The sequence below is a fragment of the Dermacentor variabilis genome, chromosome 2, assembly GCF_050947875.1.
Source record: "Dermacentor variabilis isolate Ectoservices chromosome 2, ASM5094787v1, whole genome shotgun sequence".
NCBI classification, from domain to species: Eukaryota; Metazoa; Arthropoda; class Arachnida; order Ixodida; family Ixodidae; genus Dermacentor; species Dermacentor variabilis.
In genome coordinates, this window is record NC_134569.1 from 100,552,931 (window position 1) to 100,676,677 (window position 123,747).

A 123,747-nucleotide genomic window follows, 5' to 3' on the forward strand; every position below is an offset into this window, starting at 1 on the left:
TAACTAAAGAAGACGTACCCTTCATGTGGCATGCTGAACAAGAGGTTGCTTTCAATGAACTAAAGGAACGATTGCAAGCCCCACCGATCCTCGCCCACTTCGACGAGACAGCGGACACAGAAGTCCACACAGATGCAAGCAATCTCGGTCTCGGCGCGGTTTTAGTTCAGTGGCAAAATGGGGAAGAGAAAGTCATAGCGTATGCTAGCCGCACTCTCTCGAAAGCTGAAACAAATTACTCTGCGACGGAAAAGGAGTGTTTGGCTGTCATATGGGCCATCAGCAAGTTCCGACCATACCTGTACGGCAGGCCGTTCCGTGCAGTCAGCGATCACCATTCTCTTTGCTGGCTGGCAAACCTAAAAGACCCATCTGGACGACTTGCGAGGTGGAGCCTCAGGCTCCAAGAATACGACATTACTGTCGTGTACAGGTCTGGAAGAAAACATAACAATGCTGACTGCTTGTCCCGCTCACCAGTGGAGTCGACTCCTTCAGTAGAAGAGGATTTCCCGTTTCTTACAGCGATGACAGCTTCGGAAATCGCCGAGCGTCAACGGGCCGACACAGAATTGCTGCCACTCATCAAACACCTCGAAGGATACGACGTCCAAGTCCCTCGCATGTTTATGAGAGGTTTATCGTCATTTTGTCTCCGAGATAATGCGCTCTACAAGAGAAACTTTGAACGCAACCAGGAAAAATTCTTACTCGTCGTACCGTCAGCCATGCGACCAGAAATTTTGGAAGCTTGCCATGATGAACCATCCTCGGGTCACTTAGGTGTCAGCCGGACGTTCGCCAGAATTCGTCTCAGATACTTCTGGCCTAACTTGTTAGCGTCGGTGCAGCATTACGTGAAGACATGTCGCGAATGTCAAAGGCGCAAAACACCACCCGTGAAACCGGCCGGACTTCTTAAGCCCATAGACCCACCAAAGACTCCATTTCAACAAGTTGGGATGGATCTTCTTGGCCCGTTCCCAACATCATCGTCAGGGAAGAGATGGATCGTAGTAGCGACGGACTATTTAACACGATATGCTGAAACTGGCTGCCTTGAGCGAGGAACGGCAGTTGAAGTTGCAAATTTCTTCGTTTGTAACATAGTACTGCGACATGGTGCACCAATGGTCGTGATTACCGATCGAGGAGCGGCCTTCACTGCTGATTTGATGCAATGTTTGATGAAGATGACTCACACCAGTCACAGAAAAAGCACTGCATACCATCCCCAAACAAACGGCCTGACGGAACGTCTAAACCGAAGCCTGGCCGATATGTTGTCCATGTATGTCGACCTCGAACATAAGACATGGGACGCAATCTTGCCTTACGCCACTTTCGCCTATAATACGGCAGTACAGGAGACAACCCAGGTCACTCCATTTCAACTGGTCTATGGCCGCACAGTAACAACCACACTGGATGCTATGTTGCCGGTAGATGATGAAAACAACAGCCCGTACGACGTCGACGACTTCCTACAACGAGCTGAAGAAGCCCGGCAGTTGGCACGGTTCCGTATCCGCCAGCAACAACGTAGGGACGCAAGCTATTACAACCTGCGCCGCAGAGAAGTTGAGTACCACCCGGGCGACAAAGTGTGGGTATGGACACCAGTGCGTCGTCGCGGACTAAGTGAAAAACTCCTTCGCCGATACTTTGGACCTTACGAAGTTATTCGCCGAGTAGGTGACCTGAATTACGAAGTCATCCCTCATGAGCAAGAGCGATCAAAGCGGCACATCCATGCGGAGGTCGTACACGTAGTCCGCATGAAGCCTTACTACGACAGGCAATGAAAACACTTCTATAGATAAATTTGTTTCATACGCATCGGGACGATGCGATTTCGGAGGGGGACTAATGCCGCAGAGAGCTCTCCACATGCCAGGTACGAGCACTCTCGTGAGGCACCTTTGCAAGCGTCTCATCGCTAAAGCCCATTACTCGTCGCATCGCCATTAGAAAAGCGCCAGCAACGCCTCGCGCGTGGCGATACAGCGCGTGTCTCCCGTGCACGCGCTCACGGCAGCGCCCGAGTCTGCCGTCCAATGAGAAGCCACGGCGTGGCTCTTGGCCTTCGGGGCGCGTGAGAAGGGCGTTCGGCGGAGAGACGCGGTTGACTGTGGAACAGGCTGCTCTTAACTCCTCTTTTAAAAAGTGTGTGAATGCTTAATATTGAGTTTCCGGGCACAAGTTCGCCCACAATAAACCAGTGTGTTTAGTGTGCTTCATTGAAGAGTGCTACAATATTATACACTATTAATGTGAGGAGAATAGCTGCGTCCTAAAGCAGGATTGTTGAGGCCAACGAATCGAGAAGATTGGACAGCGTCTTTTTCCCTTTTGGGAACACGAGGTTGATGCGTCGGCTTAATTATTCTACCGCTATTTTTTGTTGCATCGTCATCGTGTCTCCGGTGTTACCGCATTACAGTCATATGTTCCACCGATAAGGTCTGTTAAGTAGATGGGGATTGGCCGGTCGTGTGCCAGCTCGTAGATTTGATGATCTGTAATTTTTTTACGTACGTGGACATGTCTCTCACTTCTCCAGCCATCGACCTTTGTGAGAGTCCCTTTCGCAATTTTGCATGCCTATTAACATTCTAGTGGCATAACCCTAGTAATCGTTTCGTACATGAACAGCGTAGCTATTTTCCCCACGTCACAAAAGAAAGTATCCAATGTAAAGCAGCCAGCCACGTGCCATACATATAGAGCTGCACTTGTTGCACTGTTGTAGCTGCAGACTTCAAACGAGGCAATATAGGTGTTTCCAGAACGGTGAGTTGCACGACGGAGCTCTTCTTACCTTGTACAAAATATCTGAAAAAGGTGCCACCTTTGTTAAGAGTTACGTATAGTAACGATTATTATTTAGGCCAGTTTAAGAAACCGGGCCGTATCTCTCATGAGAGTGCGAAAGGGGAAATATTATTCCCTTCTTATTGAACAAGTTCAACGTAATTGTAAATGATCTTGGGAGACCATAAAGAAAGCTGTTGGCAATCTACCTTCACAAAGCATGTTACCTGACACTATAGATGCATACACCATGGATAACTATAAGCAGCGTGATTCTTTTCTAACAAAAAACCAGTACTCGCCACACTCTTTATGGAGTACGTTTGCTGTTCACAACATCACATTAGTGGAAATCCGATATACTCTTGCTAATATGAGCACCAGTAAACATAGCGGGTTAGATGGGGTTGAAGCGTGGTTAGTGAAAGGTAATACTGATATCTTAAGTCCCACCTTATGTCATGCATTTAACGATTCGTACCGTAGATCAAAGTATCCATCTTTTTTTAAAAAGAAGGCAAGGTCATACCAATATATAAAGCCGGCGATCGCTCTGATCTTTCAAGTTACAGGTCTTTATCCGTTCTGAGTATTATGAATAATAACTTTGAAAAATTTTTGCGAAACATGTGCGCATATTTCTAAAAAAAGATACCATGCAGTTTAGCTTGGTAAACATGGATTTACGGGTCACATCACTCCACTTCAACAGTAGTGATAACTTTAGCACAAAAAATTAACACGGCATTGCATAATACCTCCTTGAAGCTGTAGTTTTTCTTGACCTAAAGAGAGCTTTTGATACAGAAGACTTACGGGATTTTGCAAATCAAGTTCAAGCACTACGGTTACGTGCCAAAATGTTGGACTTAATTTGTAGTTACATAAGCGAATGCTAACAAATGGCAATATTGCCCAACATTTCATCTTTCCTACTAAATATAAAAACAGCGCTACCACAGTGATCCTTTCTCAGACACTTATTGTTTTCGCTGTACGTAAAAGGGCTGCCAAACATAACAAATTCCGCGGAAATGGTAATGTATACTGATGATACAGCGATCACTAAAAATAAATTAAGGGTTTATGCGCCAAAATCCCGATGTGATTATGAGGAACGCCGTTGTGGGGGACTCCGAAAAATTTCAACCACCTGGGGTTCGTTAATGAGACAGGTAAATTAAGTCAATGGCTGTTTTCGGCCCCATAAATATGCGGCCGCCATGGCCCGAGTTCAATCACGCGACCTCGTGCTTAGCAGCCCGGCACCATAGGCACTAAGCAACCCCAGCGGGTGCAGCGATCAGAGTTACTGCTAACAACTTATGCGAACTGGAACATAACATTAATGCAGAACTACAAAAGTATTTGTAAGTGGCTTTCAGTGAACAAATTAACAATTAACGTAACGAAACCTAAATACACAGCTTTCACCTCCTTTACAAACCTTGAAATATTGAATCTTTTTTTTCGCTCGACAATAAACTGCCTGCTTGAGCATACGTCAGATTTCAATATTTGGGGGCGTAATTTCCGGCAGCCACCTTAACTGGCAAAGTCATAACTCAGCATGCGTAAAATTAGGACCTCAGTTCAATATGTTGCCAATGGCTAGAAATTATTTTAAAAGTAACATTCCCCAATTTCCTTACTTCGCTTTTTTTTTTCACCGTCATCTGTCCTATTGCGTCGATTCATGGGGATGGGCATCTAAAACAAACCTTTAACTCTGAAGGTCCCTCGCTTTCGCTCAGGGGGTCCGCGAGCCGCGACCAGCACGACAAAGGACCAGTGGCGCAAAGAACAAAAACCGCTTTAATTTACGATATAATGAAACACTCAAACAATTACCGCAGCCTCGCGGCCAATAGCAAAAAAAAAAGAGAAAAAAAGACCCGCCGTGGTTGCTCAGTGGCTATGGTGTTGGGCTGCTGAGCACGAGGTCGCGGGATCGAATCCCGGCCACGGCGGCCGCATTTAGATGGGGGCGAAATGCGAAAACACCCGTGTGCTTAGATTTAGGTGCACGTTAAAGAACCCCAGGTGGGCGAAATTTCCGGAGTCCTCCACTACGGCGTGCCTCATAATCAGAAAGTGGTTTTGGCACGTAAAACCCCAAATATTATTATTAATAGCAAAAAAGAAGAAGGCAAAGAAGCAAGCAGCAGAACAGAGAGGCAACAAAATATACAAGCCAAAGGGAGCGACGAAAGAACGGCCGTTACAAACCATCAACCAACACAATCTTTCTGTCGATAACAGAATGCATAAAGCACAGAAAGCAAGCAAGCACCGAACCAGGCACACGGACACAGTCCCAAAAGCGAACAACAACAGCACTCTTTCACGCGGACGTAATGCAAAAACGCTTCCCCCCCCACCTCTGCTTTGCAGCCCGCTCGGAAAGAAACCTAGACGAGCCTCGCCCCACCAGCGCCTCCCCAGGCCCGCGCCCCGAAAAAAATCCCCGAGTGCCGTCTCCGCTGCCTTCTTATCGGGCAGCCGCCTTCCCGGCAGTCCCCGCGCGAGTTCTTACGATAACGCGATCGGTGCGCATGCTCCATGCGACGAGTGCCGTTGTGGCGCGCGTTTCAAAGGCTTCCCCCGTGCGCGCTGCAGAAAGGGTCCAAGGGCCCGACAACTCGAACGAAAACTACAGAAGCGAGGGCTTAGAAGAATAACCAATACGAGATATGGTCAACACAGCGCATTGTTGTTCCATGAAATGGAAACTTTATTTTTGACATATTACGGCAACCTAAAACTGCTGTTACAATCCATAATGTAATCGAAAGCAACCCCTTAATATATCACTCTTTTCATCCCACCTAACTGAACGCGTAAAATTACATAATTTCAATATTCCGTGAAATAACCCGTTTTATGAAGAGCGACTGCTACAATTTAATTGAGCGGAAATCTGGAACGAGATATCATGCTTCGTAACATAAACAAAACTATTTTTAAGTGAATTAAAGAAATACCTGCTGCAGAAAACCGGCTAAACCTAAACACTTGCACACCATATTTGTTTTAGTAACTTTTCATTTACTCTATTGACACGTGTACTTATCTTTATCAGGCGACCACGTTTCGCCGCTTAACAAATGTTATCGCGCAGCGCAGGACGCGCCTGCATGTAAAAGAAGTTTCTGGAATGTTATCGATGGTTTCGTCCCCTGTCTTTCACCGCAACTTGTGTAATCTGATTGCATGCATGCGTGACCCCAATAGTGCAGAACTTTGTGGAAGGCACGCGGGTCCGAACGATTAGTCTGGAACATTCGACGACTGCTGTATAAAAGCCGACGCGCTTGACCCGCTGATCAGATTTTCGAGGATCGCCGACTGTGTTCGCCGCTATCGTTGTGCTATAGGTGTAGCCTGTTTTGTGGGCACAGGTTCGCCCAATAAAAGTTAGTTTTGTCGTTCACAGTATTGCTACTGTGTTAGTCAACGTCATCACCACGTGACATATGGTGGAGGTGCTTTAGGTTCATGTACCGGACGCCCCCGACAAGCCGTGATCCAAGCCCGGACCGCAAAGACAACACCAGCGCAGTCCCGGAACATCGAGCAAGCCGCCGACTACAGCAGCTGCCCCCGGAACACGGAATTCTACCAGAGACGACCAAGAAGATCGTCAGAGAAGTTCGTCCAGAGAAGACCAAGAAGACAGCCCCAATGGCAGCCGGAGCAGCCCCAATAGTTCTGCAGCAGCCCAGGAAGCCACCGACGTTCCGCGGTTCCACGTTTGAGGACCCGGAAAGCTGGCTGGAGACGTATGAGAGGGTCGCTACGTTTAACAGTTGTGACAGCGACGAAAAGCTGCGGCACATCTATTTCGCATTGGAAGACGCGGCCAGGACCTGGTTCGAGAATCGAGAAGCCACCTTAACGACGTGGGACCTGTTCCGAAGCGGCTTCTCGCAAACGTTTACAAGCGTCGTGCGAAAAGAGCGAGCTCAAGCACTACTAGAAACCAGAGTTTAGCTGCCAAACGAGACGATCGCGATCTTCACGGAGGAGATGTCCCGTCTTTTCCGGTACACCGACCCGGAAATGTCGGAGGAGAAAAAAGGCCGCTTCCTGATGCGGGGCGTCAAGCAAGAACTTTTCGCCGGACTTATTCGTAACCCGCCAAAGACCGTAGCTGCGTTTTCTGCAGAGGCATCGACGATCGAGAAAACTCTGGAGATGCGCACCCGGCACTATAACCGCGAGGGGCTCACGCCGCAGTACGCCATCCAAGGACTGGGTTCCGACGACCTGCAAGAGACCATCAGGGCCATTGTGCGCGAAGAACTGCACAAGGTCCTGCCTTCGTCGCAGCCTCAAGTGGCCTTGATCGCCGACATCGTGAAAGATGAGGTTCAGCAATCGCTTGGAGTTCCTGAGGTGCAACCTCAGTTACCGCAGCCCCAACCACGAGTGATGACCTACGCCGCCATCGCACGCAGTCAAGGCCCCCCTCCGCGACCGCGCCAGGGCTCTGTAACGCCGCAATACCGTCGTCCGCCGCCGCCAGCCCGACCACCCGTCGCGCAGCGCACCTACGCGAGGAAGACGGATACTTGGCGAGCCCCCGACCACCACCTGCTCTGTTATCACTGCGGCGAAGCCGGCCATGTGTACCGCCGATGCCCATACCGCGACCTGGGATTGTGAGGCTTCGCCGTCAACGCACAGCGCCCGAGGGAAGGTGAACGCCCTCGTGACATCGCCGACTACCTCGCCGCTAGTCAGTGGAGCCCTCGAAGACCGTCCCGTTCGCCATCACCAGGCCGCTACCTGTCGCCGCAGCGCCGACCATACACTGGCCCAGCCCGGGGCCGGTCAGCGAGCCCATATCCGGAAAACTAAAAGAAGCAACCGATGGAGGTGCGGTTGCGGTTCGTCGAAATGACGAAGACCCTGCGCCGCCGACGAAGACTACGAAGAGACGATCTCGACGACATAATAACGCCACGCCGCCGTCCCGACGAAGTCAGGAAGCCAAGACTACAGCGAAGAAAGACGACTTGATGACGCGACGTTCCAACTTCAGTTCAACATGACGCAGCCGTGATCCGACGCCAAGATCTAACTGCAACGCCAGACAAAGAACCACCGACCTCGACGTGCTTCTCGAAGGCCACGCAGTCAACGCCTTAGTAGACCCAGGAGCCGATTACTCCGTAAAGAGTGGACACATCGCCGCCTAGTTGAAGAAGGTTAAGACTGCATGGGAGAGCCCTCAAATTCGGACCGCTGGAGGGCACCTCATCACGCCGACTGGAATCTGCACGGCAGGAATAACCATTCATGACAGGACTTACCCTGCCACCTTCGTTATTCTCCAACAGTGTTCACGAGACGTCATTCTCGGTATGGACTTCCTGGACAAACACGGCGCAATCATCGACCTGAAGTCGAAGTCATTAACGCTGTCGGAAATAAAGCGATACTGCCGGAGAGCCCTCGTAGTCACCACGCCTTGAGTGTGCTCGCAGATCAAGTGAGCATCCCGCCTCGCTCCAGCATTGTTATTTCGGTCGGCAGCGAAACATCCGCTGACGTAGAAGGCGTCATCGAAGGCGACCAACATCTACTGCTAGACCGTGAAATTTACGTCGCAAGAGGGATCGCTCGACTGCATGGAGGGAAAACTGAAGTGTTGCTGACAAACTTCAGCCAGAAGTTCAAGCACATCAACAAGGGCACGACGATCGCGTACATCGAGGAAATTATATAAACCAGTAATGCGTTTGTCCTCTCGGATTCCGCCGCATCTACCCCGACGACGATGGTTCCCGAACCAGACTACGACATTAATCCAAGTCTCCCCTTGATTAAGCAACAGCAGCTCAGAAGTCTGCTCCCACGATACAAAGGCTGCTTTTCGACGTCATCGAGGATTCGACAAACACCAGTCGCCAAGCATCGCATAATCACCGAGGAGTGCGCTCGACCACTCCGCCAGAGCCCTTACAGAGTTTCGCCGCGAGAACATGCAGCTATAAGAGAACAAGTCGACGAAATGCTGCGCAACGACTTAATCCAGCCATCGAAAAACCCGTGGGCATCCCCTGTTGTCCTGGTAAAGAAAAAGGACGGAACCCTACGTTTCTGCGTCGATTATCGTCGTCTGAACAAGATCACGAACAAGGACATATACCCCCTCCCACGAATAGACGACGCATTGGATCGGTTCTGCAACGCTAAATACGTCTCGTCGATGGACCTCAAGTCTGGCTATTGGCAAGTAGAAGTCGACGAAAGAGATCGCGAAAAGACGGCCTTCATCACCCCAGACGGCTTCTACGAGTTCAAGGTTATGTCATTCGGACTGTGCTCGGCGCCTGCAACCTTCCAGCGCGTCATGGACACGGTGTTAGCAGGATTGAAGTGGCAGACCTGTCTCGTTTACTTGGATGACGTCATCGTCATCGCCGGAAATTTCGACGATCACCTCAGGCGGCTTGCGACAGTACTAGAGGCCATCAAGTTGTCAGGGCTTATTCTGAAGCCGGAAAAATGCCGCTTCGCTTATGATGAGCTTCTGTTCGTAGGCCACGTAATTAGCAAATATGGTGTCCGTCCAGACCCGCAAGACAGCTGCAATCGCACAGTTCCCGAAACCCATCAACAAGAAGGCAGTGCGCAGATTCCTTGGCATGTGCGCCTACTACAGGCACTTTGTCAAGGACTTTTCACGCATCGCCGAGCCGTTGACACGTCTAACTAAATGTGATGTTGAGTTCAAGTGGGAAACGCCGCAGGCCGACGCATTTGAAGAACTCAAACGACGCATGCAGTCGCCGCCGGTACTTGCGCACTTCGACGAGTACGCCGATACAGAAATCCATACTGACGCCAGTAGCCTAGGCCTCGGTGCCGTTCTAGTCCAGAGGAGAAACGGAGTCGAACAGGTGATAGCTTACGCTAGCGGTCGCTGTCAAAAGCGGAAGGCAAATATTCTACTACCGAAAAGGAATGCCTCGCCACCGTTTGGGCTACAGCTAAGTTTCGCCCTTATCTTTATGGCAGGCCATTCAAAGTCGTCAGTGACCATCACGCATTGTGTTGGCTAGCGAATATAAAGGATCCTTCAGGACGACTGGCGCGGTGGAGCCTCAGACTACAAGAATACGACATCACTGTAACTTACAAGTCCGGACGAAAACACTCTGATGCCGATTGCCTATCACGCGCCCCCATTGATCCGCCGCCAGAAGACGACAAGAATGACACCTTCCTTGGAATTATAAGCGCGGAAGACTTCGCTGAACAGCAACGGGCAGACTCGGAGCTAAAAGGCCTCGTGGAATATTTGGAAGGGCACACCGACGTTGTCCCCAGGGCATTTAAGCGCGGATTATGTTCCTTCATGCTTCAAAACAATCTACTCATGAAGAACTTCTCACCAGTCCGCGCCAACTACCTTCTTGTTGTCCCGTCAGGACTTCGTCCAGAAGCACTGCACGCCCTACATGACGATCCGACCGCTGGACACCTCGGATTTTCCCGGACACTATCGAGGATACAAGAAAAGTATTATTGGCCGCGCCTGACCGCCGACGTCGCCCGTTATGTCAGAACATGCCGGGACTGTCAGCGACGCAAGACAACGCCGACAAGGCCAGCCGGATTGGTACAGCCAATCGAGCCTCCTTGCCGACCATTCCAGCACATGGGGATGGACTTGCTGGGACCCTTTCCGACGTCAACAACCGGAAATAAGTGGATCGTCGTGGCGACGGACTACCTCACCTGTTTCGCTGAAACTAAAGCACTGCCGAAAGGTAGCGCAGCCGAAGTGGCGAAATTCTTTGTCGAAAACATCCTGCTGTGACATGGCGCCCCAGAAGTCCTCATCACAGACAGAGGAACGGCCTTTACAGCGGAGCTCACCCAAGCCATTCAGAAATACAGTCAGACAAGGCACAGGAGGACAACGGCCTACCACCCGCTGACGAATGGTCTTATGAAGCGGCTGAATAAGACCCTCGCCGACATGCTACCGTTGTACGTCGACGTCGAACACAAGACCTGGGATGCCGTCCTGCCGTACGTAACATTCGCTTACAACACGGCGGTGCAAGAAACAACACACATCACGCCGTTCAAGCTGGACTACGGCAAGTACCCGAGGACGACGCTCGACGCCATGCTGCCGCACGTCACTGACGAGGAGAACCTTGATGTCGCTACCTATTTCCAGCTCGCCGAAGAAGCCCGACAGCTCGCCTGCCTGCGGATCAAGAACCAGCAGAGGACCGACAGCCGACGCTACAACCTCCGACGACGCTTCGTCGAGTACCAACCTGGCGACCGTGTTTGGGTATGGACCCCGATACGCCGACGAGGACTCAGTGAGAAACTATTGCGACGCTATTTCGGACCCTACAAGGTCATCCGACGTATTGGCGCACTGGACAATGAGGTCGTGCCAGACGGCATTTCGCATTCACAGCGGCGCCGCGCAAGATCTGAAGTGGTCCACGTGGTGCGCCTTAAACCCTTTTATGGACGCTGACGAACTTCCTTATTTTGTTGTTTTCTTTGCTACGAGTGCTTCTTATTTTATTACTTTCGTTTGTTTGCAGCATCGGGTCGATTCTTTTTAAGAGGAGGTAATGACACGTGTACTTATCTTTATCAGGCGACCACGTTTCGCCACCTAAGAAGTGTTATCGCGCAGCGCAGGACGCGCCTGCATGCAAATGAAGTTTCTGGAATGTTATCGATGGTTCCGTCCACTGTCTTTCACCGCAACTTGCGTAATCTGATTGCATGTATGCGCGACGCGAATAGTGCAGAACTTTGTGGAAGGCACGCGGATCCCAACGATTAGTCTGGAACATTCGACGATTGATGTATAGAAGCAGACGCGCTTGACCCGCTCATCAGATTTTCGACGATCGCCGACCGTGTTCACCGCTATCGTTGTGCTGTAGGTGTAGCCTGTTTTGTGGGCGCAGGTTCGCCCAATAAAAGTTTGTTTTGTCGTTCACAGTATTGCTACTGTGTTATTCAACGTCACCACCACGTGACAGTATAAAAAATAAATATGTAAACAAATTTATTCAAAGGTTCTTTTTCCACTATGTCACTGGTATGCATAACTTAACTTTATTATCATCTTTTAGTATACTATTACATTATAGTTGCACTGTTGCACAGCATGCTGTCGGTCACGACAACTGCGTTGTAACCAAGCTGTTGATGGTTAGCGTTCGATTCACTTTTAGGGTCCGTGAACAAATCTGTGCGAGCAAAAACCATCATCATCAACATTGGCTCGTGCCACTGCGCGCGCATTGTTCGTCGTTTTCTACCACAGCTGGCTCCGTTGCCGCTCATCATGCCGGCGTCCCCTTGCTGCCCCTACCTCTACGAAAGCACTGACGGCACTGGCTGGTGATTTTGATCTCGGATTACTTGCCTCAATAAGCCCTCGGGCTTTCGTCGTCGTCTTCCATAGCTGGCTCCAATGCTGCTCAGCATGCTGGCGTTCCTATGATATACTGCCCTTCCCTCTATGAAGGCGCTGACGGCACTGGCCCACAGCCAGTTGATGCAGTGATTTCTGCCTGAAATCCTTTGTCTCAGTGTATCACTGGCGCCTTCGTCGGCGTCGTCTTCTCACACAGCTGACTCCATTGCTGTTCATCGTGCCAGGGTTCCCAGATTACCCTTCACCATGCGCAGGCGCTGACTGCCCTAGCCCACCGCCAGTCGGTGCAGTGATTTTGGTCTGAAATTCGTTGCCTGAATGTATCGCGAACACAAAACACGAATGTATACAACGAATGTATAACAAGGATGAACGCGGATGCATAAAAATAAATGTGCCGGCGCACCTTTCATCACGCTGACCACTGATCAAGACAATAAATGTGCTCGTACCTTTGTTGAAATTATATTGCGCCTCTTTGTCGTGCGCTAGACAGGTTCGCTTCGTGTCCGCTTTCGCAGAGTGAAATGCCTTATTATGATAGCATGCATTTCCTCCTGTTGTGTGTTACCCTATACTGACTCGCAGTTAACGTTTTGTTTTCGCATTTTATTTTCTTTCTCAGTAGAGATAGATTTATCATTTATTGTTTGCATTGTAGTTACATATTTTAGTTTACACCCCCTACCCTATTGCTATTGGCCAAACCAGTCTTGCCTATATCTATGTATTGCGGTCAAGAACGCGTAATGAAATAAATAACAAAGAAACAACATTTAGCTGTGGCTCTGCAACATCAAATCTAAATATATTCTAAGCTGTTCTGGACGAGGTGAAAAATAAGGCGCCATATGCTTCGTGTTCATTTTTTAATGAGCTTTATGCATTGCGTTCGGTGAAAGGGTGTTTAGACTACCTCGTGCATTGAACATTGAAATGCACTCTTTCATGTAAGAGCCGAGCTCGTACGCGTGCTTTCAGACCCATCCGCAGTCTTTGTAGTGCGCGCGCAGTTTCATGGTGACCAAAATACCCTCAAGAAGTTGGTATTTTATCCTAATGTCCAGACGCTTCTCTTGTCTATAAGGACTAATTTCTCAACAGCTAGCCAGATGGAAAGGTAGGGTGACGTGTATTCAGGATAAAGGATAAATTTTGTTTCTATTCGTGGGCAGTGGCAAAGGAGAAAGGTTGATGTCGTCAGTTGATCCGCCCGAGCGCCACCGATCAGTGAGATAGAGTCTAGAGACCATCAAAATGCATACAAGGAAGGCTAACGGTGGTGACGGAATTGAATCGAGGCGCACTGTACTCTGTGCGCCATCCATCCAACCTCGTCTTGCCAACCCATTGACACAACTCAACCTTCCTCCTCTAACTATGAATCGCAAAAGAGTTTGATGAGGAAGCGAGACACGTCCCTCGTAAATGGCTGCTGTCGCCACGGCAACAAATAATGCCTTGTGATCGTGTGCGGGGCTATTCTGTGCTTGAGAATGTTATTCAAGACGAGGCATACCGTTTATATGCTCTGTACTTATTATAGCCTGAAAGGAGGCATTGAATATTTTCATTGGTTGTACCCAAGTTACCGTATAGCACGACCTGCTTGAGAATCTACACTCGACTTAACAAAGCATGACTTGACCAAGTTTCGGCTTTTTCCCAGTTCTTGCCTTTTGATCTCGTGTATCTAGTCGCGAAAACAAAACATGATGATGACGATGAAAAAAGAAAGTCTTCTAAATGCGCGCTTGCAACGCTTTGTGATTCGCAGTGGTGCTAAATCTAAGAAACTTTCCTTTGAGCTAGACATGGTAAGCTTTTCTTAGGAAAAAGGGAGACATTTCGTAAGGCCGATTTGAACAAAGGTCATATTTCTGATTAGCATGCGAAGTATGACTTTCTATCGTACTGCAGCGCAGTGAACGCATGTAGCCAAGCAAACGACATGGTGCGGATTCCCAGGGTTCTTAGGAAATTACTGGCCCTGCGATTTTACCGTTCGTGCTTATAGCTAGGCTCTCGGTGTCTGTGCACTTCTAAATGAAATATTTATCTGTAAGAGGCAAAAAAAAGAAAAGGAAACGTATGCTGCAACGCCAAACAAAGCATATATACCAGCCCCTGAAGACTACACGTATCCAGCGATACCTAATATCAGGTTTTAGTCCACGGGAGTGCCACCACTTAGCGCAGTAAACTTTTCAACCATCCCGTAGTGATGTGGTGATGACGTCATCCAAACAAAAAATTGCCGACGATTACGTTACTTCCTAATGCGAAATTTGAGCGCAGCAAATAAGCTGTTTCACCTTTTCGATACATTGAGGCAAAGAAATCTAGCAACACATGTATGCGCCAGCACAGAATTTTTTTTTAATTTTTCACACGTATTCCTTTAACAAAGACTCCACTAACAGTTCTTGACAGTTATGAAGGAAGCTTTGTGGTCGGAGAAATAGACTGATATATGTTCGACTTGGTACACCAATGCTTGATTCTCAAAGACAAGATGTATACAAGTGCCTCGCGAGGTTGTCACAGCCGTGGGACGCGTTACGAGCGAGAGGAACGGGATGTTGTCCCGCATAAGTGTTAGGAAATTGCTGTTTGTCTTTATGTCAAGCCGCCACCGATCTGGCTCTCTGATTGCCACCGCACAGGGCGAACGGCAGCGGCAATTTCGGCTCGGGCGGTGCACATATACAGATCCGCCGCCACCGATCTGGCTCTCTGATTGCCACCGCACAGGGGTTGCATTGGAGGAGGAGCGAAGAAAGGAACTAAGTTCGAGCCGGCGCTTTGACAACCGGAGACTCGCAGGAAGAGGGGGGAGGGGGGCGGCGTGTACACCCAGCGGCAAACGATGGGGGCAGAAGCGTGCGCAGCAAGCGGACAACACGATAAAGGGAGGAGGGAAGAGATAGCAGCGACTGACTGATGCCGCTGACGCCGATAGTTAGTCAACCCCAGCTGCGGAGTTGGTTTCAGGGACAACGAATAACCGGCGCGTCGGCAACTGAAGAGCACCCTATCCGCCACACAAGAACAGGCGGGGGGGGACCCTTTCCTCCTCTTTCTGCATGGCGGCGACGGTGTTCTATGCAGTCACGTTATCTTGACTCTCTAGCGGCGTCAGCGGCATCCAGCGGTATCAGTCGATCGCTGCTAGCGCTGGGGGGATGAAAGGGGGGCGGAGCTGGTTACGAGGCCGACGACGACGCCGACGCGAAACCCAGGAACGGACGCTAAAGAGCTGCGCTCTAAAAATACAAGACCTACAAGTTATCCCTTATGTGCCGAACATCACCACAAAGGTTGCCACGCCGGCGTTATCAGTTTTCTTGATAAAGAGCAGCCGCTCGCCTGCTGGAAAATGACTTATCATTCTAAGAGTGTTTAGACGCTGTGAGGCAAACTCAACGAATGTTCATTCCGGATTTTTCGGAGGCTCCGCGAAAGGCAGTCCCATTTCGTTTTTTCTTTAATGCTATGGGGTCAGCGGGCTGCGATAATTATCGGAAGCATTCCGCGGGCAGCTTCTGTCGGAACACATTCTTAGCGTCCGAACATCTCTCAGCATCTACGAAAGGCGCCGTCGTGGACGGTTTTTGATTTTGACCTGTCGGTTTCATTAAGGTGCTGCAATTGTTTCCACTCATAAACTGCCGTTGCAGACGCAAATCGAAAAAAGATGTTCCTGTGTATTAAGATGGACAAATCAACAAGTTGGTTTTGCACCTTGAGGCAAAAGGCACGACACAAGATTTGTGCAAATGTCTCTGTTTCGTCGTCCGTTGGCACGCTTTGGCCAAAGCTGCTCACGGTATTACGACCCATTCAATCATTCCTAAATTGCTGCAGAAAATAGCGTGTCTTCATCTCAGTTTTTACCCTCTCTCTCACCTGGTTTCTGCTATTGCAAAACGATGTTGCTGTGCTGCAAATAGATGGACGTCGCATATGTGATTTCCTAGGAATGGCTAGCATCGCGGTGTGCAATTTCCGGTGGGGAAGGAGACAGTAAATAGCGCCTTCTCTGCCTGTTCCCCACTCAGCACTCTGCTCCATGAGCTACTATTAGCCGCCTCGACAGCAGACCACTCTCGGAGAAAAAATATCCTGGGAACTTGGTCTAAGCACAAGGGCCCAAAAGACCAAGTGTGCTCCTTGAAAGTGCCTGTACTCTGTGTGCTGAACTGTTCACTCTGGGTACCTCTTCATTCACTATCCTATGTGTTGTTTTTCTTACCTCTCTGTTTTTCTTTTAATGCGTATCATTAGGATTATCAAAGTGGAAAAAAAGCAAGTGTGTGAAGTTCGGCAAGCTGGTAACGCGGGAAAGGTGGAGAGGGAAGGGGACCGCTTAGAAAAGCGTATATATATGCATATAGATACGCTTTTCTAAGCGGTCTCATCCTTTCTCTACTTCTCTCCCGGGACCCCCAGCTTGCAAATATATATATATATATATATATATATATATATATATATATATATATATATATATATATATATATATATATATATATATATATATATATATATATATATATATATATATATATATAAGCAATGTAAGTTGGGAGCCCCATATAGAAAACGTTTGGAGCAACGCGCTAAAAAAGCTGGCATTTTTGAAACGGAAATTGCGCCCTACTTCATCGACCGTTAAGTTAACAGCATACAAAGCTCTTGTCAGACCAAAATTAGAATATGCGGATTTGATCTGGAGCCCTCATCAAAAATATTTAATCAAGAAAATAGAAAGAGTGCAAAATTTAGCTTTGCGGCTTATATACTCCACATACTCGCGTTTTTCTAGCGTGTCCGTTCTTCGCGACAGGGCGAAATTGAAAAAACTAGCTCATCGCAGAATTGTATCTCGTGTAATAAGATGATTTATTATGAGGCACTAGGCCCAGTCTAGTAGCACTGGCAGTAGACGAAAGCTGATCACGCGCACAGCCGACACAAGAGCGCCTTCTTCGTCTTCGTCTTTACCACAATGGCCCCCGGGAGAGAAGAGGAGCCATCCTGGCGACTTACGGCGTAGGTAGAATGAGGGGGTCATAGTACGGCTTAAGTCGGTTGACATGAACCGTGTCACGCCCGCGATGCCTATGGTCGGGTGAAGGTGTCACAGGTTCCACAACATAGGGGACAGCGGAGGTACGGTCGATGACGCGGTAGGGGCCATCATAGCGTGCAAGGAGTTTGGTCGAAAGGCCAGGGCTGTGAGGCGGGACCCACAACCAAACAAGGGAACCAGTCGGGAAAACTGGTGTAAGCGCGTCACTGTCACACCGCAGCTTTTGACGACCTTGAGCAGCGGTCGTAAGGGTTCGCGCGAGCTGCCTACAGTCCTCGGCGTATTTGGCGGCTTCAGACACAGTCGTGCATTCGGAAGCGTCGGGTCGGTATGGGAGCATTGTGTCCATAGTACACGAGGGCTCTCGTCCATACAGCAGAAAAAAGGGCGAAAAGCCAGTGGTAGCTTGTGTGGCCGTATTATAGGCATACGTGACGAAAGGCAAAACAGTGTCCCAGTTACTGTGATCCGAGGCGACGTACATAGTCAACATGTCACCGAGTGTGCGGTTGAACCTCTCTGTCAAGCCGTTCGTTTGCGGGTGGTAGGCTGTAGACTTGCGGTGAACGATGCTGCATGCAGCGAGAAGGGCTTGGACGACTTCGGACAAGAAGACACGTCCCCTGTCGCTGAGCAGTTCGCGTGGTGCGCCATGTCGAAGAACGAAGTTCCGCAAGATGAAGAACGCAACTTCGCGCGCAGAGGCTGCCGGGAGTGCGGCAGTCTCGGCGTAGCGCGTCAGGTGGTCGACACCTACAATTATCCATCGGTTACCCGAGGAACTGCAGGGAAGTGGCCCGTATAGGTCTATGCCGACGCGATCGAAGGGCCGAGCCGGGCAGGGCAGCGGCTGTAGCTCACCAGAAGGACGCTGTGGAATTTTACGCCGTTGGCACGCCGTGCAAGCGCGTACGTACTGGCGCACGAAGTGATACATGCCGTGCCAGTAGAAACGCTGCCTTAGCCGAGTATACGTTTTCAGAACACCGGCGTGACCATTATGAGGAGCAGCATGAAAATAAGCGCATATGTCAGAACGCATGTGTCGTGGTATCACCAGGAGCCATTTGTGACCATCAGGCAAATAATTTCTGCGGTAAAGAACGTTGTCGCGGACAGTAAAGTGAGCGGCTTGGCGACGAAGTGTTCGAGAAGAGGGTGTGGCGGATGGGTCGTGGAGGAAATTCAGCATAGTTGAAAGCAGGGGATCCTTACGCTGCTCGTCCGGCATATCAGCGACGCTGAAGGCTGACATGGATGCGAAGAGCGGAGACACTGAAGCCACATCACAAGGTAGCGGCGATCGGGAAAGCGCATCGGCGTCAGAGTGCTTTCTGCCCGATCGGTAGACAACGCGGATATCATATTCTTGTAAGCGGAGTGCCCATCGCCCTAGGCGACCTGACGGATCCTTCAACGAGGACAGCCAGCAAAGTGAATGGTGGTCGGTGACAATGTCAAAAGGGCGACCATATAGGTATGGACGAAATTTGACAAGCGCCCAAATAATGGCCAAGCACTCCTTTTCTGTTACTGAGTAGTTGGCTTCTGCCTTCTTTAAAGTGCGGCTCGCATACGCGACGACGTACTCGTCATAGCCGTCTTTCCGTTGTGCGAGGACTGCACCAAGTCCGATACCGCTGGCGTCCGTATGTACCTCTGTAGGCGCTGTGGGATCGTAGTGTCGAAGAATCGGTGGCGAAGTAAGTAGGCGACGTAGTTGCTGGAAGGCTTCGTCACAGGAAGTTGACCACGCGGAGATGCCGTTGGTAGCGGTAAGCAAATTGGTCAGTGGTGCGATGATAGTCGCGAAATTGCGCACAAAACGCCGAAAGTAAGAGCAGAGCCCTATAAAGCTGCGGAGCGCCTTAAGAGTAGTGGGCGTCGGAAACTCTGCGACCGCGCGAACCTTGGCTGGGTCAGGAAGCACGCCGTCCTTCGATACAACGTGACCCAATATTGTTAACTTGCGAGCAGCAAAACGGCACTTTTTGATGTAAAGTTGGAGGCCAGCAGAGGTGAGGCAGGTCAGTATCTCATGCAAGCGAACGAGGTGCGTCGGGAAATCTGGCGAAAACACCACGATATCATCAAGGTAGCACAGACATGTTTTCCACTTGTAGTTGCGAAGGATGGTGTCCATCATACGCTCGAAAGTAGCGGGCGCGTTGCAGAGCCCGAATGGCATTACGGTAAATTCGTACAAGCCATCGATGAAAGCTGTCTTCTCACAGTCATCATCTGCCATCGGCACTTGCCAATAGCCGGAGCGAAGATCCAAAGATGAGAAGTACTCCGCGCCTTGCAAGGAGTCGAGGGCGTCATCTATCCGAGGCAGCGGATAGACATCTTTACGAGTGATCTTATTGAGTCGACGGTAATCAACACAGAAGCGTATTGACCCGTCCTTCTTGCGTACTAATACTACAGGAGACGCCCAAGGACTGTGGGAAGGGCGAATGACGCCACGGTGCAGCATGTCGTCGACCTGCTCGTTGATGATCTTTCGCTCGGCTGCCGACACGCGGTATGGTCGCTGGCGTAAAGGAGGATGGGAACCAGTGTGGACGCTGTGAGTGACGGTTGCCGTACGCCCCAGAGATAGTTGGTCACAGTCAAACGACGAGCGAAAATTCTGAAGAAGCGCGAAGACTTGTTGGCGATATGGAGGCGGCAGATCGGCGTCTACGACAGATTCAAGAACGTCTGACGACGACAATGATGATGATGATGTGCACGGCACGGGAGAAGTGAGGGCGTCGAGTTCATAACAGGCCGTGTCGTCGGAAACATCGAGAATGTGAAGCGGGTCAAGGGGCTGAACACGACCGAGTGATTCGCCGCGCAGTAACGTCACATGGTAGTGAGACGGGTTACACACAAGCATTGAGGATAATCCAGACTCAGTGGTGAGTACGGCAAATGGGAGAGGTAGGGCCTTGCGACGTAGAAAAATCGGCGATGGTGTAAAAAGTACTGTAGCGTCTGGCGCGGTAGAGCAAGAGACGGGCACAAGCACACACATGTCGGGTGGTATGTCCGTGTCGGACACAATAGTGAGCTTGGAGGCTGTTTGTTCAGAGGCGTCAGGCAGCGGGGCATCGGCAAGCGGGAAAAGCGCTACTTCGGCCCGGGCACAGTCGATGATGGCACGATGGTGAGACAAGAAGTCCCAGCCGAGAATAATGTCATGCGAACATGATGACAACACGAGAAATTCAACAACATAGACAATGCCGTCGATGACCACCCTTGCAGTACATTGAGCGAGCGGGGCTATATGCTGCGCAGTCGCGGTGCTTAGAAGCATACCAGACAACGGCATTGTGACCTTATGGAGGCTGCGACAAAGCTTTTCGTCGATAACAGAAACTGCAGCCCCAGTATCAATAAGCGCAATTGCGGCGGTTCCTTCGACCAAAACGTCCAATAAATTGCGTGGCGACTGTGCAGGCCTTGTAGAAGTCGCGAAGCTTGCAGTTCGTGCCTGCGGAACTGCAGCAACTAGTTTCCCTCGCTAGGTGACTGGCGGCGACGTAAGGGGGAAAGTGAGCGACGACGTGGTGATGGCGAACGATGGGTGCCGACAGGGCGTCGAGGAGGCGGCGAAAACTCGTGGTCGGGAAGCATCGCATGCCCGGTGGTATCGTGGGAATAGGCATATCCAGGTGGTGCGACAGTAGCGTTAGCAGCTGGCATACGACGATGGCAGAAGCGCGCAACGTGGCCGGCGACACCGCAAGCGAAGCATATGGGTCGGTTGTCGCGTGTGCGCCAAGGGGTCTGAACTGGGCGTCGAGATGGAACGGCAGGCGACGCGGGAGGAGGTGCAGCTTGAAGTCGCATTGGCGCCGGAAACGAGAACGTCGGCGGCGCAGGTCGCGCGGCGACTTCGGCATAGGTCAGAGGTGCAGCCACGGGAGGGCAGGGTTGGGCGAAAGGTAAAGACCCAGCAAGTTCCTCGCGAATGGCCTGCCTAATGGGAGCAGCCAGAGATGTGTCAGGCTGGGGATGTCCTTCGTTGAGAGGCAGCATAGACAATTGGCGCGCCACCTCCTCACGAATGAAATCCTTAATCTCAACAGAGAGCGATGCTGCTGGCGTGGTGTGTGAGCGAAGCGTGAGGCCCGAGAGAGAGTCGCCAGGTGCGAGAGCGCTGCGCGCAAGGACCCTCTGTCGACGCAGCTCATCGAAGCTCTGGCAAAGAGTGACGACAGCTGCGACAGAAGTAGGGTTCCGCGCCAGGAGCATTTGAAATGCGTCATGACAGGAACAATGCACATGACAGGAACGGCAGATGCGCCAAGCGGATTGTTGGGAGCGTCGTTCATAGTAGCGGCTGGAGCAGATGTTAAAGTTCGGCTGCGAAGTTCCAGGGTGAGGTCGGGGAGTGCAGCACCTTCCACCAAATGTAATAAGATGATTTATTATGAGGCACTAGGCCCAGTCTAGTAGCACTGGCAGTAGACGAAAGCTGATCACGCGCACAGCCGACACAAGAGCGCCTTCTTCGTCTTCGTCTTTACCACACTCGCATCAAATTTTTATATCAGCTGTACCATGGTCACTACAAAATAGCGCGTGAATGTTATTTACCAGAGCCCCCCATGCGCTCTGCTCGTACAAACCACAACAAAACAATTAAGCAACCATTTAGTAACGTTAACATCCATCAATATTCTCTTTTTCCCCATGCATTTTCACTATGGAATAAATTACCCGAAGAAGTAGTTAACGCTAATACAACAGAGTCGTTCGTTCAGCTTTCAAATAATCTTTTCTTTGACCTCTAAATTGCCGCAATGAAAGCAGTTTCTTTTCCGTTACGCTTTTTCATTGTTATTTTGTTTACGTATTGCACTGTTGTATGTTCATGTTTATTTCTGTTACGTATAGTGTTACAATGATGTATGTACATGTTTTGTTGTGTTCTTAATTGCGAATTGGCAGTTGTAATTTACGTTGTTGTATGTACCCACTCCTGCTTGGGCCCGAATAGGGCCTGCAGTATTTGTAAATAAATAAATAAATAAAATGTATATATATATATATATATATATATATATATATATATATATATATATATATATATATATATATATATATATATATATATATATATATATAGTCATATCATAAGAAGCCAACAAACACTGACACCAAGGACAACATAGGGGAAATTACTTGTGCTTAATAAATGAAATAAAGAAACGATGAATTAATAGAAATTAAAGTGGTTGAAAAAAACTACTTGCCTGCAGGTGGGAACGGAACCCACAATCTTCGCATTTCGCGTGCGATGCTTTACCAATTGAGGAACCGCGGCACTGTTTTCCCATCCACTCTCTTGGGTATTTTTATGTGTCCTAACAGAACCCTGTGAGCGTTAGCCAGAAAGTGAATGGAAAAACAGCGTTTGGTGGCATGGGAAACAGGCATGGGTGGCATGGTGGCAGATATTGGTGACATGTTTTATCATTCGAGTGTTCAGACTGGTAAATTCTAGATGCGGTGCAACTTGACTTGTGTGCATAATTAACGAATGTACGTTAATTAAAATTTCAGTAAGTGATCTTAGGTAGCTAAAGAAAATCATAGTTTGGAGCCTGTCATCGAGATTATGCAGCCGAGTGAAGAAATTCTGAATAAACATGCTCCTGTAAGAGCTATGCGAAAAACATTTTCGAATTGAATGCTCCCGCGAAGTGTAGCAGACGCAGAAAAAATGTCCGTAAAGCCACATTAAGCACAGCGCTTCAAGAATGGACACAATGGAGGGACCACACGCACAAACTGCGCTGACTAACAACTTGAAGCGCTGTTCTTTCTGTGACAATGAACCTACTAGCTCGTCAGTCAATCCTTGCACATCTCTAACGTCAACCTGATTCCACCTAGCATTTTGTGATGTTGTCATCAATAGTGTGGTTGAGTGAGCAGGTTCTGGTTTAGAGTGCCGTAAGGCGCACATGTCTTGGAGGTGCATTGTCCGAGAGAGTAGGGCAGCCAGTTTGGTGGAAAATGCCACAATACTACTTACATTACAATCTGTGGCTTGTAAACTATTGAGAAAAACCCAGGAAAATGTAGGGGATTTCTTTAGTCTAAGATAGAGGAAAACTTGCTTCAGAGGTTGACAGCACTTGGATGTAGCCCGCAAGAAAGCTTGTCACCTATTTCTTACATTTATAAGAGACAATTATTTGCTAGACTAATTGTAAGTACCTCAGTTTGTGTGGGAGAGACGCTCAGGCAGAGCATCTGAGGGTAAACGCGTCTGAAGCAACAATACCCCAAGCCCCAGGTACCTAGGTAATGTATCAAATTCGAGGTACAGAAATATATAACAGAGAATGTCACGAATGAACCACCGGTGTGATGGAGGCCACAATAAAGACTTCCCACCTTGTTAATATTTTCGTTGGCCTCAGCTCCAACGCTGCGCGCGCAATGCCGTTATTAGCCTCGTTGCCTGTTACAAGATGTGTATAGGTAGCAACTGTAGAACTACAAGAAACACTGAAAAGGCTTTTGAATTATTTCATCACATATTTCTTGAAAAAGTACAACATCGCGTCGTATTATTAAAAAGGTGCATCTTGATTCCATGAGCTAAGTTAGGTGACAAACCTGAAGGTATATGTATTCTTTATGCCCGGATTTGGCAAACTATTTATTCGTCAATAGTTGGTGTACGTTGCAACTGAGAAATACATTTTCATTTTTTTCTGTTTAATCGTCTCCGAGATGCATAAAAAAAGTTATATTTGTTTCCACTACAAATCTATGGTGTATGAAAGCTCATTTCTTAATATTTTGAACACATCCCATTCGTGGGTAATTTGTGTAGAACATTGAGAGCCTGAATTAAGAGTCTATTTTAAAAGTAGTTTAAGTTTTACGTTTTTTAAAAAAGTAAGACAACTTTATTTTAAACCAGTCGAGCCAGCTGTCTTACGAGACAATTGGCACGTTTTGCATGCATTTGTACAATGAGGCCATGGTGGAACTGCCCCTTCTTACCGGTCGCTAGTGTAGCCAATAAAAAACTGCTTTCAGGAAATTCTTGTCTTATCTTTCCAACCAGTCAGCTCCTCTCTTGCCACCACCAACAATGAGTATGCTTTCGAACAGAATTCTGCTCGCGTCTGGCGGTGCAAAGAAACTGGAGTTCTACTCATTGACTGTGACAAACAGGGCCACATCAGTAATGTTGAACGGCAATTGCATGCTCTCGTGCACTGAGGTAAGTCATCCTGTAGGCAACCTGGGCATAAAAAGGTATAGATAAAGCAACTTATGCGGTTTATCTGGCTGCGATGTGCAAGTGTTCTCAAATACAAAGGCCACAATGTAGATCCCTGCTCTTACAGCCAGTTAATCCTAATACTACCCCTTTCTTTTTATCCTTTGCATGAAACATTAAACTTGAAGATAGTGTACATCTTGTGCTACAGCTGGAATACTTGGTGGCGAACGCCATTTGCACGAATAATTGCAAATATACATTTAGTAAATCACCAGAATCCATTAAATCAACTTATCGACATAAATTTCTTTATTTAGTGCATACTGCAGACTCAAGGTCTAAGCAGGGTATGCATAAATATGAAAAAAATATAAACCTACAACAGTAAATATTTACTAACACGTTAGAAAACAACAGAGCGATATGTTATAATGCGCAGTCCAAACAGTTCCAATCATTATTGGTGCTTGTGAAGTAATTAAAGCAAATCCCATGTTAAAATATGTAGATTAAGCCTATCTGGGCTGAAGTCACGTCAATACGACAAAAGCTTTTTGATATATGTTACCAATACGTGGGGAGCAATACCCAATACCCAGCACTCTTGAAAAAGAGATACTAAAAAGGGAATTACGGGTGTAGTTGGTAAATTTACCACCCATTAATGGCACTGGGCTTTTACGTTACGTTGGATGATACGAGTATCGCATTTCTAAATGCAAGTGTCTTAATTTTTGCATGAATGTTGCTGTACGGGTGGCAGGAGTTGGTCAAGCAGCGATAAATCAGTTTTTATTGCGACCTTCTGTCGCTTCAGTTGATTACATCAGGCGAAAATTGATAAAAAATGATTTACTGGCCATTTACTAGCGTCGACATTTTATACTAATTGTAGGTGTCGTCTTCATTAAGTAGTTAGTAGGGTTCACCTAGTGAAAGGCAATACCACCGTATCCTGTGGTTATTACGCTGTGTAGTGGCAGTCTTATATAGAGATGCTTAGATAAACTATAGTTTCTATCATTACGTGTGATCAATAGTTATGTTTTACGTTGCGGCACGCACATGTGCGCATTTCCGGTGTACAAATAGATATTGACAAGTTTGCTCATTTAGCCAAATATATGAGGGCGCGCCGGATCAACCGGCTCTCCAAAAAATTATGGATATATATACTCATATGGTTGTTCTTAGACACATGTTGCATAAGTTATTCCGATCATTTTTCCCGTTTGTTTTCTGTTACTTCCTTTACAGTGCCATTTGTTAGAGACATCCTAATGTTCCTGTCGTGGTTCTTTCGTGCCATTATTTGATGGAGGTATAGATGTCACTGAACTGCGTGACAATGTGGTTCCGTTTTTTCCTTTGTTTTCTTGTTTTCGCATACGTGTTCATAAAGCACGGTTAGATGCAACAGCGACCTAATTATTTCTTGGCAATGGAAGTCCCGCTTGCGAACAAAGAAAAGCGCTCCTAACTTATTTGGGTACCAAATAGCCGTATAATGGTAAAATTACTATCTATCGCTCGTAAACTAACTACCCGTGCTAGTAGTATGCCCTATATCTTTGGGGTAGTAAATGGAACATCCAGCGACAACACTGACTACCTTATTGGAATATTAGCTAACTTAATGACACGCAGTTATTAGCTTTAGTTTAGTAACGGACATGACCCTGTTTTCTAAAAGTGAGGCGTCCCGCTTATTCGCTCCGAGAAACACCCCCCATAAGCTGCGCGGCAAAAGGCGGATATCTCGCGTAGACTATCGCAGGTGCAAGCACCTAAATAATTAATAAGACATGACACACTGATGGTTTTTTCATGGTGTTTCTAGCCATCCTCGCCGTACCAAAGGGATGATGGATGCTGCATCTACACTGAAGGATCCATGCATGACGTGGCTCGGGACATTATTTCTAAGCGGGTAAGCACAACGTTGCAGAATCGTAAGCGCGCTTCAAACATTTTTGTCTCGCGGAAAAGAAAAAAAACATATAGGTGCGGTGGGTGCACTGGGTAGCTGCGGAACCTTGACGACGGTTCGATCGCATACCTCACCGAGATTTCCCTCACCGAGGGAAAAACGGCAGCGTCCCAGAGCAATGGAAGACCGCCAACGTCGTCCTGATCCCCAAACCCGGCAAGGCTCCGAACGTTGACAACCTCCGACCGATCTCTCTCACCTCCTGCGTTGAGAAAGTGGCGGAGCATGTCGTCCTCAACAAACTAAACAGATATCTCGAAGAGAACAACATCTATACTCACAACATGATTGGCTTTCGTGCCGGCCTCTCGTCGCAGGACGCCATGAAGATGATCAAACATCAAATCATCGACGGCAGTACCAGAGACACCAGGGCCCTGCTCGGACTCGACCTCGAGAAAGCGTTTCACAACGTTCTCCACGAATACATTCTAGCCTCCGTGGCAGACCTCGAGCTGGGCCCCAGACTATATAACTCCCCTTATATAACTATAAGGGGAGGAAAGCGAAGCTGCGGATCGGCGACTTTGTTTCCGACGAGGTGCTCCTGGGCCCACGGGGCACGCCGCAAGGCTCGGTCATTTCTCCTGCTCTCTCCAACATCTGAATGATCGGCCTCTCGAGGAATCTGGCCCAAGTTGAAGGAATCAAACACACCATCTACGCAGACGACATCACCATCTGGTGCACCGGCGGTAGCGAAGGGCAAGTGGAAAGCGCCATGCAAGAGGCGGTAGACGTCACGGAGCAGTACCTGCTACCCACCGGACTCAAATGTTCCCCGACCAAGTCTGAGCTTCTCCTTTATAGAAAAGAAAAAGGCCGCAGACCCAAGGGCTGGAAACCGGTCTCAGAAAGTGACATTCACCTGTTCACTCGGAGCGGTGACCCGATACCCAGGGTCGACACCATCAGAGTCCTGGGTATGTTTATAGAATCACGCGGCGACAACGGCACTGCGTTACGCAAGATAATTGCGAAAACCAACAATGCTTTTCGCCTTGTCCGAAGGGTCACGAACAGACATCGTGGCCTCAAGGAGGACAACCTGCTTCGGCTCATCAACGCCTTTGTGCTGTGTCACTTCACCTACACGGTGGCCATGCACAACTGGCTCAGAGCCGAGTGGGAAAAGCTTAATGCCCTCATTAGAAAATTCTTCAAGAGAGCCCTCGGGCTGCCCGTCAGAAAGCATACAGAGGACCTCCTTCGGCTCGGCATACACAACACCATGGAGGAGATAGCCGAGGCTCAGGAACGGGCCCAGCTAACTCGGCTGTCCACCACGCCGGCCGGCAGGCGTATCCTCGAGGAGATCGGACTCGCAACAACCAAGAACTTCGCTGAAGACAGCCAAATCCCCAGAGAAATAGGGGAGAAGATCGTGGTCGCCCCTTTGCCCTGCAACGTTCATCCCGTTCACAACGCAGGTCGTCGCAAGGCAAGAGCATACTAAAGCAAGTAAACAGGGACAAAATCGCAGCAAGCTTCATGGACGCAGCTGCATACCGAGACGGCAAGGCTTTTGCGGTTTCCGTCGTTGACACGCTGGGCAAAGTTATCAACTGTGCTTCCGTCCGGACGACGAACCCAGAGGTGGCCGAGCAAGTGGCCATTGCACTCGCCATGCAAGATGGTCGGAGAGACAGGGTGTATAGCGATTCGAAAGCCGCCATCAGGGCATACCAGAAAGGCCGGGTAGCCCGGCAGGTAGTTCAAATTCTGAAAGGCGCCAACACGGCAACACCTCCATGCACTCGATCCTTTGGTTCCCTGCACACGTCGGGGCGATTGAGGGGGTTCCTCTGAACCTCAACGAGTCTGCCCACGAGGCTGCGCGTGGCTTTACCGACTGCGCTGCCCTCGGATCGGGCGACTCTCTCCCCGGACACAGAGACGCTCCTCTCACACACAACGAAATCACTAAATTCTTCTACTTAGAGAGAAGGGTTTTCCCCCCACCTCACTCCAAGTTAAGCAGGCCGCAGGCGGTCACACTAAGACTTCTGCAAATGAACTCGTACCCAAATCCGGCGTCCCTTGATAGCATATATCCCGAGATTTATCCGAATTGTTCTTGCGTGGCCTGCGGTGAGGTAGCTGCGTTGCCTCATACGCTCTGGGAGTGCGGGTCGCTGGGCCCGAAGTTCACCAAGGAAGAGTGGGACGCGCTCCTGCGAAGTCGCGTCTTTGAGGACCAAATCCTGGCCGTCCAGCGCGCCCGCTATCGGGCCGGCAGACTAGATCTGTCAGTCCCGTCGTGGGATTAGCCGGGTGCGCGTTTTATCGCGCTTTGCTAGACGAAATAAAAGTTTATTCACTCACTCACTCACTCACAACGCAGGCATATATTACTCCCTCCAAATGATGCTCTCAGATACGCCGACTTATCAATGATCCCCCCTCCTACCACACCTATGGACACTGAATAATAAAAAATAATGATTCAAACATATTCTCGCCGTTGCAGATTCAGCAGGCTGCATTTGCAAACTGCAACTTAACTTCTAATTTGCGAGCTATTATCTGCTGCTTAGAGGCGTATGCAGAGTTTTCAAAACGCAGCACGCTGGTGCTGGAAGCTCACCATTCGCTTAACTATGGCCGATTGGAATAGTCGATACAAAATCAAGTTTTCAGATGGCGCATACTCGATGCCTTCCCAGAGAAGTAGTTCCTCACTTTTGCGTCCATTGCCGGTGCGAACAGGTTGCCCGTTTCTCTGCAAGTGTGACCTTAGCTCGGGCATTTAAAGGCATGCAATCTATCATCGCACGCACAAAATATAGTTTCCATCATTTACAAACATATTTTGCATTGGTGACATCCCAGTGATGTTTTATGGACACTGTAAATGGTTGTAGCAGTATGCAGCTTACCTGCACATGCAAAGCCCATCTTTTCTTAAGTTCTTCTTTTATAGGTCTATCAAATGACACAAATTCATCGTGTGGCAGAAACTAATAGCATAATCTTGACACTCTGAAAGCGTATCAGGAACGTGCTCGGAAACCACAGTGTTTTCACTTCGGGAAAACATTTCATACGCGATTGTTAAATGTTGCTCCATGTAATCTCGCTCTATTAACCTAGTGATTACTGCAATGATCTATTTGTCATTGCTTGTCAGTGCAACTAGAGCAACTCCAAAGAGAACGGCTTAAATATATAGCAGCTGTTCAATAATTTCCGGATGATCGAGCAACAACGCCATGTATGATCACACATTACAAACTCTTTAGCTTATAAGTTTCTAGGTAGATCGGCCCCTTATCGACTTTTAGGTAACAGTCCCGCTGTATAAGTAGGACAAATCTAACTGGCAACGAGTACCAGTAAAATTTCGACTGCTTCGAGACATGGCGACCTAAAGAGAAGAAATCCCGATCAGATGTGAAAGTAGAGTACTTACGCCATCGTCCAATAGATTAATTACTACATTATATTTGTTTAAATGTTGAAACATTACCAGAGTCCTTAAATAATTCTTAGGACTCTACTACCTGACCCCAAGTGTTTTTCTAAGGACACTTATATTTAGTGATTGGTATAATTGTGAATACTGGTCCAAAATTGATTGTGCTTGTTCAGAAGTTCATTACGCAAGTTCTCTCAGAAGTATTCGTAAGCTCCACTTCTTGCCGTGAATTTTCATTCCTAACACGTTTATTATTATTGACTCGTTAGACGCTTCACGATATTATATGATTTACCATACAGGTCATCGTTTGTTTACAGACCGTGACAACTGCGAGCCCTCTAACAATCTTGAAAGAATATCATTTTCTATTTTCACAGAAAAAGTGTTTTGCAAGGTTCTGTAATTGGCAACCAACGACAAATGATGACTGTTTTAATGACCAACTTTAAGTTGTTCATGTTTCAAAGCATACAGAGCACGATGCGTTCTTTGTCTGCGACCTGCGGGACATAGCCAAGAAGGTCGACCTCTGGAAGGAATGTCTTCCAAGAATCGAGCCTTTTTACGGTAAGCTACTTTGTCTGTTTTCTCTGTAAAGACAACGATAGCTTTTACATTGCGATAGAAATTATACAGACACTTTGAGCGCATTTTCGCCATAGCCGTCACCATCGCCGTGCGTTCCGTTATAAAGTCCAAGGGCGAGGACAATGAGCGTAACACGCTGATGCGCTCCCGGTGCATATGCAAGCATGCGAGGGCGACCAGACGTGAATGATGGCTTCATGCGCGCCGTCTTATCGCATCAGGGAAGAGGGTGCGAGTCTCTTCTCGCAGCCCACCAATCCCATCGTTCGAGCACGATCGAGCGCACACGCGGCCCACGCCGTACCTTGGAGTGCCAGGGCGTAGTGCAAGAGCGAAAGGGATCAGCGGTGGGTTCAATGGGGCAAGGGGTCGGTTCATCCGCGCTGTCTTTCTACACACGCAGAGTATCAGCGGGAGGACGTAATCAGAGTTTCGGAGACGGGGCATAATTGAAATTGGGAAGCGTGCGGCAGAGCGAAATTTTGACTTTGGGACAACGACAAGTGTTCGTAGAGCTGTCTGCGCTCCTTACGATACCAGCGTTGGGAGAGCGAGTGCTCGAATCTTTCACTGAGAGCTCTTCATATTTGTACGCGAGTAGCACCATGCCGGTGCAGTTCGTAAGCGAAGGTTTAGTGCAATTAATAATGCCTAAAGAAATGCCCACGTTCTTTGAATATTACTCATATTTCTTCATTCCAATATTAATCCACGATTTGAATCTTAAGATTTGAATCTTAATCCAATTTCTTAATCGTTATCTTTGAAGCTTAGTAATCTTTCGTGTAGATGTGTAATATTCCGCTATCGCTATAAATACTTCGCCTTTCGGAGCGAAGTTGCGACGTTTGACCCTGGAAGCCTTAGATCTGCAAACGACAGGTCCCAGGTGCCGTGTAAAGATAGTGAATTATCTTTTTTTGCACTATGTGGGTGGGCTAACCGTTGAGCGGAAGTACCGAATATGGCGCCTTTAGCGACTTTACACTTTCGGTGCTCGGCGTATAAACAGAGCCTTGAAGCTCTGTTAACACTTGTGGATTTCTTAGAATATCGGCATTGCCTCAAGCCATTCTTGCTTATCGCTTGCAATTTTGCAACCTAGAATAAATGAACAGGATTCCACAATTTTTGAGAAAGGCCAAAGGCTGAAACTTCAAGACGATGTCCACTCTAACTCATTCTCAAAAGCTCCAATCACCCGGCCAGCAAGAACGACAACGTATTTACGTATCACCGTGTCTGCAGGCCATAAAAGGCCACAAGCAACGAAATCAAAGCGAGCATTCCAGTGAAAAGCAGACAATGCAAAGGCGCCATAGGAAAGTCGTCGCGGGTATTCTATGGAGGCTGACAAGAAAAAGTGCAGTTTAGCTTCTGGCGTAGTAGTGACATAGTTTTCGGCTCGTATGTAGAAAAAGTTTGGAGGAAGTGAAAAGTCAGTGATATTTTCCCGAAAAAAACTCAGTGTGTCCTGGTTTTTTCATTCAAATTCATCTGCAGCTATCAAGGCCTGTCGAGACCCTGTGCTATTGAACGTCCTCAACAATCTAAACGTCAGCTTCGACTGCGCCAACAAGGTATGCAAGAATGAGTATGACGACTCTCCTATACATTTAATCGCGAATAAGTACACTTGATTCATATGGTAGGAAGCATAATTGCCGCAAATAATTACGCCATTTGGTCCTTAAGGAACGTCGTTTAAATGGAGAGGGATAAGCTGTTAAGGGTTCTCGAATTAAAATTTTAATTACATAAATTTATTTGGTTAATCCAGCTATTATTAAACACTTCGAAGCTGTTAGTTTTCACAGGACACTGGGAAGAGGTCCGCTGAAAAATATTGTCTATGAATATTTTCTTCACCTCGCTTAGTAATATTTGAAGGTTCTTACCAGGTAAAACTCGTACTTATATATGCAAACACGTAGATAAAGTTTAAAATCAACTGGTAATGTCGGCGGCATCACAATGGTGAAATGATGATGGAAAGAGTAGTTCAGTTGCTGTTTTTATTTCTTTCGCTTCTGCTTTACTGCGCAGCGCTAAATAACGAAATTCATGGGCGTTGTGTTGCACCCTCCAGTGCGTAACAGCGCCAGTGCATGTGATATGATCTTCTTTTTCGTGTATGGCTGAGCTATCTAATGACCAATACGCACAACTTCCTTAATGCAGAGAGTTCAGTTGTGGCTGCTAGTGCTTCCATATTAGCTCGCGTCAAACAATTTATGCTGTTGCCATTTGTTTGTCTGTTTGCGAGAATTGGCACCTATAGACAGCTTGACATAAACTCTAGCCTTGAATATTTTGCAATAATGCAAAGCCTTTAACAAAGCGAGGACAGTGTAGGACACTCATTGCCACCGTTTGCTAAAGCTGCTTTTATCTGTTATCAACGCGACACGCCTGTTATATAGTATGAGGCACACGTTGCAACAAATGATCCTAGTAAACGCCGCAAAGGGGCCCGAGAAGCCAAACAGGCCACAAAACAAAACGTGCATTATAATGTATTTGTTGTCTTAGAGTAAAAAAAACACTTAGAAGACTGCCAAACGATGATTTATAGAGTATATAACGTAATATTCCGCTCGATAATCAAAAACGATCGTGCTTTTTTTACTTTAGATATTCAGTTATCCCCCATACTAAGATATGTTTTGTGCTCCATTATTACATGTCTTATCTGCTTCACTTTTCTTTTTAATATACAAGCGCTACATTACAAAAATTATGGAGGTCAGACGGACGTGTTGGAATCCGCGCGATGCGAAGCTTTAGTCCAGCAGTGCACATTAACTAACAGCAATCCATAAAATTGTTGGCTTTCGTCCTATGCAACACACAAACTTATACAATGTTCATGTTTACACACCACAATGGTCTTAACTTTAACCTCATGCGATATTTATTTTTATGCACCACACCGTTCCTAAGCTAAGCCGAAATGCGAACAAAGTGCTCAGCGTGATACGTCTAAGCAGTGATGTCAACTGGACGCAGGCCTTGTATACTGCTTGTCGACGTAAACATTGAGATGGCAAGTATATGTACAACGAAGTACGACATATATCTAGGTGCATTTCGGAACTCTGTGTCAATTCTATTACAATGACCTACATGCGCTCTGTAGGATTGGCCAAGAAGGGGCACATACACTGTGGCGCATACCCAGTGGAACATACCGAATGGCTAAATCAAAGAAAATCCAGTAAATCGAAGAATCTGTTGAACATAATTGCGCTATTCACTTGTGAGGTCGGTGTGCTTTAGAGACAGACACCTTTAGGCGAAAATATATGTGCAGCTTTTAGGCAGGCATTTTTGTTTTACTATTCACAGCAGACGTGCGCTTACTGTCACTGCATAGTAGGTCAGCATACCGGACTTATATATTAGCCCTTCTGCCAGTGCCCGCATTAAGTGCACAAATAACCTTCTTATAGATATCCACGAATATAACCGTCTAGATAAAAACCGCGCCAGCTGCAGACATCAAAAGCAGCCACCCTAAAACCGGTAGGGTAGGCAAAGCAAGTCTCTAACTGGACATGACATTGCCCCAATCTATCGGGAGATTAGTGCAATTGTTCCATTAATGTCGAAATTCTAAGCTACAGAGAAAAGTTTTGGAACAGCGATGTTTCGGTTAGTATTACACATCTAGTTGAAAATCCTAGCAACTCGAATACAACACGGGACGATTCGGTGCATAGCGTATGCCTTTAAAATCTCAAATGGTCATGACGTTCATGAGTGCAAAAACCATGCGCTTTCCTTAAAAATTTTACATGCATACAATGGGACGTGAAAGTCTCCCCCTGTTTATTGGCTGAGGCAATACCATTTTACGCATTGCTGTAATCGATACATGTTCTTCCTGCTTTGTAGGAAACTTTTTGGGTAACCCTGAGGTAGTTGACTGAACTAGCGTTATCTTTCCCTATCCCTATTGAATCTGTTTCAGCCTGAAGTGATCGCTGTTCTGAACATGGGCGTTTCTCCAGATCGTATAGTTCTTGCCAGCGCAGTCAAGTGCCCCTGGGACATTGAATTCGCTGTCAAACACAACGTCACCCTCATGACATTTGATTCTGTGGAAGAACTTTCTAAGGTCGAAGGCAAAAACACTAGGTGAGTGAATAAGCGCGCCAAACAAGCTCATCTATATAGCGTCGTACGACGCTTATTGCCTTCACATCTAGCGTCGCACGACGCACACAAAAGAAAGATGCTATGCAGCTGTACGGCGTTTCCGTTAACGGGTGTTTTGAAGTTCAGCATGTACTGGGCCCTATGAGTGAAGCCATTTTGCGAGCATTCCATCTGCGATTTGTAGCCGCCGAAGTGGTCGTCTTATTAACACACTTATCCTCTTCACGAGTAGTGTGCCCTAGCACATCCCACATTGGATAAATGGCTGTATATGAAATAGCTTTGTGAATAGAAACCTAAGCTTGATGCTGGCTTTTCGCATTGATCATTTTTTCCAGAATGAGAACATTTAAGCGCGATAAGACAATACGGTGACAAAACGTGGATGGGTGCTACGAACGTCAAATGCTAACGTCCTTATGACCAGCAAGACAAGTAGCTGAAAACAATCATCTCTATCTATGCAACACGTAGAAATATTAGCACTTCAGTGGTGAGTAAGTTGTGGTGCGGATTGAGGGAAATTGTCTCTTACAGAGACCTTACCCCAACAGTACACGTGTCAATATGGCGTTCGTGGCACCTGACTAAATGTTCGTTGCTTTGTTGCTTACTCGTGCAGAAGTGCTTTAATTCTGGAAATCATTACCGTTGGGAAGCGCCAGCGCAGGGACATGCATGGCTGTGTAGAAAAAGTTTATTTCATGGGACAAACATTCTATAGGAATGTGGCGCACGATCTTCGCCCAAAACCCAATTAAGCCTTCCCCCTCCTCCAAGTGGCTGACTCAGGCCACATTCAACGGCTAAGTGCATCTGGCCGCTTACATAGAATTACCAAGGATAGGAGCGACCAATGAGTCTCTGCATTACCATTACCATGATTATACAATAATTTTCATTCCCTCTCGATTAACCTATAGTGCTTGTCACTGGAATAAATGAAGTTTATTTGCATGGAAAAGCACTTGCATGGCACATCCGTATTTACGTAAACGAAATATGGCTTCGCCTACCAGCGATATCCACACTAGCTGATTTGTGACGACGTGATAGAGAGAATGAGGATGTGCCGCATTACGGAAAAAAAAATTGGTGTCCATTCCACGTTGTGAAGGTGGTTGGCCTGCCGAGCCAAGGCAGGGAATCATTGTGATTATTCACGTTGCTGTTCTGTTCCTGTTTGATCGTATACTTGTGTTGCTGCTCAGGCGTCCTAACTGTGCTTGCCTTGCTTTGGCCAGGATCAGCTGCATCCTGCCTATCCTGAAGAAGACGCAGTTGTGCGCATTGTCATTGCTGTTCTCGTCCCCGCTCATAGTGTTTACGCTGACCTTCAGGAGTCCTAACTATGCGTGACCTTTAAATAGCTTTATCACAACACAAATGAAATGATTTTCTAGTGGGGTATTCTTTTAGGAATATTGTAGTGACGTCAGTCCCTGCTTCACATGCTTCAGTTGCCGCTTCCCGGTAACTGCACTTTACACAAGCGTAATCCTTGCCGTGAAACGCTTGCGGCGAACGCTATGCGCCAAGCCGAGCTTTTCGGTTCTTTTTTTTCCTTACCCCCGCAAGGCCAGCGCTGCCACTGCCGCGGATGCGCAGAGGCGAGCGCCATCTGGTGGTGCTGCAAGGACCCCAGTGGCACACGCGGCACGCGCCTTTTGCTGTGATTGGTTGAATTGTCTGTCGATGGAGAGAAATCAATACCGGGATACGAGCTATATAAAGTTTTGCTGTAATAATGCGATTGATGCTGATGACACCTCTCGGCGAGGGGAGGTTATATTGGCGCTGTTAGAATAGTATAGCGCTGTTATATTTATTAAATGAGCTTTAGGAGCGCCTGCTCCATTTTTGCATACAGGATCGCGCATACATGTAACAGCTATCAGCCTCATAATTTGACACTCACTTTAAATTTGTTTCTCTAACTACGCGGTAATATTAAATTGCCTTTTCCTGTGACTTCCCTTCTTGCTATGTCATTGATGACGTTAAGGCACTTGAGTAGTCCGATTTTTGCAAATACTGGGTTCAACAGCTTTCATGCGAGACAAAACTTGTTTTTCATGTCCTACAGGCTGCTGCTCAGAATTGCTGCTGACGAGGAGGGATCGATCCATACATTCAACAATAAATTTGGCTGCTCATTCCATGATGCGAAGCGTATTCTCCAAGAAGCTCGGTTGAGAGGCTGCACTGTTGTCGGTGTGTCGTAAGTATTCTTCTTTAGGGTGGCACCAATATACGCCATACTTCGACAATGTAAAGATGTAAGCGTCTTATTGGTTTTTGTATGCTGTATGAGAATATTTTCGATCGTTCATCGTAGAACAACGGTATACGCATTTTTTCTGCATAAGGAGATGGCTTGCATATGTCACAGTGCCACATCGCACGACAGCGGTCATTCTCTGAGGCAGAAGCTTCCCCATTTTGGCGATTATGCCCCCTGCGAACACTGCCTGTAGCCTTGCTGCGATAGTTCTTGCCGTAACAGTGGCCTAATTGGGCTATCCTGGTAGGAAGCTGTCCTAGGTGGTAGAGCCGTTCCAGGTCGGGCGTTCAGCTCGTCTCCGCACTTCGGCTCCTCTGCAGTAGTGTTGGACTCTGCATGACGTGGTAGAAGTATCTCTGTACTCGTGCTTCTCCCAAAGCGAACCCATAGACTGCAACAGCGACTTCACCATCGTGGAAGGCAACTGATTGATGAGAAAACAGCGTAGCTTGACTGAAAACATGAGTGAGCAAGTCTCCGCCGGTCAGCATCCACCGACTCAAGCGATTGGTGATATGCGTCTCGACAACTCGAAGCATTAGAATTGTACACACTGACACATCCTCAATACCTACCTTAAAGTGCCACCCGATGAGATAAATGAAGTCTGGTACAATACCAGGAAGAACATTGTAACAATTGAGGCACTGGCTTGGCGCTCTTTGGCCATAACTGGTCCTTTCGCCCCTAAACACCACACATTCATTCAACAATTTAGGTAACGACGCAAGCCGCACTAAAAAAATATGGCCGAAACTTTCTTAAGGGAAATTATGGCTGTTATGGTGACTCCCAATTTGTACGTTTGTGAGCTAAACGCTCTCGTTTATCTTCTTTTGTTAGATTAGGGTAGCCCTGCCGATCACTGGCTGTCCTGGCGCATGACGCAGAAGCAACGCTCACCTTTGTTGGTCGAAGCATGTTTGTAGCCCGAAGACAGGAGCAGCTGTCGGGAGCGGTGTCCGGTGTCCGGTGTCCTCTCATTGCACCAATGAGCGCGCGTCGCCCCGTTCGCATTCTCCAGCATTTACAAGTACGCTCGTTCATTATGCATAATAATCGGAATAGGGTAGCAGTCATCTCTGACGTCGTCATTCACATGATCCAAAGAGTTGCAAGAGCTGTTGTCTTGCTCAATCAAGGCAATTAATTTCCATCGCTATGGCGGCTAATTAATCGTTAAGCTGCTTTTTAAGAGTTAACAGTTAAGAGCAGTAAGGCCTACTGCTGGTCCATAGTTTGCGCATTTGCTTTTGGGCATTTGAACATTGAGTCTATACGGCCCACGGAAGAGATGCCAGCATCTGCCAGCGAGTCTATTGAGATCGAAGGAGCTTCTCCGGCTGCATGAGACATGGACATATGTGTCTCTTATTAAATACTAGCCCTCAGAAACAGCTGTTCTTTTCCTCTAAATCTGTTTGGTGTCGAACTACCAATATGGGTTGCAGATAAGGTGAAGCTAGCGGCGGTTTGTGTTGCACGCTCAAAGTACCTGCTTACACCACTACCACCACTGTAATACAATTAAGGCCCTGCTGTTTGAATTACTTATTGATGTAACAATTACACGGACACGAGAGGTGTTCTTGTGCCATGGGCGCCGTTTCCTGGACAGGAAAGCTAAGGAACATTTCTTTGTATTTATGTCGTGCGTGTATATGTGAATTTCTTAAGCGCTATCACTGCACGATTTTTTATTATGATTGGCTAGAAACAATTCAACAACCGGTACGCATCGGTCAGTTAGCAGAAGTAGCCGACGCCGTCAGATAAATACCGCCATCTTTCTAAATACAACAGGTTCAGCCACAAAGCTCACTGGTGGTCCTCCCTTTGCTTCTGTTAATTCCAAATGAGGATGCATCATGTGTTTATTTTTTCTCGCTACATTTTATCAGGAAATAGAACGCTTACTGAAGCAACATGATTCAGACAAAAGGTCAATCCCAGGAATATTGCGATGTATGCGCATAAGATAGAGCTGTTATGGAATAACCAAGCAGCAAATGAAACACAGCAATATGTCTGTCAAAAGACACCGAGCTGAAGAATTCGACCGAAATATTCTCAAAGCCACGCTGTAGAATTCCAGAACCGTTATATCACGTTTCGTCATGCCGGCAACTAGTTTGACCTGATCGAAAGAAGACGATGACATGCCAGCTCAACATTTCTACGCAGGTTTCACGTGGGGAGTGCCTACGAGTTACCTGGGATCTTTAGTAAAACAATCGCAAAGGCAAAAGCTGTATTTGACTTGGCAGAGAGCATGGGGATTCACATGACAGTACTTGACATTGGTGGAGGCTTTCCTGGAGGACTGAGAAAGCTTGAAACATTTTTAAAGGTATTACTTTTTCATTGCACCCTTCTGTTCGTTTTATTTGCGGGGCTGTGACTAGCTGCTGTCAGATACCTTTATCCATTATTGTGGTATTTATTTCGTAGCTTTTCGTTCATTTACTTCACACAGCGATGTTCGGTCGATTTAATTCAGATTTTCTCATCCGCAAGCATGCGTGACTCCGCGTCCGTGGTCACCAGTAAAACTAGACTTTGCAATTTTTGTTACGACGAAAGCGGTGAAGTTGGTTACTGTTTAACCAATCAGCGGGCGCAACTAGCAAGGCGGCGAGAAACAGACGGGCCACTGCTGAGCCCGAACCATCGTATTTACGTGAAACTATACCTACAAATGGTTGATATGCTGCAAATATTCAAGTTTTTCCAGATCAATTGCGGTATAGTTTGGTATTCTTGAAAAACTGCAGTTCAGCACTCACTTTCATTTTGTGGCTGCTATAAGGCCTGACTCTTGCACAGAATTTTTGCCTTAGCTTTGTGCTGAGTTGAGTGGTTGTAGGCTACTGGTAGGATTAACCTTGCAGTTGCTGCCGAAAATTGCTCCACTGTAGCGACACTTAAATATATAAATCATACAAATCAGACACAGAACTCACAACTACACATAGTCACTCCTAAGGTCACCATGTAATTTAAAAGAAGGCGAGAAACCTCCTTGCTATCTAACTGGTTCCCGCGCGGGAAAACAATGTCCTGAAGAAAACTGTGAAGAATTTCTGTCTTCTTGAGGGACCCGAATAACACACTCCTTTCCGCGTTATACAGAGTACAGCACATAAGGTAATGTTCTAGGTCACCACACACACCACACGTTGAACATAATGGAGACAACGCCAGGCCAGTCTTGTACATTCACGCAGGGGTACGAGCAGGGCCCGTGCGAATGCGGGGCAGTAAAGTGGCTTGGTTTCTTTTGCGACCCTTGGTCACACATGGCTTGTGAGGGGAGCTCCACAATGAACTGAAGTGGCCCGACACCGCTTCTCGGAAGGGTCTGTTGTCGTCTTGAGGTACTTTTCTCATTGGCTTCCCAGACAGCGTTCTATGGGCCAGGCTGTCCGCCATCTCGTTGCATCTCGTTGCCTATGATACCTATGTGCGAGGGCATTCATTGGAATCGTATGGAAAAGCCTTCGATATGGAGATTGTGCACCGAGAGTAGGGAGCTTAGACATACGGAATCAGTAGGGAACCCGTGCTCTAACCATTGAAGGGCGGATTTCGAATCTGTAAGAATGACAACGGGTTGAGGCGTACAAAACCGTAGCTTCTTTAGAGCTGCCGCAATGGCAACGCTTTCGGCCATGGTGGAGGACACGACTGCAGTGATGCGAACCGACGAATAATACTTCAAAGAGGGAATGTGAAAAGCAGCTGCACTAGATCCTCTGACCTTGTCCACAGAGCCATCAGTAAAAATTTGAAGGTGACGTGCATATTCAGTCTCACGATGTTCCACTACGAGTGAACGCGTTGCCGCCAAAGGAGAACTCCGCTTAGCACGAACGTGAGGAATTGCCAACGAGCAATCGAGGCTCGCGAAAGACCAAGGTGGTTTCAACCTCTTAGTTCGACCTCTAGCGTCAAGACCCAGGTAACCAAGAGTATTAAGGGCCAAGTACGCTCGGGACTCAGATCTCGTTCGAAGGCTCTGTAGAAGGGCTCGCCCGGCTATCGTCTGTTTGAGGCGGCCAATTTGCATCAGTAACCGTTGTGAAGCGACTAGGCTAAGAGGCCTCGATAGGGACTCATAAAGTACTGCATTGTTTGGAGCAGTCTGCGGAACCAAGAGCGCTCCTTAGGCGCTTTCTGTGCAAAACCTCAAGCAGTTACAGCTGTGAAAGTGAGGGGGAAATTAAAGGGAGCTGGTACATTATTCGACTCGTCACTAGTGCATCGTGCAGCCTGATCATTGAAGAAGGATGATTTCCCCATTGCTCACTTGCAACTATACGGATCGCATTGAGACACGCAGACAGTGATGTCACAATAGAGTCCACAGCTCGTCGCCACTGTAGACGGCAGTCGATAATGACGCCCAAAAAATGCTTTTGCTTCAATTGACGAAGGCAAGATTGATCAAGGTCTATCTTCAGCCGCGCATACCGTTTTCATGATGAAGCCAGAGTTTTCCACCGAGAGAGTCAACCCAACACCTTGAAGGTAATATTGAACTGAAAGTAATGCCTGTCGAGGTATCAGAGCTAAACGCTTGTGTTGGTATCCGCTTAATCAAATGCAAATGTCGTCCGCATATATCGACATATGGATATGCCTGCAATGTTTTTGCACTTCAGCGGGAAGACCAGCCATTACAATAATAAACAGCGTCGGGGAAAGAACACTTCCCTGAGGTACACCTCGCGATACCGCCCTTTCGGCGCTTATGGTACTTCCTAACCGCACTTGAATTTTACGATCACTGATAAGTGAGGGAATGAATCGCAGAAGATAGCCCTGTACGCCTATGGCCTGCAAGCTATTTATTATTGAGCTCTGAAGGACGCTGTCATAATCCTTTGATACATCTAGGAAAATAGCCAGTGTTCAGAGGCCGAAAGCTCTTTGATGTTCAATATGTCTTATCAAGTCCAAGACGCTATCTTGCGCGCTTAAACCTGTGCGGAATCCAGTCATGCATGTTGCCAGAGCCCTTCTATCTTCGAGCCACCATGATAAACGCTTACTTGCCAGCTTCTCCATGAGCTTAGCCACACATGACGTAAGTGATACAGGACGATACGAGGCTAAGTCTGTGATTTCTTTGCCGGGTTTCAGCACTGGGACAACACAAGTAACCTTCCGTGAAGGAGGAACGTCGCCAGTCTCCCATACTTGATTGGGATAGCTTAGGGGCATCTTCCGGTGTTCTAGAGGTAGGTTCTACATCATCTGGTTGGTAATGCCGTCAGGACCTGGTGCACATCGACGCCGCAGGCTGCTGAGTGCTTTCTGTAGCTCTCGAAGTGTGAACGGGGCGTCCATAACAGACGTAGATGTTGCAGGCAGAGTACATAGATGAATTCCTGAACTTCCACGTACAAATGCATCTGCAAATTTCTCTACCAAGCACGCGAGAGGTCTTTGCTTGCGCAGTGCAAGCGCCTCGAAGGCTTACTAGGACGAGAATCACCAGCAAGGCTACCAATGACTCGCCAAATTCTTGTCATCTGTGAAAAAACAGTCAAGCTACCTCAATACTGTCGGTGCAAAAATCAGTGACGTTCAAATCCACATGAGGAATCTCTCTTCGTATGTAAAGGGCGGCACTTCCTGCGAGAAATGACTTTATGCTGCAATTCTTGTGTGCGACATATCCAGTCAAACATCTTCCCTTTGGTAGGCCAGCCTCCGAGAGGGCCAATACTGGAATACAAGTTTCTTTCAAAATAATTTCAGTTCTGCTAATCGACTCATAATGCCAGCGCAGTTCCATTGCATAATAAACGGCACTTTTCGGTGATTTTTTAGTTGCACGAGGTTGAAGAAAACTAGCCACATTATAAGGTAGAGTTCGCTGCGAAGGCGGTAATCATGGACTCAAAGGAAAGAACGAGCTGTAGAAAGTTCTTCAGGGCGCCAGTCTGCATCGCTTGAACATATGAACGGAAGACTTCAAACAAAACTCGCAGAAGGTCGGACAGATCCCGATTTTTGAGTTCCTTATTTTGCTGGACGCACTGCCTCACAACTTCAACAAAAGATGAGGACTGGGACCCACTTTTGGCCGCTGCAGCTGGTTTCTTCGTCTCTTTTGAGGCAACGGAATGTCCTTCATGTCTTAGAGTCTGGCTGTGATCTGTTCGCTGAGGAACTTGGACACTTTTGGCTGAAGCAGATCGAACAACCGGCTCAACCACAGAGGACTTTGCCGTCTTGCTAGGGTCAGGTCGCTCACTGACGTTGCTTGTTACCACGCCCCGAACTTCCGACTCTAACGCAGGGAACTCAACTTCCGACTCTAACGAAGGGAACTTGTCACTTCCAGGTATCGGCTTCTCAGTAGGTTGTGGTTTGGGAGCGCTAATGAAGGACACTCGACGGTGTAAGGCGCTTACACGGAACGGGTAGCCACCGAAACTTGCTGGATGGTCACCCCCACAATTTGCGCAAGCAAAATCTCCTTGCAGGCTTTGTAATCGTGGGCGCCACCACATTGTTTACAACGTTGATTTTTGATGCAAACTTTGGCTACATGCCAAAAGCGTTGACACTTAAAGCATCGGGGAGGAGTTTCAACGAATTCTTTGGCTGCATGCTTGGTAAAACCGAGGTCAATTTTTCTGGGCGCTCGGTGTTGGGAGCAAACGTTAGCTCAACAGAGTTAGGAGGCTTCGCTGCCCATTCTTTTTCTTGAGTCTCCACCCGGTGCATCATACGTATCACATGCAAAACACCTTGCGGTTTCAAGTAGTCAAGAAGGTCGCTTTCCGAATACCACACTGGTACTCCCCTAATAACACTTGTGTTAGTCATGTAGAAGTGGGGCAACCGGGCTTTAACTCTTATGTCACCAATCTGAGAGCACCGGAGAAGAATGTCAACTTGCTCTTCCGTTGCGATATGTAGATGAAGAGCACCTTGCGTTGTGAAGCGACTGCGAATCGGAGCAGATCCCAGCAGTACTTTAATGGCTTCGAAGAGCCCGATAGTATTCAGCTCTCTCAAATCAACACCTTTCCCTGTCGGTAAAACTACCACTGGGATTCCAACCGTTCTTTGCTTCAGATGACTCACCAACTTGAAGCCGTCGCTGTCCACTTCCGCCATATCAGCCACTTCCTCATCAGGGTCGACGATAGTTGAGTCGTCCCCACTGAGCGATGATGACGCACTGCACTGCTGATCGTCCCTGATGACTGGCAGCTCCACGCCTTGCGAGGCCATGGCCGCCTCCGCCACGCTGGCTTCCTTCGGATGGCGCTGTCCTTTTAAAGATGCTGGCGCCGGAGCAGCCGAACCCTTTCCATAGGGACAGTACCGCCAAATATGCCGCCGTCTTCCAAGGATATAAATAACTCACTCAATGAATAGCAAAACTTATGGAAAAATTACAGAGCTGAGGTGACAACAGATCGAACAGCGTCGTGTTCCTCTTCCTTTGCTTAGCCCTACTTATCGCCATCCAATGCAGGTCAATACTGCTTTTCAGTGGAAGGAGATATGGCTGTACAACAACTTTATTGCGGTTGCAACACTACTTCGTTTTTTGGGCAAACCGTGCGCGACTTCAACCTACTTTCAGAGTTGGAGGATGTTTTATCCTGTCCTGACTATTTTTCCAGATGGTGAAATTCTGCTAGTTGTGAAGGACCAGCGTAATGATTACTTCTCTTTCATGCAGGTGTGCGAGAATATTCGTTCGGCGACAGATCTTCACTTCCCGGCGTCGAGTGGCGTAAAGCTCATCGCAGAACCTGGACAGTTTTTCATCACATCATGCTATTCGCTGGTCGTACAGGTCATCGGCAAAAGGCGCAAAGAAAGCGTAGTGGATGGTATGTAGGCCGCTCACTGCTGATTTCCCTTAGCTGCAAGATGTGAATGTTTAAGCGTTCCCGTCGCAAAATCGCTCCATACTAGAGACCATTCGGCTGTGCACTTATTATCGCTGTGCCTCCGGAACTCGAGAGATAAAGTAAAAAAAAAAGCTCAGGACCCCAATAAGTCTAAGGCTGACTACTAAGTCAGCCTTAGACTTCGCATGGCTTCATCGAGTAATTAGAAGCTTACAGAAGGGGCTTGTACGTCTAAAAGGTCGCTGAAGAGAGTCAATTGTACGTTTGAAAAGATGTTCGTTGAAAAGAGTCATTCGAGCTATGAACACCGTGGAGGCCTGATAGCCACAGTTAGGTGGTGTCACTTTTGCTCAGCTTTAAAAAAAACCACAAGAAGTGCATCACAGGACCCTCTACTTCCATTATTTGAAGGTTTCTGTCAATGTATATCATTGCGAGAAAGGTGTGTGTTGAAACTCATGGGAGCGGACAAGAAGAGAAAGAAGACGGCGGGCTCCAGAGGCGTGCGCGCCTCTGGAGCCCGCCGCTTCTTTCTCTTCTTATCCGCTCCCATGAGTTTCAACAGCTTGTGTTCTCTAAATTACGTAAAGAGACGACATTATTGCCATTCCCATTTGACTTTCGCCCCAGCCATAACATAGTTTCCTTGGGAGGATTAAGAGGGCCGTAGCATCCCATCCAATTCGCCACAATCTCTTGGTTAGGTCAAAGCTTTATCTTCCATTATTTTTTTTTACCAAATCAGCTACTAGCCAACCGTCTCCCAATCACCTAAATAAGTGACTACAAGACTTTCAAGGTGTATATTGTGTTAATCAGCAGTGAAGAGTAGTGGATTTCGTCCTAACGAACAAATATGTCACAGAAAAGGTATCATATCTGATCTGAAGGTGCTGCTTACGGTGTCAGTACTCTCTGGAAACGGTGTCTTAAATGTATTGAGATAACTTTAGCGGCCATGTTTCTGTTCGTTGGCGAAATTCTATGTGAATTGACGATTCGTAAATTATCAGTATGCCAAAGTGTACTTCACAACATTTATGGACAGATCTCATTTTGTCAAAGTGCGACGCCTGAATGCTCAATATTGAGCTACTCTTACGCTGAAGCACTAAATTGCGTGTAGGAATCAGCCAACCTCGTCAAGACGTGTTCATCAATGAATCCAGAAACAACTGCGTATCGCGCCATCTTTACGAGTTCTTGGACGTGGGATACTGGCCACTGCAGGTGAGCATGCCACGCCGCTTACTTATACTAAGATGTGAGCGCACGACGACAGTAAGTCTCTGGCAAATCGAAATGATCGGTAGGCGCTTGAGTAGAACGTTCGAAACACGTTTTACGCAAATGGATAAGCACTATTTCGATCTTAAACCAATCGTTACAATATTTTGCTCATTCGGATAGCAACTCCGGCGGCTGCTGCATATTGCGCGGCCGCGCGAACCCTATTTTGAAAGTGATCGGTGTCGGGGACTAAGCGCGCTGAGGGTTGATAGATACGTGTGCGCTGAGCTGTCGCCGCTTAGTTTGCGATTAAGCTAGAGGCAGCACGAAGGTCAATTCGATCGCTGCTTATGCCGCGTTTCCTAACTCCAGCGTTTTCGAGTGAGGTGTGTTCACGTTGCTTCGTGCGCACGTCACACCGTGCTTGTTAAGTTAGTAAGGGAATGTTTACAAGTTTATAGGGCCGGTAAAATGGCTGTGCTTACTTCATATAGCTCTGTACTAATTTGCTATCGCAATCAATGCGTCGCCTTTCGGGATATACTGGGATTGTTTTGTTCGTTTAACAATGTTAAGCACATATATCGCTGAAATTTGTTAATAAGCTTGAATACGGGGTTTACAAAGCAAAAGTAATTTTAGCACTACAATCTGGGGAAACAAGGGGCAAGAGTTTAGGATGGCAAACCACTTGAGGCTGTCGTGCAGTGCATTTGCCTCGGCCAAGCGCCCATGCAGGTGACAAGTAGAAACAAGAAATAACATGAAGAATAAGAGTTAGCTTAATTTATGAGCTTGTGTAAGTGATTGTATACTCCTTGTATATTTAGATGTTGTTAACCTGTAGGGCCATTTCAATAAATGGAAAAAAACAATGCATATCGCAAATATTACGCAGTCTGCAACATCATTTAGTGGCTGTTCTCGAATGTAAACTGTATAATTAATACATCATTCAGTCAATACTTTCCTACGCTATATTCCTAAAGGCCACCAAAGATGCTTAATAGAAAGAGGAAGACCATCCAACGAGGCTGCGGGAATGGGAATAAAAGCCGTGTCGTTAACAAATGAAAATATGCCCTAAACTAATGCAGGAGACACTGGTTTGCTATAGCTTAGATTAAACTGAGCGGAAGTATATTTTGGCAACATGAGCGACGCACGGAAGAGAGAGTGAGTCGTGGGGCAGGCAGAGTATAAAAATGGTGACGCGTCATTGAAATATATTTTAAGTAATTGCGGCCGTGTTGTTAGCTTATAAAGAAGGGAACTGGCAGGGCCTTGGAAGTATGTCTCGAGCTGCAGTGCCCTTGCCGCAAAAGTGCTGCTCGTGAAGCTGACAAAATCTGTGGGGATCTGGAAACCAGCTTTCTTCGTCAGCACTTCCAAGAGCTACTTTGCATCTTGAGCTTTCAAATTATATTCTTGAACGGGTTGTAAACGTGGGCTAAAAGAAATGTTGCCGCCTCAAACCAAGAAGGTGTCAGGGCTTAATTCTTGTTTCGAGAAAGCACTATAAGAATGAAACTTACATCTGTATTTAGGAAAGGTATTTTATATATCCTGATGCGTCTTTTTCGCAATGTTTTCCGCACCCATCGCATATTTCACCGTTAGCATTAAGTGTGAGTAACGCATCCTTATGCGTTTTTACAGCGTAAGCTGTTATGGGTTGATTACTATAGCCGTTTATGTAGGCGATTCTGTCCACCGCCTCCGCCACGACCGCGGCCGGTGTCCGTCGCAGCCATAGAGTTTCTCACTATATTACCTAGAGGTAAATGTGGCGCTGTTGCGCTGTGGCATGCATAGGAATGCCGGTATACTATGTCTTCGGATTGGCACCGTTCTCGGAGAGCCAGGACACCTTGAAGGCAAGCCCCGTTCCGTCTGTCGCAATGATTCATTTTCTACTAAAACAGCATGTGAAAAGCTGTCCTAGCTTTATTATTGTACAAAAAATGTATTGTTTAATTATGAGAACTTTTTATTGCATGTACAACTATATGAAACGTAAAAGGCATCTTCTTGCTTTTCTTCGCTTACTTATGCATTGTTCGTGAGTAAACTTTGTTGAAATATGGTATATGAGTGAACGAAAACCTTTTATGAAGATTTTATTTTAAGAACGCTTATTTATGAAGCCATATCCATGTTTCAGACGAAGAAGCAATGACAAAAGACATAGTTGAAAACTATGTAATCGTCCTCACAACCTTGGCTGTACAGAAATATACGAAAAGAGAATTTCACAGGGAGAGATAGGAAACTCTCCTGTCGGATATTTCTGTGAGCCCAGCGCTGTCAGAATGATTGCATAGTTTTCAACTATACTTATTTTGTCATCGCACGTCTAGTCAGAACTCCATTGTCGTCCTCTATAAATTTTTGTAAGGCTCTAACGGTAAGGGTGTTACCAGTGCGACAAGAAAACACCTTTGAGGGTATAAACATTTTTACAGTGTATGTGATTTCGGCGTCAGTGAGCACACATGAAGGCATTCTTGCATGTTGTTGCACTTGAGATTGTGCTCCTGAATGATATGATGACTCATTCACGGGGAGGGGCACACATCACACAAAGTTCAGGCTTTCAAAGTAGCACACTTCTTAATTTATGGCACCTGCTTTACATTTCAGTGAAGTTTCGCATTTATTGTGAGAAGAGCGTATTGACACGTGTACTTGTTTATGTTGCTCTGGTGACCGCTTTTCACCAGCCAACAATTATTAAGCGTAATCGCTCGGCGCAGGACACGCCTGCATGTCTCGGATGTTTTGTGAGTGTTATCGGTAGTTCTTTCTATTGCCTATTTTCATGCAACCTTGTGTAATCTGGTTGTATGCATGACCTGAATTGTGTAGTACTTTCTGAGAGACACGCAAGCGCCAGCTATTACGCTGGAACCTTCGGCGAGACATGTATAAAAACCGACGCGCTTGACCCGCAGATCACATTCCGACGATTGCCGACTGTGCTCGCCAAGTGCTGTCGTTGTGCTTTGAGTGAAGCCTGTTTTTCTAAGGACAGGTTAATCCAATCAAAAGTTAGTTTGGCAATGCACAGTTTTTTTCTACTGTGTTCTTCACAGTCACTACAGCGTTACAATATGTTTAATTGAAACAAGTGTACAGCGAGTTTAGCTGCATCACGACAATGAGCGACGTACAATATCATCATCTTGTCATTGCTATTGGCTATGCAGGAGCCACTGGAGAGACCGCGCAACCAGATGACTACTGTTTGGGGAGGCACCTGCGATCCAGTGGACTTAATAGAGAAGTCGAAGCCGCTATTCGATGTCCGCGTTGGCGAGTGGTTGCTTATGGACAACATCGGTGCGTATGCACTCAACAACGCAACAGGCTTCAACGGCGTGCCGTTCCCGGCGGTGCATTATATTGCGCCGCAAGACAGCGTTAGCTTTGTGCGCCGCATACTCGACGCTTCGCCTTTAATTAGTGGCTACAGCCAGCCCGAAAACGCGCTGAAGAAAGCGCTCCTGGACCTTTGGAAAGCAGAAACTGCGAGACGTAACTCACGGATTATGGCGCCCTCCAGTGAGGCCAGATGTACTTGAAATTATTACTGCATTAGCAACCTTGGCTCAAATTAGGAACGCATCCTTTTACACAATTTTTTAGGTTGTGGCACAAAATAAAATATCATAATTTCTATAATTTCTTGCGGTGGTTCCTACTCAAGGTACCAGGAATGTGACACTACGGCATGGGCACTCATTTCTTAGCGAAGCTAAGCGATGCACGAAAATAGGTGCCTATTATATAGTGTTTTACTAGCCGCTCTCGAATAGAAGAAATGCGGCTTTGTGTTAATGGATGCGTTATGAGAGCGCACATGGATTTTTTGTTGCTCCGGGTGGAGCGGGAATTCAGTTGTGGGTTGAAGATGCAGCGTAGTATACATGTGCATGTTTGCTATTGCACATGCCACTTCTAGTGCATGGTCTTCCTAGCTTTACAACACAAAGACCAGATTTGCTGTTTCTTTTATTCAGTGATGAAGGGGGAAAAACAACAACATTGTTATGGAAATGAGACAGGCATGGTCTGTAAAGTAGCAACACGAGTCATAAGCACGGTTGCACTTTATTTTGAAAGCATCCAGGTAAGTTTCCCTAACGGATCTTCTCCATGGTATCAATCGTCACTTATAGCGCATACATAGACGAGGGACAAAAAGGACTGGTGCCTCAGTCTTGGTGTCTCAGTATATATACGTTTCTTTCTCAACATAAAAACTAGCTGGAAGTCAGCGCTTGTCTTCGTCGTCCTTTTGTCCCTCGTCTATGGAGCGCTGTAAGTGACGATTGATACCATAGAATACCAACTACCCCTTACCCAAACCTTGGTTCTTTTCCGACTAGTCAACTATAATTGGCGCCCTATATATCTATTAAGCATGTGTGGGAATTCGGTTACAGCACTGAAATGAGTTGCGCATCCGCGAGCTCAGTATACATGAAGCTTACATAAATGAGCATTCTCTTATTGCATCTACAATAGGTTTCCTTTAGGTTAATATTTCCTTAGCAGGCATACCTTCTTCCGCGCTCGAATTATTGGTGAGCGCTTTGACATGGCGAGCAAAACTGCTCATGTTACTGAAATCCAGACCCATTTGTCGGTGCCATTTGTAGGTATTAGTATTTCTTGCAAGCCCGTACAATTAGTAAACTTTCAATGCCATACTTTGCGCGTACAGTGTATAGAATGAATGAATGCCAGAAAGTGAGCACTAACGCACATGCAACAAAAAAAAAAAGAACGTAACGATCTTTGTCAGCAAACCACCAAGTCATCCAACTGCCCCAGTTATTGGCTATTTAAATCCTGGTGTTATACCAAACAATTGTGTTGTGTGTCTGACACTACTAATGCGTTGTTATGAGCATCTTCTAGCAGAAAAAAATGTTATTCAATTAATGGAGGTAATACATTGACACCAAAACAAATGGCTACTTTGAATTTACTAGTACGTACACTTCAATCGCGTGCACGCATTGAGCGTTCTACTTTATAGTGACCGTCTACTCAATGCAGTTACCTTTATAAAGGTGACGCTCGTTAAATGAAGTAGTTGTATAACAGCCAGCAGCATGGATGTTTTCGTTATTTTTCGTTAGTACTGAACGGAGCATCAATGGCATGAAATTTAATGGCGGCAATGGCGGCAATTGATGGCGGCGGTCGCATTTAGATTGGGGTGAATTGCAAAAAAACGTCCTTGTCCCGTGCATTTGGGGCACCTTAAACACCCACAGAAGGTCAAAATTAATCCAGTTTCCGCCACTGTGGCGTGTCTCATAATCAAATCGTGGTGTTGGTCCGAAAACCAAGGAATTCATTCATTCAATTTAGTTAGCAAGCGAATGTTTACAAGTTTATACAGCCGATAAAGCTGTATGCTGCCGGCACTTAGTTTAGCCGTCTATTAATTCGTTATCGCAATCGATGCTTCGCGCTTTGGGCGAGACTGCAACTTTTTTCTCCTCGAAGTGTTTTAGGTGCGTAAGCATCTATACAGGTAGTGCAGTTGTGTGCACTGTACTACCCTAAATAAAGTATTGCAGTGGTATGCAGACTGGCAGATGGCGACAAATTCCGACGGAACTGCCTGAATGTCGGTCACAAACAAAAAATCAAGTCTGCAGTTCCCGTACGGTTTCAATGGCACTGTTCTCCAAAGCGTCACCCAGTACAAATGCTTAGGCGTAATCATTTCATCCGACCTCAGCTGGAATGCGCACATACATCACGTAGCTAAAAAGCCCTAACCAAACTGTTCTATCTCAAACACAACTTATCGCATTCCACCAGCCAGACAAACCAGCTTGCTTACGTCAGCCTTATCAGAACGGCACTCATATATGCCAACATAGTGTGGTTTCTACATACCAAAAACCAGATTCATACGCTTTAACGAATACAAAGAAAAGCTGCGTGATTTATGTATAATCGTTTTAACGCACATATTCACCAACCGAACTTTTTTCTCGCGCAGGCCTCGCTACGCTCGAAATTCGAGCTAAGGTACAACGCGTAAAGTTCCTATACTTATGACGTACTATGCACAGTACCTTCAAGTTGGATCCCGCAGCTTTTGTGAAGTACATACATACCAGACCGACACGTCGTAAGCACGTTTTCACGCTAGAAGAATTTCTTTCTAAGAACAATACTTTTCATTCTTTCCGCGAGCTGTGCGAGATTGGAACTACTTAAACTTTGCTATTAATGGCCAACCCAAACTAGAAACATTTTCAAATCATTTAGAAGAAACAGCCGTGACCCCAGCTTAGCTTTATTTTAATTTCGAAAGAACCTTTGTGTGGAGACCAATGTGTTATTCAACGATTGTAAGTGTCCATGTTTTTCTATGCTATCTTCTTCTTTGTTCATTGTTACTTTGCTCTCATTGTACTTTTTTGATGACCATGTGTCCACACCTGTAATAATCTTTATCGGGATTGACAGTATTCTGAAATAAATAAAATAAATAAAACAGAAATATAGCTACCCAACGAGGAAACCCGTCCGTCCATACGTCACGTAAAAGGATCACTTTCAAGATAACGCCCGCGATAGCGAGCGAATTCACCTTGGCGCTGCCTCTCGCTTTAACACGAACTAAGCGACGAGAACACAGCGCATACGAAACTATCAGCACTCGGCGTACTCTGTCCCCATCATAGAGTTTCTCACTATAACACCTAGAGGGAAATCTGGCGCCACCGTCTATGGGAGTTTCTTAAGGGGGCACCGTGCCGTCATGGGAATGACGGTATATGTGTCTGCGAGGCTCGTGTTGGCTGGTGTTGTAAGAGGCTTCGTCTAAAACGTGGATATGGCTACACAAATAACACGTTCTCAAAGTAAAATCTTCATAAAATGTTTCCATTCACGCATATTGCATCTTTACTCACCTACAATGCATGACCAAGCGAAGAAAAGCAAGAACTGACGACCAACTGTTTCAAAGCGAGCGCGAACCTTGTCGTCTGTCCTCCAACTTTAGCGGCGCACTGATACTTTTTACGTAACATATAGCCGTACACGCAATAACAAGTTCTTATAGTTAAACAAAACATGTTTTCGCGTAATAATAAAGGTAAAACAGCTTTTTACGTGCTGTTTTAGTAGAAAATGAATGATTGTGACAGACGGAACGGTACTTGCTAAGCGCGTCTTCAGAGTGTCCTGTCTCTCCGAGAACGATGACAATCCGAAGTCACAATATACCGGCATTCCCATGCATACCGCAGCGCAGCAGCGCCAGATTTCCCTCTAGGTAATGTAGTGAGAAACTCTATGGTCCCCATCTCCGATCGCTTTCAAGATAAGGCCCGCGAGGTCGCGCCACGGACAACCACCACCGGTGTACGGTTGGTCACGGTGTATAATGGCTCGACTCGGATGGATAATGCGCTAAATTGCGATAACGACTTATAATGGTCGGAACGTCATCAGCGCATTTGTCGCCGTTCTCTGGAGTAGTTTGCTTGCGTCATCAATTCAGCTTGCGCCACAGTCAGCAGCAATTCGTGTCGCCGCAGCGCTATTTCTACTGGTCGGATCAAGTTTCATGACGTTGAAAATGACACTGGGCTGCGTGGAGATAACGAAGTGGCACAATGCATACTTCGACAACTGCCTAAGGGATTTCCACGTGCATATTTTTCGAGGTCTGCCGCAGCATTTCATTTCACGGATGGAAATTAAACTACGTCATCGTCTGACATGATGGAACATGACCTGTCTAGGCTTGCCCTTTTCAGTCCGAATGCATAGCCTTTCTAACCAATTTGTCACCACTCACTTTACGGAAAGTGCATGGTGTTGTTTGTTTTCCCTACTTTTAATCTCACCTGGGTAGTAAAGTACGGCCGCTATCTCTGCACTATTCTTCTTGAGATTGGCTCTCTGTATCGCGGGATGAAGGCCCAGACTCCGTGGTCACACACAGGCAGCTCGGGATGTTACTGTAGCGGAACGGTGGCGTTATCAGTAAGAGCTATGGCGAAAAAAGCCACGTGGGGACAGATTACGCTGCTGTTTCGATGCAGAGAAATCAACATGTTTTGAGCAGTGTCACAGCAGATAACATGCACTTGCCTTTGCCTTCGTTTGGCGTCGCTTCAGCAGCATACGTCGATATACAGCCTCTTTTCTTTTAGAAGTTCCAAAATGTTTAACCGTTGCCTGGGGCAGATTGCACAATTCTAAGCCCTGATATAAATTACTCGATGAGGGTCCATTACTTCTACGCGAAATCAAAATGTGTAAGGAAATGTGGACATAATCATGGTAATTACATTCTTTATTAATTATTTTATAGTGCATATTTAATCCACGAGTTGTAACTAGTGAGTTCGCAAGGCGTATGCTCTTGGAACGAACCCTCAGGAATGCACCAGTTTTGAGATATTGCGTTTCAAAGTGTCCGACGAAGTGTATTGTGTTGCGTTTCGCCTGCGACACGTGGTTTTGCCGGCGCGACTGCGGCGGGGCGGCAGACATTTTGGCCCGATCGTCGTCGCCGCAACACTCATCGCCAGGTGTTTCCAGGCGCGACTGCGGCGATGCGACCGCCTAGGGATCATCCTCGCATTCCAGTCATTGTGCCCGAAACAGGCGATGCCAAAGCAGGGATCTCATTCCAGTCATTGTGCCCGAAACAGGCGATGCCAAAGCAGGGATCTCATTACAGTCATTGTGTCCGACCGGCAGCGCCACGACAGGGTGCTACGAGATCGTGCTCGACATGGTGCTACGGCATCGCTACGACAGTGTGCGTCACCATTAGCCCATTGTACATTCACGTGCTCGTCTTTTGAGGGGTTCCTTCTTGCCCTCAACTGCGAGAGTATAAAAACAGCTGCCCCCGGACGCCAAAAGGAGGGCTCCGATTTCTTCTGTTGAGTGAAGTGCTCTCCCGTCTCTCTACTTCGGTCAACCTGACCGCCAACTCTTTGCGATGTTAAAATAAACAAGTTGTTTCGTTGTTACCAGTCGACTCATGCTTTGCCGGGACCTTCGGATGCTTCCAGTTGTACCCCAGGCCGCCAGGCCAACGCTACCCTTGGGGCTTGCGACCCAGGTACAACCACGGGCGTCAGCGCCGAGTTCCCAACAGATCGTACCAGCAGTCCGATCAAAACATCTGGTTGGCAGCGGTGAGATCGCCTACGACTTCAAACAACTGTCTGCCAGCGGCGAGATCGCGACAACGGAGGCCAGCAGCAAAGAGATGCAGTTGACAGTATGCTGAGCAGCTCAACGACGATCCGGGAGCAGTGCAACGAGCCCTGTGTGACGACTGGTTGCCTGCAGCGGAACGACTGCGCGGAATTCCTGCCTGCGAGGTTTGGTGAGTGCGGGACTTTCTTCTTCTGAGCTTTGCCAGGCTTTTTGTTAGTGTCAGAAACAGAGCTGGTAATTGTGGTTGTCATTGCTGCCGGGTTAGTTTGCGGCAAGACAATAGTAAGCAGTAGAGAAAGCAGCATTCAGAGCAGCCATGGATTTGAAGTCGTTGCGCAAACCGAAATTGTTAGAGCTTGCAAGAGAGTTGGGTCTGGATGTCTCAGACAAACTAAGAAAACCTGAACTGCTAAAGGCTATTCTTGAGTTAGAGGCTGAGGATGACGAGCTGTCGGAATGCCTTGAGACTATTGAGGAGAGGTCAAAAAGACAGGAGCGCGAACTTAAAGAGCAAAAAGAGAAATATGAGCGCGAACTTAAAGAGCAAAAAGAGAAACAGGAGCGCGAACTTAAAGAGCAGAAAGAAAAAGAAGAGCGCGAACACGCTTTGGAAATGAAGCGTCTCGAGGTAGAGATGGAACGCGCTCGTAATGGAAGTCAGGCACACGGTGCAGGAGAACGAGTATTGTTCAAAATGACTGACCTGATGCGGCCGTTTAAGCTTGGAGAGGACATTGGTTTGTTCCTGGTTAACTTTGAGCGAACGTGCGAGAAGCAGGGGTTCTCTCGGGAAACGTGGCCACAGCGCTTGCTCACTTTGTTACCCGGCGAGGCGGCCGACGTAGTCGCTCGCTTGGATAGAGAGGAGGCAGAGGATTTCGACAAAGTAAAATCGAGTCTGCTAAAAAAGTACCGGCTGTCTGCGGAGGCGTTCCGTCGGAAGTTTCGGGAAAATGAGAAAGGCAGAAGTGAGTCATATACAGAGTTTGCGTATAGGCTTATGTCGAACATGCAGGAGTGGCTCAAAGAAGAGAAAGCGTTTGGTGACCACGATAAAGTTCTGCAGTGTTTCGGGCTAGAACAGTTTTATAGTCGGTTACCTGAGAACGTGCGATACTGGGTCTTGGATAGGCCAGACGTGAGTACGGTGGCTAGAGCCGCTGAGCTAGCCGAGGAGTTTGTGACGCGTCGAGCTCGCGGAGCTAAGGACGGTCAAAAGGGTGAATTTGGCTCGAAGTTTGAGAGGCCGAAGTTCACGCCCATGAGATTAAAGGGGGACACGCGTAGTGCGGATGCGAGTGAAAGCAGTCCGACCAGACGTAAAGAGACGGCGGCAGCCAAACGCAGAAAGCGGTTCGAGATGAGGCGAGCGGGCGTTTGTTATACGTGCCAGAAGCCGGGTCACTTTTCGGCGCAGTGTCCGGAAACAACACCAAAAGTTGTGTTTTTTTCAATAGGCAGCACTGACGAGAACATGAAGCTTCTCGAGCCTTACATGCGAGACCTCCTCGTGAACGGGAAAGAGTGCCGAGTGCTTCGCGATTCCGCAGCTACGATGGATGTAGTTCACCCATCTTACGTAGAACCCCATATGTTCACGGGCGAGTGCGCATGGATCAAGCAAGCCGTGGAAGCTCATAGCGTGTGTCTGCCGGTAGCAAAAGTGCTTATTGAAGGACCTTTCGGAGCGCTTGAGACGGAGGCGGCAGTGTCATCTATGCTGCCCCCCCAGTACCCGTACCTATTTTCAAACAGGTCCGATCACCTCCTGCGCGAGAAGGGGCTTTTGTTTGGTGAAGCTAGTGTTCAGGCCTTAACCAGATCGAAGGTTCGGGAGCTCGCTGCAAAGGCGGTAGTTGCGGGGCCGACGTTATCAAACAACGAAAAAGGGTCAGAGGCGCAGCAAGCTGATATTCAGAGCACGCCCGAACTGAATAAAATTGAGTCTGTAGCGTTGAAGGCGCCAGATACTGGAGAGGAAACGCCCGACGCGGGAAAGTTAGAAGAGCTATCTACTGATTTGCTCATCGCGCCTACGTCAGACGGACTTGATAGGTTGCTAAAAGTCAGCCGGTCGGCTTTGATAGCCGAGCAAAAAAAGGATGGCAGCCTGGAAAACGTGCGCTGCAATGTCAAAGAAGGTATCGCCAGGAAAACTGCGCGTTTTGTGGAAAGAGGTGGAGTCCTGTACCGGAAGTATCTAGACCGAAGAGGAGTGGAGTTCGATCAGCTGATCGTGCCTCAATGCTATCGTCAGGATCTGTTGCGCTTGTCGCATGGGGGATCGTGGTCCGGACACCTAGGAGTTAAGAAAACTAAGGACCGTCTCTTGCAAGAGTACTATTGGCCAGGGTGTTTTCGGGACGCAGACCATTTCGTGAGGACATGTGACACTTGTCAGCGGGTGGGCAAACCAGGGGACAAATCAAGGGCGCCGTTGAAATTGGTACCTATCATAACGGAGCCTTTTAGACGGCTCGTTATTGATACAGTGGGACCTCTGCCGGTAACAGCCACGGGGTACAGACACATTTTGACTGTGATCTGCCCAGCGACAAAGTTCCCTGAAGCAGTGCCGCTTAAAGAACTCAGCTCAGTTGAGATAGTCAATGCACTACTGTCCATATTTGCGCGAGTTGGTTTTCCTGCGGAAATCCAATCAGATCAGGGCACAGTGTTTACTAGCGCTTTGACGACAACTTTTCTCGAAAGGTGTGGGGTAAAGCTGCTACACAGCTCAGTGTACCACCCACAGTCGATTTCCGTTGAGAAGCTCCACTCCGTCATGAAGCGCGTGTTGAGAGCGTTGTGTTTTGAACATCGAACTGACTGGGAGCTGTGTCTGCCTGGGGTGATGTTTGCTTTAAGAACCGCGCCGCATGCAGCTACGGGGTTTTCGCCAGCTGAACTGGTGTACGGTCGCTCGCTTCGATCTCCGCTTCGCATGCTTCGAGAATCGTGGGAAGGTAGGGGCGACGATCCAGTCGTGGTGGAGTACGTGCTTAAGCTCCTCGAACGCTTAAGAAGGGCACAGGAGTTGTCAGGTGAAGCAATGACAAAGGCCCAGCAGAGGGCCAAGGTTTATTATGATCGGACAGCCAGGGCCCGTCGTTTTGAGGTTGGCGATGAGGTCATGATATTGCGCACATCGCTAAACAACAAACTAGACGTGCAGTGGGAGGGCCCAGCGCGAATTGTTCAGAAACTGTCGGACGTTAACTACGTGGTAAGTCTGCCAGGAAAGCGGAAAGCACAGCAAGTTTACCACTGTAATCTGCTCAAACCTTATAGACAAAGGGAAGCAGTGGTGTGCATGATGGTAAACGTTCCTGAAGAGCTTCCGGTCGAGCTTCCGGGACTAGGCTCAGTGACGAACAGGGAAGACACCGGTCAAGTCATTAGTGACCTTATCAGTAAAGCACCGCTGTCGCCCGAGCAGAAAACCGAACTACACCAGCTATTACAAGAGTTTCAAGGTCTGTTCTCTGAGAGGCCTGGTAGGACTTCGGTACTTACTCATGATATAGAACTTACCTCCACAGAGCCAGTACGATCCAAGGCGTATCGGGTGTCACCCCGCCAGAGCGATATTATGGAGGCTGAGGTAAAGAAAATGCTACAGCTCGGTGTTATTGAGGCAGGTGAGAGTGATTATACCTCCCCTTTGATTTTAGTTGAGGTACCGGGCAAGGAACCTCGTCCTTGCGTCGACTACCGCAGGCTTAATTCCATCACTAAGGATCAAATTTATCCGATCCCTAACATCGAGGAGCGCCTTGAGAAAGTTAGTAGCGCTCAGTTTATTTCCACCCTAGATCTTGTCAGGGGTTATTGGCAGGTTCCACTTACAGAAGAGGCTAGTAGGTATGCGGTGTTCATTTCACCAATGGGAACATTCCGTCCTAAAGTGTTGAGTTTTGGTTTGAAGAACGCGCCATACTGTTTTTCAAGTCTCATGGATAAAGTGTTGCGGGGACAGCAAGAATTCGCTTTACCGTATCTAGACGACGTAGCGATATTCTCCGCATCCTGGTCTGAGCATATGACACACTTGCGGGCAGTGCTAACCCGCCTGCGCGAAGCAGGCTTGACAGTAAAGGCTCCTAAGTGCCAGTTAGCACAGGCCGAGGTTGTCTACCTCGGTCACGTGATTGGTCAGGGTCGTCGCCGCCCCTCTGAAATAAAAGTGGCCGCTGTGCGAGACTTTCCGCAACCGCGCACCAAGACCGATATTCGGTCGTTCTTGGGTGTCGCCGGCTACTATCAGAGGTACATCCCTAGGTACTCTGATATCGCGGCTCCCCTGACGGATGCTCTAAGAAAGACAGAGCCTCAAACAGTCGTCTGGGACGAGACCAAGGAAAGAGCTTTTAGCGCCCTAAAGAGTGCCCTAACAAGCCAGCCTGTGCTACGATCGCCAGACTATACAAAAGGGTTCATTGTTCAGTGCGATGCTAGTGAGCGAGGCATGGGCGTTGTACTGTGCCAACGGGAAAATGGAGAAGTAGAACACCCCGTCCTGTATGCTAGTCGTAAGCTGACCAGTCGTGAGCAGGCGTATAGCGCCACCGAGAAAGAGTGTGCGTGTCTCGTGTGGGCCGTTCAGAAATTGTCATGCTATCTAGCCGGCTCGAGGTTTATCATTGAGACGGATCACTGCCCTCTCCAATGGCTGCAGACCATCTCTCCCAAAAATGGCCGCCTCCTGCGCTGGAGCCTCGCTTTACAACAATATTCCTTTGAGGTACGTTACAAAAAGGGGAGTCTCAACGGTAACGCCGATGGCTTAAGTCGAAGCCCCTAACGTAGGAATCAGCCTCAAAATTGTTTGTTACTGATGTTTTTCTTCCTGAGGCAGGATTTTTTTTTAACATATTGCTTTTGTTTAGTGTTTCAAAGTGATGATATGCTTTCTAGTGCAATTTTTCAGTTTGTGGACGCGTTCTGAGTGATGCTAGACTACTGTAAGGAACTAGGCAGTGGTATAAAAAGGGGAAAGAGCCTGGCAGGGCTTAGTGAGGGTTGTGCCGTGCTTGCTGACTGAGCGGTTGAGTTTCAGCGTAGTTCTAACGCTTGCCGGGAACGAGAACAAAAATGTGAACTCTCCCGAAGTCACTTTGCAGTGTCCCGTGCGAACCTGAACAAGAGAACGAGGCCTTCTCTGTGCGCTGCGCTCAAGAAACGTCGAGGGACGCCCGACTTCGGTTATGAGCATCATCGAGCGACATCCCTCCGGACAGCGGATGCAGTCCCCTGTCCATCGGGATCTCCTTCCCCCGGCGGGGCGGTCTGTTGCGTTTCGCCTGCGACACGTGGTTTTGCCGGCGCGACTGCGGCGGGGCGGCAGACATTTTGGCCCGATCGTCGTCGCCGCAACACTCATCGCCAGGTGTTTCCAGGCGCGACTGCGGCGATGCGACCGCCTAGGGATCATCCTCGCATTCCAGTCATTGTGCCCGAAACAGGCGATGCCAAAGCAGGGATCTCATTCCAGTCATTGTGCCCGAAACAGGCGATGCCAAAGCAGGGATCTCATTACAGTCATTGTGTCCGACCGGCAGCGCCACGACAGGGTGCTACGAGATCGTGCTCGACATGGTGCTACGGCATCGCTACGACAGTGTGCGTCACCATTAGCCCATTGTACATTCACGTGCTCGTCTTTTGAGGGGTTCCTTCTTGCCCTCAACTGCGAGAGTATAAAAACAGCTGCCCCCGGACGCCAAAAGGAGGGCTCCGATTTCTTCTGTTGAGTGAAGTGCTCTCCCGTCTCTCTACTTCGGTCAACCTGACCGCCAACTCTTTGCGATGTTAAAATAAACAAGTTGTTTCGTTGTTACCAGTCGACTCATGCTTTGCCGGGACCTTCGGATGCTTCCAGTTGTACCCCAGGCCGCCAGGCCAACGCTACCCTTGGGGCTTGCGACCCAGGTACAACCACGGGCGTCAGCGCCGAGTTCCCAACAGATCGTACCAGCAGTCCGGTCCAAACAATTGGTGTTCCAGATAGTTTGTGGCTTCAATGCATCAAACAGCATTTTCTCAAAAGAAGTAGCTGGAACGCCAATTCATTTCTTCGCACACTTTGAAACTGACCATCTCGAGACTGCTGCACTCCTAAGAATTTGTTGCAAGCGGACACGCCTTCCGAAGTCACTGGCTGTAATTCGTAGATTTAGATTGTGCCGTAAAGTGATTATTTAAAAAGCTAAATAGCGTTGCTACGCTAATTGATTCACGAAGAATTTCACTTCAATTTCTCGTAGATGTAATGGCCGCCTCATCGAGTAATCTTTGCAATGGATTAGAACTGTGCTATCTACCGCTGGCATGCAATTTTGAATAATTTTGGACCTTTTAAGAACAAGCCCCTTATACAGGGTGTTTCAGCTAACTGTAGCCAGAGTTTAAAAATATGCCCAAGCACTCTAAAGACGACGCGACCAGATGAATATTGCTAACTTTTGCATATAGTGTGTCACGCTATTGTTTTATATTTTGCTTAATTCGTTAATTAGTCAAGGCTCATTAACCAACTTCTGAAGCAACGAAGCTAGGAAAAAAACGTTTCTATTACACAGTTGCAGAGTGGTTTGCAAATTGTCCGAATAGGCAGTTTCTGTCTTTCTATCTATTAAGTATTAGTGTTTTTCAGTTTACTGCTAATGCGTGCGAAATAAAACAAAGAAACAGGCCACGTGACATGCCCGCTTGCGCGTCGTGATTTCACTGCTTCGAAGCGTTCCGCGCACAAACTGCCACTTAAAAAGCGACAAGGCAGCGACGCAAGCGAATGACGGACGTGGTGGTGGTGGTAGTTCCAGGCAGCTATAAACAGACTATCTTGCGTCGGCTGTTAAAGCGCGAGAAATTTCGTGATGCCTTTATCCAACGAGGAAAAATTATGCAGATCCCACGCACTGTGGGAATCGATGTAAGCGAAGCATTTTGTGCTAGATGCTTTGACTGACCATAATTAGCGGTGATGTTGACGGCTAAAGCTTAATTTCTTCAATGTTTAGTCTAACACAAGAGTGGTGAGTTGATGTTAAGCGTTACCTTGCGGGCACCACTGCTGTTTGCGTAGTACACAGAACTCACAAGGAGAGGTGCTTGCTTGAGGCCCTGTTGTGCACCATATTTCATAACCTCTTAGAGGGTTAAGCATAGTCATTGCTTCACATGGCACATCGCATTGTGGCAGAAGTATTAAACGTGAATTGGATTATGGGGCTGTACGTGCCAAAACCACAATCGGATTATGAGGCACGGCTTAGTGGCGGACTCCGGATTAATTTTTACACAATTATGTTCTTTAACGTGTTCCAAAATCTAAGTGCAGGTGCGTTTTCTGTTTCGCCGGAGTCGAAATGCGGCTGCCGCGGTTGGGATCAAATCCACGGCCTCTAGCCATGCCACAGCCGCAAAGCTAACGCAGCGGGCACAGAAGTGTTCGGTCGACCGCTTCCGTAGTGTTGCCTGGACCCTGCGGTGTGCTTTAATTATTGCGGCTACGCTTCTTCACGCACTGCGTAATTTCTCCGCTTGACATATTTGCATGGTGTCTATTTTTTCATAAGTAGCAGCAACCTACTGTACCCTACCTGGAACTTAGCCAATTTGCCTGCAACCGCCGTCGTGTAGTAGTAGGAAGTAGTAGTAGGTTTGATTGCTTTCTCACGCCACCTCCCCACCCCCTTCCCTTGTATGGGAACTGCCTCTTCCCCTCCCTACAGTTCTATCTACGTCCACAAGTACTGCAGTTCCTGCAATGCTTCTAAGGGGAGTCACGGGCAATTACAGCTGTCAAGAGTCTAATGTGGTGACGGGAAGAGAGCTCCAGAGGGCATTGTGTACATTTGACGCGGTGGGGTGTAACCGAGTTTCTAGCGACGTCTTTACTCTCTAACTCGCTCCTGTTATGTATGCACACACTGTGACCCCCCCCCCCCCTTCCTTTCGCGGTGTGCCTGATAGCAGCAGCAGCAGCAGCAGCAGCAGCAACAGCAGCAGCAGTGGGAAAGTCGAAGAAAGCAGTAAAGAAAGCTTCGTTTTAAAAAGCAGACATGATCCTTGCCCAAGGAGCCGCAGGCGGACAGAGACGGCAGGCTGCAAGAATATTTCGAAGCTGACACCCGGGTATGCGACCGAGCCCGATGACAATATTCAACAGCAACTAGTCGCTGTGGCAAACCGGCAGCTTCACAAGAAAGAGGCAGAGAGCTTCACTCATAAATAATGAGGTTCGCTCCAGCGTTTTGTTTTTCATGGCGGCTAATGCACACGCTAGTACGCGTAGCATGAGTGTACAGCTCGGTGTGTCGAGCTCAACTGCCTGGAGGATTTTGAAAACAGCTGGACTGCACCCCTATCATTGGCCGTTGCATCAATGCCTGGAGTCAAGGGACCTCCAAAAGGGACTCGACTTTGCGAATTAGATTTTGATTCAGGAGGAGCAGGATTCTCACTTTCTTACCGAGGTACTTTGGACTGACAAGGCTAGCTTTTCCCGAAATTGTCAAGTAAACATTAACAGCGTACACTATTGGAGTGAGCTAAATCCCCACTGGCTAGAAAGATTCCGACACCAATATCAGTGGCTTTTTAATGTTTGGTGAGGAATAGGACAGCACAATCATTGGACCAGTGTTCTTTAACAACACTGTGACCGGCAAGAGGTATCCGAATTTTTTAAAGGTTTGGTTGAAGACTTCTGTTGCAAAATGCCACTTGCCAGGCTTGACGCAATGTGGCATCAGAACGACGGGGCCCAGCCCACAGCTGCAGTCTAGCATGAGCATAGCTTGATGTTACCTTCCTAGGGCAATTAATAGGAAGAAACAGGCCTGTGCTGCGGCCGGCAACATAGCTCGAACTCAACCCTCTTGACATTTTCTTGTGGGTATATATTAAGGATCACGTATATACGACAGAAGCGACGACTCCAGAAGCCTTACAGGACAAGATAACTGCAGTCTTCCGCAGCATTTCAGCGACGGTGTTCAAGGAAATGACAGCGAGGCTTGTCAGAAGATCCCAGCGTTGTATCGCTACAGAAGGTGACCTCTTCGAGCGCTTGCTGTGAAAGCGCATGAAAAATAACCGTAAATTTAGTGAAAGACTGTGTGTGGCCATTTAGGATACTCTTATTCTACCATTTTCAGCCTTCTGAAAACTGAGTTTCTTTATTTAGGGATGTTCAATTTGGTTACAGCTATCGCGCAAGCGGGCAAGTCATGTGGTGCTTTTTGTTCGTATTTCGTGGGTATCATCACTAAGCTGAGAAACACTAATACCTAATAGATAGAAAGCAATAAACTGTTTATTCGGACGGTTTGCAAACCGCTCTGCAACTTTCTAATTCGAATTTTTTTCCTAGCTTCGTCGCTTCACAGGTGGGTTAACTAATCTCGACTAATTATCCACGCTGAAATGATGAGCAGCAACCGAGCCAGCTTTCGAAGACGACGACGAATGCAGGAGCAGTGGCGCAAACTCGATCGCGCGACGAGCCAGCTGTGGAAGAAGAAGACGACGCTCGGGTGATTGCTGATGATGATAGTTTTAGCGGAGTCCGACATCGACGGTATAGAGTCCGCATAAACAGCTTCGCTGTAAGAAGTATGGGAAATCTTATATGTGCTATATGCACAGACATTTTGAAGCTCTTGCGAATTAGGGGTTAAATGAAAATTCCCAAACGCTTGTTCTTGGCCCTCTTAGAGGCGCTATAAGAAACGCTTAAAATTGTTACCCCACATTTTACGGGTAGGCTGAATAACGGCAGATATTTAGTATATTTAGGAAACGGGGCCACCTTATGTGTGACGTGTACCGAAAGTTACGAGTGTGCACCTAATGGAATGCTTTCAAAATAATTACTGAATATTCGTTTTCCTCTGATTCTTATTTGTTGTACGAGGCATGAAGTTTACTGAGGAGCCTGGGACTCTTCGGTGAACTGTGCGAGGCGCAGTGTTTATATTTCGTGGAAGAAGAAGGCATGTTAAGGGTGACAATAATTTTTGTTTGAATTCTACTGCATGCTCTTTGGCGGCACCAGTAATCGACGCAAACCAAGCCCCTTCAGGAGACTGGCAGCACAACGCGCTGTGTGAATAGAACAGCGGCCGCGCTGGAAAGCGTAGCACCTATCCGAACAGAGTCCCTCAAGCAAACACAAGTTGAAATCAAAGCCCACCATCGCCCACATTGGAGGCTTTTCGAGCCACTCGGCGCTTTCTATATAGAGAGAAAAAGTTGTGTATTTCCATTTTTTTGTTCATGGCAATACATTCGGCGTGCCGGTTTCATTTTTGCATTACTTATGCAGTTATAAACATCGGCTTCTCTTTAACCGCGTTTGACACCTATGTTTCTACGGCCAAGTGCAGCGCACGTGCGAAAAGCCAGAGGAAGTTTTTTATTTGAACATTTTTTATTGAACACGCCTTTAGGCGCCACAACAAACCCACCTTCCTTGTCTACTTGTAGAAGAACCAAACGGTTCTGCCTGTTCACCACGCTCTCCAACTTCTTATCCCCACACCAGAGGGGTCGTTGAGGGGGCACATATTTTTAAACAGTCTACACCATCTAAGAGACAGAGTTCCTTGTACTCCTCGCTTGACCATAAAGAGATCTCATGGTTAATTACAAGATCATGAGTGGAAAGTTGGGGAGAAAAGGCGAATTTTGGTTCCTTCTTCAGGGTCTGGGACACATTTTCGGGCAAGGAGACGTCACCCAGTACCACGACAGGCTTTTGTTCTGTGAAACCCTTCTTTTTGTCAGTGACCTTGAGCAGGGAGCCCAGCACAGCAAGCCATCTGAACAGTCTTTTGAGATGCTATCCGCCTGTAGACCCGCAGTTAAGCCGAAGCAAACCCTCCTGGCAGTGTGGCGCAGCAAACACGTAAACTGTCTTGGAATAACCGCATCTGACGCCATAACTCCGATTTAAGAATCTTGCACAATCTCTTGGCATAAGTCATATTAGGCCTGTCACTGAGGAACCCGCTGCGGTTGACAAAAGAACAAAAACGGCCCATAACAGCAGTCTGTACTCAATTCACTCATGGCAAACTGTACCTAGCCTAATGATTAAGTGCGCCGAATTCTTGAATCTATTATGCACCATTTAATGTGAGGCGGATAGCCGCGTCCTAAAGCAGGATTGTTGAGGCCAACGAAGCGAGAAGTATTTGACAGCGTCTATTTCCCTCTTGGGAACGCGAAGTTGATGTGTCGGCTCATTTATTCTAATGCTGTCTTTTCTTTTCTTTATTTGTGTGACATCGTCATCCTGTCTACAGTGCTATCGCGTTGCGACCATATATTAAACCGATAAAGGTACTGTTAAGCAGTTGTGGATGGGCCAGTCATGTGCCAGCTCGTAGCCTTGATTTTTTCTGATTCATTTTTGTATGTGGACACGTCTCGCACCACTCAACCCAGTGACATTTGTGAGACGCCCTTTCGCATTTTTTCTTGCCAATTAACCTCCTTATGACATGACCCTCGCAAACGTTTTGCACATGGAAAACATACCTTGTTTACGTGCGCCGAAACAAAGCATGTAATTTAAAACTGCCAGCCGAGTGCCATAGATATAGGACTGCTCATGTTGCGCTTTTGCAGACGCAGGCTTAAAACTAGGAAACACAGGTGTTCCTAGCCTGGTGAGTTGCACGACGGAGTTCTTTGTTACCTTGTGTGAAATACCTTAACTAGTAACTTATATTAATAATAGGCCAGTTAAAATCTTAAGAAATAAGGCAGTATCGGTCATGAGAGCGTGAAAGAGGAAGTATTAATGTCTTCTTGTTGAGCAAGCTCAAGGTAACTGTAAGATAACTAGGTAGGAACCTGCTGGCAACCCACATTCACAACGCGTGTTGTGAAGGTAGACCTGACGCTATCGATACATACACCATGGGTCACTATAATAAAGGTTTCGCTAAAATCGGTCAAGCGTAAGCAGCGTAATTCTGTTCTGACAGATCCGAATACTTTTCATACTTTCATCGAATACGTTTGCTGTTCACAAAATTAATTTTGAGGAAATTCACTATATTGTTGCTAATATGAGCACCAGCTGGTACAGGGCTAGATGGGGTTACAGCGTGGTTTGTGAAAGGTAATATTGATATCTCAAGCCCCCTCTTATGTCATGCATTTAACCATTCGTTGCGTACATCCAAGTAACCCTCTTTTTTAAAGAAAAGAAAAACCAAGGTCGTACGGATATATAAGCCGGCGATCGCTCTGATCCCTCAAGTTACGTACTTGTATCTGTCCTGAGTAATGTCACTAAGACTTTTGAAAAAATATTCTTGCAACACATGTAAGCATCTTTCTAGAAAAATGTCATGCAATTTGCCTTGAGCATCATGGATTCAGTTCACATCACTCCAATTTAACAGCTGTGCTAACTTTAGCGCAAAAAATTAACATGGCATTGCACAATACCTCCTTGCAACTGTAATTTCTCATCACCTAAAGAAAGCCTTCGATACAATAGACCACGGAATTTTGCAAATCGATTCAAAGCACTACGGTTCCTGTGGCAGAATGTTGGGCTTATTTTCTCTTTATATAAGCGAACGCCAACGAATGGTCATATTGCGCAATATTTCATCTTCCATAATGTAAACAAAAAGAAGGTGTACAGCAGGGATAAGACCCTTATTGTTTTCGCTGAGTGCGAAATATCGGCCAAAAATAACAAATTCCGCGGAGATGCTATTGTACGCTGATCAGAGAGCGATCATTAAAAAAATAAATCATGGGGTTTTACGTGTCAGTATTACGATGTGATTAGGAGGCGTGCCGTAGTGGGGGACTCCGGAAAATTTCGATCATGGGGCGTTCTTTGCCGTGCACCTTAATCGAAGTCGCCGAGTGTTTTCGCCCTCACCGAAATGCGTCCACCGTGGGCGCGAGTCGATCCCGCGAGCTCGTGCTCAGTAGCCCAATACCATAGCCACTAAGCAGCCGCAGTGCATGCAGCGATCATAGTTACTGCTAACAAGAAGCAGCAATTGAAGTGGGAGGTATAACGCTGCAAGGCAACCGACGGTTATCCCCAGTTCTTCCCAATCCAGGTCTCTGAATACCTCCTGTAAACACGCCGTGAATAGCATTGGAGAGATCGTATTTCCCTGCCACAGTTCAATATTTGGGTGTAATTTTCGACAGCCATCAAAAATGCAATGTCAGTATCAACTTAGTATCAATATCAGTATCGATACCAACTCAGTATCTGCAAATTTAGGGTCTGCGTGCAATAGGCTGCTAATGAGTAGAAATTATTTTATTAACAATATACTCCAATTTCTTTATTTATCTTGTTTTCATTGTCACCTGGCCTATTGCGTCGATTCACGGGAACGGACAGTGACAACAAACCTTGAACACAAACGGAAACTACAGAAGCGGGCACTTAGAAAAACTGGTGCTGGATATGATCAGCACAGTGCGCAGTTGTTTAATGAAACGGAAATATAATTTCTTGACATATAACGGCAATCAAACTGCTGTTACCGCCAATGGCGTCATTTAACACAACAACCCCTCCAAAGCCATAACGGATATGGGACACAAGTCTCCCTAATCTGAAACACATCTCAATACAGAACGTTCATCGACTATATACCTACTGAGAGCAATGTACGGAACTAGTTAGCTTCCGCTACCGAAATATTTTATTTTGGCTGACAACTCTGTGATGAAACCCGGACAAAACTTTGGTGGAGTTATGCAACAATGGGGTGCTTTGCCGTTGCAGAATTAAGTACAAGTTCAGCAGATTGTTCTAATCAATGAAGGAAGATGTGTGTAGTATAACGCGGTTGAGGGTACTTAACAAACCACGACACTTGAATTTAAACGAGTACAAACCACTTTCTTCGCAAGAAAGAGGTATACTGAGACATCTGTGTCCCAGTGTACCGTGACGGAATGCTGCAAGCCAATTGGCGGCGTTTGCTTGGGTGTGGTAGTTTTGTGTTCTAAAAGCCACTTGGAGTGAATAAACTTCTATACTTAGTGGCTTTACGTGTGCCCAATTTTATTTTAAATAAAAACATTTATGTTTCAAAATTATGGCAGTATAAGAACGCAAATTCTTCGTATCTGAAGAAAAGCTTCCGATATGTTTTGGATGACTGCGACAATGAGTCTGCTCTAACAGCGTGAAAAAAAAATAATTTGACAACCTTGGTGCAGAAATTGACGCAGAAATTCCAGAGAAGCTGGAACGTTCAAAGCGACCGAAAAAGTCAGAGAAGGTGTGTCATCCGAAAATCTTGCAATTACTGCTTACAAAAATAACATGTGCAGTCATAACGTCATCGAATGAAAGAAGGCATAAAAACAGTGAACGACAGCTCATTCCCGCGAGCAGCGCAGGTAAATAAAGTATATATAAGGGTAATAAACTATATTATAGGACTAAGCATATTTTCTATTGTTATGAAACTGGACAGCTTCCTAAAGATGCTTGCAAAAGATAGAATTCGCTATGCTGAGCAAAACGGTCATATCTTCATAACATTGGCAGAAAAAAATGAAGGCTTTTCTAGTCACGTGGTGTAAGCTCAAAGGTAACTTACGAAGTGGACTGAAAGTAAAACATAAAATAGTACATTCGCGTGTTCTTTGAATTCCTGCACATTGGAGCAAACGTTTTCAACATCATTTACGTCAAACTGCAAGCTGACGAGCCCTCTATGCCCGCTCTGACATCGCTACAGTTCTGCCAAGCAGTCGCGCAAATTTTTCTCGATAATCATTGAGCCGAAAGCGCAGCACAAGTCTTGAGAAGATATGCAGCTGCATAAAAATGTGCGAAAGACACGAAACCCCCTGGCACCAAATTACAAGAGCTCCCACTCGAAAGAGGCGCGCGGAGTGTTCCAAGTCAAAGCTCCAAACGACGTGTTATCAGCTGCAACATTAGCAATGTTCAGTTGCGCTTCCTACCGCAAGAAATTGTTTCGCGGACTTTTACGGTTGAAGCAGCTAAGAGTGCCACGTAATTGTCCAGCTCCCTTAAGGCACATATATGGACGCAGATGTCCCAGAGGATAACATATATACTATCAGAAATATATTTTTGAAAATTGTTTCCGTATTGTTTCAATGGTCCAAATGAAGAAAAAAAGACAAGTACATCTATAACAGCTCGGCCTATTGGAATATATTTATACCTAAGGGGGCCAGTACATCAATCTTTTGTTCTTCATCCTGCATAACTAGACTCCTCACATTACAGAATTTATATCTTCCACCGACTAAAACTATCTAAGGAAAACGTCTACTGCGATTTATTACAGTGAAAGTCTGGAACGAGATATGTCACATTGCGCAATTGCAATCTTCCGCCGACTAACACTGTCTATAGAAAATGACTTCCACTGCAATTTATTGCAGTGGAAGTCTGGGACAAGATATCAGACCATGCAAAATAAACAAAAGGATTTTCGAGTGGAATATAAAAAAAAATACCTGCTCCAGAGGAATGGCTCAACATAAATACTCGCACTAATAAATAAGAAATAAGTAAAACAAGCAATAAATAAATAAGTAAATAAATGTACTGAATTTCTTTCTTCGCTGTAGGTGTCATAAGTATGCATAACTTATCTTTACTATTATGGATCAGCATGCTATTATGTTGTAGTTGCAATGTATGTGGCACTGTGTTGTAGGTCATGATAACTTTATTACAGCGAAGCTGTTTACGGCTAGGGTTCCGCGCAGTTTTCGTGTCCGCCAACAAATCTGCGTGAGCAAAAACTATCAACGATGGCGCGCGTCACTGCTCATGCCACTGCTGGCACGTTCGTCGTCGACTTCTACCACAGCTGGCTCGTTGGCGCCCCTCCACGCAAGCGCACTAACGCGGTCGTGCCGCTGCTCGCGCATTCGTCGTCTTCCACAGCTGGCTCCGCTGCCGCTCATCATGTTTCCGTACTGCCCCTCCCTCTGCGAAGGCGCTGACTGCACTGACCCACTGCCAGTTGATTGCCAGTTGGTGCGGTGGTTTGACCTCAAAACCAACCCGCCTCCGCCGCTATCGTCGTCTCTCATGGATGCTCCTTTCACACTGAGAGAGTTGGGACTAGCTTTGGGCAGCCTCCGATGTTGCTGTGCGGTGGGACCTGTCCTTATCAATGATCATATGCTGACTAACCTACCGGTTGAAAGATGACGTCATCAGCTCAATTTGTTTAATGAAGTGTGGGCAAGAGGGGATATTCCAGATGTATGGAAGGTAGCGTGGGTGGTGGCGGTTCTGAAGCCTGGACAAAATCCGACTTCTTTTGACTCATGCACACAGGTATATCTGACCTAAGGTAATGAAGAAGATGGCGTTCACAATACTTACTTTGTACGTCGAGTAGGGATAGAAACTACCGCAGTGGAGGACTCGGTTTAGGCAGTGTCTAAGTGCTCAAGACAAGGTTGTGGGCTTACAAGTTACATAGAACATAACAATCCAGACGGACTGTCGACACTTGCTGTTTCTGTGGATGTCTCACAGGCTTACGACCACGTGTCTCAAACGACCACGTGTCTCAGCCATCATGAGCCAGCTACAAGCAATAGGCGCCACGGGTCATCTTTTGCACTTTATACATACGTTTCTCAATCTTCTCAATGATCACCGCATCAGAGTTCATCTTGGCGACACTTTGAGCAATGAGATTGGTATATGTCGTGGCTTACAACAGGGGAGTATTTCATCCCCCTTATTATTTAACATTGCCATGACGACACTCCCAATAATACTAAACAATCGAACACCCATGACCATATCATCGTCCATATATGACGATGGTATCCGCATACGGGTCTCCGGCTACCACCATCGTCGCCTCGCACGAATAGCCCACGGAGCAGTAAAAGCCATTCAGAAATACTTAATAATAATAATATTTGGGGTTTTACGTGCCAAAACCACTTTCTGATTATGAGGCACGCCGTAGTGGAGGACTCCGGAAATTTTGACCACCCGGGGTTCTTTAACGTGCACCTAAATCTAAGCACACACAGAAATACTTGACAATGTATGGCAGAGAAATCATCATTCACACTATTTTCTGGAATTAAAACAAAATCTACAAGCTTGAACCTGAATTTGAACTGGTACCAAGTTCGAGAAGTCACCAAGTCCAATTTCTTGGCCTTACCTTGGATCACAAGCTACGCTGGCACCACGCTGTTGACCACATCATGGCATCATCATCACAGAGGCTTCATGTGCTCAAGCGAGTCGCTGGCCTCCGCTGGGGCAGCCAACCGATGACGATGCTGCAGCTACATACAGCGTTGGTTACAAGTCGTTTCTTATACGAGCTACTTCTGATGTTATCCTCAAATAGTTAGTGAGCGGAGAAACCATACACCGAAAAGGTCTTCCGCTGTGTTGGGGAGTCCCTCAGCCGGCATCGAACAAAGAAGTACTCTACGAAGCTGAGTCACGACCTCTGCGACTTCAGGCTTCGCAGACTCTCATGAGCCAACTACTACGTTTGAGTGAGTCGTCTCCAGGGAAAGCCCTCTTGAGACGTGTGGGTAACAGGGCACGCTCAAATTTTTATGCATCACGGAACACGGTTCAAGCCTTAGGATTATGCTACACGCAACAAACGGAGAAGATAGACCCACCCTGGTCGTTCGAGGACATAACATGCCACTTGAGTGTACCAAGACTGCAGTAACAGAGCTGCATTCCAGCTGCAGAAGTCCAGTTACTACTTCTGGAACATTTGAACATGACTTACTTGAATTATCTCCAAGTATACACTGATGGCTCTGTCAAAGTAGGCGAAGATCACTGCGCAGCTGCGTTCTATATTCCCTCTCTGAGATATGCGAGGTCTGGCCGTCTGAACTGTATAGCTTCGTCGACAATCGTGGAAGGTGTTGCAATAACTGCTGCTCTGCGCAACTTTAAAACATTGCCTTCACAAAGTGTGGTTCTCCTTACGGACCCAAAAGCCGTAATGCAACAACTCTACCGTGGCCTAGCGTCCATTCAGTTCCCACACGAATCACTAGTCCTTGTGAAAGAACTCGGCAACAAAGGCTTCACGGCAAAGTTTTTGTAGATTCTATCCCACAATGGCTTTCATCATCATCATCATCAGCCTGGTTACGCCCACTGCAGGGCAAATGCCTCTCCCCTACTTCTCCAACTACCCCGGTCATGCACTAATTGTGGCCATGTTGTCCCTGCAAACTTCTTAATCTCATCCGCCCCCCTAACTTCCTGCCGCCCCCTGATACGCTTCCCTTCTCTTGGAATCCAGTCCGTAAACCTTAATGACCGTCGGTTATCTTCCCTCCTCATTACATGTCCTGCCCATGCCTATTTCTTTTTTTTATTTCAACTAAGATGTCATTATCTCGCGTTTGTTCCCTGACCCAATCTGCTCTTTTCTTATCTCTTAACGTTACACCCATCATTCTTCTTTCCATAGCTCGTCGCCTCGCCTTGAATTTAAGTAGAACCCTTTTTGTAAGCCTCCAGGTTTCTGCCCCGCATGTAAGTACTGGTAAGACACAGCTGTTATACACTTTTATTTTGAGGGATAATGGCAACCTGCTGTTCATGCTCTAAGAATGCCTGCCGAACGCACCCCAGCCTATTCTTATTTTTCTGATTATTTCAGTCTCATGATCCGGATCCGCGGTCACTACCTGTCCTAAGTAGATGTATTCCCTTACAACTTCCAGTGCCTCGCTACCTATCGTAAACTACAGTTCTCTTCTGAGACTGTTAAACATTACTTTAGTTTTCTGCAGACAAATTTTTAGACCCACCCTTCTGCTTTGCCTCTCCAGGTCAGTGAGCATGCATTGCAATTGGTCCCCTGAGTTACAAAGCAAGTCAATATCAGCAGCGAATCGCAAGTTACTAAGGTATTCTTCATTAACTCTTATCCCGAATTCTTCCCAATACAGGTCTCTGAATACCTCCGGTAAACATGCTGTGAATAGCATTGGAGAGAACGCATATCCCTGCCTGACGTCTTTCTTTATTGGGATTTTGTTGTTTTCTTTATGGAGGACTACGGTGGCTGTGGAGCCTCTATAGATGTCTTCCAGTATGTTTACATACGGCTCGCCGACACCCTGATTCCGTAATGCCTCCATGACTGCTGAGGTTTGATTGAATCAAACGCTTTCTCGTAATCAATGAAAGCTATATATAAGGGTTGGTTGTATTCCGCACATTTCTGTACAACATGATTGATGGTGTGAATATGGTCTATTGTTGAGTAGCCTTTACGGAATCCTGTCTGTTCCTTTGGTTGACGGAAGTCTAAGGTGTTCCTGATTCTATTTGCGAGTACCTTAGTAAATACTTTTTAGGCAACGGACAGTAAGCTGATCGGTCTATAATTTTTCAAGTCTTTGGCGTACCCTTTCTTATGGATTATGATTATGTTAGCGTTCTTCCAAGATTCCAGTACGCTCGAAGTCATGAGCCATAGCATATACAGGGTGGCCAGTTTTTCTAGAACAATGTGACCACCATCATTCAACAAATCTGCTGTTACCTGATCTTCCCCAGCTGCCTTCCACCTTTGCATAGCTCCCAAGGCTTTCTTTACTTCTTCCGGCGTTACTTGTGCGATTTCAAATTCCTCTGGACTATTCTCCATTCCATCATCGTCGTGGGTGCCGCTGGTACTGTATAAATCTCTATAGAACTCCTCAGCCACTTGAGCTATCTCATCCATATTACTAATGATATTGCCGACTTTGTCCCCTGACGCATACATCTGATTCTTGTCTATTCCTAGTTTCTTCTTGACTGCTTTTAGGCTTCATCCGTTCCTGAGAGCATGTTCAATTCTATCCATATTATGCTTTATTATATCAGCTGCCTTACGCTTTTTGCTTAACTTCGAAAGTTCTGCCAGTTCTATTCTAGCTGTAGGGTTAGAGGCTTTCATATATTGTCATTTCTTGATCAAATCTTTCGTCTCCTGCGTTATCTTACCGGTATCCTGTCTAACGGAGTTACCACCGACTTTTATTACACACTCCTTAATGAAGCCTATAAGATTGTTGTTCATATCTTCGACACTAAGGTCCTCTTCCTGAAAGTTAAAGCCGAATACCTGGCATTTCTGGCAATGAAAAAGCTGATGCCTCTTGCATACGCAGTGCTCCATCATCCTCCCAAAGTCAAGGGCCCAAAGAGCAATGAAGTGAAGAAATCTGGCATTGAAAATCACTGTGGGTCACTTTCGGTTCAACCACATATGCCTTTGCGTAACCAAGAGATTTGGTCGAGAGGAAGCCTCACTTGTATATCGAATTAGGACAGGATCTGCTAGTACACCAGCGTGGTTATTTAAGGCGGGCTGCATCAATTTTACGAACTTTACGACATGCGACAAGACAAGAGACATTGAACACTTTCTGTGGTCGTGCCCAAAATTCCGGGACAAAAGGGACGCTCTCCTGAAAAACCTACACCAAAATGGCCTTCCGCATACGTACCTGCAACACCTTGTGTTCCCCGAATGAGCAGTTATAGACCGCAAAGAAGCATCGCGTCTCATTATCGGATTTTTAGAGAGACTGGTCTGATGGACATGTGGTGATACACCACAGTTACATTATAAGAGACGCTCGGGCGGAGCGATTGCCGACCTTGATCGCCAGGCTAAACCCGCTTGTTGCTATACTCCCACCCTCACCTCCACCCCCACCACCATGTATTGCAATCAATAATGTGCAATAGAAGAAAGAAGAAAGAAAGAAAGAACTTTTAGTTGTGTCTCTGGAAGATCAAATGTGAATATTTTCGGAAGGTGTTCGCAACCAGGTGAAAAATAAAGCACCATATACTTCCTGTACAATCTTTTTTTTTTGACATTTATGCATTGCGTTCGGAGAAGGGGTTTTTAGAGTTTGTCGCGCAATTTTTGACGGACTTATGGGTTGAACATTGACATGCCCTCTTTCACATAGGAGCTGAGCTCGTCCTCATCCTTTCATTCAGACTCATCCTCAGTATTTGCAGTGTGCGCGCGGTTTCGATGCGACTAAGTACATACTCCCCCAAATTTCTTCTCTATGGGGCTCTCGACTGTGCGAATAAACTCGTATTTTATTATAATGTCTGTGCTGTTCTTTTGCCTAAAAGAACTAATTGCTCATCAGCCAGCGGGACTTAAGGATAAGGTTCAGAACAAAGGGTAAGTTTTGTTCCCATGCGTGAATTGGCAGAGGAGGAGGGTTGTTAGCTATAGACTGACCTAGAGTATTGCCAATGATACCATCAGTTGCTCCGCCCGAGCGCCACCATTCAAGTGAGATAGAGACTAGTGCCTGTCAGAACGCATACAAGGAAGACTAACACCAGTGACGGCATTGAATCGGAGCGCACTGTGCCCTGTGCGCCATCCATCTAACCGCGCCTTGCCAGTCCATTCGCACAACTTAACCGTCCCCCTCCAGCTATGAATCGCAGATATATTTGGCGAGGAGGCATGACACCTCCATCGTAAATAGCCGGTGTCCTCGCCACAAGAAATACACACTTTTGATTGTGTGCGGCGCCATTCTATGCTTGAGATCGGTATTCAAGAAGAAATATACCGATTATATGCTCTGTACTTTATATTACCTTAAACGAGGCGTTGAACACTTTCGTTGGCCGTACCCATGCTACGTAATATGACCTCCTTGAGGTCTTGGGTTAGACTTGACAAAGCTTGACATGACTAAGCTGCTAAAAATAAAACGTGATGATGACGATGGAAAAAAAAAGAAGAGAAAAGCCTTATGGATGCATGCCTGCAACAGTTTGGGTTTCGCAGTGCTGTTAAATATAAGGAAATTTCCCTTGGTGTGGAGCTAGCAAGCCTTGCTTAGGAAAGAAGAAACACACGTCGAAAGGCAGATTTTTTTAAAACGTCATCTTTTCCATTAGCATGCGAACTGTGACTTTTGATCGTGCTGCAGCTCAGTGAACGCACGTAACCAAGTAAAAGGCGTGGTGCAGATGCCCAGTGTTCCTTAGGGAATTACTCCTACTGCGACTATGCCCTTCCTGCTTCTAGCTAGGCTTTCTATATCTGTGTACTTCTAAACGAAATATTTATCTGTAAGTGTCAAAAAAGCAAGAAAAGCAACCTGTGATGTAACACCAAAGCACATATACCTGGCCACACACGAAACGACAATGTGGTCACAGCGCTTAACAATTGACTATGCACGCGTATTGTAAGATTTACCGGGAACGTCCCATAAGCAGAACAACCTTGGACTGAGCTCTAGTGGTCAAGTGTTGGGGTAGGTTTCGGTTTGGAGAACAATATAAAGAATGGCCATGTAGCTCCATGCTTCGCTGCAAACCACGTATACGCGCGTAATTACCACTACTGGTTGCTGGGCTAGATGGTTTATGCTTTTAGCGACGTTTAGGACGTGCATTAAAGAGGAAGAAAATTGAGAGATTTACAAACCAGCATCCACTCGGCACTACTTGACTTGAAGCGGGCGAGGTTTATTCGAAGCACAGTTTATTCCTTGTATATTTAGTATAGAGTGCCATAAGGCGCATATGACTATGAGGTGGGTTGTCCGTGAGAGTAGGGCAGCAGTTCCGCAGCAAATTCCACTATACTAGTTCCATAACAGTCTATGGTTTCTGACTGTCGAGAAAAAAGCCTAGAAATATTTCTGAAATTTTTAAATATAAGATAGTGAGAAACTTGGCTCGGAGGTCGGCGGCACTGAGATACAGCCCGCAAGAAAGCTTCTCAACCAGTTCTTACATTTCTAAGGGACAGTTATTTGCTAGACGAGTTGCAAGTACCGCAGTTTTTGTGGAAGAGCCGCACAGGCAGAGCATTCCAAGCCCACCTGAAACAACAATCCACCACCATGACATGTACCTTGGTTTTTCATCAAATTGAAGGCACACTGAAAGATAATAGTAAATGTCACTAATTAATTTACAGTGAACCGACGACGACGATGTGCTAAATGCTATCTTGCATAGCGAGCTAGGAGCTAGCGATAATCCCTTGCGTGTGCGGTAGAAGAGGGTAACTTCGGTTCTGTGTAGTGACTTAGTCACAGAAGACCGGTGTGGAGAAGGCAACCGTGAAGGGAAGTTGTCGAAGACATACTGTTTCCCTATTTTTGTGTCCTGAGAAGCCTTCTTCGTTGGCCTGAATTCCGCGCTGGGCGCGCAATGCTGTTGCCAGAATCATTACCTGTTGCACCGATGTGTGCAGATAGGAACTGGTGAGCTACAAGAACCACTGAAAAAACTATCGACATATTTACGTGCATCTTCTTTTATAAATTCTGCATCCTAAAAAAATCAAGCAAATATGACACCGCAACGTCGGAATAAAAAGGTGCATCGTGATTCCATTAGCTACATTAGCCGACAAAACTGAAGGTGCAACTTCTTCAAAGTTGTATTTTTGGACATGAACTTCGCAGATTCGTTACTCGTAACTAGTTGGGCTGCGCTGTAGAGAGGAAATACATATTCATTTTCGCCTGTTCAGTCGTCTTATAACTTGTGGGATCGCACGCGCATCTCGATATCTCCGGAGCGGCCACGCGGTTATCACGCGATAATCACGTGCTCGCTCGCCGAGAGTAGCGGGGAGAGGGCACCTTCGCCGCTCTCGCTGCTCTTAGCGCCTGGCCGCGACGCCTGGGACCAAGGCACCCCGTTCCCTCCCCTCCTTTCTTGGAACCGGGGAGACTCCCTCTCCGTCGCGCGGGGAGAAGCGCTATTCCCCCGATGCATCTTCGTATTTTCGGCTGAGGAGCTTGCGACTGGCCTCATCTCAATTCAGCCGCTGAGACCGCCGCACGCCGGCCCCCTGCTGCGCTCGGCCTTTGTGAGCAACTGACCGCCCCAGGGCCCGAGCGCGGATCCACTTTGAATGAGCTGAACTCTTATCAGCCTCTTTCGTGGTTCCAACATTGTGTGCTTTATTTCTCCCCAGACGTGCGGAACGCTCCGCCGCTGTGGTATTGTTTTGTATTTGTACGTGTGGTTTGCTGTTGTTGTCAGTTGGTATACTTGTACTCTAAGGTGAATAAACACGTTAGGTCGGGACTCGCTCTGTCCCCTCTGGCCTGAACCCGCCGTGGTTGCAACTCACTGCGAACCGCGGGTTAGTGGTCACAGCTCTGACTGTTAGGGCTGCTGCGAAAGTGCTAGTGAGCGACTGCCGCTCCGCCGGCGCTGTGCGATCCAGAGAAGGGTCAGGTGCGCAAGCGCGAACTTGAGTAATACGCCTATAAAGTGTACCTTAAGGAATTGTGATATCTGTTTCCATTGCAAAACAACGGAGTAGTAAAACTCCTTTCACAGTATTCTAAACACCTGCCGCCACTTGAAGATTTTGAGTAAAATTGGAACAGCGTAAATTAAAGGTATCTTCTCAAAGTAGTTCAAGTTTTATTTCTTGGTTGAAATGAAACAAGTCTCTTTTAAACCGGTCTAACCAGTTGTATAACGAGACAACTGCTACGTTTGGCATGAATGTGTACAAAGTCCCGGTAGAACTGCCCCTTCTTACCTGTCGCTAGAACACCCTATACAAGAACACTTTCATGGAGTACTCGTCTTACTTTTCCAAACAGGTAGCTCCTCTCTTGCCACTGTCAGCAATGAATGTACTTTCGCAGAGGATTCTGCTCGCGTCTTTAATTGGTGCAAGGAAACGGAGATTCTATGCATTGACGCTGATGAACAAGGCCCCACCAGTGATGTTCAACCGCAATTGCTTGCTCTCGTGCGCTGAGGTAAGTCATCCTGTATGCAATATGGGCATGAAAAGATATAAATATAGGAATTGCAGCGGTTTTTCTAGCTGCGATGTGCATGTGTTCTCATATACGAAGTCGACAATATGGAATACTGCTCTGTGGTAATCCCCCATAATACTATCCCTTTTCTTTAATCTTTACACCAAAAATAAAACTGTTGCAGATAGCGTATATAGCGTGCTACAGCTGGATTGTTTAGTGACGAACGGCATTCGCCCGAATAATTGCAAATGCACATTTAGTAAATCCGCAGTATCCCTCAAGTAAACTTATTTACATATTTTCTTATTTGCTGTATACTGCAGACTCATGGCCTAAGTACAGTATGCATAAATATACAAAGATATAAAAGTCCAACAGAATATATATACTAACAGGTTAGAATACAACAAAGCGAATGTTATAATGCGCAATCTAAATCGTTCCTATCATTAGCGGTACTGGGAAGTAATTAAACCAAAGCAGCTGTTAAAATCGATGTAAAAGAAGCCTGGCTGGGCTGAAGTCATATCCAATAAGAAGAAAGCTTTTTGATATTTGTTACCTATACGTGCGGAGCAGTATAAATCTCTTTAAAAAAAGGTATCAAAAATGCTGTTACAGATGTACCTGCTAAATATTACCACCCAACAATATCACCGGACTGCTACGTTGCGTTGGGTTGATACGAGTGTAGTATTTCTAAGTGCAACCGTCCTAATTTTCGTGTGAATGGCGCTGGTAGCGTTGGCCGGAGTTCGGTCAAGCTGAGATGAATCAGTTGACCGACGAATCAGTGAATTATCAATCGGTGAAGATGAATCAGTTTTTTTTCGTTTATGTCATTACATACTGCGAAAATGAAGATTGTGTAAGTCGTCAAAAAAAATGATTTGCTAGTTGTTTACTAGCGTCAATATTTCAAGCTAATAGCAAGTGTTGCCTCTATTAAGCAGTTAGTAGGCTTCCCTTAGTGAAAGGGAATACCACCATCACCTCTGGTTATTATGTCCTGTAGTAGTGGTCCTACTGACATGTTTAGATAAACTATAGTTTCTATCATTATGTGTGATTAATAGTTGTGTATTACGTTGCGGCACGCATATGTGCACATTTCCGGTTTACAAATACATATTGACGAATTTGCTCATTTAGCGAAATATATAGATGCGCACCGGTCAACCGGCTTTCCTAAATGTTGTGCATATATATACACATATGGTTGTTCTTGTAAGCAAGTTCTGCATAGCATCTCGATCATTGTTTTGCACGATGCGTTGTTCCCTTTTGTTTTCTATTACTTTGTATATAGCTCTATGTATTACACCAAACCTAATGTTGTTGTCATGACCCTTACATGTCGTTATTTGATGGAGCTATAAAATAACACTCAACAGTGTGACAATGTGGTTCCCCTTTTTCTTTCCTCTCCTTTTTTCTCGCACACGTGTTCATAAAGCACAATTAGATGCGAAACGAAGTAATTATATCTTGCCAATGAAATTGCCCCTTGTAAACAAAAAAGGCCCTACTAATTAATGTGGTAGCAAATGCCACTATAAAGATGAGATTACTATCTATGGTACTAACTACCTGTGCTAGTAATGCGCCCTACCTCTTTGGGGTACTAAATGCAACATCCGGCGACGATACCAACTGCCCATATTAGAAACATAGTTCACCTATTGACAAAGACCTATTAGCTTTTGGTTAGTAACTGACGCGACCATGTTTCCAGAGGCGGGGCGCTTCGCTATTTGCCCTTAGAAACGCCCCTCATAATCTGCGGGGAAAAGACAAACATCTCGCGTAGACTGCCGCAGAGGCAAGCGCCCAAGCAATAATAACACATGACACGCTGATGGTATCGTTATGTGTTTCTAGCCTTCCTCGCCGTACCAAACGGATGATGGATGCTGCATCTACACTGAAGGATCCATGCATGACGTGGCTCGGGACATTATTTCTAAACGGGTAAGCACATGACGCAGAAGAGTAAACGTGCGCTTCAAACATTTTGGCTCGCAGAAAGGAAAAAAAAAAGGGCTGTTGGTGTTTACAGCAAATACGTGTATGATCACTGGAAAAAATTGCGAGTGGCACAACAGAGGCATGTATTACTCCCTGCAAATGACGCTTTCGAATTCGTCAGCATACTTAGTGGAGTCCTTCCTATTGTACCGACGGGCATTGAATAAATCAAAATAATCAATAAAACATATTCTTGTTATTACAGATTCAGCAGGCTGCATTTGCGAAGTGCGCCAACTTGAAAATTGAGACCTCTTGTCTGCGCCTTAGGAGTGTATGCAAAGTTTTGAAAACGCCGCAGGCTGATGCTGGAAGCTCACAGTTCACTTAACTATGGCCGATCAGAATTGCAAATACCAAAATTGAGCTTGCAAATAGCGTATACTCCATGCATTCCCGGAGAAGAGGTTCCTCGCTTTTGTGTCCGTTGCCTGCGTGAACCTGTTGCCTTTTTCCCTGCAAGCGTGACCTTGACTCGGAGGTCGTGAAGTCATGTTATCTATCCTCACATGCGCAAAATATAGTCTCCCTTATTTGAAGACACAGTTTGCATTGGTGACATTCCATGAATGCTTTAAGGACACCGTGAATGCTTTTAGGTGTATGCAGCTTATCTGCACGTGCCAAGTCCAGCCTTTCTTAAGGTCTTTTTTATAGGTCTGTCAAATGATCCAAATTCGTTGCATGGTACAACCTAGTAGCATCATAATCTTGAAACTCTCAAAGCGTGTCAGGAACGTGCTCGGAAAGTGTTGAGTGTTTCACTTCGGGCAAACATTTCATATGCGATTGTTCAATGTTACTCCATGTAACTCGCTCTATTACCGTAGTGACTACTGCAATGATGTATTTCCCATTGCCCGTCAGTTCAACTAGAGCAAGTCCAAAGAAAACGGATAAAATATATTGCGTTCGTTCTATCATTTCCGGATTATTGAGCAACAACGCCATGTATGGTCACATATACAAGCTCTTGATCTTGTAAGTTTCTAGGTAGATCGGCCCCTTTTCGACCTTTAGGAAACAGTTACGTTGTATATGTAGGAACAATCTAACTGACAACGAGTACCAGTAAAATTTCTATTGCTTCCAACCATGGCGATCTAAAAGGAACAAATCCCGATCAGATGTGAAAGTAGAGTATTTACGCCGTCGTCCAATGGATTAATTAGCACATTATATCTGTTTAACTGTTGAAATATTACCAGAGTCCTAAAATAATGCTTAAGACTCTATGACCTGACTCTAAGTGTTCTTCTAAGGACACTTATATTGCCTGATTGGTACATTGTGAATATTGGCCCAAGACTGATAGCTTTGTGCTTGTTGAGAAGTTCATTACGCAATTTCTCTCACAAGTATTCGTAAGTTCCCCGTTTTGTTGTCAATTTTAATTCCCGGCAAGTTTATTATTATTGACTTGTTAAACTCTGCACGATAGTGTATGGTTTGCCAAATAGGTCAGTGTCCTTTTACAGACCACGATGGCTAGCTCACTAACAACCTTGAAAGAATATCTTTCCCCAATTTCATCGAAAACATACTTTGCATGTTTGTGATTACTTCAAAGACTAACTTAAAATATTCATGTTTCAAAGCATACAGATCCCGATGCGTTCTTTGTCTGCGACCTGCGGGACATAGCCAAGAAGGTCAACCTCTGGCAAGAATGTCTGCCAAGAATCGAGCCCTTTTACGGTTAGCTACTTTGCTTTTTTTTCGCTGAAAATCACGATATCTTTTATATTGCGATAGAAATTATACAGACACTTCGAACGCACTTGCGCCATAGCCGTCACCATCGCCGTGCGTTCCGGTATAAAGTCCAAGTGCGAGGACAATGAGCGTAACGCGATGATGCGCTCCCGGTCCAAATGCCAGCATGCGAGGACGATCAGACGTGAATGCTGACTTGATGCGCGCCGCCCGCCACAAGCAGCCACCTGTCCGGTCGTGGCTGCTTGTGGCGGTCACGCAGTCGAGCGCATACGTGGCCCGCGCCATACCTTCGAGACTGTCTGTCGCGAGTGCCAGGACATAGTGCAAGGGCAAATGTTTAGTAAGTTCATGCGCACTGTCCTTCTACATGCGCGGATGATTAGCTGAAGGTCGTAATCGGATTTTTGGAGACGGGGCACAACTGAAATTGTGAAGCGCGCCGTCGCGCGAAATGTGCGGTTTGGGACAAGCACACGTGCTGCCAGCTAGCTGTCTGCGCTCCTTATTATACTAGCGTTGTCAGAGCGAGTGCTCGCGTCATGGACTGAGGGCTTTTCATGTTTGTGCGCGAGTAGCTCCATGCCGGTTCCCTTTGGGATCAAGCACGCGCATTCCCAGCTGCCTGTGCTCCTTTTGATGCTAGCGCTGTGACAGCGAGTGCTCGCATCATCGACTCAAAAGTCTTCATGCTCGTGTGCGAGTAGCACCTTGCCGGTTCACTTAGTAAGCGAAGGTTTGGTGCAATTCATACTGCCTACAGAAATACACACCTTAATTTGTTTAGTTGTGAAATACTTCCCAATCGCTATAAATACTCCACCTTTCCGAGCGTAGCTGGCCCGTTTCTTTTGTTGACTCTGGAGGCCTTAAATCTACAAACGAAAAGGCTCCGGAAAGATATATATGATCTTTTTCCACTATGTGGGTGGGCAAACCTCTGAGTGGAAGCACGAAATATGGTACATTCTGCGACCCTTAGAGTTTCGGTGCTCTGCGTAGAAACAGAGCCACGAAGCCCTGTTAACTCTTAGAATTGGGAATTGCACCTAGCCATTTTTGCTTAGCGCTTGCAATTTAGCAGCCTACAAAAAATGAACGCGATTGCGCAATTTCTGAGAAAGGTGTAAGGCCGAAATTTCAAGAAATGTACGCTCCCTCTCATTCTCAAAGCTGCCAGTCTATTGGCCAGCGAAGACGATGTCGTAGGTCTCGCCGCTCACCGTGTCTGTAGGACGTAAAAGACCAGAAGCAACCAAATCAAAGCAAGCATTCCAGTGAAAAACCAGGCAATGCAAAGGCACCGTACGATGGCCGGGGCGGATTTGCTATGGAGGCAGAGAAAAAAAAATTGCGATGGAGCTTCTAGCCTAGGAGTGACATAGTTCCCTGCTAGAGCGTGGAGAAAGGCTGGAGGGGGAGGAGGGCAGGGATATTTTGTTTCAAGAAATGCAGTGTGCCCTGGTTTTCTTATTCAAATTCATCTGCAGCTATCAAGTCCTGTCGAGACCCTGTAGTATTGAACGTCCTCAACAATCTAAGCGTCGGCTTCGACTGCGGCAACAAGGTATGCAATAATGAGTATGACGACCCTCCCATTCGTTTCATTGCGAATAAGTACACTTGTTTCAAATAGTAGGAAGCACAATTGCTGTAAACATTTACTCCATTTGGTTCTTAAGGAATTGCTTTTAAATGGAGAGCGATCACCTGTTAAGAAGTGTCGAATTAAAAAAATGTAGTTATATTTATTTATTTGGTTAATCCATCTATCATTATTCATTTCGAAGCTATTAGTTATCACATTGACACTGGGAAGAGGTGTGCTGAAAAATATTGTCTCAGAATACTTCGTTCACTTTACTTAGTAATCTTTGAAGGTGCTTGGTAAAACTGGTGTTTATATATGCAAATACGTAGATCAAGTTAGTAAAATGCAGCAATTATAGCAGACAGCATCAGAATAATGAAATGGGGACGGGAAGAGTTGTTTAGGTGCTTCATTTATTTATTTTTTTCGCTTCTACTTTACTGTACACTGCTAAATAGCAAAATTCATTAGCATAGTGCCGGAACCTTCAGTGCGTGATAAGCGGCAGTACATGTGCTATGACCTCCTTTTTCATGCGCAGCTGAGCTATCCCATCACCGATAAGCACAACTTCCTACAAGCAGAGAGTTCACTTGTGGCAGCTAGTGCTTTCATGTTGGCTCGCGTCATATAATTTGAGCTGCTCTAATTTCTTTTTTGTTTGCTACATTTGCCATCTAAAGGCAGCTTGACATAGATAAACTGTAGTCTTCAATTTATGAAACAATGAACAAGCATTAATTAAAGCGAAGAGAGTCTAAGATACTGATGGCCAACGTTTGCTATAGCTGTTTTCATTGATATCTATTATATACTGTTAAACACTATGAGGCACAATTTGGAATAGATTACCCACGTAAATGCCTAAAGGGGGTCGTTAAACCAAACAGGTAACAAAGCCTTCGTATGGGTGTTGTCAAACGAAAAAAACTGCCCAATGATGAGTTTTACAGAATATAACGCAAAATTTTGGTCTTCCATCAGAAATGATCGTGATTTTTCCCTCTAGATATTCGATTATCATTTATATTAGGATATTTTGGAGCGCCAATAAACATTATTGCATTCTTTATCTGCTTCACTTTCATTTTTAACATAGAAGTGCTACATACGAAAAATTACGCAAGAAACGGACGTGTTGGGGCCGTATAACGTGAAACTATTCCAATATGTTTTTATTCCAATCTGCTGACGTCAAATTTGCGTAACCGCCGACGCAAGAACATCGGGCGGTCACCCGCAGAGTTGTCTGAACCAACCAATCAAGAGAGAGAGAGAGAGGAGAGTTCAGGAAAGGCAGGGATGTTAACCAGTCAATAGTCTGGTTGGCTACCCTACACTGGGGGATGGGAGAAGGGGAAGAGAAAGAAGGGAGAGAGAAGGTGTAGATACGTGTACGGACAGCAATTCAGTTAGAACCAATCAAATGCTCCCCTTGTTCATAGGAGGTCACTTTTATTTGCTTGAAAAACGAATAACGTTGCCTGCACTGAGCGGCTTCTCTTACCTAATTGGCTCACAAGAGGCGAGGAGCATGCTCAAGGGGAGATAGATTCAATGGGGCCGAGACACTGCACTGAATATCGATAACCAGATGAAGATAACCGATGATGCCGACGTCTGCGATTGGTCTGCTTTCTCTTAGTTTGCGGTGGCTTGCCGACAATCGCGGCGGCATACAACGGAAGTTTAAGAATGACGCTAAAACGGATCCTCAGCAAAGAAGAGTTGCCAGAAACGAGGTTGTAAACCTGCCGAAGGTTCTCGAAAACGTTACACAGCCACGCAAAAAGTTTTATTACACCCAAATAAACCCATGCTCTCCGACAGGGGCGAGTAACCATTCCCGGAGCGATCGGCGACAGCCATCTTTTATTCCTTTCGGAACGGAGCAGCCTGCAGCTATTCAGAGAAAAGTCCATTTTTGTTCGGCATATAATGCATCTTTAACGCGTACACGTCACGTTGACGCGGTAAGCTTTTGCAGTTTTGGGATGTCGCGTGAGAGGCAGGTGAAGTGGGTGCATCCCGAAAGCTTTTGACCAATAGCCGAGGACCAATGGCGAAAAGGAGTCGAATCAGAAATAACTATTTTTGTTTTGTTCGGACAAATTATCCGTAATCAGTGTGTACACGTCATATCAGATGGGGAGCTATCGCAGTTTTCGTGACGTCACGTGACAGACAGATTAATTGGGAGTGGTCCCAAAATGTTTTTGACCAATCGCGGTGGGCTGATTGCAGAAATGGAACACAAAAGTTTGGAATAGTTTTACGTTATATCGCCCTTGGAATCTACGCCTTAGCCCAGAAGCGCACGTTGACTAACCGCGATGCACAAAATTGTTGGCTTTCAACCTACGCAGCACACAACCTTGTGCAACGCTTATGTTTATGCGCCACAAAGGTGACAACTTTAACCTCATGCGATTTTAATGTTTATGCATTACAAAATTCTTAATCTAAGCTGAAATGTAACAAAATCAGGTAAATTCACAGTGTGATACATCTAAGCAGTGATGCCACCTGGACGAAGGTCATATATGATGCTTGCTGACATAAGCATTTCAATTACAGGCATATGTGCACTGAAGTGCAACATATCTCTAGATGCATTCAAGTATTCTGTATTTCTTCCATTACATTGCCCCACTGCCTCTCTGGAGGATTGGCCAAGAATAAACTCGGTATGGGCCCGGTGGCACATATCGAATGGTTAAATCAAAGAAAATCCGGTAAATCGAAGAATCCGTTGAGCATGATGCATGCGCTATTCACTTGTGAGACCGGTGTGCTTTAGAGACACCTTTAGCCGACAATATATGTTCAGCCTTTAGGCAGGTATTTTTGTTTCAATACGCACAACAGAGGTGCGCTTAATGTCACTGCATCGCCGGCGAGCATACAGGAGCTGTATAGTAGCTTTTTTGTTAGTTCTGCATTCAGTGGAAGAAGAACGTTCTTATACATAACTAGTAATATATTCTTCAATATACGAACCGACGCAGCAGTACACATCAGTAGCGGCCACCCGAAACCTAGTAGGTAGGCAAAGCAAGCTTCAAATAAAGAAAAGAATAATATTCTTTCTAGCTCTACTTGACATCGCCACAATCTATAGGCAGATGTCAGTAAATGTTCCATTAAGAGGAAGATTTAGCTCGGGACCAAGTCCGACGCGGCCTATTCAAATAGATGTAAAACGCAAAAACGTTTTTCTGAGATAATCCCTGGACCGATTTTAATGAAATTTGTTGCATTTGAGAGAGAAAGTTAAATTCTATCGACTGTTGCAAGCGGAATTTCGATTTATGGCTTGAATATTGTTAAAAAGATTTTCAAGTAGTCTATCGTTTGAAAAAAATTGAAGCACGAAGTTTACAAATTCATAGCTCTGCATCAAGAACAGATATCGCGTTTCTGTAAGCAGCATTCATTAGATCATTCAAAACCGACAAATTCGTTATGTCATTTTACATCTTACGGGAATCTGTTACGTTGTTTACAAGGGTTCTGCAAAAGCTGTATTTGCACATCACAATTTTTTTTCATATTCATGTGTAACATATCAATTTTGTCCGCTTTAGATGTACTATTAGAGTCAATTCCCAGAACTGTGTTATCATATTTCTTTGTTTAGTTACAGAGATGTAAACTTGATAGTTTTGTTTTCTGAAAATTTCCAATTTTTGCCAATCTTTAACAAAAATTGACGACCTAAATCGAAAATTCGACACCAACAGTCACTAGGTTCTAAGTTTTTCTTTTAAATGCAACAGCCCTCGTCAAATTTGGTGGAGTGGTTGCCGGGAGAAACGAATTCTTTTTTTACATGAATTTACATGAAGAGGAAGCTTTAGCTCGGGTGCTCCAATCTAAATACATGTAAGAGGAGAATTCATTTTAAGAGGAAACTTTAGCTCGGGTGCTCCTATCTAAATACATGTAAAAGGAGAATTCGTTTTTCCCGACAACCACTGCACCAAATTTGACGAGGTTTGTTGCATTTAAAAGAAAAAACTTGAAATCTAGTGACTGTTGTTTCGAATTTTCGAGTTAGGTTGTCAATTTTTTATTAAAAATTGGCAAAAATCAAAAATTTTCAAAAAACGGAAGTATCAAGTTTACAACTCTGTAACTCAACAACGAAAAATGCTCATACAATTCTGTGAATTGTATCTAATAGTACGTCTAAAGCGGAGAAAATTGATACGTTACACATGAATATAAAAAATTTTGTAATAGGGAAATACAACTTCTGCAGAAACCTTGTAACCTACGTAACAAATTCACGTAAGATGTAAAATGACATATCGAATTTGTCCGCTTTGGATGATCTAATTGATGCCGTTTACACAACCTCGATATCAGTTCTTTATGCACAGCTATAAATTTGTAAACTTCGTGCTTCTACTTTTTCAAACGATCAAATATTTGAAGATCTGTTTAAGAAAATTCAAGCCCTAAGTCGAAATTCCGCTTCCAGCAGTCACTAGAATTTAACTTTTCCTCTCAAATGCAACCAATTTCCTTAAAATCGGTCGAGGGATTATCTAATAAAAACGTTTTTGCGTTTTACATGCATTTGAATAGGCCGCGTCGGAGATGGGCCCGAGCTAAAGCTTCCTCTTAATGTCGAAGTTTTAAGCGACAGAGAAAGGCTTTGACAAAGCGATGTTTGGGTTAGTATTATTCATCTCATTCAAAATCCCAGCAACCCAATACAGCACGAAACGATTCTGTGGATAGCGCCTGCCTGTAAACTCTCAAGTCGTCATGACGTTTATGAACTCAGAAAACGTGTGCTTACTGTAAAAATCTACGTGAATATTCTGGAACGTGGAAATCTCCATATGTGTATTGAATGGGGCAATATTAGGTTCATGCATTGGCGCAATCGGTATATGTTGTTCATGTTGTGTAGGAAGCTTGTTTTCTTGCCCTGAGGCAGTTATCTAAAGTAAGGATATCTTTCCCTGTCGTCATTTAATCTATTTCAGTCTGAAATCAGCGCTGTTCTGAACATGGGCGTTTCTCCAGCTCGCATAGTGCTTGCCAACGCTATCAAGGGCTCGTGGGACATTGAATTCGCTCTCAAACATAACGTCACCCTCATGGCATTTGATTCAGTGGAAGAGCTCTCTAAAGTGGAAGGCAAAAACACGAGGTGAGTGAATAAGTGCGCTAAACGAACGCCCCCCCCCCACACACGCGCACGCACACACACACATACACACACACATATGCACACACGCACGCACGCACGCACGCACGCACGCAAACACGCACACCCACACACGCACACGCATACACACACACGCGCACACACACACACACACACACACACACACACACACACACACACACACACACACACACACACACACACACACACACACACACACACACACGCACACGCACACACGCACGCACGCGCACGCGTGCGCGTGCGTGCGTGTGTGCTTCACTCACTGGCCCCTGTGAGTGAAGCCATTTTGTATGCATTCTATCTGCGATCAGTTACCGCGAAAGTTGTCGTCTTAATATCCCGTGTATCACTTTCACGAGTAGTGGGCTCAAGTACACTCCACAATGAAAAAATGCCTGTATACGAAATAGTTTTGTGAATACAAACCTAAGCTTGACGCTGGCTTTTGGCATTGTTTCCTTTTTGCAGAATGAATACATTGAAACGCGGCAAGGTATTATAGCGACAAAACGCTGACGTGTACTACGAACGTCAAATGCTGCGGCAACGGTCCTATGATCATTAAAACAAGTAGCTCTAAACAATCATTTCTATTTATCCAATAATTTTAAGAATAGCACTTCGGTGGCGAAGGAGTTATGGTGGGGAATTAGAGAAATTGCCGCTTTGATGGTCCTTGGTCTACCGCAACAGCTTATGGCGTTCCTGGCACCAGATTACATGTCCGTCGCTTTGTTAGATATTCGCGCCGAAATCCTTTCATTCTGAAAAAAAAAGAATGACCGATGGGAAGCGCCAGCGTCAAGAATAGGCCTGTGTATACAAAGTTTATTTCATGCAACAAAAATTCTACAGGAATGTGGAGGCCTACCTCCAACCAAAGCCTCCCTCCTGACTCAGGCCGCATCCGACGTTTGAGTGTGTCTGGCCGGTTACATCGAATTGTCAAGAATAGCAGTGACCAATGAGCCTCTGCATGCACTGGAAACTTTATCATAACAATCACAGTGATTGTTCAATATTTTACATTTGCTCTCAATAAACCTATAGTACTTTTCACTGGAATAACTGAAGTTTATTTGCATGAGAAATCACTTGCACAGATTCGTGTTTAATAAAACGAAATATGCCATCGCAAAACTTGATCAGCACACTCAAGGATTTGTTGCGGTGTGGTAAAGATAATGAGGCTGTGACATATTAAAAAAATTGGGCTCCAATCCGTGCTGTGACGGTGGTTGGCCAGAGAAGCTGCAGACATCACCTGATCCGATAGACCAATGGGACGTAGCTTTTAACTGCCGAGCGTTAGCACGACGCCATTGTTCATATCGACGTTGCTGTTCCGTTCATCTTTCATCGTATTCGTGTTGTTCTTCAGGCGTCCTAATTGTGCGTGGCTTGCTTTGGCCAGGAACCACGGCGTCCTGCTTAGCCTGAAGACGACGACGCTGTGCGCATTGACATTGCTGTTCTCGTCTCCGCTCATCATGCTTACGCGGCAGTTCAGGAGTCCTAATTGTGCGTGACGATTACATAGCGCTGTCACAAAACAAGTGAAATCATTTGCCAGTAGGGTTCCTTTTTTACATATGAAAGTGTAGTAACGTAAGTTCTTGCTTCGTACGCTACAGCTGCCGCTACCTGACGACTGCAGGTTACCCAACCGCAATGTTTACCAGGAAATGCTATACGCGAAGCAGAGATTCTTGGTTCCTTTCTTTTCTTTCCCCCGCAAAGCCGTGCCGCTGCTACCACGGATGCGCGGAGGCGAACGCCACCTAGTGGGGCTGCAAGGAACCCAGCTGCGCACACGGTGCGCGCCTTCAGCGGTGATTGCTTGAATTGTCCATCGACGGAGATGAAGAAATCCCGGGATCCTAATCATATAAAACTTCGCTGTAACAACGCCATTGGTGTCGATGACCGTGCTTAGCGAGGGGAAGTGGTATAGGGAGTACAGCCGAGCTAATTTGCTAGGTAATGTCGATATATTTAGTGAATGAACTTTAGAAACGACTTCCCTACTTTTGTGTACCGGATTTCACATAGATGCGACACCTATCAGCCTCATATTTTAACACTCACTTCTAAATCGGTTTTTCTAACTGCGCAGTAATGGTCTTTAAATGTCTTAAATTACCTTTTCGTATGAGTTCACTCCTTGCTTTGTCATTTACAACATTAAGGCACTTCAGTTGTCAGATTCTTGCAACTACTGGGTGCAACAGCTTTCATGTGACACAAAGCACGTTTCTCTTGTCCTACAGGCTGCTGCTCAGAATCCTTGCTGACGAGGAGGGATCAATCCATAAGTTCAACAATAAATTTGGGTGCTCAATCAATGATGCGAAGCGAATTCTGAAGGAAGCCCGGGCGAGAGAGTGCAATGTCGTCGGTGTGTCGTAAGTATTGTTTTTTAGGGTGTCATCATACTTCCACAACATGAAGATCTGAGTTTCTTTATTTGTGCTTATATGCTGTATCAGAATATTTTTCCATTTGTAATCATAAAACAATGACACACGCATTTTCTCATCACATGATAGCAGTCATTCTGTGAGGCAGAACTTGCCTAATTTCTACGATTGCGACCCCTGCGAACGCTGCGGGTACCCTTGCTGCGATAGCTGTGGTCATAACAGTGGCCTAATGAAGCTTTCCGCAAAAGGAGCGGTCCTAGGTGGCAACGGAGGGCACGCCACCTCGGGCGTCGAGCTCGTTTTTCCGCACTTCGGCTCCTATACTGTAGTGTTCGACTTTGTACGTCGTGCTAGAACCATCTCTGTGCTTCTGCTACTGCCGGAGCGAGTCCATGGACTCCGACAGCGACTTCAGCGTCGCGTAAGGCAAATTGTTGCTGTGGAAACACCGCAGGTTGACTAAAGACATAAGTGAGCAAGTCTCCGCAGGACAGCATCCTCCGACTCAAACTATTGGCAATGTGCCTCTCGACAACTCCAAGTATTGGAATTGTGTACACACGCAGATCCTGAATGCCTACCTTGAAGAAAGTGCCACCTGATGAGATAAATGAAGTCTGGTAGAATACCATGAAGAACATCGTAACAATTGAGGCATCGACGGGAGTCACCCCCCCCCCCCCCCAAAAAAAAAAAAAGAAATATTGCCGGAACTCTCTTAAGGGCTATTGTTGTTATTATTGTGGCTGTATATATTTTTTGCGCTTGCGAGATAAACGTCCTCGCTTCTCTTCTTTCGTTAGCTGTACTTATCCATTAAACAGTTTGGTCACAAACTACAGCTATGGTTTGCAGATTAAGGTAGAGGTAGTGACAGCTTGTGCTGCATGCTCAAAGCACCTGCATACACCACTACAAACCACTGTAATACGTTTAACACTGTAGTGCTTGAATCGTTTATTGGGGTGCAATTACACGGACGCTAGAGTTGATTTCATGCCATGGGCACCGTTCGCAGGAAATCTCAGGAACATTTCATTCTTTGTATTTATGTTGTGTCTGTATATGGGAACTTTATAAATAGTATCACTGCATTATATTTGTTATGATCGGCTAGAAACAGTTCATCAATCGGAACGCATTTGTCGGTTAGTAGAAGCCGCCGGCACCGTCATAAAACTGTCAGCATATTCTTAAATTCAGTAGGTTCACACCGAAGGATCACTGATTCTCTCTGTGGTTCTGTTATTTCCACTTGAGGAATGCATCACGTGTTTATTATTTCTCACTGCATTTTACCAGGAAACACAGAACTAAACAGCTTAACTGAAGCGAAATGATTAAGATGAAAAGTGAGTCTCACGAATATGGCGATGTATGCGCGTACGGAGCCTTAATCTAGAGCACCTACGCAATACCCAAGTAGCAAATAGCACACAGTAAAATGTCTGTCAAAACAACAGCTGAACAATTCATGCGAACTATTCTCAAAACCACGCTGCAGAATTCTAGAACCATTATATCGAATTTCATCATGCTGGCCACCTAACGTGATTGAAAGAAGACGATGACATGCCTGCTCGATATTTTCACGCAGGTTTCACGTGGGAAGCGCCTACGAGTTACCCGAGATCTTCAATAAAACAATCGAAAAGGCAAAAGCTGTATTTGAGTTGGCAGAGAGCATGGGGATTTACATGACAGTACTTGACATTGGTGGAGGTTTTCCCGGAGGACTGAGAAAACTTGACAAGTTTGTTATGGTATGTATTCTTCACTGCACGCTTCTCTTCTTTCCATTTGCGGGGTTGTCACAAGCTGCTGTGAGATGCTGGTATCAATGATTCTTGTACTTTCATAACTTTTCCTTTGTTTATTTAGTTCACACGCGGAGGTTACGGTACATTTCATTAAGATTATCTTCCGCGCTAGCGCGCCGCACTCCGCGTTTGTCATGGCCAGTAAAACTACTGACTTTCCAATTTATGTTTACGACGAAATCGGTGAAGCTGATTACTGTTTCGCCAATCGGCAGTCGCAACTAGCAATGCAGCGAGAAAATAACGGGCGAGCGCTTTGACCGAACCATCTAACTGCTGCTCACTTTTACGTGAAACTAAACCTATAAATGGTTGATATGCTGTAAACCTTCCCGTTCGTTTAGTTCATTTACGTTAGAGTGTGGTATTCGCGAAAAACAGCGATTAAACGCCAAATTGTTGCCTGAGCCCTCCTCATCGTCATCCAACATAGGCAAATAATATTCTTCAGTGAAAGAAGGTAGTGTTGAATAACATGTTTATTACATTTTAAACGATACTGTGTTTTTGAACAAACCGTGTGCGACTTCAACCGGTGTTCAGAGTTGATGCAGGAAGTTTTCTCCAGTCCGGATGATTTTTCACAGATGGAGAAATTCCTGTGGTCGTGAAGGACGAGCTTAATGATTACTTCTATCTACATGCAGGTGTGCGAGAATATTCGTTCGGCGACTGATCTTCACTTCCCGCCCTCTAGTGGCGTAAAGCTCATCGCAGAGCCTGGACAGTTTTTCATCACATCATGCTATGCGCTGGTCGTTCAAGTGATTGGAAAAAGGCGCAGAGATATCGTAGTGGATGGTATGTACGTTGCTGACTGTTCATTCCCCTTAGGTGCAAGGTGTGATTGTTATAGCGTTCCCGTGGCAAAATAGCTCCAGTATAGAGACCATTCGATAGTACACTTATTATCGCTGTGCCTCCGGAGCTCAAGAGATGAAGTAAAAGAAGAAAGCTCTAAGCCAGCCTCAGATTTCGCATCGCCTCATCGAGTCAACTTACAGCAGTTGCTTGTACGCGTAAAACATCTTCGTTGAAGGGAGTTATTTGTACGTCTAAAAAGATGTTCGTTGAAGAGAGTCTTTCGAGTTATCAACACCGTGGATGCCTGGTAGCCACGCTTTAGGTATGGTTACCATGGCTCAGCTTTAAAAAATGACCACAAGAATTGCATCATGGGACCCCCTGCTTCCATAATTTAAATGTTTCTGTCAATGTCACTGGTTACGAGAAATGCGTACTCTCTAAATTGCGTAAAGAGGCGATGTTATTGCCATTAATTGGAATTATCTTTCGCCCCCAACCATAACATAGTATCCCTGTGAGAATTAAGAGGGTTGTAGCATCCCATCCGATTCACCGCAATCCCTTGGTTGGGTCAGAACTTTATCATCCATTATATCTTTACCAAATCAGTTCCTAGCCAACCGTCTCCCAAGTACTTAAATAAGTAAGTGACTACAAGGATTTCAAAGTGTATATTTTGTTAACCAGCAGTGAAGGGTAGTGGATTTCGTCCTAACGAACAAATATGTCACAGAAAGCGTATTATGCCCCTGATCTGAAGGTGCTGCTTACGGTGTCAGTACTCTCTGGAAACGGTGTCTTAAATGTATTGAGATAACTTTACCGGCCATGTTTCTGTTCGTCGGCGAAATTGTGTGTGAATTGACGATTCGTAAATTATCAGTATGCCAAAGTGTACTTCACACCATTTATGGACAGATCTCATTTTGTCAAAGTGCGACGCCTGCATGCTTATAAGTGAGTTACCCTTACACTGAAGCACGAAATTGTGTGTAGGAATCAGCCAAGCTCATCAAGACGTGTTCATCAATGAATCTAGAGACAACTGCGTATCGCGCCATATTTACGAGTTCTTGGACGTGGGATACTGGCCACTGCAGGTGAGCATACCACTCCACTTATTTATACTAAAATTTGAGCGCACGACAACAGTAAGCTTCTGGCAAATCTAAACCATCGGTAGACGCTTGAATATAATGTCCAAATCACGTTTCACGCAAATGGATACGCGCTCTTTTCGTGACGCACCAATCGTCAGAATATTTCGTTCACTGTTATAGCAGCTCCGGTGGTTGCTGCCCGTTGCCAGGCCGCGCACGGTACCGCGAGTCGTACTTCGAATGCGATCTGCGACAGGGGACAAAGTGCGCCGAGGGCTGATAGCTTCGCGTACGCTGTGTTTTTGCCGCTTAGTTCGCGCTGATGCGAGAGGCAGTACGAAGGCCAATTTGTTCGCTGCTTCTACCGCGCTTCCTATCTCCAGCGTTTTCGAGCGAGGTATGTTCACGTTTTCTACTGCGCGAGTGTCACCATGCTTACCAATTTAGTAAGCGAATGTTTAAGTTTTTATAGGATGGATAAAACAACTATCTTTACTTCGTATCGCTGTCTACTAATTTGCTATCGCAATCGTTGCGTCGCCTTTCGGGCGAACCTGGGACATTTTTTGTTTGTTTAACAATGTTAAGCATTTGTATCGGTAAAATTTCTTTATGAATTTGAAGACGTAGTTAGTAAAACAAAAGTAATTTTAGCGCTACAATCCGGGGAAATAAGGGGCAAGAGTTCAGGATGGCAAACCACTTGAGGCAGTGCATGCACTGTCGTGCAGTGCCTTTGCCTCGGCCAAGCACCCATGTAGTGACGAGTAGCAACAAACAACATGAAGAATAAGAACTACTTGAAGTTATGAACTTGTGGCAGCGATATTGCACTTCCTGTATATTTATACGTTGTTCGCCTGTAAAGGGAATAAATAAAACAAACAATAGATATGGCAAACATTACGAAGTCTCCAACATGAGCTTGCCGTTGTTCTCGAAAATAAACTGTAATACCACTACGTCATTCAGTAAATACTTTGCTACGCGAGGGAACCTTCGGGCCACTAAATACAGTTAATAGGAAAAGAGGGACCATTCAGCGAGGCTGCGGGAATGAGAATAGAAGCCGTGTTCGTTAACAAAAGAAGAAAGGGCAGCAACCTCAAGCAACACACAGTGGTTTATAGTAGCGTAAGTGAAACTAAGCGGAAGTATATTTTGGCAGCATGGGCAACGGGAGGAACCGAGAGGTAGTTGGGCGGCGGGCCGAGTATGAAAAGGCGACGCGTCGTTGGAACAATTCTGAGACATTTTGGCGGTGTTGACGGCTTATATAGAAAGGAAATTGTAAGCCTTTGGAAATGTCTCTCGAGGTAGTGTCCTTGTTCCAAAAGCGCTGCTCGTGAAGCAGAAAGAATCTGCAGGGTACGTTCAAACCAGTTTTCTCCGTAAAGATTCCAGGAGAACCTTGCATCGTGAACTAGGAAAGTGTATTCTTAAACCGGTCGCTAATGAGGCTAAAAACATATGTTGACGCCTCAAACGAGGAGGGTGTCCCAGCATAACTCTTGTTTCGAAAAAGCGCTACAAGAATGAAACTTACTCCTGTAATTAGGAAAGACCATTTATGGTGGGAGTAACGCATCCTTTTTACAGCTGCTATAGACCAGTGTGTCTTGCTTAACGTTTCTGCACTTTTATTCTTTTGTTAATGACACGGCTTTTATCCCCATTCCCGCTACCTCGTTGAATGGTCTGCCTGTTATGACCACTTCGGTTGGCGATTTTGTCCGCAGCCACCGCTGCCGCCGCTGCCAGTGTCCGTCGCAATTGTCACAAGGCTTCTACTCACTATGGGTGATTGGCTAAGAAATGGTTGGGTTGACTTGAGGAAGAAAGGCTAATTACAAGGATAAAAAATGCTAGATTGAAAAACATGTATGGTATACCTGATAAAATCAAGCAGGGCAGAAAAGCGTTCGTCATCACTCCGTTTAAAAAGGGGTGTCAATAAATCACTATCATACTTGGCAACGTATCGGGCAACTTGTCACGTGAGGCGAGATGTGCGCCACATAGCGTGGACACGTGCTCATTTTGGATTGCAGTTGCATATTATAATACGTGGTAGCATGCCGTGTAGCAGTTGCATAGGTAGCACTACAGCGTAGTTGGCGTTTCCTCTCAAGTATATGGCTCCTACTAACTATGTGGGATTGGCCAAGAAATGGATTGATTGTTTTAGGAATAAAAGGAAGATTAAGGAGATGAATAAAAAATTCTAGAATGAAAATTTTTATAGCATACGTAGTATGAAAATGGCCATGACCTTTATGTTTCCTGCACGTTTCCTTCTTGCACCCTATGTGACCTTTATGTTTCCTTGGGCGCTGAAACGTAAAACTATTCCAAACTATTCTATTCCAATTCTGCAATCAGCCCTCCGCGATTGGTCAAAAACGCCTTTGGACCACCCCCATTTCACCGCGACGTCACGAAAACCGCGCTAGCTCTCCATCTGATATAAATGTGCACACGGATTTTGCATGATTTGACCGAACGAAATAAAAATAGTTATTTCTGATTCGACGCCTCTTCGCCATTAGCCCTCGACTGTTGGTCAAAAGTTTTCGGGCAGCGCCCACTTTCCCTGCCTCTCACGCGACGTCATAAAACCGCAAAAACTCACGCGTCAGAGTGACGTGTAAGCGATTAAGATGCATTAATATGACGAACAAAATTGAATTTGCTTCTGAATAGTCGCAGGCTGCCCCGTTCCGAAAGGAATAAAAGATGGCTGCCGCCGATCGCTCAGGCACTGGCTACTCGCACTTGTCGGAGAGCATGGGTTTGTTTGAGTCTAAAAAAACTTTTTACGTGGCCTTGTAACGTTTTATAGCACTTTCGGCACGTTTACGACCTCGTTGTGCCAACTCTTCTTTACTGAGGATCCGTTTTAGCGTCATTCTTAAGCTTCCGTTGCATGCCGCCGCGATTGTCGACGAGCTACCGCAAGCAAAGTAAGGGAAAGCGGTACAATCGCAGACGCCGGCACCACGCTCTTCATTCGGATATCGGTTTCAGTGCAGTGGCTCGACCATTGGAGCGTGCTCCTCGCCTCTTGTGAGCCAATTAGATAAGACAAGCCGCTCAGTGTAGGCAATGTTATTCGTTTTTCAAGCAAACAAAAGTGACCTCCTATGAACGAGGAGAGGGTTTCATTGGTCTGTTTAGACCACCCTCCGGGTGACCGCCCGATGCTTGCGTCGGCGGTTATGGAATAGTTTGAATGGTTATGGAACATACTGGAATAGTTTTACGTTTAGGGCCCTAGGATGCGATGGGTAAAGGTGAAGTGCCCGCGGCTTATGGCTGCGGTAGTAGGAGCCATATTATTAAAATACGTCCGCTCATCGTGGGATTCAACGCATTGTCACTGTGTCATGTGGACCGACTCAACGATCACACTGAGCTGGATCTGGGGTGGCCGTAACAAGTTGGGTCAGTTTGTAAGGCACAGAGGGACTTAAATCGCAGCATGTGCTGACCCACTGCTATGGCGTTACTGCCCAGGAGAAGACAACTTGTCAGATTTATTGACCAGGAGCGTATGTTTAAAGTATCTACGTACATGTGGAGGGGACCTGAATGGTTATCCCAGCCAAGATGGAGCTGGACTACAGACTCGGACATGAGCACAACGATCTACGAAGAGTCAGAGTGTGACACGCAACATGTATTTCTTCAAGCGCCGAGAATCGTGGACACCCTGATTGACTTATGGGAGTTTGGCAACCTACAGAAGCTCCTGCGCGTCACCGCCTGGGTATTTCGATTTGTGGATCGATGCCGTCGTATTCAAACGTCGCTCGGTGGAACTATTTTGACAGAGGAGCTAAACAAGGCTGAAATGTTCTGGATTTGTCGTGTCCAGCTCGAAGTATCCACGAATGACATTGAACACCTTCGGTTTAGAGCCACTGTCCAGAAACAGTCCGTACTGCGCGATCTCCACCCTTACTTTGATCACAGCGGGCAGCTTCGACTTGGCGGCCGACTTGAAAGAGTGGACACTACGTATGACGAAAAGCACCCGGTTATTCTACCGGAAAGGCATCCTTTCACTGCCTTAGTTGTTACTGAGGCTTACTGTAACCTTTTACATGGCGGCGTGGCAAGCACTATGATGCAGATTCGACACCGTTACTGGGTTATACGTGCTCGACAAGAAGTTAAACGGATCATCAATGCATGCATTCTCTGCAAGTAATACAACGGCAAACCTGTAAAGGGGCAATTTGCGCCAATGACTGAAGACAGGCTTCTCACATCACGGCCGCTTGAAATTGTGGGATTAGACTTTGCAGGCTCACTATATGTAAACAACATGAGAGTGATGGAGTTACAAAGCTTACATTCTGTTGTTATGTGCGACCACGAGAGCAGTACACCTTGAATGGATGAGTGGAATCTCTACAAGCTCCTGCTCCCTAGCGTTAGGTAGTTTTTTCGCTCGTAGAGTAGTGCCCGCAACACTGTACTCCGTCAATGCTCTCGCATTTAAGAGAGCATCGCGAGACCTATCCTATGGGACATTTGGAGCACCATGAAGAGCTCTCCATTTGCATCTCTGATCTTGACGCATCGCATAGAATGGAAATTTATTATGCCAGGTGCGCCTTGGTGGGGTGGCTGGTGGGAGACTTATCCGATCAGTCAAGTAATCTTTACGCAAAGTGCTGGGAAAGAGCAAGCTCAAGAGCGAACAAACTGACGGCGGTTATCAATTGAAGACCCCTAAAATATACGTATACGGACGCTAGAGAGCCCTCTCCACTATGTCCTGCTCATTTTCTGGTCGCGAGCTCATTTCTTGCCTCTCCAGAGCGAACCAACCGTGACGACGAAGCTCGAAGTGCACAGGCTACGTGAAGTGACCTCAGCAAGAAGTTGCGATACCGTCAGAAGCTCGTGGACCACCTGTGGATACGATGGAAGAAAGAATACCTCCTCTAGCTTCGGCAGTGTTAAAATCTTGGTAAGTGCTACTTGAGACTTCGCTACTATTAGTGACGTAGCTGTATTTCCGCTGTCAATTGTTCTCAAACAGGCACATGCTCCATAAGCCTTCAGGCTGTCATGGCGTCGACGAATATACGCAGCTCTGACTTCTCGACCGCTCCATATAGCCCATCTCTCACGCAGCGCGGAATCTTGATAAAGCCAAGCTGAATTACGTCTGCGCACCATGCTGTCTGGGGAAGAAGCGCCGAGCAGTGCAGACGTGGAAGCATCGGCTCAGTCTTTTTTTTTTCCATGCTCCGCTCGCCAATTTTCAGAGTACAACGAAAAGACGCATACCACTGAATCCGCGAAGCGACGGCGAATCGACTGACACAAAGATTCGAGGGGGGGGGGGGGCTTGTGTTTTCACAATTTTACGGAACCTTTTCTGCTCCTAGACGCCGAGTTGAGCTTAGCGGAGCTAAGCTTAGTAAGGAGTAGGGCCTCTGTTGGGCCTAGTAAGCCCACCTGCCCGCAGGTATGGCGGATACAAAGATAGAAGATGAAGATTTCGCTGAAAATGAAGGAAACAATGCTCAGGATGACTTCGGCTGGCAAGTAGTGGCTGGCCGAAGATCACGAGCTAGCACAAAGGCTGTGGATGAGGAGAGCACATTGCCACGTAATCAGCGAGAGCATGACGTCAAGGAAACCGCCGTCGGTGGAATGGTTAAGAATCGGATTATCAAAGCTTCGAGGATGCCTCAACTGCCTGAGGCGCACAGAAAGATCATTATACGGCCTCGAGGGGGGCTCAATTTGAACAAGGTGAACCCCACCACGATTGGTTCTGCAGTCATCGAGGCGTCCAGCCTAACGGAAGAGGAGACCCGTCCAACTGTGAATAACCTTGGAATGTCACTCACTTTTAATGACTTCCGTACAGTATAATAAAAAAAGCACGTGATAGTTAAAATGACGGGAAATCGGACGGATGAGAAAATTATGTGTCTTTCTATGCGTTGCCATGCAACTACGCTCTGTTTGGATGTAATCCAGTAACATATTCATTGTTACTGCGCTCTGTACTGCACACGTTAGAGGGGACACGATGAACAATGACTGGGAATGAATACACAAACTGACAGTAAGAAGTGCAAACTACCAACTGGTTTATTTTCAGATCAGATAACATATTTAAGTAAACACAACGATGCTCTGTGTCTGCTTGAACAAAGTTGGGAAGGAAATTAACATATGCTTTCAGATGACGTCCTCCAATTAGTTGCTCGCTATTTGTTAAAGTTTCCCACATATATGCGGTCTCACGCACGTATGTGATTTCTGCGTCAGTAAGCACACCTGAAGGCGTTCTTGCAGGTTGTGGCACTTGAGATTGCGCTATTGAAAGGTCTGATGACTCTTTCACGCGGAGGGGTGCGCATCGCACAATGTTTGCGTATTCAAAGCAGCACACTATTAATTTATGAGAGGAGCCTTAAGGTGCAGTGGACTTTCACATTTATTGTGGGAACTGCATGTTGATATGTGTACTTGCTTAGCTTGCTCGGATGAACCCTTTTCACCGGCTAACGAATGTTAAACGTAATTGTTCAGTTTTGTGAGTGTTATCAACAGTTCTATATATCCATTGCCTATGCTCACCGAACCTTGTGTAATCTGATGCGTGATACGAATTGTGTAGTACATTCTGCAAGCCTTGCGGGGACCAGGTATTACACTCGAACCTTCGACGAGTCGTGTATAAAAACCGACGCGATTGACCAGCAGATTAGATTCTGACGATCGCCGACTGTGCTGTCCGCTATCGTTGTGTTTTGAGCGTATCATGTTTTTCTGGGCGTATGTTCGCCCAAGATAAAGCTAGTTTGCCAATATACAGTTCTTGCCTGTTGCGTTCTTCGTGGTGACTACAACGTGACAATATGATTAATTGACACAAGTGCACAGCAAGTTTAGTTAAATCATGAAAATTAATTGAGTACAATATTATCATCTTCTCATTGCTATTGGATATACAGGAGCCACTGGAGAGACCGCACGACCAGATGTCCACTATTTGGGGAGGCACCTGCAACCCAATGGACTGCATAGAGAAGTCGAAGCCGCTATTCGATGTTCGCGTTGGCGAGTGGTTACTTATGGACAACACCGGTGCGTACGCACTGAACAACGCCACAGGATTCAACGGCGTGCCATTCCCGGCGGTGCATTATATCGTGCCGCAAGACAGCGTTAGCTTTGTGCGCCGCATACTCGACGCTTCGCCTTTAATCAGTGGCTACAGCCAGCCCGAAAACGCGCTGAAGAAAGCGCTCCTGGATCTTTGGAAAGCAGAAGCTGCCAAACGCAACTCGCGGATTACGGCGCCGCCAAGTGCGGCCGGAGGTACTTGAAGTTATTAAAAAATAAGTACATTAGCAGTCTTTGCTCAAATTAGGAATCCATCCTTTTGCACACTTTTTCATATAGCGGCACGGAATTAAACAACTTTTTGCAGTGTTCGCACTCAAAGTACCAAGACTGAGACATGACTGCATGGGGAGTCATTTCTTAAAGAAACTTAAATAACTCTTGTCAGTGTTCGCGCTCAAGGTGCCACGACTGAGACACGACTGCATGGGGAGTCATTTCTTAAAGAAACTAAAAGAGGCGCGAAAATAAGTGTCGGCTATATAGCATTTTACCAGCCTTTCTCTAGTAGAAGAAATGCAGCGGTGTGCTCATGGATGCTATAGGAGAGCACACACGCATTTGCTGTTATTTCGGGTTGAGCGGGAATTCAGTTGTGGGGGGATGAGGATGCAGGATAAATGCCATTTGCATGTTTCCTATTGCACATATGTCTTCTAGTGCACGGCCTTCCTAGCTTTCAAACACCGAACCAATGGTGGTTTTTCTTTTTCTCAATAATGAAAGGAAACAAAATGAGACACTGCGCAGGTCATAGAAGTTGCAACACTAGTGATAAGCAAGGTAGCACTGCATTTCGGATGCATATTAGTACGTTTACTGAACGGTTGTTCCATATATATATATATCTTGCGACTGTTCATGTCGGTTTACTCACCAGTCACCTTCACCCATAAAAAGATACCGTACTCGTGGCGCCTGCGGCAAGAAGGATGTTCCACGGGGGCCGCCAAGATTTGTGAGCGCTGGCGCTGGCTGACACTCCCAGGGTTCTAGCAGTAAAACATAAATGCCCAAGAAAGTGGATGGCAGAGAGAAACTGCTGCTCACAAGCTCGGCTGCGACTGAGAGCAACGAAGTCACTACTAGCGCAGCCGATCGCGAGCCTCTTCCTTTTCCTTCGCGCCTGCGCATGGGGTTGCGCCGGAGGAGTTTTTGGTGTGCTGACGACAGACAGGATGGACAAATCGGCGAGCTACATACAGCTTCGCTGTCAAAGAAAATGCGCGACAATGCGTTCGCGCGCAAGGTATTGTAGCGTTCGGAAACGTAAATCTGGTTATCTATAGTATGCGGTGAATTTTACTGACTTTTGGAGGTATTGATTTGCTCCTGATAGAAATGCGGCCTGGACGCTGCTGCCGCGTCATGGGACGAGCATGGTCCCCTGTTATGAGCTCGATTAGTTCTGTATGCGACAAGGATTATGTTTGAGATAACTGCTATCTCTGGCGCACTAACGTGCTTACACTAGCGCGCGGATTTTATTAAGATAGAAATTATATGGACACTCCAGGCGAATTTCGGCCGTCGTCGCCGGCATCGCACTGATGTTCCGCGTAAAGTCGAAGGGCGATAACATTGTCTCCGCGCGCCGTACAGTGTATGTGCGAGTGAAAACGTGCGAGGGTGAGCCGACTATGGTGGCTGAATCCCGCACGCGCAAGATTAGAATGCAGGGAGGAAGCACGCCATGTTCCGTCGCGCGCAGGAAACCGGGAGGAGGAAACAGAGGGAGGGGGGGCGCTTCAGTATGGCCGCGGCTGCATATAGCTAAAGCCCCTTAAACTTCGTAAAGTAGTGCCACGCTTTGAAGAACGCCGCCTCCTCCTCCAGCGCTCTGGCCAAAGCCGACGCCGCGTCGCTATTGGCCTAATGGCATCACGTGGCCCCTTGCGCCGGCTTCGTTTGTTTACAGTCGCGCTTCAGTGCCATCTTTGCTCGAGAAGCGGCGCTTGTTGACGGCATTCCTTCCGTTCCTATTCTGTGTTGTTTTGATCTTGTGAACGCCTTGAAGGATGTTTTGTGGCAAGTGCGACGTCGCTTCACGTCATTTTCAGTTACCATGACCTGCTGCGCGTTTGGATGCCAATATAGTTTTAGCAAAGGAAAGAATATGTTCGCGATACCGTCCGGTAAGCGCAACGCGTTAAGAAGAAAGACATGGCATCACTGAATCGGGAGGGAGAACTTCCGACCAACTTCCTCCGCGCGACTATGTGATGTAAGTTGTGGCTCTCTCAGAGTATTGTATGTGCCAGGCTTGCGTATTGTGCTGCAGGCAATAACGTAGTAGATATTGCACAGTTCACTGTGCATGTTGTCATTTGTACGCAACGTCTGCTTTGCTTATATGCGCACTACGTGGTCGTGTTAGTCATATTTGGTGCGCTTAATCGTTTTGAACGCCAACCGGCTTGAGTTCGCGGGCACGCGAGGTTGCTTGCGATAACGTGATTACGAAATTTTTAAGATTCAGCGCAGTCCTTTTGATAAAATTTCAGTCTCGATCATGAAAGCGCCTCAGGAGAGCAACTCTCTGCCTTTTGTGGTTACTTACTAGCCTTCTTTAGATAGACTAGCTTTGTTTGCCCCATTTGTTCGTGTTCCTCGTTGGCGGTCGCCCGGTGGATTTGCGATACAGAAGCACCGATGAAAAGCGTGCGTGCTCTCCCGAAACCGTGTTACGCGGTGCGTTCGTCGTCGAGCGACCGCATCATAGGTAATTGAGACGTATGTGCTAATTCGCGTGAGCTTTAAAGTGTGCGAAGCTTAAGATGCGGCGGTGGAGCACTCGCAAAGAAAACGTGCGGTCGCCCGCGCGTTCCCTGGCTGGTTTAGTCGTCGTTCGTGCTTAGTCGTTAGCTCGTTCGTTCGCACGCTCGTTTAGTCGTTTGCTCGCTCGTTTAGTTCGCGCGCTCATATAGTCGTTCGCTTGCTCGTCTATGTTACTATTAGTTTCTACAGTCATTATGCCTAATTGAGACGCGCTTGCTGTAGGACTCTTAGGCTGGTGCGTTTATTTACGAAATGAGACAATAAATGGTGCACACGGACTTGTAACTGCAAAGGCAAATCTGTAATGCATCTATGTGAAAATAAACTGTTAACTTGCAACTCGAATGCCGTTTCATATCATTTTCGTTTGAATGTCGTTTCATATCATAACCTATGGATAAAACATCATTTAACTTGCCGCAATTTCGGCCGCGTCATGGCGGGGGGATTCTTTGCGGATTCTTTGCGCGATCATGACTTCACTAATAAAGTCATGTCTCGCAAATGTTACTTCGAAGGGAGTGCAACCGTCCTGAATGCATGCACCTCAGTGCAACTCGGTTCGCGACAAGTACGTCACTTAGTAAACGGATGAACCAACGCACGATGAAGTGTTATTCGTGATAAGTCATTAACCTGAAAAAATTACTGAAGGCCACAGTGGTCTTGTTTGAGATTGAGTCAAGCATTGTTATCGCGCTCCCGCTTCGCGCACGAATGCTAAAAGCTCATTTTATTTTCTTGTGTACGCACAGTCCCGACTCGATGATCGGCCGCGATATTTCTGTCGGCGTTGAGACACGAGAAACATAATAGCACCAGCGCCCACCTCTGAGGCTGTGCGCGCTTAGATTGGCAAGCACGCGCGTTGGCGGCACTGTAGCTTGTAATACACTTTCGAACCTCCAGAGCAGTGACCTCCGTCAGCCTTTGTACGTCATAGCTCATACGCGCCGCAAATTCACATGGTAAGGTCGGCGCGGATTCTTTAGGCTGAGGGCTTGCTGGAAGCCAAGAGGTTGTCATTCGATGGTAAACGTGTTATTTACAACCATTCGCAACAAGATATTACGACATGCCCTTGACAAATGTTGCGTACCTAATTGTAGGGCACGCGATACATTCGCAGTCGTCAACACACAGCGTTAACACTCCTTCAGATACTTTTTTAAGAAATAGTTATCAAAAAATAAACAAAAGCTGCCGTTACCGAATTTGTACAAGCATCCGACTAGAAATTCTACGCTGTACACGAAGTTACGCGGAGCTGGAAAGCCAACGTGAACGCCTAAAGAGCACTGCCTTGCTATGCGTGCATTCACTCTGCGAAAGGTCGTCTGCTGCGCTCAAGCATCGTAGGCGGCGCCATGGTCGAGGAGAGAGCGTGAAAGAGAGGAGAAACGAGGAGGAGTGAAGGCGGAGGAGGAGAGTGGCACTACTTTACGAAGTTTCAGGGGCTTTACATATAGCGAGACCAACCACGCCCTATCTTGAAAGCGATCTGCGATGAGTACAATGTATTGGCGCACCGTGGGCTAAAAATAGCTTCGTGTGCGCTCTTGTTTGCGCCGCTCAGTTCGCGTTCAAGCAAGAGACAACACGAAGATGAAGTCCATCGCTGCTGCTGCAGCACTTCCTGAGGCCGTCGTTTTGACAGCGAGTTTCCGCAGTCACCAAGTGAGATGTGTTTATGTTTGCTTGTGCGGGCGTTACAACAATTTAGTTAGCATCCCGGCCGCGGCGGCCACATTTAGATGGGGGCGAAAAGGAAAAACGTGCCTGTCCCGGGCATTCTGACCGTCCACAGGTGGTCAGAATTAATCCGGAGTCCACCATTATGGCGTGCCTCAAAATAAAATTGTGCTTTTGATCTGAAAACCAAAGAATTCCTTCATTAAATTTAGTTAGTAAGCGAATGTAATAAGCGAATCGATGCTTCGCCCTTCGGGTAAAACTGCGGCTATTTTGTAGCGGAAGTGTTTTAGGTGCGTAAGCATTTCTGTGGCTACTCAACGAGGAAACCCGTCTGCTCGTCCGTCCATCCGTCCGTCCGTCCGTTCATCCGTCACGTAAGACAATTGCTTTCAAGATAGCACCCGCAGCTGCGAGTGAATTCATCTTCTCACAGCCTCTCACTTCAACACGAACTGAGCGGTCAGAAGACAGAGCGCACGAAGCTATCAGCACTCGGCACTCCGTATCCCCATCGCAGATTGCTTTCAAGATGGGGCCCGTTAGGCCGCGCATACACAGCCATCGCCGGAGTACGGTTGGCCACGCTTTATAATGGTTCGACGCGGATGGCTAAAGCGCTAAAGTGCGATAGCAGCTTATAATGGTCGGAATGTCATCAGCCAACTTGGCGCTGTCGCCTGCAGTAGTTTGGTAGTGTCATAAATTCACCTTGCGCCACCGTCAGCAGCAGTTCTTATCGCTGCAGCTTTGTTGTTTGTACTGGTCGGATCAAGTTTATTAACACTAATTAATGACACCGGGCTGCATGGAGACAAGCAAATGACATAATATTTAGAGATGCATACTTAGATAGCTCCCTCAGGAGTTTCTGTGTGCATTTCTTTCGAAGTCTCCCACAGAATTTCATTGCACGGACGGAAATTGAACTGTGTCAGCGCCTGACATGGTGGAACATGACTTGTTTAAGCTTGGCCCTTTCAGTCTGAATGCGTAGCCTTTCTAACCAATATGCCATCTCTCATATCGCGGAAAGTGAATGGTGTTGCATGTTTTCCCTACGCTTAATTTCCCCTGAGCAGCAAAGTATGGCCGCTATCTCTGCGATCTTCTTGAGATTGGTTCTTTGTATCGAGGGACGAAGGCGTATAGCCTCTATAGTTATACACAGGCAGCTCGTGATGCTACTGCAGCGGAACGGTGGCGTTATCTGTCAGAGCTATGTGGACACCTGCCACGTGGGGACAGACGGCACGACCGTTTCGATGCAGAGAAATCAGCACATTTTCAGCCGTGTCGCTGCAGATAACATGCACTTGCCATTGTCTTGTACTGGCGTCGCTTCAGCAGCATAGGCCGATATACATAGACTTTTCTTTTTCGAGCTCCAAAATATTTAGCAGTTGCCTGGGTGAGATAGCACAATTCTCAACCTTTATCTAAATTACTCGATGAGGCGGCCATTACTTCTACATGAAATCAAAATGTGCAAGTAATTATCATAATTATGCTAAATACATTCTTACTGAATGATTTTATGCCACAAATTTTACTCCACTAATTGTAACTAGTGACCTCGCAAGACCTATCCAGTTGGAACGAACTCTCAGGACTGCATCAGTTTCAAAATATTATTTTTCAAAGTGTCCGACGAAACGCATTGCTGTTCCACTTACTTTGGGCTTCAATGCATAAAACAGCATTTCCTTAAAAGAAGTAATTGGAAGGCCAATTCATTTCGTCGGACATTTTGGAAATGAACATCTCGAAACGGGCCGTAGTCCCGCGAATTCGTTCCAAGGGGATAAGCCTTTCGAACTCACTGGCTATAATTCGCAGATTTAGATTGTGCTGTAAAGTAGTTATTTAAAAAAGTTAATTAGCGTAATAATGCTAATTACTTCATCAAGCATTTTGATTTCTCGTAGAAGTAAAGGCCACCTCATCGATCAATTTAGATTGTGGATTATAACTGTGCTATCTGCCACAGGATATAACCGACCCTTATATATAGCTTTCATTGATTACGAGAAAGTGCTTGAGTCAGTCGAAACCTCAGCAGTCATACAGGCATTATGGAATCAGGGTGTAGACGAGCCATATGTAAAGATACTGAAAGATATTTATAGCGGCTCCACAGCCACCGTAGACCTCCATAAAGAAAGCAACAAAATCCTATTAAAGAAGGCCGTCAGGCAGGGAGATACGATCGCTCCAATGCTATTCACAGCATGTTTACAGGAGGTATTCAGATACCTGGATTGTCAAGAATTTGGCATAAGAGTTAATGGAGAATACCTTAGTAACTCGCGATTCGCTGGTGACATTGCCTTGCTTAGTAACTCAGGGGACCAATTGTAATGCGTGCTCACTGACCTGGAGAGGCAAAGCAGAAGGGTTGGTCCAAGAATTAATTTACAGAAAACTAAAATAATGTTTAACAGTCTCGGAAGAGAACAGCAGTTTACGATTGGCAGCGAGGCACTGGAAGTGATAAGGGAATACATCTACTTAGGGCAGGTAGTGACCGCGGATCCAGATCATGAGACTGAAATAATCAGAAGAATAAGAATGAACTAATGGTCCTTGCTCTCTGGCAACCAAGTTGCGGAACTTGGTTGTAGACGACTTGTTTTAACGGCCCTTTGGATGCACTTGTCAAGGAAAATGTTTAGGACATGTGGAGGTTTTACAGATGATGCAGTCAATGGTAGTCTACGATGAGTAGTCTTTGTCCGCTCCCTTCGCCGATGGTTCTAGGCTGCATTACTCGCCTAGATTCAGTACGCCTCTTTTGTGTATTTGCGGGAAAGACACCCTTGCTCCAGGGATAATACATATTTCAATGCCATATTATTGCAAATATTCCTGTGGCTATTTTCACTGTTACTATGGGACTAGATCGCTGGCTGCCGCTTCTTCGGCCACGTAGTTTAGTTCAGAAATAAAATAGTCTGAAATATTGTTTTTTCAATTCCGGGGGCTCTCTTTTTTTGTTGTTGTTGCCGTTTTCGGGAGGAGGACAGCAAAACCTAATTTTATTTATTTATTTATTTATTTATTTTTTACATACTGCCAGCCTGGATGTCAGGCTCAAGGCAGGAATGGGGTACATAACAATGCAGTATATAGGAATACAATGTACATTTGGTCGAGCAAGTACGGCATTAGAAGACCCTACTTAAGACATACAAAGCGAAGTACAAACAATGTGCCACGACAATGTGAGGCATCCTTAGCTATTGCGGAATGCAGTCAAGAAAGAAGACACCGTCGAATACTCAAACACATTGGCAGGTAGGTTATTCCATGTGCGAATTGTGCTCGGGAAAAATGAGGCTTTGAACACATTTGTTCTGCACAAGAGCTCGCTCACCTTCTTTGAAAGGAAAGAACGGGTTTGTCGCTGGGTAGTTGAACGAAAATATGCATTTTTGTTTATTCCAAGTTGGTTATGGTAAATTACGTAGAACATTTTTAGTCTCTCCTGGTGTCGTCTTACCTGTAGGGTCTCTAAATTGCCTGTATGAAAAAGGGCTGATGGGGATTTTTTCCAACTATAACAATTACATATGAACCTGACGCATTTGGGTTGGACATTCTCAAGCTTGGTTATATTGCACTTTGTGAGCGGATCCCAAACAATTGCTGCATATTCTAGAAGTGATCTAATGAAAGTTTCTTACGCGAGCAGTCTAATTTCTGTAGAGGATTTACTAAGGGTACTTCTTAAACACCGAAGTTGCTTCATTGGCTTATTTACAATGTACGTTATGTGGTCATTCCATTTCAGATCTGATGTAATTATGACTCCTAAGTATTTGTATTTCGTAACCTGAGATAACGTGTTGTTATCGATGGTGTAGCAATACTTCAAAGGATTAACTTTGCGTGTCACAGTCATAGCTACTGTTTTTTTTATAATTAATGCACATTTGCCACGTTAAGCACCAAGCCTGAATTTTACGTAGAGACATATTTAATAATTCCTGATCGTCATAGTACAAAATATTATGGTAAAGTATACAACCATTGCCAAACAGACGTATTTTAATTGATATATTGGCAGCAATATCATTTATAAAAACCAAGAAAAGTGATGGTCCCAGGACAGAGCCGTGAGGAACACCGGACTCTACAGGGGCAGGGTCCGAACTTATTCCATCAAAATATAGTGTTTCATGCCTGAATAATAAGTATGGCGCTAGCCATGCGAGCAATGTATCATTTTTCAGAATAAGTTTAAGTTTCAGGCAGTAGTGCACGTGTTGCTCCATCGGGTATGCGTGCCGGTCTAGTAAAGCTGAGTACAATCTGCGCAAAAAGCAGAAACGGGTTTGTCATGGCGTTGACCGGTGGCCCACTGACATGTCCACTGAAATGATCAGCGCACGACGAGCTTCTTATATAGGTCGTGGCGGCAGTCTTGGCGCGCAGACTCCGTAATCTCTGGCAGTGGTGGCACGTGTTGCTCCATCGGGTATGCGTGCCGGTCCAGACAAACTGAGTACAAACTGCGCCAAAAGAAGGGACGGGTTTGTCATGGCGTTGACAGGTGGCCCGCTGACATGCCCACTGAAGTGATCAGCGTACGACGAGCTTCTCCTATAGGTCGTGGCCGTGGAACTTGGGGGCGGTGCCGTCCAAGGGTCGACGTAATTCGGCAGCCTTGCCGCGCAGACTCCGTAATCTCTGGCAGTGGTGGCACGTGTTGCTCCATCGGCTATGCGAGCCAGTGCAGTCAAGCTGAGTACATTCTGTGCAAAAAGCAGGAATGGGTTTGTCATGGCGTTGACCGGTGGCCCGCTAAAATTCCCACTGAAGTGGTCAGCGTACGACGAGCTTCTCATATGGGCCGTGGCCGTGGAACATGGAGGCGGTGCCGTCCAAGCGTCGACGTAATGCGGCAGTCTTGGCGCGCAGACTCCGTAAAGTCTAGCAGTGGTGGCACGTGTTGCTCCATCGGGTATGCGTGCCGGTCCAGTCAAGCTGAGTACAATAAGCGCAAAACGCAGGAACGGGTTCGTCATGGTGTTGACCGGTGGCCCGTTGACATGCCCACTGTGTGTGTGCATGTCAAACACGCTTGTAGCCCATTTCTCCACAGCCTTCCAAATTTTTGTATTGACATCTTGTCGGCGAAGTAAGTTAAATAAAAATTGGCTAATTTCACTTAATAAAATATTTATTTGCATACAATAAAATCATGTTCTTTACTAGATTTAACAACGCTCACATTATAAAATAACACTGCGTAAAGCCAACTGTTACTTTTTTTCTTATTGTTGGCCACTTTAGAAGGGACGGCCGGTATGACAAACCCGACAAGTGACAGACACCACAATCTGAGTAGGGCCAGTGTAAATGACTAGTACATGCTACAGAATTTAGTTGCTCGGTATAAACGACACGTGACAATTCAGCGTCTGTGTCTTCCACACCACCTAAACGAGTGTTCTGCATCTTGCTACACGCCCAACAATAACAACGAGCACTGCTTCGTAAATATTTGCAGTGCTGCAACACGTCACTCAAACAGCAGTAACAATTGGAAAATGTGCCCTGGTCGAAGCCTCCTCCTTGTGGTCTCAAGATGAAACGATGTACGCGACTAACTGGAGTGTCTCTGAACATGAGGCACATGTCGCATCTCCATCCGCGCTATTCTGACGCATAAAAATTCTGGAACGCGCAACACTACTGGGGGTTAGTACGAAATCACTAAAGGGAACACATTGGGGGACTACAGTGCGAAAGTATTATGATTCACTTACGTTTCCTAATGCAGTTCCCAAAGTAGTTCGCTATGTGGCCCAACAATGTGTTCCCTTGAATGTTTTTGCGTTTTTGCGGTAGACCTGGAAGCGTTGCGGTCTCTGCAATGTTTCAATGGAAACACACACAGTTAGAAGCATCACAATCTCTTCTTTATTTACTCCACTGACAAACGAAGAGACGGTGTCCTTGCTGGTAGAGGAGGTTCAGCGCTAACGATCATTATCTCGGGGTCCGTAAAGTAGTAGATGCATACTTTAGAAAGGGGATTACATTACTGTTGCATAGCACGCCGAGCCGCATTGCGCTGAACCCGTACTTCTTCCGGGGCGTACTTTCGCCGTCGACCACGTGGCTTCGCAGGGGCCACCAAGGTAAATGCTCTCGGACCCATTTTGCAACGCGCAATGGAGACAAGCCAGCACGCGCGTCCTCTTATAGTATGCATGTGGCGAGCCCTCTGCCGGGACATCACGAACCGCTAGGCGCACCGCACGAACTAGGTGCTCCTTTGTTTCGCCGATAACACTTGCTGGTATGAAGTTGAGGTAACGCTTCTGGTGCTAACTGCAAAGCTTGCTCGGGGTGGCCTGGGTTCGGATCGGCCTAAGGGCCAACACATCCCAAATTTTCTTATGCAATGTCTCAGTTTATTGTACTTGAATATGTCTACATAGCCACTTTACGTACATCATGATCTCCTCCTACCATATGCATCGATCTCATAGGTTCTATATTTAATTTTAAGTTTTTAGCGCACAAAAAGGGACGAGAGACAGATGTACGACGCGGACACAGCGCTGTGTCCGCGTCGTACCTCTGTCTCTCGTCCCTTTTTGTGCGCTAAACGCCTAAAAGTTATGGAACACCAACATGCCCAAACCTACGCTCTATATTTACATTTTAGCGCACCCAGTATTATGTGAACCACCACCGCCGGACACGGGCAAAAAAAACGCCCAATAAGCTAGGTAGTGCTTTTGTACTAAAAAATAGGGACACTGTAAAGTTACCCCAACACGAAAGTACCAACAAAGTTAGTCCGATGAACGAATGATAAGAAAATGAGAATTAGGGATATGATGATGCCAACTGACACAATAGAGATAGAGAAAATATAGAGAAAACAGATTACTCAGTATGAAGTGCTTTTAGAAGTGCCTTGAGCCAAAAACCACAGCCATTATTCGGGGACTCGAACGAGAATGTCCGGAAAAATTTCAAGATGATCCGGGCAACCAGTCAAAACAAAAAGGAAAAATGGATACAGTTCCACTCTACGTGAAAGCTTCTCGAAGTGCAGAGCAGTGATCCGCCAGTGTTTCCCTTCTGTTATTGTTTTGAGTACCTTGTGTTTGTCTTCTGTTTGTGTTTTACTCTTGGTTTTCAGTGTTTTTATTCTTATAATTTTTCTGCGCTTAGTTTTCCTTCTTGATGTGTCTTTGCTTTGTTTTTCTGTTGTTTAACTCTTCTTTTTCTTTTTTTGGGTTTATCCATTGTTTCTTTTCCTTTGTTACTTGAGTATGAATTAAGATTTGATTTTTTTGTAACTTTAGTACATTTAGTAAGGACAGTGGACATGGCTTAAACTTTCTACACATGCACATTACTACATATGTACATTTACATATGTAGTAACCAATCAACTATATGCAGTATCAATCAACGTCCATCACACACCTTACAATTATGGCCACAGGATCGACCTAAGACGTCCCGCGTGAATCGGGCATCAACTCCGCCGGTCTCAGGTAGTTGCCGCTGCTGCCGTCTCATCTCCGCTTCGCGTTGTCGCCCCTGGAGGTTAGCTGCTTTGCCCGGACGTTTCGCTTGTGTGTCTCGAACTTGAAGTTGGGGATTCGCTTGCCTTTTCTGCCGTTTGGCTTGAGCTTGCTGGACTTGAATTTGGGGATTCGCTTGCCTACGTTTGCGTGCACCTAGCATTTTACCTTTAAACAGATTAGGATTAGCTTGCCTTTTCTGTCGTTTCGCTCGAGCTTCCTAAGCTTTACCCGCAGGATTCGCTTTCGTTCACTATTGTTGAGCCTTCACTGCTGCCTCACGAAACTGGAGATTTTCCTCTCTTTGTTGACATTGGGCTTCTGCTTCACGTTGTCGCACATACGAATCGGTCCTCCGGCGTCGCCGTCTTTCGTGGGCAAGCGCCCGCTGTCGCTCGATCCGTGCCAACTGTTCGGCGTCCATGGCGGGAATGACCGGCTCTGTTCGCAAGGTCTATGGATGGATGGATGGATGGATGCTATGAGCGTCTCCTTTGGAAAGGGGCGGTGGGTTGCTCAACCAAACTCTTGTTTTATTGCCTAATGTCCTACCTATGTAAAAAAAAAAAACACGATTATTTCCCATAACCCAAGTTTATGAACCCCTAGCGTGAAATTTTTTTCGGTATGCCTCCATTGTTTGTCGTTTCCCTACTTTTCTCTCACCAATCTTCAGATCGCCTCTTACTAATCTCTATTGCGGACATGATCTTTCCCCTTGCTCTCACTGAACCCAAGGTTCAAGGAGGCCAGTGATTCCCAAATCGTCCGCTAGGCAGATATCTTCACATTCTAATAAAACATGCTCCACTGTTTCCGCAGCTTTACCGCAGCAAGCACACGCTTCTTCTTCCTTCCTATATCTCGCTTTATAAGTACCTATTGCATCTACATAGCGTTCTGTGTTTAATTATGGTCGCATTTAGCTCCCCTTTCACCGTTATTGTTTTTTCCTGTGTTTACATATATCTATTTATTTGTTTTTCACAATACGGACAATCCCGATAGGATTCATTACAGGAGTGGGCACATGGTCATTAAAAAAGCACAATATGAGCAAACACTGAGCAAACAAGGAATTAGCGTAGAAAAACAAGGGCACTTACATTTATTGAATAACGCATTGGTATTCACACAATTGCTCTTGCAAAATAATAATAATAATAAAGCACTAAGTTTTGATCACGACTGTTTTTTCTAAAAGATTTGTAAATGTTTCTAATGTGGGATGGGCAGTAATAGCAGGGTTTAAGCAGTTCCACTCTCGCACAGCTCGCGGAAAGAATGAAAAGAAAAAAGTATTGTTATTACAAAGAAATTCTTCTAGCGTGAAAGCGTGCTTATTGCCGAGTCAGTCTCGTGTGTTTGTACTTTAGAAAGGCGGCGGGATCCAACTTCAGCGCACTGTGTAATACTAAGTATTGTAACTTTAATCGTTGAACCTTAGCTAGAATTTCGAGGGTAGCGAGGCCTGCGCGAGAAAGAAGTTCGGTGGGTGAATCTGTGCGTTTAAACGATTATAGATAAATCGGGCAGCTTTTCTTTGTGTGCGTTCCAGCGCATGAATGTGGTTTTTGAAATGTGGAAACCATACTATGTTGGCATGTTCGAGTGCTGGTCTGATAAGGCTGTCGTGAGCAAGCTGCTTTGTCTGGCTGGTGGAATGCGATAAGGTTAGTTTGATGTAGAACAGTTTGCTCAAGGCTTTTTTAGCTACGTACTGTAGCTGCGCATTCCAGCTGAGGTCGGATGAGATGATTACGCCTAAGTATTTATACTGGATGACGCTTTGAATAGTGCCTTTGAAACTGAACGGGAACTGCAGACTTGATTTTTTGTTTGTGACCGACATGCAGGCACTTTTGTCGGAATTTATTCCCATTTGCCAGTCTGCACACCACTGTACTACCTTATTTAGGGAATTGTTCAGTTTGCTTGATCTTCATGGCTACGCACAGTGTGATAAAGAATGCAGTCGTCTGCAAAGAGGCGAATTGTGACGTCGACTTGGTTTGTTATATCACCTATGTATAATAAGAATAGAAGTGGGGCCAGAACAGAGCCCTGGAAAACGCCGGACAAAACAGGGACATCATCAGAAAGGTGATCATTGTATTCAACGTATTGGGAGCGGTTTGACAGAAAGTCATTGATCCAATGAACAAGAGGGCCGTCACCAAGCAGGCGGTTATGTTTGTGAAGCAATTTAACATAGGAAACAGGATCAAACGCTTTAGAGAAATGCATAAAGATTATGTCTACCTGTAGTTGCTCATTAATGTTTTGAGTTAAGTCTCGAAGGGTTTTCACGAGTTGGATGACTTTTGATAAACCGTTTCGAAAACCGTGCTGGTTTGAATGGATTAAATTGTTCGATTCCGTGAATTCTGTTAAGTGTTTCAAGGTTATGTGCCCTAGTATTTTGCAGCACGTGCATGTTAAAGAAATTGGCCGGTGGTTAGACAGGCAAGATGTGTCACCTGATTTTGGTATGGGAATTATTTTTGCAACCATCCACTCTGCAGGAAGGCGGCTCTCACGGAGTGACTTTAAGAAAATAAAATGAAGAAACTTGCTTACTGGTTCTGCGTACCTTTTCAAGAAACTGTTCAGAATTTGATCTGGACCATTGCTTTCCTTTTCATCTAAGTTCAACAAGAGAGATAATATGCCAGCTTGTGATATTTTTGGGGTGCCCAAAAATATCACAAGCCTTCGTTGCCATAAATAAATATTGCCTTCGTTTATACATATACCAAGGTATTCATACTCTTTTACGGGAGGCATTTCCTGACCCTGTATTGTCACTGCCTGTTTTCCCTGTTTCATAACCTTAATACCTGATTTTAACGGTAAATTTCAGACCTAACTTTTCACCTTCCCGTCCACAGACAGACGTTTTGCATATCATTCTGCTTGTTAGCTAGCAACATGATGTAGTCCGCATAACGCAAAGCAGAAATTTGCTGCTCTACTACTGTAGCCGCCTGTTTGTATGAGAGAGGAAACGCGATATTGCTTCCCTTTAGCGCCTTTTGTATCCTCACCATGTGCACCATAAACAGCAGTGGGGACATGTTACTATAGCTGACATTCTTCGTGTGTCCACAATATTTTCTCCTTCCCCTTCTTGTTCCCTGATCACAACATCACAGACGCCACATGTTTACGTGGCTTAAGAAGTTCTGTAGCAGCGCTAACAGCCAATTTATATGTATCTTCTTGTGCGCAGAAACCGAATAGTACAGATGGCAGGTTTTGACACGTATGTCTGCGTAAACCGACAATAAGTAGTGGCTCTCACGCGTATATTATAACAGCGAATGTCGTGCTCACCACCTCGGCACAGTTCTGAATTTCTTTCTTAGGGATTGTGCTCGTTGTAAAAGCCAATGAAAGTGCAGCGACGTGGATAAGTTCCACGTGCACGTGTGTGTTCTTTATCGGGTCTGGGAACGGAAACAAATGATTAGCCGCCATCACCTTTCGCAAGCCACGTGGTCTGGCTTTCCGTGTTTTAAAGCTTAAATGGTGCACAGCAAATAACGTTCAGTATTCTTGTTGCCAGTGGCTACCTCGGGCGTTGTCGCTCGATAGACAAAGCAACAACGTGGCCTCACAAAGGCCATCCGACGCCACCAACAAAGATGGCTGTGCAAACTGAACCGTTTAGCCTTTGGCAATGGAATTGTAGGGGCTACGTCCGCAAAAAGGCCCCCCTGCAACAGTACGTTCGAGCCAAAAAAGACAAACCCCAAGTCAGTCTCCTACAAGAGGCAAATACCGCTACACCCTCGCTATCCGGCTATGACGTGACCGCCACGACACCGCAACACAAATGCAGAGGCATCGCTACGTTGGTCAGCAACAAGCTAGCCCACACGACGCACAACATTAATCACGACCGCAGCAATTGTGAATTTATTCTCACGGAAGTCTTCCCTAGAGCCAAGAACGCCAAGAGCATATTTATCCTAAGCCTTTATAGCATCCAAAAATTTAGGCAAATACTCCAGCTCGCCCGCAACCGTGCCGGCGACAACCCCATGATCGTGGCCTGGGACTTCAACGCCCCTAACGGCCTGGGGATATGTCGCCAGCAGGGCAAAGGGCAAGGACTTACTGAACGACGCCGGTGAACTTGACCTAACGCTCATCACGAACGCCGCATACCCTACAAGAACGGGTAACTCGGTCAACCGCGATACAACGCCAGATCTCACTTTTGTCCGCAACGCTCCAAGCTATCAGTGGAACAACCTCTTCTAGGTTCTGGGCAGCGATGATCACATTGTTGAGACAACAATAGACACCTCATCCTGAGAATCCAGAAAAATGACGTACGTCGACTAGGACAAGTTCCGCGAGTAAAGACACGAATGCCGAACAGGCAAATAATCAATGGAACAATGGACGTCGCAACTAAAGGCCGACATTAAGGCGGCCAAGTAAGAAATAGAGACAGATATTCCTATTCAAAGCATGGACAGCCGACTGGCTCACAGGCTCGAAGCCAAACAATCGCTCACCAGGAGATGGAAAGAACAAATAGACAATCGACGGATGAGGAAAAGAATTTTTTCCCTCAACCGGCTGATTGCAGAATATTACACGCAACTATCTAACCAGAAATGGAACGAAGTGTGTGATGCCGCGAAGGGCCGCATCAACATCGGGACGACGTAGGACCTGCTCAAACACCTTTTAGGCAGAACCAGAACCAAAACGAACCAGGATCGCACGCTGAACAGGATCATGCACGAGGAACTCCAGATTACCAAAGAAAATGAGCTCATCATTGACCATCTCGCCGACAAGTACCTCCCGCTGGTCAAGAATGCTAGAGACACCACTGCCGAAGCATGTCGCGGCAAGGCCAACCCAGAGCTAGATCGGGACTTCTCAACCGAAGAAATATGCACGGCGCTTCAGAACGTAAACAGGAAGTCAGTGCCGGGCCGGAAGGCGTGACTAATAAGGCACTTAGAAACCTAGACGGCTCCTCCATCGAAACCCTCACACAGGAAATCCACAAAATCTGGAGGAACGGAGCACTACGCGAAGAATGGATAATGGCCCTCATCGTGCTCATCCCAAAGCCTGGCAAGGCGCCCAACATCAAAAACCTCAGACCGATCTCGCTGACGTCTTGCGTCGGCAAGGTAGCCGAGCACGCGATCCTAAACAGGCTCTCGAAAAATCTCGAAGAAAAAGATATCAACCCCGCAACAATGATTGACTTTAGAACCGCGCTATCTGCCCAAGACGCCATGAAGCTCCTCAAACATGACATCATTGACGCCGACATGAAAGACGCGAGAGTAATTCTAGGGCTAGACCTCGAAAATGCCTTCGATAATTTATCACAAGACTACATACCCGACACGATTCCAACCTCGACCTCGGCACAAGACTACGCTCTACAACTCTACTCTACACGATCGTTCCTGAGTGACAGAACGGCCACGCTCCGTCTAGGGGAAATCAAGTCCCAGAAATACAAACTCGGCGGCAAGGTTCTGTCATCTTTCCGACGCTTTTTAACCTTGCGCTAGCCGACCTAGGCAAGAGACTGGATCAAATCGAGAACGTTAAATACACATTATACGCAGATGACGGATGACGGTTCTTTCCATCTCCTAGTGAGCGATTGTTTGGCTTCGAGCATGTGAGCCAGTCGGCTGTCCATGCTCTGGATCCCCGGAGGTAGCCTGGGATCAATGGAGAACGCTCTACAGCAAGCGATCGACGCGATCGAGGAATACCTCACTACCACGGGCCTGTGATGTTCGCCTGCAAAGTCGGCGCTCGTCGTGTACAAACCATCGAGAAGCGGTCCCAAGCCAAAGAGCGAAATCAGAGACACACACGCCATTACTCTCAGAACAAAAGACGGACGAACCATTGCACACGTCAACAAAATCAGAGTCCTCGGGATGCTCATTGAGAGCAACGGCTCTAACACCGCGACAGTGGCGAAAATCGTGACAAAGTGAAATAATGCCTTGAATCTCATACGACGCGTAGCAAACAGACAACACGGCCTTAAGGAAGAAAATCTCCTCAAGCTAATACAGACCTTTGCGCTATGCCACTTCACGTACGAGGCGGCCATGCACAGTTGGAAGGTAGCGGAGATGGACAAACTCAGTGTGCAACTGAGGAAACTAGTCAAACTAGCGCTGGGAAATCTCTAGAACACCGAGACAGAGCTCCTGCTGCAACTGGGGGTACACAATACACTTGAAGAAATTGCCGAAGCTCAAGAACGGGCTCAATTGGCAAGACTCTCTAGACCAAACGGGGTAGAGAAATCCTAGCCAAACTAGGTCATGACACCACAGCAATCGAGAATTTATACCAAAGACTTCCAACGGACACACACAACTCCTACACGGTTTGCCCACTCCCGCGGAACATGAACCCCGCACACCATCAACCCAGAAGGCTGGCACGCGGATCGTTCATCCTGCGCAAAATACGTTATCGGAAGATCCTAGCTGGTTTCGTAGACGCGGCACCGTACCGTTCAGGAAGGCCTTCATTGTCACCGCGGTCAATAAGGAATGTCAAGTCACAAACGCTCTCACAGTTAAGAGCCGCAAGTCCGAGATAGCAGAACAGGTCGCTATCGTACTCGCGCTCACAGACCCGACCACCACCCACGTCTACAGCGATTCACACTCGGCCGTCAAAGCCTTTCTAAAAGGAGCCGTTGCAAGACAAGCACAACAAATAATCAATAGATCCGCACCGCTGCCGCATCACACCATCTGCTGGTTCCCGGCACACCTCGGAGAGATCGAGAACGCCCCTCCCAATCTCAATGAGATGGCTCACAGGAGCGCGCGAGACCTAACCCTCTGCGACGCCACCTATTCTGGTCGTCACCATCCCAGAGAGAATCGGGACAATCCCTCCACATATAACGGGATCACAAAGCACTTTTATGTAGACCGCAAGGTATACAGCACACCTCACAATCAGCTCACCAGGCCTCAAGCCCTCACGTTCAGAATGCTTCTAACCAACACGTACCCCACACAGAACAGACTACATCCCTACATGCCTGACCTATACCCAACATTACATTGCGAAAATTGCCATAGCACACTAGACGTATATCACTTGCTCTGGCCGTGTGGTCGGACTCACGCAAACAAGAATCAGGACTCCGCCTGGCTACAAGATGCATTACGCAGCACGGACCTGGCGGAGCAGCTGTGGGCCGTCCAGCGAGCCCACGATGCGTCCAGGGAGTTACAACTTCCGGTCTCAACGTGGCAGTAGCCCGCTCTATGGGGCCTTGCGCCCCGTCGCTCGCAGGACCTTTCATTAAAGTTATTCCATCCATCCATCCATCCGTCCATACAGTGGTGACTATGATGGAATCGATGCCTCCGGACTTGGACGAGACATGCAGTTAGGCTGCTTAAGCTTTAAGGGTGAAGGCGTCAAGTACTCGTCAAAGCGCCTTGCGTGTTTGCTGTCATCGTTCAGTGACAGCATTATTCGAGTTCTTCAAGGGCAATGCTCACCAATATTTGTGAACAGCTTGACGACGGAGGCAGTTGTGTTAGCCTTTGGAAGAGCACTACAAATAATAGATGAACGAGATAGTGGCGCGTGCTAAATTTTTATATGCGTAAGCAAGAAGACAACGAG

The 123,747-nt window shown here is 46.3% G+C and overlaps 1 protein-coding gene across 2 annotated transcripts; it reads left to right on the plus strand.

Annotated features, from left to right (window-relative positions):
• Positions 1–24,456: 24,456 nt before the first annotated feature.
• On the plus strand, positions 24,457–104,369 carry LOC142572404 (ornithine decarboxylase-like). Of its 2 annotated transcripts, XM_075681497.1 has the most exons (11): positions 66,960–67,063; positions 80,034–80,195; positions 82,083–82,172; positions 83,828–83,927; positions 85,436–85,512; positions 90,537–90,703; positions 93,016–93,150; positions 94,766–94,931; positions 95,636–95,789; positions 96,792–96,895; positions 103,885–104,369. In XM_075681497.1, exons 2-11 carry the CDS (start codon positions 80,061–80,063, stop codon positions 104,257–104,259), a joined length of 1,503 nt encoding a protein of 500 aa, XP_075537612.1. In that variant the 5' UTR covers positions 66,960–67,063; positions 80,034–80,060; the 3' UTR covers positions 104,260–104,369. The 2 variants fall into 2 exon arrangements, with proteins under 2 accessions (XP_075537613.1, XP_075537612.1); XM_075681498.1 differs by lacking the exons at positions 66,960–67,063; positions 80,034–80,195; positions 82,083–82,172; positions 83,828–83,927; positions 85,436–85,512 and adding exons at positions 24,457–24,594; positions 26,438–26,527; positions 30,476–30,575; positions 32,100–32,176.
• The last annotated feature ends 19,378 nt before the right edge of the window (positions 104,370–123,747 follow it).

Excerpts from the sequence above, each read along its gene's own strand:
- LOC142572404 (XM_075681497.1), top strand. The coding sequence starts at position 80,061 with ATGAATGTACTTTCGCAGAGGATTCTGCTCGCGTCTTTAATTGGTGCA. Across the intron at positions 90,704-93,015 it reads GTGGAAGGCAAAAACACGAG|GCTGCTGCTCAGAATCCTTG; the intron begins GTGAGTGAATAA and ends CTTGTCCTACAG. Across the intron at positions 94,932-95,635 it reads AACTTGACAAGTTTGTTATG|GTGTGCGAGAATATTCGTTC; the intron begins GTATGTATTCTT and ends ATCTACATGCAG.